This window comes from Marmota monax, unplaced genomic scaffold (genome assembly GCF_021218885.2).
Source record: "Marmota monax isolate L192 unplaced genomic scaffold, Marmota_monax_Labrador192_F-V1.1 WCK01_AAM20220418_F8-fsc00086, whole genome shotgun sequence".
In the NCBI taxonomy this organism is placed as follows: Eukaryota; Metazoa; Chordata; class Mammalia; order Rodentia; family Sciuridae; genus Marmota; species Marmota monax.
Genome location: NW_026693086.1, coordinates 6,437,131 through 6,556,021, shown reverse-complemented (window position 1 = coordinate 6,556,021; position 118,891 = coordinate 6,437,131). Strand labels below are relative to the sequence as shown.

General features: G+C 44.5%; 5 protein-coding genes, 2 non-coding genes and 1 pseudogene across 12 annotated transcripts; 4 read left to right on the top strand and 4 right to left on the bottom strand.

The window, feature by feature from the left end:
- Nucleotides 1–1,693: 1,693 nt before the first annotated feature.
- On the bottom strand, nt 1,694–7,290 carry Orai3 (ORAI calcium release-activated calcium modulator 3). The gene is made up of 2 exons (XM_046454353.2): nt 6,833–7,290; nt 1,694–3,235 (listed from the first exon to the last, which is right to left on the bottom strand). Exons 1-2 carry the CDS (start codon nt 7,058–7,060, stop codon nt 2,567–2,569), a joined length of 897 nt encoding a protein of 298 aa, XP_046310309.1. The 5' UTR covers nt 7,061–7,290; the 3' UTR covers nt 1,694–2,566.
- A 1,692-nt stretch (nt 7,291–8,982) lies between these two features.
- Fbxl19 (F-box and leucine rich repeat protein 19) lies at nt 8,983–30,799 on the bottom strand. 4 transcript variants are annotated; one of them, XM_046454590.2, is made up of 12 exons: nt 30,666–30,799; nt 30,223–30,372; nt 26,356–26,556; nt 24,792–24,935; nt 24,592–24,678; nt 24,281–24,499; nt 23,767–23,799; nt 21,570–22,081; nt 13,735–13,898; nt 13,479–13,640; nt 9,569–9,787; nt 8,983–9,464 (listed from the first exon to the last, which is right to left on the bottom strand). In XM_046454590.2, exons 3-12 carry the CDS (start codon nt 26,530–26,532, stop codon nt 9,286–9,288), a joined length of 1,896 nt encoding a protein of 631 aa, XP_046310546.1. In that variant the 5' UTR covers nt 26,533–26,556; nt 30,223–30,372; nt 30,666–30,799; the 3' UTR covers nt 8,983–9,285. The 4 variants fall into 4 exon arrangements, with proteins under 4 accessions (XP_046310546.1, XP_046310547.1, XP_046310543.1 ...); XM_046454587.2 differs by having other exon boundaries at nt 8,984–9,464; nt 23,638–23,799; XM_046454591.2 differs by lacking the exons at nt 30,223–30,372; nt 30,666–30,799 and adding an exon at nt 27,826–28,152.
- Nucleotides 30,800–49,773: 18,974 nt separating this feature from the next.
- Nucleotides 49,774–49,879, top strand: LOC124099588 (U6 spliceosomal RNA). Its single transcript, XR_006854004.1, has one exon. It is a non-coding gene; the product is annotated as a U6 spliceosomal RNA (small nuclear RNA).
- A 1,724-nt stretch (nt 49,880–51,603) lies between these two features.
- Nucleotides 51,604–58,343, bottom strand: Ctf1 (cardiotrophin 1). 2 transcript variants are annotated; one of them, XM_046454710.1, is made up of 3 exons: nt 58,268–58,343; nt 57,045–57,163; nt 51,604–54,516 (listed from the first exon to the last, which is right to left on the bottom strand). In XM_046454710.1, the coding sequence occupies exons 1-3, from the start codon at nt 58,290–58,292 to the stop codon at nt 54,025–54,027; spliced, it is 636 nt and encodes a 211-aa protein (XP_046310666.1). In that variant the 5' UTR covers nt 58,293–58,343; the 3' UTR covers nt 51,604–54,024. The 2 variants fall into 2 exon arrangements, with proteins under 2 accessions (XP_046310666.1, XP_046310667.1); XM_046454711.2 differs by having other exon boundaries at nt 57,045–57,160.
- LOC124099352 (cardiotrophin-2) lies at nt 52,057–52,581 on the top strand. The gene has a single exon (XM_046454376.2). The coding sequence runs from the start codon at nt 52,057–52,059 to the stop codon at nt 52,579–52,581; it is 525 nt and encodes a 174-aa protein (XP_046310332.2).
- Nucleotides 58,344–60,765: 2,422 nt separating the features above from the next.
- Bcl7c (BAF chromatin remodeling complex subunit BCL7C) lies at nt 60,766–102,173 on the top strand. Of its 2 annotated transcripts, none has more exons than XM_058582663.1 (6): nt 60,766–60,977; nt 61,492–61,570; nt 61,898–62,006; nt 62,100–62,261; nt 63,788–63,873; nt 93,753–102,173. In XM_058582663.1, exons 1-6 carry the CDS (start codon nt 60,886–60,888, stop codon nt 93,948–93,950), a joined length of 726 nt encoding a protein of 241 aa, XP_058438646.1. In that variant the 5' UTR covers nt 60,766–60,885; the 3' UTR covers nt 93,951–102,173. The 2 variants fall into 2 exon arrangements, with proteins under 2 accessions (XP_058438646.1, XP_046310660.1); XM_046454704.2 differs by lacking the exon at nt 93,753–102,173 and adding an exon at nt 64,462–64,657 and having other exon boundaries at nt 60,788–60,977.
- LOC124099576 (U6 spliceosomal RNA) lies at nt 81,088–81,193 on the bottom strand. The gene has a single exon (XR_006853992.1). It is a non-coding gene; the product is annotated as a U6 spliceosomal RNA (small nuclear RNA).
- Nucleotides 102,174–113,575: 11,402 nt separating the features above from the next.
- On the top strand, nt 113,576–114,468 carry LOC124099351 (elongation factor 1-alpha 1-like; annotated as a pseudogene).
- Nucleotides 114,469–118,891: the final 4,423 nt, after the last annotated feature.

Sequence of the window (118,891 nt, the reverse complement as noted above, 5' to 3'; positions counted from 1 at the left end):
CTTGCGCGGCCAAAGATCTAAGAGGCTGCAGATTCGCCACTGTTCCTGACTTCAGCCGTCGCCTCCCTTCACCCGCCTTCGTGGAGTCAAGGAAATAACGCCTGGTTAGCCCGGCCCTGTTGACAGGGTCAGCCACTTTTTCTGGATCTTTCGTACTAGCACAACTCAGGGGACAGCCCACTTCCGACCCAGAGGGAAATGGACAACGCAAAGGGTCTTCTCAGAGTCCGATGAGAATTTTCAGCAGAGGAGCGGGTCTAGCGAATCTGCGGATCCTTCTGTGGGCGGGGTCAGGCCTCCGCGCGCAGAGGGGCGTGGCCAGGGCGTGCGAAGCCCGGCGTCGCGGGGGAGCTTCCTGTAGGACCTGCTGAACCCCGCCAACCGGGAGGTGGAAAAATACAACGAGGACCGGTGACTCAGATAGTTTGCCTGGCCCCACATACATGCAGCGCGGGTTTTCTTCCCGTTATTCCACCTGGACCTCTGTTTTAAGTTGCCCACTTGAGAGATGGGGAGACTGAGGCCTGCGGAAAGTGCTGCATTTTGCTGTGCTTAACCCAGCTCTATGGTTAAATCTGAGCTAGTCTCGGGGTTCTCGGATAAGCCTAAATAGGGCCTAAAGGACTTTACGTGGCTCCTGTAAAAAATAAAGAATGTGCAGGAATACAAACATCAATGGTTCCAGTTCCCGCTTTCTCCAGCTGTGCTTCCCTATGCTCACAGGTTTTCACCGCTTGAGGGCAGCATCAGTCCAGGAGTAACCTGGGACCTTGGAGCTGAGGCCTCCCTAAGTCTGATCACCCTCTCTATTCTGCGTGAATATGGGAGCCTTGCTCTGGAGGAACCGCAACTCCCACCAGGCCCTTTTGCATGACGGAGGATGCCTTAAGCTTATGACATCTCTTCTGACATACAGCAGTTCCTCACTGTATGACCTTGGGCACGCCACTGACCTCCATAAGTTTAAGATTCTTCCTCTAAAAATTGATGGTAATTCCTGTCACAGAGGACTTAATTGTAGTCTTCAAAATAGTGCAAGAAGGGCTGCACATTCACCATTTTGAGCAATAAGGAAAGGGAAAAAGGGGGATTTGTCCAAGGTCTCCCACCACAAGAAAAGACAGAGAATTAGGACTTAAAATTTGAAGGAAATGAGGCTGGAAACATTAGTTTATATGGAGGCATAGATGAGATCAGATTTTTTTTTTTGTCCCAGTTGAAAGGTATTGGTTCCTTCTTTCCATCAGAAAGAGATTCTCATGTGATGTTACTATAAGGTAATTCAAGTTCAATTTTCCTGATAAGCTATGTGGCTTTAGGCAAGATCATCAGCCTTCCTGGGCCTCAGCTTTCTTATCTCTGAAATGGAAGTGATAGATTTTTGTCTCTTGAGGTGGTTGTGAGGGTTAAATGAGATGATTTATAAAGTTCCTAGAATATAGTATGGAGTCATGCAAAAACTTACATGAAATTCTCCATAGAAGAGATAGAGACCCTAAGCTCAGGAACAGTGGATCAAAGGCCTTCAACCTTGGAATATCTCCAAATTAAGGAGCAACTGGCCTTTGTTAGCTCCTGATAGGGGTTTACCTGGAACCCTTTTCCCACCAGGCACACTTGCCTCCACTTGGTCTTAGGAACAAGTAATCTTACCCCAAGAAGGCTTGCCCTTCACCCAATTCACAGCCACCAGGACATCTGTAAAACAATTTATTGTACAAAACAAGGTGCATCAAAAATTAAGTGTTAAAGAGCTCTCATTCCAAGGGCTGGGGGCTGGGGACTGGATTTTCTCCATTAAAACTTCTTCACCCAGTCCCTGCTAAGGAGTCAGACTGGGTGCACAGGCCCTCAGTCTTCCAAGAACCCCCAGCCAGGGGCCAGGAGGGTGAGAACCGCCCCCCCCCCCTTACAGGCATGTAAGTATGGGCCTAGGGCAGTGAGGCAAGGTCTCCCCCTTCTGCCAGTGGCCACAGGTCAACAGTGGAGCGTGGGCTTGAATCCAAAAATAGGCTCTTCCTAGGAAGGCCTGGGCTTATATCTGTCACAGAAACACCAAAATCCCTCTACAGTCACCAAAGCAAGAATGTAGAACCCATCAAAATCTGGGTACAGGGGAAATTTTCCCTAAAAATGCCAACTGCAAATTACATTCTACACAATTGAAGCAGGGGTTGATGGCCTTTGGGGGCAGCTGTGTAGGTCTGTGACCTTCTGATCTCCATGTCCTCTAAAGGAGCAGCTGAAGGTCAGCACCAAACATCCCTCTAGGGTCTCCTTGCCTCCCTGTATCTACCCCAGGATCCTTGTACTGAGAACGTTTCACTTTCACGCTTGTTCTTCCCAGATTTGGACATTAATAGAGTGGAGCTTACAAAAACCATGGGACAGACTGACAGGGAAAATCCCTGGGAATGTGAGAACCTGTGGGCAAAAGTCTGGTCTCTACCTGAGAGTGGCCACAGGAAGTGGCTCCCTCCAGGAGTGGGGAATGGTCTATAGGCCCGTGTGGCCTCTTGCAGAGCCCTGAGGGAGGCAGTGCACACGGCAGAGACTAACATTAGATTCACACAGCCTGCAGCTCCCCCTGCAGGCGACTCAGCTCCTCTAGCTCCTGCTTGTGGCGGTCTGTCTTGTGGGCCACTAAGGAGCGGTAGAAATGTAGAGCAAAGGCCACAAACACAAGGCCCACAGGTACCATGATTGCTGTGGAGGCCATGGCTGCTTGCCAGCCTGGTCCATGAACCCCACCATTACTACCACATACCTGCCAGGGAGGGCAGGCCTCAGAAGGCTCAACCTGTGATGGGGTTACAGAAGCTGAGGATGGTGGGAGTTTGGAAGCTGGACCAAGGGAGGAAGCCATTGGTGGCAGAGTCCCAGACACATGGGATGTAGGTACCATGGGGGCCGATGTGTCCAGAGGGGCCCCAATGGGCACAAACTTGACCCAGCCCACCAGGACAACTTCAGCCAGGAAGAGAAAGGTGCCCAAGGCAGTGGAGAAGCCCCAAGCCAACTCTACATAGCGGTGGAGTCGCTGGTGTGGTGACTGGTGAACAGAGTTGAGGTTGTGGATGTTGCTCACGGCTTCAATGTGGGGCAGTAGACATGTGGAGACCATAAGTGCAAAGAGGTGCACAGCCACTAGCACGGTGGTACAGGCACTAAAGGCTACCAGCAGGCCTGGTGGGTATTCATGGTCACTCTCCAGCTGTACCTCCACCATGGCCACCTGTGGGCACAAGAGGGGATGGATTGAGTGCCCATAACTTCCTTGACAGTAAAGGAATTTTTGTGGCTGTTAGGACCCATGACTGCTATATCCCTAGGACCTAGAGCAGTGCCTTGGTTTCCCTACCTACCTATTAAGAGGGCTGGATGACATGTTTCTGACAGTTTTACCTGGTTATAACAGGGTTTAGAAAACATAGACTCTGGGCTGCCTAGGTTCATTCTTTTTTTTTTTTTTTTTAAAGAAAGAGTGAGAGAGAGTGTGTGAGAGAGAGAGAGAGAGAATTTATTTTTAATGTTTATTTTTTTTTAGTTTTCGGCGGACACAACATCTTTGTTTGTATATAGTGCTGAGGATCGAACCCGGGCCGCACGCATGCCAGGCGAGCGCGCTACCGCTTGAGCCACATCCCCAGCCCCTAGGTTCATTCTTGACCTACAAACTGTGTAATCTTTCCTTCTTTTTTTCTTTGCAGTACTGGGAATTGAGCCCAGGGGCACAATAACACTGAGCCACATCCCCAGCTCTTTTTATTTTTTTATTTTGAGGCAGGATCCCACTATGTTGCCCAGGCCAGCCTTGAACTTGTGATCCTTCTGCCTCGACCGCCTACTTGATTGGTTGGGATTACAGGTGTGTATCATCATACCTAGCCAGCTGTGGAATCTTCAGCAAGTGATTTAGTTCTCTCTGTGGCTCAAACTCCTATCTGGAAAATGGAGATTGCTAATAGTATGTATAAGGTTTTTGGAGAAATTAAATGAGACAATACACATCTAGTGCTAAGAATAGTGTCTGGGCACACAGTAACCACTAGGCAAGTGTTTGCTGTTATTATTATAGTTGATGCTAAAGTCCAAAGTTAGAGTTTGCAAATTGGCATACCACACCAATTTGCAAACATGTTTTCTTGGCTCACACAGTGTGCTTTTTAAAAACATGAAAAAGTGGCCTACTTTTAAAACTCAGGAGGATTGCAAGTTCAAAGACAGCCTCAGCAATGGCAAGGAGCTTAGCAACTTAGTAAGACCCTGTCCCTAAATAAAATATAAAATAGGGCCGGGAATGTGACTCGGTGGTTGAGTGCCCCTGAGTTCAATCCCTTGTACCAAAAAAACAAAACCCAAACATTCTTGGTCTATAGAGCCAGACTGTTTAGTCCAAATCCTGCCCTTTACTTGTTATGGGGCCTTGGGAAAATGTCCTAACATCTCTGACCTTGTCTGCTACATGGCCATAGGGTTGGGGTTGTAGCTCAGTGGTATAGTGCTTGCCTAGCATGTGTGAGGGTTTGATCCCCAGCACCACATAAAAAATAAACGTATTGGGCTGGGATTGTGGCTCAGCGGCAAAGTGCTTGCCTAGCACTTGTGAGGCCCTGGGTTCAATCCTCAGCACCACATAAAAATAAAAATAAAGATATTTAAAAAAATTAAAAATAAAAATATTGTCCTATAACTAAACAAAAATAAAATTATAACTAATTTTATAACTAAAATAAAATAAAATTAATGGCCGTAATGGTGATACATCTTTCACAGGGCAAAATAAAGAATGCACATGAAAAGTTCTGGGCACAGTACCTGGTACTTAGTTGACAGTTGAATACAATCCCAATAATGTTATTTTAACTCAGGCAACCTGGGTTTTGTAATCTGGTTCTTTCCTCTCTCCTAGTTCTTATAGGATCCATTAAGATTGCTCTGGTGGGGCTGGGGATGTGGCTCAAGCGGTAGCGAGCTCGCCTGGCATGCGTGCGGCCCATGTTCGATCCTCAGCACCACATACAAACAAAGATGTTGTGTCCGCCAAAAACTAAAAAATAAATACTAAAATTCTCTCTCTCTCTCTCTCTCTCTCTCTCTCTAAAAAAAAAAAAAAAAAAAAGGATTGCTCTGGGGCTAGGAGAAGGAAAAGGAAGGTGCAGAGCCTGGCAGGTGATGGTAGGAAGACAAGCCTGAGTATTTTAGGAAACTGGGCCATGGCAGATGTCAGCAGGTGTTTTCCACAAACAGGGATCTGGGCCAGGCTTAGTTCTGGTTTTTCCCAGGGTCTGGCCCAGGATTGATCTCCCCTGCCAGGACTGGGGCCAGTCCTGCCCCTAGAACCTACACATCCAGCCTCCTTATCCTGAAGAGAAAGCTCTGACCCTTAAGTGTCACCCTAGCAATCTGCAAGTCCTGCAGCACACCAGACTGGACTGTCCTGTTGGGAACAAGTTGGAACATAGGGCTCACTTTCCTCAGCTAGGTCCATGGGTGGCTGCGTCCCTCCTTCTGTAGTCCATACGGATGAAGGGGAGCTAACTCCCTGTTCCAAGATGTCATCCCCATCAGGAAGGTGAGCAAATCTTTGGATTCTGCAACACCCCCTCCCCACATCCCCCATGAAACAACTAGGTCTGGGATGACCCTTAAAGTTACAGATTTTCCCTATCACCATTCAAATCCAGTGGCTATGGCACAGAAAGGGGCAAGGATTAACCCAAATCACCTAGGGATATGACCCCATCTCAGCTCCTTCTGGTGTCCACATACACAGGAGGAGCACATTCCCCAAGGACCCCCTGCTTCCTGTAATGAAGGTGGGGGAGAACCCTGGATTAATAGGATTGCATTCTATATACCCTTCCCCTGCTGACTGCCCTTGGCAGAGCCTCAGTTTTCTACCTGTCCAATTAGCATGTTGGTCTGAGCCACCTCTGGTGAATAGGTCTTGCTCTGACACGCCTGGATCTAGAGTTCCCAATAACAAGAATCTCAGCTCATCCTGGGCAGGCACTTAGCAGGCTACAGAGGACGCACCCTCCATGATCTCACAACTTCCCACTGGCTGTTCAGGGAGTGGAGGTTTGTCCATGGTTACACAGCTGGCCATACCCAGGGAGGAACAGGACTTATGTTGACTCTGCACCCTGGGACCACCCTCAGTCCCACTTCCTGAGGCCACTGTGGGACCGTTAGCTGACATCATCCTCCCACACCTGCAGTTTATCAGCTTTAGAATCGCTTATCAGCTTCCTGATCAGTTTCCTTCCCCAGCGGCATCCTCAGGCATCATCTCTTCTCAGAGTTTTCCTGGACGAAATCTAGCACTCTTTGCCCCTATCGGGGAGTTGCCTCCTTCCTGGGATGGGCTTTCCTTCAGCTGGGTGACCTCTCCACACAGTTCATTCTTCCAGACCCCCTGGCCGTGTTGATACAGACCGCATCCAGCTCTAATTTGCCTTTGAACCTAGTCAGGAGGACTTAGTAACCATTTCTGCTGGAAATATGCTCCTTTGGGACCACTTTGTTCCATCGTTGCATATTTGTCATTGATTTGTTAACCCCTTCTCCCACGACACCTAGAGGACTAATCTTCCCCATGGTCCGGTTTATATTACTAGGGTCCTGTTTATATCTCTTCCCCCAATATAAAGACACTTCTTCAGTCATTTGGGACCTTGCTTGTTCTCCCCTTTGGCTCTTAAAGTCCATCCTTCCCTTTCCTTTTTCCCTGTATTCCTTGGGGAGCCATTTACTTCACCTCCGACCGGTGCCCCCCACGTGCTTCACCCCCCACCCCACTCCCCGCGTGCCCCTTCCCGCCCCTCACCATGGCGAAGCCTGACAGCAGGGCAGATGTGCGGCTGGAGGCTTTGAGCTTGGCTCGGCTGAGGTAGAGGCGGCGCCAGCTGAGCGCCCGCAGCGAGTGCTGACTGGCCCCCATAAGGTCCAGATAACCGCGGTGCACGAACTCCCGGTACGTGGCCGAGCACGCCGGGCTCTCGACCTCCGGGTTCAACGGGGCCTGTTCGCCCACGTCTCCCTCGCCGCCCTTCATCCTGGGGGCGGCGGCACCAGTAGCGCCGGGCGGTCAGGGAGGGGCCAAGGCACCTCGGGGACCCCAGAAGGGCCGGTCAGAGCAGCGGAGAGGCCCCATCCCCCGGCGGGGTGAGCGCGGATGCAGGCGGGCGGGCTCCCAGAGAGGCGGCCCCAGCGGAGCAGAAGAGTCGTCTGCGGGGAGCCCCAGGGGCCGAAGTGGGACGTCTGCAGAGGCCGAAACAGGAACTGGGGCAGAGGCGGAGCCGGGGCGGCCACATGATGGGGTGGAGCCGGGGGACCGAGCCCCCGCAATCCCTGGCCTGAAGGGAAAGATCTGGGGGACCCCAGCCCACCAAAGATATCCATGCGCCCGAACCCGATCCAGGTGAACCCTCAGTTCCTCTCTATAACTGGGAATTCTTGGGCCCTGGATCACTCCTAGGTATACCTGGATATTCTGAGGTGTCCAGACCGCCAAGCCCCCACTCCCCCAACCTAAACACTTAAGTCGGGAAAGGTGACTCCGTTATGCAGGAACCCTCTCAGATCTAGCCAAAGGCCTTCCTCCAAGAACCCCAAGGAACGGATTTCTGGCCATCCTCACCCTACCCATATTCTCCCCCGACACCCCAAAAACACACACACACGCGAACATGAACACGGTGGCCCCGGCTGGAAGATTTTGAGTTTTATAGCAAACCATATTGTACAGACTTGGGGCCCAGGGGCCCAGCCCGGCTGGGTCCCCAACACGTCCCATGCCGGGCTGCCTCCTCCCCCCCCCAAACGGCCCAATCCTCAAGCCTTTCCATCCCCAGGCCCCCCTCCCCTTCGGCCTTTGGTCCGCCCAGTCCCTCCCCCCACCCGCGCACCTCCCTGTTACCTGAGGTATGTGGATAGATTTCCCCCTCCCCTACATAGTACAACCCGGCTGCCCCCAGAGGCCTGGACTGAGGGGCGGAACCTGGCCCAGCTCCTCCCTCTGGCTCCCAAGACCCCACTCCAACACAGGAGGAAGGGGCAGTGGAGAGGAGGACCAAAAAGAGTCTGTTACTAAGTTCCCATGGCAACTGAGAGGGGCCATTTCCAGCCTTAGCACTGGCATCGGGAGGTGTCCATTGGCTGCTATTTCCATGGCAACCAGGAGTGGCAGTTCCCTGGGCGAATGGGATACAAGTTTCCATGACGATGAAAGAGTGGGAAGAGCCAAGCTGGAGGAGTCCCATCTTCCCCATCATTGGGCTGGCACCCACCACCCCCAACTCGGGTCAGGAGGGGTAGAGCTGCTCAAGACAGTAAAGCCAGAGATATCTGGAGGTGGTGCAGTCCACTCTGGGTGCCCACCAGTTCAGTCTCAGTCCAAGCTGGTCCCATCCAATCACACTTCGGCTCCCCCAGGTCCAAGGTTCCCCCGGTTCAAGTAACACTTCAGTACAGATGAATGTTCAAGTATTGTGCGGAGAGGCAGGCAGGGGGCTGGGGCACCCCTCACCACTCCCCTGGGCCACGAGTTGAACAGAGGGTAGACCCGTGGCCCCCACTCCTCGCAATAGCTGCCATTTTCAGTGACGTTCAAGGAGTCAGAGTAAAGGGAAGGAACTCAAATTTGGGCAGGAGGAAAGAAGAGGGGTAACCCTCCCATGAGGGAGGAGTACTACTGCCCCAACCTGCTCTTGTCCCCCAACCCCCATTCAGCCCTGGCTTTCCTCTTGCTCCCCAAGTCCCCCTACCTCTGATACCTGGATCCCCAATTGCTCCTCCAGTTTCCCTTTTTGGCCCCCCACCCCCCACTCCAAATATCTGGTCTTTGTTCTCTGAACCCTTGGTGGTCTCTTTCTGCCCCGCCACCCACCCATCCTCCACCTCCCCCAGCCCCCTGGCTCCCAGTATCCTGTGTGTAGATACCCTTTCCCCATTCTCCCTCCCTCAAACTTGCACCTTAACCCCCCTCCCACCATCCCTTTGGCTCAGCACCCCCCAGTACCTCTGACCCACTTCCCCCAGGGGATGGACAATGAAGCAAGTGGAAGGGGGAGGAGATGGGAAGGAGAGACCCCCAGAGATATCAGTGCAGGGGGAAGAGAAGCGGGAGGCTGGCTCCGGTCCCTGGGTAGGAATCCCAAGTCACGAAACTCAGGAATCCCAAGTCATGAGGTGGGTAACCTGGCCTCCCAACAGAGGATGAAATGAAGGCTCGAGGTCCAGGCTCCTGACGAGTCCTGGGGGATGGTGGGGGGCGCCCGACTAGCTGTCCTTGAGAAGTAGCTTCTCCTCTGGGCAGCGGAAGGGACCAGGAGGGCCGGCAGCTGCCAGACGGGCACAAGCTTCAGGTGAGAGCTGGCGGCAAGAGCGCAGGTCTAGTCGGCGGAGACGTGGGCAGCGGCGGAACAGCGGGAGGCAGTGGTCCGTGAGGCGGTGGCAACCTGGGGACACAGCAGTGGCAGCTGAGACCTGGTAGGTAAGTAGGTAGTAGGCACTGACCAGGGGAACCAACAGCCTAGCAAGATGAACAGGCAACCATGCTTACCAGCAAGATTGAGGTGTACCAGGGTCTCTCGGAGTGGAGAAGTGGGAGCTGTGAGGAGGTGGACACTGGGGTCCCCAACGTGGGCGCAGTGGCTCAGGTCCAGGGCGCTCAGCTGGGGTGCATGGCGCAGGAGGAGCCTCAGGGAGGCATCTGTCAGCTCCAGACCTGCCAAGCGCAGTTCGGCTACGCCCTGTAGTCGCCCACGGCTCTCTGTTTGCCCTGGACAGGCAAAGGAGATATCAGTACTCCTGGCCACTACCATCGTTGCACCCAGAGGACTGTCTCCTTTTCCATGTTCCTTAACATCCGTCCTAAACTTGCTCCCATCACATGGGGGCCCCAACTTGCTGTACTCTATGCATGGCTTGCTCTTCTCCCAAACCACCACACCCCTGATCTCATCTGTCCACTGCTCACATCACCTTGTCACTGAGGTTTTCCATGAGTACTCTATTTCCTACCTCTCAGTATCTGACACATTAATTTCTTCTTGTTAATTTTTTTCTCCCCCACACAAAAATGTCAGTTCCATGACAGCTTTTTTTTTTTTTTAAAGTTGTGAATGAACCTTTATTTCTATTTATGTTTGGTGCTGAGAATCAAACCCAGTGCCTCACACATGCTGGGCAAGCACTCTACCACTGAGCCATAATCCCAGCACTCCCAGGAAGGAATTCTTGCTCACTGCTCTATCCCCAGCAATGAAACACACAATAGGGTGCTAGGGTGCTCAATATAATTTCACCCATTCATCCAACACATAACATCCCTAAAGGGACTACCACTCCAGGCTCACCTCCCTCTTATTTCTCCATAATTAGTTAAGCTGCCCTGTGGAGCCCTCCAGGGCATACCACTAGGTCCATACCACTCTTGCTTGCACTGCTCCCACTACCTCACTCCCTCTACTCTCTTCTTTTTAGAATCCAGAGAGCTGATCTCAAACTCAAATGTGACAATATCTTTCCTGTGAGGGCTGGGCTGGGGATACAGCTCAGTTGGTAGAGTGCTTGCCTTGCATGCACAAGGCCCTGGGTTCAATCCCCAGCACCACAAAAAAAAAAAAAAAAAAAAGGAGAAAGAAAGAAACTGTGAGGGCACTTCAAAGAAGTCTAGTCTCCTTGGAAGAACATCCCAATTTCTATAAGGTCCTACTCCTAAGACCACCTCTGTTTAGCATACTGCCTGGCTTTCAGAGCTCAGAGGCTTCCTCTTCTCTATCTCCACTGAGAAGAGCTCACATCCCTCCCCACTGCACCCAAAGCACCCAATATGCCTTTCTTCCATGTTACTGGCTCTCAAACTCAAGAGGCTCAAGTCCCCTGGAGGACTGGATTGCTGACCCTACTCCAGAGTTGCAGTAGATTTAGTGTAAGGACTTGGGGTTTACTTTGCTGACAAATTTTCCTGTGACACTGAGACCACTGGGCCATAGACCACATTTTAAGAACCTGAGCCTTGGGAGAGAAGCTGATCATTATTGTTGTTTACAGATAAGAAAATTGAGGGCTGGAGCTGTGGCTCTGTGGTAGAGTGCTCATCTGGCATGTGTGAGGCACTGGGTTCAATCCTCAGCACCACATAAAAATAAAATAAAGGTATTGTGTCCATCTACAACGTATATATATATATATAAAATTGAGATTCAGATCATAAAGCTGTCATCACATAATTATGAAGTAAGAGCCAGGAGACCCAGATCTATTGACTGAGAGAGACTCCATCAGATGCCACAGACTCATGAAACCAACCTCCAAACTTTATGGAATCTGCATGGTGCTAAAACTTTTCTTGCATGAATGTCTAACACTACAAAAAGGATATTTTTATACAGAAATTTAGATGTGGAGCTTTTCCTTAAAAAACTGACCTGGCATCACTAGGCTACTACCCTTCCTGCCTGACAGTAATTGGCTAGAATAGGGCTGCCAGTGCCACTCCCAAAAGTCCTGCACCAATGTGTCACTTCTGCTACTTGCCAGACCACCTCTGTAGGCACTCCATATGGCATGTCCTGAATTCTACCCTCTCCTCCTGTCTTTGGAGAGCTGAGAGCCTAGAGAGGGAGGTATATTTATAAAAACTCCCAAACTTGTGCCACAGATAAAGGGCACTAGATCAAAGAGATCACTTCTGGCTTAGGGGCAAGTGTGGGCATCACTGAGGATTTCCCTGAGGTGGTGGCATTTAAGCTGGGTCTTCGAGGGTTTGAACATGCAGCAAGATAAGAAAAGAATATACCAGGCAATAACTCGAAGAATACACTAGGCAAGAGCCTAGAAGTAAAAGAACTTTATATTTTGCTGTGAGAATGGTACAGGGAGCCAGGAAGCCATGAGAGGAAAGGTGGGAGAAATCCTAACCTGCACAACTGGACTGACAGCCAAGAAAGCTCTTTTCTGCATACTCCTGATAAAGGGAATAAGACAGGAGAGGAAGGTTTGCTCTATCAGCCAGCACTTTCTCACCTCAAAGAACAAACTGCTCCCAATGCCCATCTCACCCTCCTGCCCAAATCGTCCCAGCTCAGTTCAATTCCAGTAAGAGCAGACCATGGGTGAGTGCTCTGGCCTGGCTCTGCCTGACTTACATCAGTCATTCAACTCCTTGTTGAATCAAATAGGCCTCTAGAGCCTTGTCCACAAAATGGGAAGAATCCTAGTTGCTTCCCTATTCTCCTTCCAGGGCTACTGAAGAGCATGGTGGGGCAGGAAGAAGGGACACACACAAAAAAAAGAACTGTGAAAGAACTTAGAAAAAGAAGATCCTTTTAATTTTCTTATTTAGGCCACAGCAAATCTCCCTTTGGAAACCTTTCCTCAAACCAGATCTCTCCCTTGCATCCTGATCATCTCTGTGCTCATTCAGTTCATTCACTCACCAAATATTTGCTGAGCAGACCACTGAGCAAGGTGCTGGTTTTGAGCACATGGTACCCTGTAGAGCCTAAGAGACTAGCTAGAAGAATCATCTTGTTTTTTTCTTCTTTTAATCTTTTTTTTTTAGGTTGTCAATGGACTTTATTTTGTTTACTAATATGCAGTGCTGAGAATTGAATACAGCGCCTCACACATGCGAGGCAAGTGCTCTACCACTGAGCCACAACCCCAGCCCTGCAAGAATCATCTTAATCAGAACACTTCCCACATGTACAGCACTATGCCAGGGCCTGTTTCCAAGGCTGAGAAGAACTCAAGAGCTCAAGGCAAGGAGTGAGGTGGGGTTGGTCAGGGAGAATTTCTAGAAGGTGGCATCTATGCCAAGGTCTAAAGTATTAATTAAATGAAGGAGGACAGAACATTGAGGCAAAGAAAAGTAGGAACTGAAAGGAACTTGGCAAAGTGGCTGAGGAGGCCAAATGCAGGGATGGCCTAGGTTAGTGGGACTCAGCCATGCTAGGTCTCAGTAACTACAGTAAAACCCTTATCTTTATCCAAAGGGATAAGAGAGGAGCAATATGAGTTTAGAGCACAGGGGTGATATGGTCAGATGTACTCTTCTGGATAGTTCCCCTGGGTCTATTGTAAAGAAGAAACTGGGGGCCAGAAAAGAAAAGTATCCCATCTGCTAACTTTACAAGAAGCCCTGAGGCCTCAGTGTCCCTACTCCACATACCTCCAATATGCACAGGCCTCTGCTCCTAGTATGCCTCTCTGCCAATATGGGCCTCCTGCCCCACTGAACTGCTAATCATACCTCAAACACCCTGGGAAAACTCCAATCTTTCAAGACTCAGTTCAAAGCACACCGAAGGCAAATGAACAAATGAATGATAGCTAAGATGGCTTTCCTATTCAAATTCATGTGTTCCTCCAATAATTGTAACACCCAATGAGTCAGAAGAGACCTTAGAGGTATATATCCCCACCTTGCCCAACCCATTCTACAGAAGAGCACACAGAGGCCACACCTGGTTTAGTGTCTGGTGGAGGCAGCAGCAGCTCACGGAGCTGGGAGTCTTTTACATCCTCAATCCAGCGGAGGTCCAGGAGCCGCAGGGCTGGCAGTGGGGCTGAGCCCAGGGCAGAGACAGAGAGCCAGGAGCAGCCAGAGAGCACCAACTCCTGCAGGCCTAGAGGATTTGTGGGGGTGAGGGTCAGGAAGCCAGACTCCACCCCAGGCCTGTCCCCATTTCTACCCTGTTATGACTTGTCACTCCACCCTACCTTGGAGTCGGTTCAGAAGCCACATGAGCTGTTTCTTGGAGACACCTGTCCAGCTGAGGTCCAGGGCACGGGGCTGGCGACGAACTACCCCACTGAGCATGGGCGGGGTCAGTGACTTCCTCCTGCTCAAGTCCATTCTAGGCCACAGACGTTTGTCGTAGCACCTGCCGGGCACAAGGGGGAGACAGAGACCTCAGCCTCAGTTCTCATGGAGCCTACCAATCCCCACACTCCCAACAGTTCACTCCAGTTATCCCTCCAACATCCAGGCCCACCCAGGCAGCCTGGTAGCAAGAAGTTCCAGGCTGTGGGCCAAGAGCACTGGGTTTGGGACCCAACTCCATCACTAACTGAATGCAAGACCCTGGGCAAGTCCATTCCTCTCCCTGAGCCTGAGAGGCCTCATTTATAAAATGAAGATAATGATCCAGACTCTGCCTGCCCACAGGGCTGCTGTAAGATCAAATGAGGTAATTATAGTTTGTAGGCCTTACAGCTTTTAAAACATTTTGCCAAATAACTACACAAACACCACATACACTATTTGATGTAATGCCAAAGGGATCTTTAAGCAGCCCCCCAACCCCCTACCTTTGAGCTTCTAGATTTCTCCCTTGCTGTTAAGGTGGCTTCCTCATTGGCACTTCTCATCTCCTCTACTAACCTCTGCCATGTTGATAGCCAGCTGCCCAATGCTGGACTTATGGTCCTGGCATTTTCTCTTTGGTTATTGTGTTCCTCCAATTAGAATGTAAGCTCTACAAGGGCAAAATTGGCTTTTCTTTTTTTCTTTTACACTTCAGTAACCTCAGTATCCAACACTTCCAGGTATAAAGTATAGGTTATCAGTATCCAACACTTCCAGGAATAAAGTATAGGTTATCTGTTGCACATTTATTGAATGAATCAAGCCAGTGTGGAATACCTAAAGCTTCTACTGAGTACTTCCTTCCCACACACTTCATTTATATTTTTGCAGTTATTCACTCACAGTTTTTGGAAGGTCTGGCAGGTCCTAGGTATTGAAACTACAAAGACGAATGAAGTCTAAACAAAGCTAAACAGGTTTCCTAACCCCAGCACTCTAATTGCTTTGACTAGGCTAACATGCAGTGAATGGGAAAAGGGCTTCCCAAACTTATTTCACCAAAGAACTCTTCCCCACCTCTTCTAAGGTAATGCATGAACACTTTTTGATACCTTAAGTTCCTTTTTTTAATGTAACAGGGATTGAACCCAGGTTCACTTTACCACTGTGTCACATTCCCAGTTCTTTTTATTTTTTATTTTGAAACAGGCTTTTGCCAAGTTGCTGAGCCTGGCTTTGAACTTGCAATCCTCCTGCCTCAGCCTCCAGAGCTGCTGGTATTACTGATGTGAACCAACATGCCTGGCTAAGTTTCTCTTGATGATTTAGTTTGAGAACTGTCTTCTAATTCAGTAGTCCTTGATGACATGTCAGGAAATTCCCTCTGGAATAGATGGGCCTCAAAGTCTTACCTAACCTCCCTCCCAACCTCCAAGATACTGAAGGGCTTTCCCTTCAAGAAGCCTTGAACTGGAGAAGGGTTTCCTAAACTCCAGTCACTTGCAGTCCACTTATCTATAGAACATGACTTTACCTTTAAATCATCCCCTCTCTGCACTTAAACCAGTATTGTTTCACATAAATATAGTAAGCTTAAGTAATAAATACAAGAGGAAACTATTAAATTCTAGCCAGAAGTTGCTATGGCTTTAGGCTAAACCACTTTTGTTAAACAGAAAGACAAGCAAATATTAGAGAAGCACTAAAGATATGATAGCACCCAATAGTTTTAAAGAAGTTCTGTTATTTTTCAAAACTGACAGAAGGATTAAACCATGGTTTTGTATCAGGCAGTCTGGCAGGGTGGTGTGTGTTTATATTCCCAGCTACACAAGAGACTGAAGCAGAAGGATCACCTGAGCCCAGGAGTTTGGGCTAGCCCGGGCAACACAGCAGCATCCAGACTCAAAAAAAAAAAAAAAAAAAAAACCACGCAGAGTGTGATGGTGCATGCCTATTATCTACCTCAGGGAGGCAGGAGGATCACAAGTTTGAGGCTAGCCTGGGCAACAATAATACCCGGTCTCAAAATAAAACAAAAAGGGCTAGGAATATAGCTCAGTAGTAGAATGCCTTTGGATTCAGTACTACAAAACAAAACAAAACAACAACAACAAAAACAAACAAACAAACAAAAAACCTGCCAGGCATACTCCAGAGCCTCAGTATGATATTTCTGGAATTGGAGAAGCATTCACCAAAGCCCCTCTCCAACAGTCCTCCTCCTACCATCCCTCCCTCCATTCTGGCATTCTAGTCTGCTCCTGATTCCCTCCACTCAAGCAATAAACATAACTCTCTCCAATTCTAAGAATGAAAAGGGAGAGGGGAAATTCTACCTTCAACCCAGCTTCTGCCCTGTCTCTCTCTTTCCATTCAGTGAAATCCTACTCTAAAGCCTCTCTCTGGGCCAGGCTCAGTGGTAGAGAACTTGCCGTATGTAAGGCCCTGGGTTCAATCCCCATTACAATAAAAAACAAAAACAAACAACAAAGAAAGAATAAACCCTCTCTCTCTCCCCTTTGACCTAGTTGCAAATTCTAGCTCATCTGCTTCCTTGAAGCCCTTCCGGAAATTGTCCACACTTGGAAGGGAACCCCTCTCCTTGGGGCACTCATAGGTCCCCAATTGTGTTTCTGCACCACTCTACAAGATCCAGGCCAAACCACCTTCCCGCCTACAGACACACAATACTGTCTGGTGCCAACACATTCTGGAATATGCTATGCCTCTGCTGGAAAGGTCAACCACCACAGACCCTTTAAGGCTTGGCTCCAGTACCCTCACTTCCAGGAAGTCTCCTTGACCCTTTCTTGGCTAGAGCCAATCAGTTTCATTGTAATTAGTTCCAGAGCAATAGGTTTAAACTTGAGTGGCAGGCAACAATCTTTGAGAGTCTTACTGATACCATGTGTCCAGTTTCTACTGGGCACAGAGCAGTTAAGGATGACAGGGTTCTTGCTATACAACAGGAGAGACACAGTTTGCAGTAACTGAGGCAGTAAGGGACATGTAAGAGTCAACTTGCAGACTGGAACAAGGGAGCATCCCCAAGGAGACGGTGCCTGAAATGAGGCTGAAGCAAGCAGTTATTCTGTTATTTCCAGCAAGAGGAGAAAAGGAACAGGGTAGAGACTGCATCTAGGCCCAGGAGAGAAAAAACTCAAAAGCTCTGGGAACCCCAGGCAGCAGGAACCAAGGGAAGCTCATCCTATATAATGGTGATGAAGACCACAGCAGTAATAACATATGTTTACTCAGGGTTTACTGCAAGTTGGGTACTATTCTTTGCATTAAGCATTCAACCTCACAACAGCCCTAGGAGATCATTATCATCTCTTTTTTACAGTTAAGAAAAACAAGGGGGCTGGGGATGCGGCTCAAGTGGTAGCGCGCTCGCCTGGCATGCGTGCGGCCCGGGTTCAATCCTCAGCACCACATACAAACAAAGATGTTGTGTCCACCGAAAACTAAAAAATAGATATTAAAAAAAAATTCTCTCTCTGTCTCTCTCTTAAAAAAAAGAAAAAGAAAAACAAGGTCCAGAGAGGTTAAGAAACTTGTTCAAGGTCCCACAGCTTCAAAATGGTAGCCAAGTCAAGCTTAAACCAAGCTGGTCTGAATGGAGAGAGCCTAAACTCTGAGCAGGAAGAAGCAGGGCTGAGGCTGCACAAGAGGCTCGGGATGAGGGTTCAATGTCATGGAGGGCTGAATGCCAAGCAACCAACTGTCATGGCCACAGAGCCCAAAGGTGAAGAGTATGAACTATGGGGATCTAAATCCCAGCTTCCCCACCTCTATGGTTGGGGTGTCCTCAGGCAAGGCATGTGCCCTTTCTGGGCCTTCATTCCCAAAACCAAAAATTAAGGCAAAAGACAGCACTTAATTTCAAAGGTTTGCTGCACCAATGATGAGAGACTGTATAGGGTAAGTGTTTAGTGCCATGACTGGAACGAGGTTCATGTCCTGCATCCCTATAGGAATTCACTGAAGGTGATGGAGAGGCGTGGATAGGGAATGATGGTAAGCCAAGAGGAAAGAAGGACTTAAGAGCTGAAGCCTGTCATCATCCTGGATAGGCAGGGCTTAACATCCAAGTGCCCCAACCTATCCATCTTCTGCTTGACTCCAGCAATTCTCTGACTAAGTCATCATCCTATTAAGCCCACCTACAAAACCCTACATTCTAGTCCTAAGCCTCATCTTGCAGAAGCTCCTGGGGAACAAAGAGTTGAACAGTCCTAATTGTTCCCTGCAAACTTACCACCTCCTGGTCCCTGACTACTGTTCTTGGCTCCCATCAGCTCTCTTAGCTCCCTGATGCTACTACTGTCCTCCAATCTGTTTACCTCTAGGCCTTCACTCCCAACCCCAATTGATCTTGACCTTGTGTTCCAGTCCCTCCCTTGTCACCCTCTATATCCATGTCCTTGAAAGTTCCAATCCTGGCAACTCAACAACTCCTCCCTGCCTCCCTGCCTGCTGCCCTCTCCCTCAGCTCTTGGCAGATCACTTCGCCTCCCAGTTCCAGGAGAAGATGAAAGTCACCAGACAGGAAAGCCTGCAACTTCCTGCTCTCCCACCTACAAAGTTCTCTCCAGCTCCACCCTCTACTACCTCTTTCTACATACCATCCAAATTTTCCTATTATTTTAGTACCTACTGTATGCCAGGCACCACACTAGAAACCAGGGACACAGCAGAATAAACGGAGCAGGTCCCTGCCTTGGAGTCAACACTCTCAATTTCATGTGGTCTGGCTTTATTCCCCCAACTCCCACATACCACAGCCAAGGATACTAAGGCCTTCTTGTAGCAAAATCCAACTGCTACCTCTTGGTCCTTGACCTCCTGTGATTTGTTACCAAAATCTACCAGTGCTCCTCATTCCACCTTCCTTAGTCTCCCTTCTTTTTAGGCAAACCTCCATCCTTGATCTCTAATTTTTGGGCTGCTCTTTCTCTAACTCATAAATATTGACATTCTATCATCTGCTCTCACATTCCAAGGTGCTACCTTTAGGCTGAAAACCCCCAAACTCACCTTTTTCTTGAGCACCCAACAGGCAGATTCAGCTGCTGTACTAGTTCTCCTGAATTGGCCCACAACCCCTTTACACCAAACAGGTCACAGCTCTTTCATTTTCCCCTGGAACCTGCTTCTCCACTGTGATTCCCAATCTTGGGAAACAGTGCTGTTGCCCATTCATGTTCTTGGGCCACAAACTCAGCTGAGATTTGCCCTGCTGCCCTTATAGCCAATAAGTCACCAAGTCCAAGTAACTGCCCTTCTTAAAAAGGTCTCAACCTGATCCCTTCCCTACCTGCTTCTGTGCACAGACATGGGAGAGCCTCCTTACTTGTTCTACTGCCTTACTAAGTGTTTAGTACCCTTCGAAAACTGTGCTAAGTGCTTTGCAGGAACCACCTCATTTTATCCCCATTGAGTAAATACAACTGGCCCTCGGTATCAAAGGGTTCCACTTCTGTGGATTCAACCACTACAAATCAAAATCATTTAAAACAAACAAACAAAAAAACCTGTATTGAACACGCACAGACTTTTCATCATCACTCTCTGATCAATACAGTGTAATAATTATTTAAATAACACTTACATTGTATTGGGTACCATAAGTAATCTACAAATTATTTAAAGTACGTGGGAGCTGGCTGCAGTTCCTTGTTGCCTATAATCCAAGCAACTCTGCGGACAGTCTTGACTAGTGGTCCCATTTATATATGATCCAAGCAGGAGGATCATAGTTTGAGGCTAGCCTAGATAAGTTAGCAAGATTTTCTCAAAAATTTTAAAAAGGGCTAGGGATGTTAGCTCTATGGTAGAGGGCCCCTGGGTTCAATTCCTAGCATCAAGGAAGACAGAAAGGAAAGAAAGAAGAAAGGGTTATAGCAAACACTGCATCATTTTATATAAGGGACTTGAACATCCTTAGATTTTGGTATTCTGGAGGGAATGGAGTCTTAGAACAAATTCCCCAGACCCTGAGGCAGGGCTATATTAACATGAAAATTGCAGTATGGCCTCTCTACACAGCTAATACTTCCAGCTACAAGTCTCTCCCCTGAGGCAGAAATGTGTTTCTTTTCAGTTCTGGGTCCCAGGTGCCAAGCACAAAGCTGGCCTTGGAGGGGTCTCTGCAGTTAATTCTCAATTAATACTTGAGGTGGGGTGGTAATCCCCAGCAACTTTTGTAACTATCGGCTTCTATGTTGCAGACTGGGAGCTCTTCAAGGACACAGATTTATGTTCCTAGGACTAAAACGTTGAGCTTTCAGTAAATACTTTTAAAAATGAGTGAATAATAAAGATTACAGTTAAGGCCAAGTGTTTCTACCTCTTGGGTACTCTGCTCAGTTTGTGTACCAGATCACAAGAACACTATGAAGTGAGAGCTTTGATTATCCCAGTTTTATAAATGCATAAACTGAGGCATGGGGAAGTTAAGAAACTGGTCCAAGGGCAAACGCTCATCAGAGGAAGAACAAGTCTGCTGCAGGCGATCTGCCTCTATAGCCTGCACCCCAACCGCCTTTCTCCACACAGACCAGTCTAGAAGTCTAGAGCTGACTTCTAGACTTCATCTCAGAGGTCCGGGAATGGAATCTGAGTTTAGTCTCTAACTTTGCACTATGGCCTCAGATGTCCCTCACTCCTTCACAGGGCTGCTATTATAAAGAACAAATCAGCTAAAATTTGTGAAGCACTCAACAGGAAGCCCAGGCCACAGTGAATACTGGGAAAGAGCCTGAATTACTCACTTAGTAAAACATTTCTTCAGCATCTCTACTGCCCTTTGTCTCATGCTGGGGACATGAAGATAAAAAAGACACAATATGCGATGGGAACATGAAAACAAATAAATGAATGAAGGCTTGTCAACATGCCAAATGCCTCTGTGTGCTCCATTAGGGGAACACAGTGCTGTGGGAGTCTGATGGAGAGAAGAAAAGTTAGATTTGGGAGGATGACTGACATTTCTGAAAAACAAGGGTCAAGAGGCAGTGGGATATATCTGGGAGAATAGGGAGAAGAAGATAGACCAAGTCAGGAGGTCTAAGCACGGCTGTCTTAGAGAAAGCAGGGGCTACCCCAGCAAAGGGATTTCTCATATATAAATGGGACCACTAGTCAAGACTGTCCGCAGAAGAGGGAGCATGAAAATTAAGTGAGATAGCCAGGTTCAGTGGCATATGCCTGTAATCCCAGCAACTTGGGAGGTTGAAACAGAAGGATCAAAGTTCAAAGACAGCCTCAATGACTTAGCAAGACCCTGTCTCAGAATAAAAAATAAAAAGAGCTTTACTCAGTGGTAAAACACTCTTGGATTCAAACCTCTGTACTGCCAAAATAAAAAAAAAGAAAAAAAGTGAGATATTGTATTACAGCATTACACTTGGCACATACTAACCACTCAATATAAATAACAACAGTTATTAAGAGAAAAAATTCTGGAGCCAGAGGGCCTAGGTTCAAATTCCTGGTTTTAACACTTCCTCTCTACATGACCTCAGGTCTCAGCTTCATCTGAACAAGGAGGAATAATTTCTTCCTAACAAAGTTGGAGAGGGTTAAATGAGCTCCTAAATGGAAAACAGGCTGCCCACAGTAAATGTGAAAGTATCACACTATGATGTGTACATACTATAGAAGTGCAAGGCCTAGAGAGGATCAGAGAGCTATGGCAGGTCGCAAAGCAAGCGAGACCTCAGGTCTGTCCACCACTCACCAGCGGCTCCAAGTCCGGCAGACTCGCATGCAGATGCACAGCTCTCGTGGCCCAAGGTGCTGGAAGACACGAAGCCAGGCAGCCCGGGGCAGGGGATGGTCGGATCCAGCAGCCAAAGGCAGTGTGTCAGGCTCAGGGCTTCGAGGTGGGGGCCGTACCACATGCCGCTCCAGCTGTGGAGGCCGGGGTGGGGGGGCGGGGCCCAGGGGCCAGCTGAGCAAGGGCCCCCCACTGCCAGGGCGCACAGCCCGCCGCCCCCCACGGTTCTCCTTCTCGCCAGAGCTGCCCCGGGCTGGCCGTCGCCCATTCCGGGCCTCGCCAGGGGCCTCATCCTCACTCAGCGAAGTGCCTGATGAGTCGGAATCAGAATCCGAGTCCGAGGAAGAAGAAGAGGTATCAGGCACCCGCTCCAACAGCTGGCACATCCGCTTGAAACGTTCCAGCTTCTCCCTCTGTGGGGATGGGGATGGCACGGCAGGGCCCTCAGCAGAGGCCAAAGGTGGCTTTGGTTTCTAAAAGAAGACAGGGAGAGGCTGTTCTAGGGCCTGGGACATACTTTCCCACCCCTCTACCCACAAGGAATCACCAGGGAGTGAAGAGCCCAAGGGATGGTCCTCAATTTCAAACTGCTCTCAAATAACATGATACTTCAGCCACCTCTGGACTTCAGTTTTCTCATCTTGAATATGAAGGCACTAATTCAAAGAATTTAGTCTTATGGAAAGCCAGGCATGATAGAACACCTATAATCCCAGTGACTTGGGAGACTGAGGTAAGATTGCAAGTTCAAGGTTGGCCTCATCAACTTAGCAAGACCCTGTCTCGAAATTAAAAAAAAAAAAAAGAACCAGGGATGTGACTCAGTGGTAAAGTGACCCTGGGTTCAATTCTCAGAACCAAAAAGAAACAAACAAACAAACAAAAAAAAACCCACCTTATGGGTTTCAATGATTCATAAATTTCTCAAGTCAGAAAAGACAACAGTTAAGAGACCTAGCTTGGGGCTGGGGATGTGGCTCAAGTGGTAATGCACTCGCCTGGCATGCGCGGGGCACTGGGTTCGATCCTCAGCACCACATAAAAATTTAAAAAATAGAGATGTTGTGTCCACCGAAAACTGAAATAAATAAATAAATATTTTTTAAAAAGAGACCTAGCTTGTGGGGCTGGGGATGTGGCTCAAGCGGTAGCGCGCTCGCCTGGCATGCGTGCGGCCTGGTTCGATCCTCAGCACCACATACAAACAAAGATGTTGTTTTGTCTGCCGAAAACTGAAAAATAAATATTGAAATTCCCTCTCTCTCTCTCTCTCTTTAAAAAAAAAAGAAGAGACCTAGCTTGAATGCTGGCTTGTCCATCAACACTGTGAAGACCATTTAATTGTTCATGACATAAAACAGCTGGACTAGGTAATTCTGAGTACCTACTCCACAAAATGAGAGTTCCTATTATAATTTAAGTGGCAACTTGAGCCACTCCTTTTAGACAAAGACACCCAACTAAATGGTAGAAGTAGGTTTGAACACAACCAGATAGAATTCTTGCAAGGTACTATCTGAATTCTGGCTTTGCTGTATGACCTTGGGTAAATCTTTTAACCTCCCTGGGCCTCATGTTCCTTGAATCTAGGTGAACTTTATAGTTAACAAAGTTCATTTACTTTCATTACAGCATTTGGTTTATATAGTGCTGTGCGGTAACCACAGGTAGGTTAAGAAGATAGCTTCATCCCATTTTACAGATAAGAAAACTGAAGCTTAGGGCAGCTGACCAGTTGCCAAGACCATACACAGTCCGTGGTTGGGCAGAAATTTGAATTCCTTTTAAGACTTAAAAAGATGAGGCAAAAGGGCCAGATAAGACCCTAAGGGTTCTAGGGAAGTCAGGAGTTCTTGTAGCCTGGACCCAACCCATTCTTCCACCCCACTCTTCCTAGGGATCCAGGTGCCCTTTGGGGCCATGTGGGATAGGGTAGGAAAAGGTGAACAGAAAGGGACAATCTCAGTCTCTGTGGTGAAGGGTAGGGCAAGGAGAGGTGGGTAGGGGAGGGAGGAGATCCCCGGCACACCTCCCAGTTCTCGGGAGGGAGCCCAGGGTGGCAGGACGAGAATGCCTGGCTTGGATTCAGAACCCTGGGGGGCAGAAGGCCAGGGCCGCCTGGGTCCGATCCTCGGAGGAGGCAGGCGTCTCCACCCACCTTCTTCAGGTGCCTCTCTCGACCTCCTTTCACCTACCAGGGCAAAAGGAAGATATGGGGGAAGGGGAGACCCCATTAGGCCCTCAGTGCCCACAAACCTATAGTCCATGCCACCTTCTTAGACTACAAATCCCAGAAGCCCCCATCCCAGGGAGAACTCTGAGCATGCTCACCTTGCAACCAGAGTCTCAGCTCACTGAGCATGCTCTCATCTCTTCTTTCTTCCCCCTCAGGCTCTTTCCAGCCCCTCCCTCTTCCTCTGTAGCAGTTAGTTTGAGCATGCGTTCGTTCTCCTTCCTCCCTAACCCACCTAGGGCTCCTAAAGCTTCCTGGCCTGTGCCAGTTCTCCCTTACCTGTATTTTCTCTTTACTGTGAACATGATCTACCACCCCAGCCACTCCTGAACTACATCTCCCAACAACCCCTGCTTCCCAGGCCCACCCCCACCAAAAAATGGCCAGTACTACAGCCCCAACATGCCTTGAGCTAGTGAGCATGCCCCATGGGGCTCACCTTTTTCCTTGGGGTGGGGGGCTCATTCCCTGCCTCCCTCTCCTTGCGTTTGGGGGGCCCAGGCATGTCCTCCGGGGGCGGCCCAGCAGGTAGAGGGCCCTTCCGCCTGGGCGGGGGCGGTGGAAGTGGCGGCTCCTCCGTCAGCTTCCATCCACTCCCTAGGCTGGCGCCCTCCTCACCGTTGTCAGCCCTGCGGCGGCCTGGCCCCTCACCTGAATCCTAGGGAGATGGAAACTGGGGTTGAGGCCCTGCACAGCTCCTGACCCTCTACTGTCTCAGAGCCCAGAACCCTGCCTAGCCCATTCCCCTACCTTGCTGGTGCGGCCTTCCTGTGTACAGCGAGGGCACTCCCAGCAGTTGGGGATCTCCGCATTGATGACACCCTCAGCCTTCCCCATCTGCAGGCAAGAGGGCAAGGAGTAGATGGAAGGTGCCAATATAAACCCAGAGGCAGTGTGGTCCACCTCCCTGCCCCCTGACAATCTAATTCCAGGGTCCCCAGGGCTATCACCTTCAGGCAGCCAGGGTGGACGATCTCGTTGCAGATTGTACACTCCATGAGGCTCAAACCAAATTTCTCTTCCTCTCCCTCCACTGTGTCCTCCTTCCCAGCCTCCCCACACAAGAGGCACACAGCTGTGTGTGGGAGCACGGGCTGTTGGGGGAGAGGAGGCATCAGGGACCCCAAAAGCAAGCTACAAGGGAAAGACTTCCTTTTGGGGACCCTGGTCAGCAGCTGGGTGAGGCTCAGAACCCATGGGCCAAGCTGAGTCAAATCTTGAATTTGCCTTTTTTTGGCAGTACGACCTTCAGCAACTGATTTAACCTCAAGACACTGTTTCTGCATCTGGACAGCTGGGCAAAGAATCTTTCCCTTGCTGGACTGTTATAAGTATGAGATAATGCATGAGGGGCATTTGATACACAGTTGTAATTAATGTTGTGATTGTTACAGCCAGTGTGACCCTGAAATTATGGCTGGCTTTGGGGAGTGAGAGAAACCACAGGCAAATTGGGACAATAATACTCAGAGAAGGCTGGAGAAGACACGGCAGCAACTTGGGGCAATTCCGAGGTTGCTCAGTGGGCAGCCCACGGGTGCTCTGGATCCTACAGTAAACCAAACTTTGGCAAGACTTTTGGGGACACTAAAGATAGCTGCTGAGTCTTAGGGAAAATGGGAGTAGTCCTCAGACAATGTGATTTTCGGGAGGACAATGGCAATACTGAATCAAATCAGGGATGCTGAAGGTTATGACAGGATCAAGGAAGAAGCAGGTAGAGGAAAAAGAAACAGGAAAGTGAGGCAATGGTTTGGGGAACAAAGGAAGAGAGGGGCTGTGTGGGGAAGAGTCCAACCAGGAAAAAGTGGCTGTAGGAAGAGAGGGAGGTAGTTGAGTGTGGGGAGGGGGATGCAGGATGCAGCTGGCTCCTCGTGGCTGGTAGGGAGGGGCCATTCTCTGGAGCCCAGGGATGCTCAAAGGCTAAGGAAGGCAGAGAGGAAACCCATGTTTCCCTGATGCCTACTGAGTGTATCAGGCCTCATGGTAAGCACATTCATATCCATGCCATTGTTTAATCTTTACAACTCAGCAAAGGAAACATTCTACAAAGAAAGTACCTGAGATTCAAAGTAATATACTCAAGGTCACACAAAGGGGAAGCCTGGCCTCAAATCCAAGACTACCCTGATAGTGAGGAAGGGACCAGAAAAAAGACTTTTCTAGGAATCAGGTCTGGGGATGGATTGCATTATGCACAGATACCTCTGGGGAGCTGCCCAACAGAGGCTGTTTTCTATGGGTCTGTGTCTCTGAGAATTGAGGGGGTGAAGGAAAGGACTGTCACATTCTTCTGTTCACCCTAACATTGCCCCTCACATGGAGATAAGGACACAAATGGACATTTAAGCAAATCACTGAAAGAATGAAATAAACAGCAACTCTACAGTACATTCTAGAAAGCACTCATCGGTCACCCTGGAAAAGTACTTGGGGGCTAGGGTGAAAGACAGTTTTGGAGAGGAGTGCTGCGAAGGGGCCCAACAGCGGAGGAGTGAGGGGATCGGAACTCACGGCAGTGCACTGCCGTAGCAGGCACGACTGCTTCATGCGCCCGGGCCCCCCGAACTTCTTCATGTCTCGACAGAAGTGGCAGTCCCCGCACTCAGTTCGCACACAGGCCCGGCAGCGACGGCAGCGGGTTCGGCGTCGGCGCGCTCCGGCCCCCGGCCCCCGGCTGCTCGACGACATTGGGGGCGTCAGCAACGCCGAGGGCTGTTGGTAGATGGTAGCAGGGTCAGATGGGCCCAGTGGAGCCCAGGCCCAGGAGACTCCTGGTAGCTCCCTCCAACCATAGGCAGCCAGAGTCTGCCCTCCTACTTAGGGGAAAAATGTCACCCCTTCTGTATGTCTGGGGGTGGGGGGCCACTCCCTCTACTCAAGGCCTCTCACTCTCTCCCTAGCTCATCCAACTCCTCTGGGATCCATGAAAACTGACTTCCTGACCTCACTCCTCCTCTAACACTTCCTCAGTGCCCATACCCTCACCCACAGAGGAGAGGCCTTTCCTCTGCCATCCCCAAGTTAAAACTCCTCAGAAAGGCCAGCAACTCCTAGTCTGTGGCATTACCTTCAGAGAGGTCCCAACATTTCCTCTCTTATCCAAATGTAAAATATCCCAGGCTCTCCCCAGTCTAAAATGCCCAGATTTACCTTCAAGACACCCACAGATTCCTCAGTGGAAACACCAGATTTTTCTTTCTTTCTCCTTTTTCTTTCTTATAGGTAACATCATCCAATTGCTCTTCCCCCAAAACCTCATCAGATCCAGTGGGATCCTTGCCCCCCCATCCCTAATGACCCATCTGTTCCAGAACTTCCCAGGACTCTGATACCCCCAAGATGCTTCTTCAGAGTTCCTTCTCAGTCCAAGATCTCAACTCCTCTGTTCCCCACAGAGCTCCCTCTGCTTCCAGACTTCCTGTAGGACCTATTAGGTCAACCTGGGCAATCTCCCAGATTCCCTGGGATTCTAGAATCCAACCTGACATCTCCAAAGAACTCAGGATGGGCTCAGACTTAGATTCCCCAGCTTCCCAAGCTGCTTTCCATCCCTAATTGTCTGGAATCCCATGGGGGGCTCCCCTCCCCATGGAAACCAGATTCTCCAAGATCCCACATGGACTCAGCAGGCCTGGAGGGTCGCTTCCCAGTCTTACCCTGGCTTCCCCCTTTCCAGGGACTTCCAGACCCATCCATGAGGGTAAGGGGCCCTCCAGCGTTCCAGGGGAGGGGCCTAGAGGGCGGCGACTGCAGGCGGGGATTTGGGGGTGGGGGATTTGCAAGGGGAAGCTGGGTCTGGGAAGGAAGGCCAGTTCCCCAGGGTTGAGAGGTTATAGGAAGGAGGGCTGAAGATGAAGAGTTTGAAGCAAAGGGAGAGGGAGGGTGAGGCTGGAGGCGGGGAAGGTAGAGAGGCCGGGCTGAGGATGAATGGGAGTGGGAGCTGCCCAGGTCTGGGGGTGAGGAGGAGCCGCATGAACCCACCTCACACGTGTCCCGGGAGCCATCTCTCCCTTCTCGGCAGCTCCCGGCGGGTCGGCGGCCATCGGCGGCGGGGGGGCCGGGCGGCGCGGGGCGCGGAACGCTCAGAACGCCGGGGTCCACGGCCCCCCGAGGGCGCTCGGCCCCTCCCTCCGGCGGAGGCCGGGACGGCGGCGAGTGGAGATGGGGGGCGCCGGGGGCGAGGCCCTCCCACGGGCTGCGGCGCGGCCCTTCCAGGGGGAGGTCCTGCTCTGGGGGGCTCAGTCCCTCAGCCCCCCCAGGCCAACGGGGGCTTCTCGGGCGCAGGGTGCTCAGCTTCTGCCCGGGCCCCACTCAGTCCCGGTCCGAGTCCCAGGTCCCCTCCCCCCACCCCGCCTCTCCCTGCGCCCCCGGCCCTTTAACTGGCCCCTTCCAGACTCCCCCTGCCCAGGGGTCCAGGGACCTGCCTCGGCCCCCCCCACCGTTTCCGGGGTTCAAGCCCCGCCCACCGCCGGTTCCCGGGGAGGGGGGGGTCGCTGTAACCTGCCCCCCTCCCCTGGGCCCGCCCCTGGACTGCGGCCCCCTGCCCTACGGCTACGGGACTAACCGCGGGGGGTGAAGGAAGCTGCTCCGGCCCCGCCCCCCCCAGCCCGCGCGCACCCCCGCCCTCTCCCCCTCCCCCCAGCGCGCGACCCTCGGGAGATAGGGATTTAAATAAAATTTGAATAAACCCCCCTCCTCAAGCGGGAGGGTGGAAGGAATGGATGGAGAGGAGCAAGGAAGGGGGAGGGGGCAGTTGGGGTGCCTTAGCCCCCCAGGTCCCCCGGCCCCGCGCTGCTTCGGCCCGGGGCCCTGGCCGCCTCTCTCATCCCTCCTCAGCTCCTTCCTCCTTCCTTCTCTCTTCCCCCTCCCCTCTCTCCTCCTTCCCTCCTCCTCCTCCTCTTTACTCCCTCCTTCTCCCGGAGGAACCCCGCCCCCTGCCCCCTCTTTCCTCCACCACCTCAACTTTCCAGGACGAACGCGTGCAGGGCACGGCGGGAGTTGTAGTCCTGCGGACTCTGGCGCTACCGTGGGAAAAATGGGACGCTGGGACCAGCGGGTACTACAAACAAGATGGCAGAGGGCGTGCCAAGCCGGGAACCGAGGATGCCGGGAGTTATAGTCCGGTTGCCCTGAGGCTTCCCGTTGTAGAACATAGAGAAGGAGCGGGAACGATGACTACAAACAAGATGGCCTTCTCCCCCGACCCGACCTCCTTCCCAGGCACTCACACGCCCTCTTGTCCACAACCCTCCGCGTGTGTAGTACCTGACGGGAGTCGCAGTCCATCTGCTGCCTTCCCGCTGCCATTTCTACTCGTCAGGAACAATGGAAAGGTGAAAAGAAACGAGGACTACAAGCAAGATGGCGGAAGAGGGGCGTACACCTGACTAGTTGCCGATCTTATGAGGTGCGATGGGAATAGTAGTTTTCTAGCCTTCTAGTATTCCGTAAGAATGGCGGAACCGGAGGGATGAAGAGACTACCATAAAGATGGCAGGCTACCTAGCCTTTCCTGGTCGCTTCATTCGGCCACCTTGAGCATCTTGCCCGCCTATAATATCAAAATCCCGCACCCGGTGGCGCAAAGCCTGACGGGAGTTGCAGTCTTCTCGGCTACCCTATATTCAGTCCAGACAATGGAAGGGATGGGGCGGGGACTACAACCAAGATGGCGGCCAAGGGAAAGAAGGGATGGCGGCATGGGATTTGTAGTCCAAACGCTAAGACTATTCCCTGCGGAAATGGGAGAGAGGACTACAGTAATAATGGCAACCTGGTAACTCGACCTCCGCTCCAGTGCCTGCTGGGGGACGTAGTCCCTTTCTGAGCTCTATACAGAGAAAGAACGTTGGCTGTTGAAAAGTGCATCACCGCCGACATGCCTAATTGAGAGCCAACGGAAACGGAAAGTCTCTTTCCGCCTCTCCTCGCCATCCCTTTCTGAATGGCTTGCAGGGAAATGTAGTCCCAAGCTTTCACTCGCCAGTGGAGGAGAATTGGTGTCACCAGTGGGTATCGGTGCGGGTGAGAGACAAACATCTGAGAAATCCAGGAACACAGAATGCCCGCCTCCCCGTGTGGTGAGGATTTCATATTTCAAAGGAAGGCTCTTAAAGGAAAGCAACAGTGATCAATATTGTCGCGACAAGGGAGGCGTGGTTCTCGCGGAAAGTACTCAGCGCTGTTTTCCCTGGGAAAGCTCGGACGCCTCACATCCAATGTTTGTTCCCCTAAACCTCTGGGAATCCAGAGGTTGTATTTTACAAGTCACGAGGCTCCAAGGAAAAGACTCAGGAATTACACAAAATCCCCGCCCCGCCCTGGGAAGTCACCAAATCTCGGTTTTCTCACCTGAAAATTGGGGATGATGATACCCACCTCGAAGCAGAGTTAGAAGTGTTAAGACAATGTTCACGAAAGTGCCCAGCTCTGGCACGGGGCACGTGACGGTAGTTCCTTTTTCGAGGTCCCTTCCAGCCCAGCCGTTCTGGGAGCCCAGGAATCCATCATGCCGGACACAGTTAGCCTCTGTGAGAAGAAAACTGTGACGGGCAGACTACCCCCATCTTGAGTCGCCCCCTCCCCGCCCTCCTCATCTGGGTCCTCCAGCATTCACTACCTAGTACTGCTCCCAGGGGGCGCCCATTCTCCATTTAACTGAGTTCCTACAAACTGGCCAAATACCTCAACCTGAAATTGTAGACGCTGCACGCTGTCCACTCTAATGCCTTGCCTGACTTCCAGTCAACCTTGGAGGGCTCTTCTTAGACCCTCAGTCGCCAATGCAAATGGGACTGCTTTCCACCTCTGCCCCGTCTTACCTGCCTTCTAGATCTTCCTCCGTCTAGAAAACTGCTCACTGCTGACCCCAAACCAGCCCCCTCGGCTTCCCTCTCTCTTCTGCGTTTGGGGGCCCTGCGGAAGACTTGGTGGGTGTGGTTTTGTCAGAGAAGTTAACGCTGGCCAACGTAGTGTAAAGTCCCAAGTTTGCAGGGACTAGACTTAAGCTGAACTGAGGTTCCTTGCAGCGCGCACTGTCAGAAGTCAGGAAATTCTTGGCTTCCACAGAATTGCCTGTCTGCTGTCTATCCTCATTACTTTAATGTAGCTTCAGGGCTTTCTCAAGTGCATTTCTTGGACTTGATATGCCCTTTGCCACCTCCCCTCTCACGTCTCCACCCAGTTCACTGTTTAATCTTAGGATCCCTAAATGCCACTGTCCCAATGAACTTTCCTGTTATCTTCATGAAATCCATTCAATCACTGTAACCTGTAAGCTTTATGAGGAGTTCACATGTTACTAAGGGCTTTCAGCATCTCATTTGATCCACATAAGAATCCTGGGAAAGCTCGGACGCCTATAAGGGTAGAACCCCATTCTATAAGGGTAGAAGCCCATTTTATAGATGAAGAGAACTGGGGCCCTCAACTGTACACAGCAGATGAATAGTAGGGCCAGAATTTAAAACCAGAGACCATGCTCAGAACTACTACAATAGCCATAGACTGGTCAAATCCAGCTATGTGTTTTTAGTTTAGTATAGATAGCAACAACAAATTTCTTTTGCAAAAATGGATTTCTAGTTTCTCTTGAAAAATCCTGAAATCTAGCAGTGCTGGGTCTGCATTCCTTGAATAAGAAACAGCTGTAGCTGGGCAGTGGCTACCCCTTTTGGAAAAGACACATGCTCTCTGGTTTCTCCCAGTCTTCACCCTGCTTGCTTGAGACCTAGCATAATCTTTGTGGGGCCCATTCCCATCAATGGAGACCACCAGAATAAGCTTATTGATGCCAAAGACCAATTTTTATACTGTTTATAGCCTTTCAGTACTGGGCACTGTGCCTGCACCTGCAGCTGGTGGGTAGAGGGTAACATATAAAGAGGTTGCATTTAAAGATACAGGAAAGGATAAGGGTGAAGCTCAGCAATAGAGCATTTATCTAGCATGTGTGAGACACTGCATGTCCCCAGCACTGCAAAAAAAAAAAAAATTTTACTTCATAAGTGAAATGTGTACCATGAGCAGATAGATATTGTGCTTAAAATATAAGTTGAACATGACTATAATCAAGCCACATTAACATTAAAATATAAAAACAAAACAGCCTAGAAAAATGGTGCATGCCTATGGGCAGAAAGATGGAAAGTTCAAGGACAGCCTCCCCAACTTTGGCCCTAAGCAATTAACAAGACCCTATCTCAAAAATACAAAATAGGGCACTGGGATGCCCAGGCAGGAGGATTGCAAGCTCAAGGCCAGTTTCAGCAAATAAGTGAGACCTTGTCTCAAAAAGTAAAAAAAAAAAAAAACTGGGGATGTAGCTCAGTGATAAAGTGCTCCTGAATTCAATCCTCAGTACCACAAAATAACAAAAAGTGATGTTCTCTGTCTGTCTTATGTGTTTGGTCTTAACCTTTTGAAGGATGGCTAAGGCCATTTGATAATGGTGGTTTCCTATGTGAAACCACATAGGAAATCACATAGGGTGAAGGCCCTGCAGATCAATTTCAGAAACAGTTCATGCCTTCCAGTCTTCAGGCGGAAGCTACTAAAAGGAGGACACCTGCCTTATTTCAAAACTGCTATCTTGGACCTGAGATTAGTTTTTTTCAGTACTGGGTATTGAACCCAGGACATTCTATCACAGCTAATCAACAAATATATGAAAAAATGCTCATCATCTCCAGCAATCAGAGAAATGCACATCATCTCACTCTGAAGCCAGATTTAAAGTTAGGAAGTCAGTGTAGTTAGGTAAATCGGGTCTAATATCATGTAAGATCCAAAATGGAGGCCATGTTGAGAATGAATTCCGGGAAAAGCAGAACAACTCTTGGAATGTTAATGTCCCCAAGGCCCAGAGCCCATCCCAAAGAAATGTTAATGAAGATTACTTCTTTGGCCCACCTGTGCCCCACCCTTCACCCTTCCGGCCTTCCCACCTACATTCCATCACTGAAAGAAATACAAAAAGGGGAAACAACTGCACTTCCATGGATTCCATCTCTTGGGTTCCCGTCTTCCTCCCTCCGGGAGAAGTCTTTTCTGCTGTCCTTTAATAAACTTCTACTTTCCACTCTCACCTTGCCTCGGCGTGCTTCTCTGGTGTTATTCTTCAACATTGGGGAAGCGAGGACTTGTCACCGGTCAACAGCGGTAACAACTCCAGTCAGAATGGCAGCTATTATGAAGGCAAACAACATTCAATGTTGGCGAGGATGTGAGGGAAAAGGCACACTTTTACATTGCTGGTGGGACTGCAAATTGGTGCAGCCAATATGGAAAGCAGTATGGAGATTCCTTGGAAATCTGGGAATGGAACTACCATTTGACCCAGCTATCTCTCTATATATGGAAATATATATGGACTATAAATACGGACTATACCTAAAGGACTTAAAAACAGCATACTACAGGGACACAGCCACATCAATGTTTATAGCCACACAATTCACAATAGCTAAACTGGGAGCCAATCTAGCTGCCCTTCAGTGGGTGAATGGATAAAAAAAAAAGTGACATTTATATACAATAGAATTTTACTCAGCATTAAAAGAGAATAAAATCATGGCATTTTCAGATAAATGGATGGCATTGGAGAAGATAATGCTAAGTGAAGTCAGCCAATCCCAAAAAAACAAATGCCAAATGTTTTCTCTGATATAAGGAGGCTGACTCATAGTGGAGTAGGGAGGGAGAGCAATGGAGGAATAGATGAATTCTAGATAGGGAAGAGGTGGGAGGGAAAGGGAGGGGGCAGGGGATTAGCAAGGACAGTGGAATGTGATGGACATCATTATCCAAAGTACGTACATGTATGAAGACTTGAATTGGGTGTTAACATACTTTATATACAAACAAAGATATGAAAAATTGTGATATATATATATATATATATATATATATATATATATATATAATAAGAATTGTAATGCAAAAACAAAACAAAGTACATGTATAAAGGCATGAATTGGCGAGAATGTACTTTATATACAAAGATATGAAAAATTGTGCTCTATATGTGAATAAGAATTGTAATGCATTCCACTGTCCACTGTCATGTATTTAAAAAAATAAAATCAAGAGGCTGGGGATGTGGCTCAAGGGGTAGCGTGCTCGCCTGGCATGCGCATACAAACAAGGATGTTGTGTCCGTCGAAAACTAAAAAATAAATATTAAAAAATTCATTCTCTCTCTCTCTCTCTTAAAAAAAAATTTTTTTAAATCAATAAAACTAAAAAAAAAAAAATTAACACTTCTTGAACCTTGAATCAGATTTAACTCCTATCCTTTCCATCTGTCCTACTGGCAAGCTTATTAATTAAAATAAAATTTGGTCTAAACAACAACAACAAAAATAGAAGTATAATAATTGAGTACATTTTTTTCTTTGCAGTGCTAGGGATTGAACCCAGTGCCTTGCCCTGCTAAGCAAGTGCTCTACCACTAAACTACAAACCAAGCACATAATTACTTTTTTTTTTTTTGGTGGGGGGAATTGGGGTTTCTTTTTTTGTTTGTTTGTTTTCTGTTTTGGAACTAGGGATCAAACCTAGGGCTTCACACCTACAAGGCAAGCATTTCACCACTAAGCTATATCCCAGCAAATTAAATACTTTTTTTTTTTTTTTTGGTACCAGTGATTGAATCCAGGGGTGCTTAACCACTGAGCCACATCCCTAGCCCTTTTTATTTAGAGACGGTCTTGCTAAGTTGCTTAGGGCCTTGCTAAATTACCCAGGCTGGATTTGAACTTGAAATCCTCCTGCTTCAGACTCCTAAGCTGCTGGAATTATAGGTGTGTGCTACCATGCCTGGCTAAAATTGCCCATTTGAAAATGGTGAATTTTATTTAGGGTTTTTTGTTTGTTTCTTTTGTTGTTGAAATGCTGGTTGCTGGGATGGAACCCAGGGCCTCACACATGGCAAGTGATCTATCACTGAGCTGGTTTGCCAGCCATATATTACACTTTTTAAAAAATCACAGTTAAAAACAGAAAAAAAGAATTTAGGTGTCTGAAATTTTCACTTACCAGATACATATGGCTTTTTGGGAACCTTGCTTGTTGATTCCTGAGCTCTGGATTGACCACCAACTTCTCACTGAGGCATTTTCTTGTCACTTACCATATATAGTTCCATAGTTTTTTTTTGTTGTTGTTGTTGTTTAATGTTATTTTTTAGAAGTAGTTGAATACAATACCTTTATTTTATTTCTTTTTATGTAGTGCTGGGGATCGAAGACAGGGTCTTACGCGTGCTAGACAAGTGCTCTTCCACTGAGCCACAACCCCAGCCCCAGTTCCATAGTTTTAAGGTTTATGTTCTTACAGGAACTAGGGATAACACAGAACAGAACCCTCTCTAAATAGTATGAAAAGGGCATAATCCTTTCTTGAAAAAAGCTAGTTGAAGATGGAATCCAGCCAACCAAGAGATTAGTCAAAATGTTAAATCATTGATTACTATTGAAAATAGGTAAATATCAATAAACTGAGTATTTTAAAAGTCAGGATGCATAATAGAAAATACTATAAATTGTTTGGAGTTTTCTTTTTCTTTCTTTTTTTTTTTTTTTTCATACTGGGAATTGAACCCAGGGCCACTTTACCACTGAGCAATATCCCTGCCCTTTATATATATGTTTTTGAGACAGGTGTCTCTAAGTTACTAAGGTTGGCCTTGCTTCAGGCTCCTGAATCATTAGGATTACAAGTGTGTACCACCGTGCCTGGCATAAATGTTATGAATATTAATAAACAAAAGTAATAATAAAACTAGCCAAAGTTTGGATACAGAGGAAGGTAGGGAAAAATATTAAGAATTAATTGGGAATGACCAATGGGAACAACCAAGTAGCAATGTCCATCTCCAAAAAATGTGATTAATAAATAATAATGCAACCATCCATGATTTAAAAATTTTTGTTTTCAGTGCTGGGATTGAATCCAAGACTTCACACATGCTAGTCAAGCATTCTGCCACTCAGCTATACCCACACCCAAGTTCTTTTTTCTTAATCTGGGAATTCTAGGAAATAATGTCATTTATCTGAAGTTCCACAGTTCTTTCGGTTTTACTTCCATTTCTTTCTGCTAAATTCAAATAATTAATGTTTTTGTTTTAAAATATGACATATAATACGACTGTCATATATTTTAAAATGTTATTTATCTAACAAAATGGAATAATGTTCACCAAACATTAATATGTTTGTTATTATTTCTAAGTGGTAAAATAGGGTGGTTTGTTGGATTTTTTTCTTTGCTCTTTTAAGATTTGCTTGAATTTTTATGGTGAACAGGTATTTTAACAGAAATGATAAATTTATTAGTCATTTCAGTGTATATTTTTAAGAATGCAATTGCAGGGCTGGGGCTGTGTAGCTCAGTGGTAGAGCACCCACCACACACATGTGAGGCACTGGGTTCGATCCTCAGCACCACATAAAAATAAAAATAAACAAAATAAAGATATTGTGTACAATTAAAAAAATAAAATTAAAATTAAAAAAGTAAATAAAGATATTGTGTCCAACTACAACTAAAAAAAAATTTTAAAAAGAATGCAATTGCAGACAAACATTTCTCTAGAGAAGATCTACAAATGGCCAATAAGCACATAAAAATATGTTCAACATCATTAATCCTTAGGGAATTGCAAATCAAATTCACAAAGAGGGTCTGGGGTTGTGGCTCAGTAGTAGAATGCTTGCCTGGCATGTGTGAGGTCCTGGGTTCGATGCTGAGCATCACATATAAATAAATAAAAGATTCATTGACAATTTTTAAAAAACACACAAAAAGATAACACATTACCCCTTTTAGGATGGTTGTTACTAAAAAAACATGCATGCATGAGACCCTGGTTTCGATCACCAACACCACCAAAAAATAAGTGTTGGGCTGGGGACGTGGCTCAAGCGGTAGCGCACTCGCCTGGCATGCGTGCGGCCTGGGTTCGATCCTCAGTACCACATACAAAGATGTTGTGTCCGCCGATAACTAAAAAATAAATATTAAAATTCTCTCTCTCTCTTAAAAAAAATTTAGAGTGAAAATGTTAATGAGTATGGCTGAAATTGACGGTTTCATTTAAAAAAAAAATAAGTGTTAGCCAAGAATATGGAGAAATTGGAACCCCTGTGCATTACCAATGGGAATATAAAATAGTCCAACCACTGTGGAAAACAGCAAAAAATTAAACAATTGCAGTATGATCCAGCAACCGCACTTCTGGGTATATATCCAAAAGAACTGAAAGTAGGGACTTGAACAGATTATTGTACATTCATGTTTATAGCATCATCATTCACAATGTCCAAAAGGTAGAAGCCACTCAAGTGTTCACTGACAAAAAATGTGCTATATTCACACACTGGAATATTATTCAGCCTTTAAAAGGAAGAAAATTCTGACACATGCTACAATGTGAATGAACCTTGATTCCAGTAAGCTAAGTGAAAAAATTATATGCAAGGAGACAAACACTATTTGATTCCTCTTATATGAGGTACCTAGAGTAGTCAGAGCCATAGAAAATAGAGTAGTAATTACCAGGTATGGGGCAGAGAAGGGAAATGTGTTATTTACTGCATAGAATTTCAGTAAATTTTGGAAGATGAGAAAATTCTGGATATAGTGGTTGATGACTGTACAATTAATGCCATTAATTAATGTAATTGAATTGTTCACTTATTAATGATAAAATGGTAAACTTTATGTTATATGTATAATAAACAACAAAAACTATATTGTAATATAAAACATGTTATCTACAATGGATATAGACGATATAGACATAAAGGGCTAATTTTTTTTAATACTCCTATTTTATTTATTTACTTATTTTTATGTGGTGCTGGGGATTGAACCCAGGGCCTCAGCCGTGCTAGGTGAGTGCTCTACCGCTGAGCTACAACCCCAGCCCCAACAGCTAATTTATGATATATTCAGAATAATTACCTGAAAATTTCTACTTTGTTATTTTTATTTATTTATTTTTTTTCCTGGAGATTGAACCCAGGGCCTTGTACACACTACGCAAACACTATACCATCGAGCTATAGCCCCAGCCCTGTTAATTTTCTTCTTTTGCAAAGCAAAACCCCCAAACCCTCCTGAGAATTTTTAAACTTTTATATTCTAATCACTTTCCAGTTTCTTGTAAAAATAGGATATGTAGATAAAATTGTGGTTAGAAAACAAACAACTAGTAGTGTTTTGTTGTTGTTGTTGCTTTGAGTACTGGAGATTGAACCCAGGGGTATTGAGCTATGTCCCCAGAAGTCTTCATTATTTATTTATTTATTTTAAAGAGAGAGAAAATTTTTTTAATATTTATTTTTTAGTTTTCGGCGGACACAACATCTTTGTTTGTATATGGTGCTGAGGATCGAACCCGGGCCGCACGCATGCCAGGCGAGCGCATTACTGCTTGAGGCACATCCCCAGCCCTTCATTTTTTATTTTGAGACAGGGTCTCGCTAAGTTACTGAGGCTGGCTTTAAACTTGTGATTTTCCTGCTTCAGCCTCCCAAGTTGCTGAGATTACATGTGTGTGCCACCATGAGACTGGTATAGAATGATTTTGAGCAACATTATTAAGTGAAAAAGGCAAGGTATAGAATATTGTATGTGGTTTGTTCTCGTTCGTATTAGGAAGGGAAAAATCAAACATCCACATTTAGTAACATATATGTAAAAACTCCCTGAAATATTAGAAGAAAAAAGTAGCAGTTGTTGACTCCTGGGATGGGAACTAGGGGCTGGGAAACAGAGGTGAGAGGAAATCCTCAACATTTTGTCTTCTTTGTATACTGAACCATACATAGAAACAAATTGCCTCAAACAGGAAATACCGGAGAATGATATTGAACAAATTATATTATTATTTTGTGTTCATGTACAAATATGTAACAACAAATCCCACCATTATTTACAACTATAATGCACCAATACAATATGTAGAAAAAAAGAAAGAAATGAATTACCTGTCCCCAAATGACTGCATTACATTTGTAGAAACACACACACACACACACACACACACAATCACAAAGAATAAAATAATGTAAAGCTTCTTGGGAAATTCTGATATGTACTTTCTGGTTGGTTAAGGGCAATTCATTACCACTAGATGAAACAGATATTAAGCACCTCTGGCATGCCAAGCCCCACACTAGGCAATTATGATGCAGAATCCTGTCTTCCTTTAGAATGAAAAGGGAGGTTTAGGCCTCTTTCTAGGGATAAGGGTTTGAGATTAATTCTCTGCATAATCTAGGATCTGTAACTCTGTGTCCTCCTGAATAATACTGGGCCCTTCCAAAGCTCTATAGAGAGCCCCAAGTCCCTATGCAATGGTCACTACCAGCAGCATTTAGGATTTTGCCTTCTTCCCTTCTGATATGGGCCCAGCTTCCCCTGATTCCAAGGCAGCCCTTAAGCTCCAGCCAATCCCTTACAGATACTAGGACCCTCTGTGGTCTTGGATTTTCTGCTGATCGAAGCTCTCTCTACTAGAATGACCTGCACTTGCTTTGGTTTAGGGAGCAGGAGTCAGAGGTCATCTGCTTCCTATGGCAGGCTGCTTTTCTGTTCTATTCTATTTCTTCCTTTATTCCTTGTCTTTTTTGTTTTTCATAAATATAATCATTTTTCCCCAATTGAAATGTTTATATTTCTATATTTTCTAACAATTAAAACATAGTCAAGGGCTGGGATTGTCACTCAGCGGTAGAGTGCTCACCTAGCATGCGAGAGGCACTGGGTTCAATCCTCAGCACCACATAAAGTAAAATAAAGATATTGTGTCCACCTATAACTAAAATATAAATATATTTTTTTAAAAAAAAACATAGTCGATATGCAACAGTTTTAGAATTTGTATATTCTTTCAGCTTTCAGTTTCAGTTTTCACTTATATATTTCATTGTTGTGATTCTGAGACACTGATTGGTTCTCATATGCAAATAGAACATACACATAATTTATGTCATATAGTATGCTTGTGTACTACATAATCATCCTTTGGTATTCACAGGGAGTTGTCCAGAACCCCTGCAGACACCAAAGTCTGAGGATGCTTAAGTTGTAATTCTGAGGCCCTTGCATAAAACAGCCTGATATTTTCATATAACCTATGCACATCTCCCATATACTTTCAATTATCACTAGATGAATAATAATAGTACAATGTAAATGTGATGCAAATAGTTATTATAGTGTACCATTTAGGAAATAATGATTTTTTAACAAGTCTGTACATGTTCGGTACGTATGTAATTATTTTTGTTTTGAATACTTTCAATCTTCAGTCGTAGACAGAACCCATGAATCCGGAGGACTAACTGTACTTGACCACTTACAAATAAAGCTCAGCATGGGTATCTAGAAATGTTCCAGTGGCCTGCCTAATTGCTAACCACACTCCTACCACTGGTGATGACCATGGTCATGGCCTAGTACCCTGCCAGTTACAGCAAGCCCTTTCTTTGCTTTAGGTCCCAAGGTTCAAAATGTTATGGGACTCCTTCCATGTCCCCTGGTAGCATTGTCCCTCCCTACTCTGGGAACCAGGAGCTTAACTCTCTAGACCTACAGAGCTCAAAGTTGGGAAGCACTGGAAGCACAAATTCCCTAAGAGGGGGTCACAGAGAGTGGTAGTATGTGGGGCCACTCCCACTTCCACCCCTTGGCTCCCAGACCCATGTACCTTCATCATAAAACAGTCCCTGAGTTTAAGCCTTCTAAAAGATGGCACTGTGTTCCCCCCATGCTGACCTCTCCAGCTGTGCCTTCCAAAGGCTGACCCATCACCCCAACAGGCCAAAGGCTTCTGGACATGCAGCAAATGGTAATGTGTCCTCCGCCATGCTGCCTTTGCTAGAAGGTGAGTTTCTCGGTCCAAGGCAGAGGGAGGTAGCTGTGAGCCATTAGCAACCAACACCCATACCAGCTGGGGAGAGTGCACTGTGGGTGCGTTGGATCTGGGTGGGGCATCAGCTGTATTCTCTATAGGATCTAACTAAATTTTTCCATATCGTTTTCTAGCTGTTCCAGTGCCTTTTAGTTGTTGTTTGTGGTACTGGGACCCAGGAGTGTTCTACCACTGAGCTACAGCCCCAAATCTTTTATTACTCAGGGAGTATCACTACATTGCCTAGGCTGGTTTTGAACTTGCAATCCTTCGGCCTCAGCCTCAGGAGTAGCTAGGATTACAGGTGTGCACCACCATGACCCACTTGGTGCTTGTGTGTGTGTGTATGTGTGTGTGTCCCCTTTTAAAAAATAGTGTGTTCTTATCCTCCCATATTTGAAGTGTTACTTTTTTTTAATCTTTATTTTATTTTTTTATTTTTATGTGGTGCTGAGGATTGAACCCAGGGCCTCACACATGCTAGGCGAGCGCTCTACCACTGAGCCACAACCCCAGCCCTGTAGTGTTACTTTTATCACATTCTGAGTGCCTATATGTATACATGGGTCTGTTCCTGGTCTTTCAATGCTGTTCCATTGATCTGCTTGTCTAATTATACATCATTATCACACACTCGTGTTTGTTTTTGTTTTTGTTTGGAAACAGAGTCTCATTAGGTTGCTCAGGCTGACCTCATACTTCTGGGTTCAAGCAATCCTCCTGTCTCAGCCTCCCCAGTAACTAGGACTAAGATACATACCACCAAGCCCACAACACAGTGTTCTATTTAATATAGTTTGAGGGTAGTTTTATTCAGTAAAGTCTACTCATCTGATTAGATTCTGCTCAAGTGTCACTTCTGTGGGAAATTCAGGTCACCCAGTGGCCATTCATGTGTAATTGCTGAATGATGCCCCAATCTCCCATCAGTCTCTATGATCATAGGGTTGCTTATGAAGAAGGGGTAAAAACTTGTTTGGATCTCCCAAGATGGCAAAGGCTGGGTTAGGAAGTGTGCTAATCACTGCCATATCTGCGACCCCAAATTTGTCATTATGGTGTCCAACCATGTGTCCCCAACCTGGGGACAAATTGTGTTGCACACATTGGGACAGCAAAGGAGCTACATCTTGGGATGGTAGGGAGCTGTTCAATCCCTAGAGCCAGACTGTGGGAAACCAACCTTGCACGTGACTGGGTCACACTCCCTGGCTAGGTGCTGAGGCGCTCAGTCACAGAAATGTGGCAGAGCTTTCCCCACCCTTCTTGGGTTTGAGCGTTGGTGTCTCATGCATGGGTGTGTCTTGCTACAGCCCCATGGGTGAAGCTATGCTCACCTGTTTCTTTGTAACATAACCCCTTGCCCTGTTTAGGATAGAATCTTCCATGGAAGCGCCTTGTGTGTGTCCCCTTCTCTTACTGTGCCCTTGGGTGTGGCCTACCCAGGTGTCAGTCAACCTGCTGACAGTGGACATCATGAAGATAGACTCAGCCCCCTGAAACCTGACCCCTTGCCTCATTTGAATAGCTTCTCCTCAATAAAAGGGGTCAGCGCATGCTCTTGCTCTCTCTCTTTCTGCGGACCCTTAAGGTCAGAGAAGCCCTCACAGCTACCCCAAAGAAAAAGGTATTTGTGTCTCTGTGTGGTTCTTTTGCGCAGCCCAGTCAGCCCAGTTCAACTGGAGTGACCCCTGAGCCTTTTAGTAGCGAGAACAGAAACCTGGCACCAGACTTGAGTTCAAGTCCTTTACAGCTCCTTCTCTGAGTCATTTTGGAAAGTCCCCAACCTTTCTGGACCCCCATCTGTAAAAGAGGGATAACAGGGGTGGGGATGTGGCTTGGTGATAAATCAGTGTGGGAGGCCGTGGGTTTGATCCCCAGTACCACAGGGAAAAAAACTGTGAATATGACCACAAATCTCGGGATTGTTATAGGATTAAATGAGCTGGGGATATATATCAGTGGTAGAGCACTTATCTAGCATGTGTGAGGCCCTGGGTTCTATGCATAGCACTGTGAAAAAAAAAATTTAAATGAATTAAAAAATATAAAAATGGTTAAGTGAGATCATATATGTGTGTATAGTGACAGGTAAAATAACAAAGGCTAAAAAAAGTTATTATTTTCTTTACCTTATATCTCATCTGAGAAGTGGAAATGACAGGTCCTTGTCACATAACCCTGAGGGGAATCCAGGGCCACAAAGACCATGGAAAGGTCTCAAAGTCTGGCAAGCATAAGGCCCAGAAGTTAGAAATAGTCATAATGGTAAAGAGCCACAACTGCAGAGCTTGGGTTCAAATCCTAGCCCTAGCACTGCTTCCTATTAGCTGTGTGATGTTGACCTCATCACATAACCTTGCTGTGCTTCAATATCTTCATCTATAAAATGGGGAAATAGTACTATACTCCAAAGGGTTGAGTAAAGAAAACATGAGGGGCCTGGAGATATAGTTCAGTTGGTAAAGTGCTTTCCTAGCATGCACAAGGCCCTGGGTTCAATCCCCAGCATCACACACACACACACACACACACACACACAAAGAAAGAAATGAATAAATATAGAGAATAGCTTAGGGCAACTCTGGGACTCTAGTAAGCACTCAAGAAATGTTAGTGATGAGCTGGGGCTAGGGCTGGGGCTCAGTGGTAGAGGGCTTGCTTAGCATGTGTGAGGCCCTGGGTTCAATCCTCAGCACCACATAAAAATAAATAAAAATAAAGGCATTGTGTCCATCTACAAGATATATATATATATATATATATATATATATATATATATATATATATATATAAAGAAATGTTAGTGATGATGGTCTGGTACTGTGGCAGCACAGCTGTAATCCTAGCAACTCAGAAGGCTAATGTTGGAGGATCAAAGTTGGAGGCCAGCCTTAGCAACTTAGCGAGACTCCATCTCAAAAATTTAAAAAAAAAATTAAAAATAATTTTTAAAGGGCTGGGATGTAGCTCAGTGTTAGAGCAACCTGGGTTAAATCACAGCACAACAGCAACAACAACAAATAAACATTGGTGAGATCCCTTTCTTCCTCCGGGGGGGAAGTCTTCTCTGCTGTCCTTTAATAAAGACTTTTACTTTCCACTCTAAAATAAATAAACAAACAAACAAACAGACAAATAAATAAATAAATAAACATTGATGACAATAATGACAATGATTAAGGAGAAGGCTAATCTGAAAGGCTGCGTGCTGCAGGAGAGCAAGGCCCCTCTCAGTCTTATTTGCCGTCATCTCCCTGTCTCTGGAAGGGTGCTGAGCAGGTTCATGGAGTTGCCAAGTGGAGTGGGTTGGGCTCCTCACTCCAATGATCACAGCATTAGGATCTCTCTTCTATGCCTGACACTAGCTGTCTCTTTTGGCCCACCACCCCATCAGGAGGAGAGCTGACATGGACATTTCCTGAGGCCAGGCACTCTTTTCAACAGATCAGGCCCCTGGACATGGCTTGGCAGCACCCTGAGTTGGAATCATTACTTCCTTGCCTTTCTTCTTTCTGCACCACTGAGATCTTGTCTTTGTGCATGGCCTAGTGCTAGGGACATGGAGATGACAGGACCCACCTTCTGTCTGGTAGAGGAGAGAGACTGTCAAGAGATAGAATGTCAAGGCAGGGTGACCAGTAAATGGACAGGGGTGAAACAGGGGTCTGGGAGCCCAGAAGAGTCCCCCAATGTAGCTGGAGGCAAGGGAGACAGGGGAGATAAAACCCAAGTGGGAGGTTCAGATGTGAGGGTTAAGTCAGGTGAAGGAGAGCAGGAGAGATTTCTACACTGGCAATGACATGAGCAAAGGCCTGGTGTTCAGCAGAAGCTGAGTAAACTGTGTGGCTGGAGAAGTGGGGAACAGCCAAAGAAGAGGCTCAAGGCTATACTGGGGACAAGGGGACCAAAGGCCTTTGAAGGTCAGACTAAGGAATCAAGTCCTTATTCTGAAGGCACTGGGGATAGTAAAGGGATAGGGTGCTAGGAGGGGACAAGGAAACTTGCTCTTCTTTCTCTTTCTTCTGTCCTATTTGAGCAACCACCAACTTCCTTGCTCTCTGTACCTGCCTTGCTTGTTTCTGAAAGCTGTCAAGCTATGCTTACACCTTGGGTAGGGGGAAGATCTATAGTCAGCAATAGGAACAGGGTTGGAATTACTGATGGAGAGAGGGTATCTTTTTTGCTTGTTTTGTGGTATTGGGGATGGAATAGGGCCTAGAATGTGCCAAACATGTTCTCTATCACTATCTATACCCCAACCCAATCCTTTTTATTTTATTTTGAGGCAGGGTCTCACTAAGTTGATCAGGCTGGCCTCCAAATTGTGATCCTCCTTCCTCAGCCTCCAGAGTAGCTGTGATTACAGGTGTGCACCACTGTGCCTGATTTGGAGATCATATATATGTATTCTAAATTGTCTTCATTATGTGGTTTCTGGATGATGTTGGGGTCATGCTTGAGGGTCCTGGGATAGCTGGGCATTAGATCTCTTGAGATTACATGTATGGATGGGACAGGAACTGGGCTCAGAAACATAGGGTGGTGGGATATTGAGAGTTTTGCCATTGCTTGGGAGCATTCTGCACTACTGGAGAATCCCCGAGAGACCCAGGGGGCCTCACAGCAGGGATCAAGGCACTTGGTGTGTGGAGTCAGCAAGGATTTGTGAGGCCGGAGTTATCATCCCTGTTTCCAGATAAGGTAAAAATAAAAAGAGGTTAAGTAACTTGTCCACACTAGTGATGAATAAATGCAGAATTTGAACCCAATTCTACTCCCTCCAGAATTATTTGGATCCCCAAGATATCAGCCCCTGGTGAGACCAGAACATAGATGGAGACATATGGATCCCTGGTGAGTGGGGCAGGTCAGGATGGCAGAGGTACTGACTTCTGCCAAGACAGTCACTTTGGACAAATGGAGCTGGGCCTGGCCTGGAGACTGATTCCTTCAGCTGTGAATGACACCCGGGAGGTCCAGAGAGAAAAAGTGAGGCCCCTGAGAGATGCAGGCAGTGCTGAGGTTTGGTGGGGGTTTTCCTGCCACCTTGGGTGAGGCCCAGCCCCACGTACACCTCCACCTGTGAATAGCACAGATCGAATATCTGCCTCCCTCTTTCCCTCCTCCCCATACTCCACCACCAGGGCCTGGCCCACGCCTCAGTGCACCCACTCAATGGGGCTACTCTAATCCCCTGACATCACTGTCTGCCCAGCACAGGCCCTACCTGCCAGCCTGGCAGCCCCCAGCTTTAGAGATGCTGTTTAGAAAACCCCAACTCAGAACCATCTTTATCCTTAACCTACTCCCTCCTTCAGCTCACAGTTCATACCTGGGACATCCCACCTCTAGCCCCAACCTGGGGGATAGAGCCTAGGATCGGCCCTGGATTTGCTGTGTGACTCCAGGTAAGTAGTTGCCCTTTCTGGCCTTTGGCTCCTTAGTTAAGTCTCCTCCCAACAACCCCCCGCTAATCACATCAACTCCCTTTGGCTCCTTCCTAGCCCCTGTCATTTTAGGAAGTATTGGTTTTTATTAGTTCACATGTTTATTGTTGGTTTCCCCCACTGGAATACGTACCCTGTGAGGACGGACTTCACCTGCCCTTCTGTTCATTCTAATGCCACACAGAGTGAGTGTTGTGTTATATCTGTTGAATAAATGTAGGGTACCTCTTTCTTCATGTCACCCCCTTACCTGAGCAGTAGGGAGAAGCAGTATTCTACCCCCTGGATGGAGTCAGGGTGGGATCCTACTGATCACTCTGAATCACTGTTGGGATAGCTCTGGGCAGGGACCTAAACCCAGCTTCTCTCCCCAGTCTTGCCCCTCTGCCTCAAGGCTCCTTGGGGAGGAGGACCTCAAATGTGTGTGTGTGTGTGTGTGTGTGTGTGTGTCCCTGTGTGTTCTGCCTGGCAGGGGACAGGATCTCTCCTTGTCTATCAGAGACTGAGATGTGGCTAGATCCAGGACTCCTGCTCCTCTGCTGCATGTGTGTCTGTATGCGTGTGTATGGGCATGATGTGTGTGCTCCATGTGCTCATGTCTGCTCTGTGCAGGTACCTCTGGCCGGGTCTCCAGGTGTGCAGCATGTATTCACATGTCAGTGTGCTTTTGTGTACACAGGAGCACTCATTTGTCTGAGTCTTGGGGTGTGTAACATGCATAGTCCTGGCCTGATGGGGGTTTTCCTGCCGTCTTGGGTGAGGCCCAGCCCCACATACAGCTCCACTGTTGGCTCCAAGACAACGGAATTTTTGTCTGTTTTGTTCCCTGTTCTGTCCCAGCACTTAGAAGAAGGACTGGCACACAGTAGGGTCCAGGACTACTCATGAATGAATGCATGAAATTGTGCATTCAGGTCTGCTGTGTGTCCGCGTGCCTACGCGTGTGTGGACGTGTGTGTGCTCCTGTGTCCAAGGGTGCACCTGTTTTTGGATGATGTTGCCCCTACACCACTCCTCCTGACTCTTTTCCAAACTCTTTGGGAGCCAGGGCCCAATGCTTGGGTCCCTGTGGGCGGAGCAGGGGGCCGCCTCCTCAGGGGAAACTGGATCCCAGGACGTGCAGAGCAGCAGGGAGCAGGGCGGCCCCTTTGTCCCCCATAATCCCCTCCCCGCCCTTGCCCCCTCCTTCTCAGCCACCAAGGTTTAAGGTTGAGTTTGGGGTTTGTAGGGGTCCAGGGTGTCACCTCAGTCTCCTCATCCCTGTCTATTTCCTGCATGGGAGTCTTCTGTACCCTGAGCCCCAGGCCACTTGGCCTGAAATATATACCCTCTTCTGGGTCCCTCTCAAACCTCTCCTTGTCCTGTCCCCTAACTGGGTCTGCCTCATTCTTTGCCAGGACCCTGTTCCTGCCCGCCCCCTCTCTCCAGGGTGTACTCCCTCCTCCCTCCTGGGCGGCTCCAGGGCACAGATCTAGGTATAAAGCTACCTGAGGGACAGGAGGACAGGTGCCCTGGAAAGACCCAGAAATTGCAGAAAGGAAGGAGCCAAGGAGAGAGCATGAGCTGTCGCGTGGGTGAGTGAGGGGACTGAGCACCAGGACCCGGAGGCCAGGAGGGATGGGGGCCCTCTCTGGCTGCTCTGACTCATGTGCCTAGTGACTTTGCACTTGCTGGAAACCTCCAAATCCTTATACATAGAAGGCTTCATTCCTCATTCATTCAACAAATATTTACTGAGTGCCTATTATATGTGAAGTATAGTCATCCCTTGTTATCTATGGAGGGTTGGTTCCAGGACCCCCCAGAGGATATTAAAATCTGAGAATACTCAAGTCCCTTATATAAAAAGGCACGATATATTGAGCTGAGGTTGTAGTTCAGTGGTAGAGTGTTTGCCTAGCACATGTAAGGCACTGGGTTCGATCCTCAGCACCACATAAACATAAATAAATTAAATAAGCTTTTTTAAAAAGGCGTGATACTTGCATGTAGTTTACACAATTCTCCTATATACTTCACATCATCTCTAGATAACTTATAATTAATACAATATAAATGTCATGTAAATAGTCATTTTATAGTTTAAGGAATAATGACAAGGAAAAAAAAAAGTCTGTTCATGTTCAGTTTAGATGAAATTTTCTATCTGCAGTTGATTGAATATGTGGCTACAGATCCTGCAAATACAGAGGGCTGACTGTGCTGTCCTAAGCATTTGGGAATAGAACCAGTGATCAGACAAAAACCTGTGGCCTGGGATGGGGATGTAGCTCAGTGGTAGAGCTGTGGTCGGTCACTCACGAGGCCCTGAGTTCTATCCCCAGCACCACAAAAGCAAAACAACAATAATACCCACCCATGACTGCATTCATTCATTCATTTGTTCACCAAATATTTAGTAGTGAGAACCAGCAATGAATGAACCAGGTGAGGTTTCCTCTTGCCTAGAGCTGTCATGCTGGTGGAAGAGACAGCAATAAGTCAGTTAAAAAACAAATGAGATAACTTCCAATTAAAAAACAAACAAGAAAACAAACAAACTCTCAGGGAGTTGGCAGGACTTTGGGGATGGTGGCCAGGACAGTTTATCTGAGCTGGGGCCTGAGGAACAGGAAGGAGATGACCTTGGGAGGGTTTTGGGGGTGGTCCCCACAGGGAATGTGACAGAACATAAAGAAGGCCAGTTCAGGGGGAATAAGCCTTTGCAGAACACACTGAGGACTTTTTTTTTTTTTTAGTTGTAGATGGACCTTTATTTTATTTATTTATATGTGATTCTGAGAATCAAACCCAGGGCCTCACACATACTAGGCAAGCACTCTGCCACTGGGCTACAACCCCTGACCCACACTGAGGACTTTTATTTTTACTCTGAGTGAGGTGGGAGCCCATGGGAATGCTAGAGAGGGTTTGAACATAGTCGGGCCTGGGGGTCTGCAGAAGCAGAAGCCAGGGTAGAAGCTGATACTGGGGAAGAAGCAAGAGACGATGTGGAAGCTTGGACATATACAGCTCAATATATTCTCACAAAGTGAGTGTATACCTTATAATGAACATTCAGATTAAGAAACAAAAAACTTGGGGCTGGGGTTGTGGCTCGGTGGCAGAGCGCTTGCCTAGCATGTGTGAGGCCCTGGGTTCAATTCTCAGCACCGCATATAAATAAATAAAATAAAGAACCATTGACAACTAAAAATATATATTAAAAAAGAAAAAAGAAACTTGCACTGCCTGTTTTACTCTTCTCTCTTCTATTCCTCTCCTTACCCCAACCTCCTCCTCCTTCCCCCCGCCGCCCGCCTTCCATTACTGGAACTGAACCCAGGGCCACTCTATCACTGAGCTACATCCCTAGCACTTTCTGTTTTGAGACAGGATCTCACTAAGTTGTCTAGGCTGGCCTCCTTGAGGAAGAAGAAGTGGTCAGATTCTGGATATACTGTTTCATCTTTTAAAAGTTTTTACTGAAAGTAACAAATATACAAAAAGGTTCATGTTATAAGTATACAGCTCAATTAATTCTCATACAGTGAAGATGTACCTTGTAATGGGCGCCCAGCTTTCACCTGCTACTTATACTAAAATTGGAATGATACAGAAAAAATTAACATGACCCTTGTGTAAGGATGACACACATATTTGTAAAGCATTCCATATTTTATTGTTTATTTATTTAGATATTAGGGACTGAATCCAGGGGCACTTAACCACTAAGCCATATCCCCAGCCCTTTTTAAATTTTTTTTATTTTGAGACAGGATCTCACTAGGTTGCCTAATGCCTCAGTAAATTGCTGAGGCTGGCTTTGAACCTGTGATCCTCCTGCTTCAGCCTCCTGAGCCACTGGGATTACAGGAGTGTGCCACCACACCTGGCACATTCCATATTTAAAAATACAAAACCAAAAAAATCCTTGCCTTGGCTACCTTGTAAGGACAGAACCAACAGGATTTGGATGTGTAGAGTAAGAAAAAATGAGGTCTTAAAGAGGACCCCACAATTTGGGCCTGAGCAACTGGAAGAATGCTGGAGGGAGATAAATCTAGAATTGAGTATTGGGTATTCTGAGTTTAAGTTGCTTACTAATATCCAGGGAAAATGTCAAGTAGGAAGTTGAATATATGGGTTTTGGAGTTCAAGGGAAGTTCAAGTGGAGTTCTTAGCTGGAAATAATCTACCTATAGGGCAATTCTGCAAGCCCTAATTTCACAGGATATGACAGTCACTGAGGGTTCTGTTGAAGAAGTTTTAGGATGAATAAATGAATTTGTAGGCAGGGTCAGGGATTTGGTGCTGACCTCTGATTTCCTCTGCCAGCCCCGCTCTGTCTACTGAGCCTACTATTGCCACCCCTCAGTCCCGCAGCCCCCATCTCCCCAGCTGAGCCCATCAGTCAAGCCTATAGCCTGGCCCTCTACATGCAGAAGAATACATCAACACTGCTGCAGACCTATGTGAGTGATACCGGGCACAAGCAGGGGATGAGGGGAGAGGGATACTACCCTGGGTAGGGGAAGCAGAGCAAGCTCAGGAGTATTCTCTTCAGTGGGTCCAAGGGCACAGGGGCCCTGTTAACTAGAGACATACTCAAGCGTTGTCACAGATGGCTGGGTGAGCTTGAGCAAGCGATCCTTCCTCTCTTGGTCTCAGCTTCCTCATCTGCAAAATGGGATGGTAATACCACCTTTGGTGACCTTTCAGGATTGTTACACAGTCAAAGGAAGCACTTAGAAGGAAGGATTTACATAATCAGGGTGATTTCCATAACCACCTCATGCCATGTGCTCACTTGGGCTCTATGCCATCAATTCCTCAAGCCATCCTGACTGGTGGAATTAGAATGCATTTTACAGATGAGCAAACTGAGTCCTAGAGGGGATAAATAATTTGCCCAAGGGCACAGAGCTAAAAACTGGTAGTGCCAGGATCCAAAACCAGGTCTATGGAATTCCATACCACAACCCTCCACCCCTTACCCCCACCCCACCATATAGAAACAAAATTGGCAGCCTGCTTGCTGGTTCTGACCATGTGTTGTCAGACAAAAGTGGCCGCCTAAAACGCAGGGATCCTGTAGACCAAAACTTCCATCCTCCATCTTACTCCTGCTTTTTTCCCCAAAATTACACGACATGCCTGGCTCTGGTGAGTCCTGGAGTTTACAATTCTTCCAGGCTCTTATGAATTCCACAATTTAGGTTCTAGTACCATATGTGTCTCTATTCCCTGGACAGTCTTGGGCATCTTGAGACTCAGTTTCTCCATCTATACAATGAAGATGTGGAACTAAGTTATATGTCAATTAGGAGCTCTATCAGTATGCATTAAGATTCTGTGGGTCTTGTTTTGTGGGGGGTCAGAACTTTGATGGAGAAAACTCTCAACTACATTAAACAACATTAACAATTATTTATTAGTGATCATAATAAAATTAACAAACATAAGCAATTAAATACCATAAATAAAAAGATTAAACCGTAACTACATTGTCAGTAATATACTTAGATTGAACATATTTTTAAAAAATAGTCACAGAGTTCATTAATATCTATATATTATTGGTTAATGATGACTTTTTAATTCCTTTATTGTATCTCAGGTGCTGTTTATATATCTATATATGTATGCATATACATATATAAATTTTCCATCATCTTCACATAACATTGTTACATGGGAGTTACAGAAGCTTGTGATTTGATGTCATATAGATAGTACATGGAAGATGACCAATTGGAACCTAAAAAGGCTCTCGATCTGTATTAGGACATCCTACCAGCTCCCTGAAGGGTGGTGAATGGTGGATTCTCCTGGGAAGATGCCAGTCTCAGAGTGCAGATGTGGAGTCAGCACCATACATCCCTTTGGTCCCCTTACCTCTGTCTCTCTCTGTCCCGCATACAGCTCCAGCACCAGGGCAGCCCCTTTAGTGACCCTGGCTTCTCAGCCCCTGAGCTGCAGCTCAGCAGCCTGCCTTCTGCTGCTGTCCCCTTCAAGACCTGGCATGCCCTGGATGATGGGGAGAGATTGAACCGTGCCCAGGGAGCCTTCCTGGCCTTGACCCAGCACCTGCAGCTCGTGGGAGACGACCAGAGTGACCTAAATCCTGGCAGTCCCATCCTCCTGGCCCAACTTGGAGCTGCAAGACTCAGGGCCCAAGGCCTGTTGGGCAATATGGCTGCCATCATGACTGCCCTGGGGCTGCCTATTCCCCCAGAAGAGGACACTCTGGGGCTTGTTACCTTTGGGGCCTCAGCCTTTGAGAGAAAATGTCGAGGCTATGTAGTGACCCGGGAATATGGCCACTGGACAGATCGAGCTGTGAGGGACTTGGCTCTACTCAAAGCCAAATACCCAGCATAGAGGAGTGGGGCTTCCTGTCAGAGGCTGCAACACTTCCTCTTTCACAATGGACTCTTTTTTGCCTTGCTTTTGGGATAGAGAAGGAGCTACAACTTCTCTAGAGACCAGGGTTTGTGTGCCATGTTTTGGAGAATATTATCTGGATACCAGGCCTCCATTCCTTATTGCCTATGACCTCCCTTCCAGAACTAGTTGGGTCTCCATAGGTCCTATTTCATGGATTCCAATCCAGTGGTACTTGTTTTCCTACTTCTTAGTTGGAAAGAAGAGCCCCTTGAAGAGGCTTTACCTCCTACTCTAGGGAGAGGACAGTTGGTCTCCTTCCTGGGCTCTCCTTGAGACTTTCTCCTTTCTATAATTGGAGGAAGTTCAGGGATTGTCTTCCTGTCTCTGTCTACCTCCATTTCTGTGTGACAATATGACCTTTCTGAGATAGCTCTCTCTTCTTGCTGGAGTTCATTTCCTCTCCTGATTTGCCTGTCTGGGCCATTGTTCCACTTTATCTCCAAATGGGTTTCACTTCCTGATCAATGGAAGTAGAATTCTGGAAAAACTAAGGACTCATGTCACATCACATCTGTTTCCTGCTCAGGGCACTTTCACTTCCTGTTTTGGGCTGACAGGTGGTATCCCTGTCCTGGGGTTTTTGTGAATCTCCTATGCAGACTGTGCCTTTGGGGTATGTGTGGGGGATCAGTTTGTACCCCAAGGACCCTATTCTTCTCAAAGTTGTCTCTCCATTTTCAACAACTGTATATACAGGTAACTTTAGTTTTATTTTTTAACTTTTTATTTACAAAAAAAATAATTTATTCTCAAATAAAACTCTTTTAAGGCATTATGTGAGGTTTTTTTTTTTTTTCCTCTTCACAGACCTGGCTTGAGAGGTGAGGGTTGTACTATCCCTGCACAGGGCAGGGCAAAGTGAAGGGAGAAGGGGAAGGGCCCAGAGGGATGGGGTGGGGACAATGAGGGCAGCAGTTGGGATGACCCTGGGGGAGGGTGTCTGAAATTTGTTTGCAGTAGCCTACCCACCACAGGACCAACAGGCACATTCCTGGTCAAGAAAGGACAAAACTGAGGGAGAGCGACAAGGTGTGGCCTCCTTGAGATGAGGCTCAGATGTACACATGATCACGTGGGGCCACAGGGAGATGGAAAACAGACCCAGAGATCCCCAGAGATGGGTAAAGGGGAGACCTAAAGAGACTGAGGCAGGCCCAAGGATGGAGAAAAAGAGAGGGGAAGCGAGAAAATGGGGGACACAGCAAAGTTCCTTGGGCAGACAAGGAGGACCAGAAAGAGAAGAGGTACAGAGTCAGAGCAAGGGGACAGTTCGCAGAGACACTGACAGACACGGGGAGAGACAGAAGTGAAGACAAACATGGAGAAGGAACCTGATGGAGAGGAGGCGACAACGCGAAGTCGCCCCCGTGCGCGCGCTCACGCGGGCCCCTCGGGCACCAGCTGGCTCAGGTCGCCCTCGGTGCGGCTCACCCACTCGCTGTAGAGGCCGCACACCCGGAGCCCCAGCATCTTGGCCGGGAAGACCCCTGCAGCGCTGGTGGTGGTGGTGGTGGTGGCGGCGGTGGCTGCAGCCGCGGCGTTAGTAGCGGAGGGCTCCGGCCAGGGACCGCGGGCGGTGGAGCCCAGCGCAGCTAGCACGGTCTCCACGGCGGCGCCCAAGGCTCGAGCCTGGCGCGCAGCGTCCTCTAGGCGCCGCAGCAGGCGCGGCACGCGCGGGTTCAGCTCGGCCTGGTGGCGGCGCACGACGTCGAGCAGCGGGGGCAGCGCGGCCAGCGCCGCCGCGTCCAGCCGCAGCCGCTCGGGCAACGGCAGTCCCGCGTGGCCCGGGGCCGGGGCGCTCAGGCCGGCAACTGGCAGCCGCGGCGGCGAGAAGCCCGGCAGCCCGAAGGGATCTCCCTGGTGCTGCACCTGCGGAAACACGGGCGCGGTCAGCGGTCAGCGCGGGGCGGGCAGGGTGGAGGGGACCCGTCGGGGGGGGGCGGGGTGCTGTGGCCAGCGCCGGGGGTTCCTCGAGTCCTAGCGGAGACCTCGACCTTCTCCTAGGACGTCTGTTTCCTCATCCTGCAAATAATTCCCTCCTAATGGGGCCGTTGTGTTTGAAACAAAACAAACAAAAAAAGGAAGGGTTTACACCAGGGCCTTTGTTTTCTGCCTCTAATATGGAACCAGTAATAATATCAACTTCATAAGGTAGTTATGAGCATATAAAGTGCTAAAGACAAGGCCTGGCCTCCAGGAAGGGTTCAGTAAATGTTAGATGTTTCATTAATATTACCTTAAAAGATCAGGGTTCAAATCTTGTCTCTGCTGTGCCTTTTTGGGCAACAGTTTCCCTTCTCTGAGCCTCAGTTTTCTCATTCATAATATGGGGGAACAGCTCTCTGTCCTAACCTTCCTCATCTCCCTCACCACATTGAAGCTAGGGCTTCCTGCATGCTAGGCAAGTACTCTATCACTGAGCTGCAACTGCAGCCCTTTTTATTTTAAGACAGTTTTGCTAACTTGTGAGGCTGGTCTCAATCTTGGGATCCTCCTGCCTTCGTCTCTCAAGTTGCACAACTAGGCCCAGCTCCCCTGTCCTGTCTTTCTACCGTGGTTCTCTCAAAAATTAGAGGTACTCAGTGGATTTCACTCTCTTCTCCCATCCTCCCAACCTCTGTACCTGCAGGTATTCAATGAACAATTTTCATATGAATGAACAAAGATAAAGGTGATTTACAACTTCTCAAATGCAAACATTCCTCTTTTGCAAACATCTTGCCTCTCATTCAAGCTTTGTTTGCTGCTTAAAAACATTATCTTCCCAATATGGGTGTGATGATGATAATAATAATAATGGCTTTGTAAATAAGAGAGTTAAGCTGAAAATAGTGACTAGCTCTGTAACCCACCTAGGAAGTGGCAGAGCTGGAATTTGAATCACAGTTGGTAGGACTACAAAGCTAATTCTATTATTCCACTACCCACTGTCTTACTTGTTTCATTATTATTTTAATGTTATCATTACTGCCCAAGGTCACAAGTGGGTAGGCCTGTTGTTTGTATGATTCAAAACTACAGCCCTGGGCCTGGGGTTGTAGCTGAGTGGTAAAGTAAGTACTTGCCTAGTACACGTGAGGCACTGGGTTCAAGCCTCAGCACCACATAAAAAATAAATAAATAACATAAAGGTTAAAAAAAAAATACTAGGGGCTAGGGGATATAGCTCAGTTGGTAGAGTACTTGTCTTGCAAGCACAAGGCCCTAGGTTCAATCCCCAGCACCAAAAAAACAAAAAAAAAAAAAAAAAAAAAAAAAAAAGAAAGAAAAATACTACAGCCTATTTTCACTACACTAAAGTGGGATTATCTTCTTTCCTTCAGGCCAACCAAAGGTGTTGATAGCTCTGTCTTCTCTGTATCAGCTCCCTCTTGGTCCCTTTGAATATTCTAGGTAGAGGACTTCACAGTCCATCTTTATTTAGTGCCTCCTTTTATGGCCCATGAAGATAAAGGTGACAGGATCACACAGAGCTTAGAATGTAGGTTTCCTGACTCCTAGAGTACCCTTTACTGTCTCAGGCTTTGACTTCAGGCACCAAGGTGTAGTGGCACCCCCTCCTCCACAAAAAAAATCTTAGTTAAGTTTCTCCAGAAATCTTCACCATCATTGATTTTAAGACTATAAACAAGAGTCTTTACAAAAAAGTTCAATGTAGTTAAACTTCCTATTTTCCTGTTGCTCTATTTTACTTGGCCACTGGCTGGAAAAAAATCAGCATTCCAGGTGCTGAACGCCCTTTTACTTGTTTTTCACAAACATATATCCAGTATAGTAGTTTGTAAAAGTGTTTGCAAATACAAAATGTGATTTAAAAAAAAAAAATCATTTAACAAGGTCTTTGACCTTGGGCTGCAGCTTCACAAAGATGTCTACATTTCTAAGATAAGAAAAGTTACCAATTGGGCTCCATGGAAACAGCTGGCAGGGAGAGGAAAGAATGGGGAGAAGTTCTCCTCTTCTCAGGTGTTGTCCTTAAAGGGTTAACTTGCCCAAAACAGTGGGAAAAAAAAACAAAACCTGCTTTTATGTAAACTTCTGAGCACCTCCTCTTACATGCTGGGTATAAAATTCTGAAACTACTTGAACTCGCGATTCAGGCAAAAGCTATGTGCCCTCTGAACCTGGCTGCAGCCAAATAAAACTGTTTCCTGCTATCTTACTTCAGTGCCTTGCCTCATCTGTCCCTACAACAAAGGAGGGGAGGCTCCAATCTGAGGCAGAGGTCATTTGCCTCCTCCATTTGCTCTGTGGCCAGGAGTAGTTTCTGTCTCTCTCAGGAGGTTTGTTTTCCACAGCTGGGAATGAGGTTGAGAAAATAGGTGATAGAGGACCTCTGTGACCTGTGCTTCCCTGTTTCCCAGGCCCAAGGCACCCCCAGCCCCTTTCCCACTCACATATTCCTGGAGCAGCTGCTCTGCATATTTGGTGAGGAGGCGGGCAAGGCTGTGCGTCTGACGGATCTTGGCCTCCAAGTGGGGAAGGAGTGAGATGGAATCGTCAGCCTGGGGGTCTTCTGGTGGGAAAGGGAGGGAGGAATGAGGGCAGCCCAAGCTCCTGCTCCTTGACCACCCAGCCACTCTTCTCTCCTGAACCCAGAAACTCTACTCTGAATGCTCCAGCATTCAGGCCAGGAAAGATCTGTCCCACTCCAAGTGAGGAAAAATGGGGCACTAGACTTTTATCAAATAGTTGCTCTACATGAAATGTGTCCCCTGTCCCCAAATCACTATTGAAATCCCATTAAAACCAACTTTAAATTCTGCCTCCTCTTTGCAGAATCCAGAATCCTTAAATGAACTGCTCCCTTTGACTTCAGGCCATTTGTTCATAATTCCAAGGTAGCTCTCCAACCTGTGTATATCTACCTTAGCCTGGGATGCTTCTGAGAATAGGGCCTTACACATGCCCTGTGACTGTTGGTGGAATTCAACATCCCTGAAGCACAGAACCTCAAATTGGAATGTGACTTTAAGGCCCATTTTACAGATAGGGAGACCATGTCCCATTCCCTCTCTCATGCCCCTACTGGGCAGGGCAGCATCGCCTGAATTTCCCAGACACAAGCCAGAGTGTGGCGCCCAGAAGGACTACGAGTCCCGAGACGCACAGTGCATGCTGGGGAGTGTAGTCCAGGCCCGGCAACTCCCGCCCCGCCCCCGCCTGAGTTTCCCACAACCAGTCCCTATCCTCAGCAGCTTTGACTTTCGAGTCCGGTTGTCACTCACTAGTTCCTGTGGCTCGAAAAATTACTTCCCTAATTCTACTTCTCCCTCCGGCTCCCCAGCTCTGATTCTTTCCCAATAATCAGAGAGGACCTTGGCGCCTGACCCATCCCCGACCCCAGCCCTCCCTCAATGTGCTGTACTCACCGGTGAGACCGGTGATCTAAGCCCTGAGCCCACACCCTGGAGGACTCAGCCCCAGGCCTCCTCTAAACCCTTGCGCCTGCCCTTTCTCCCAACTCACCCGCTCGTTACCTGACACCGGAGCCTGCTTTCCCCCGCCCAGGCCGCTCCCCTCCCGGACCCAGGGGTGGTGAAGACCCAGACCCCAGCTGCCAGCCCTTCTGATTCCTACTCCCTTCGGTGACCCAGCGTCTGGCCCCTCAGCCCCTTACCCAGACTTCCCTCCCTCTGGCTCATGCTGGCCCCTGGCTGATCCCGGTTCCCTCCACGCCCCCCTTCCGAGGGGGGAGAAGGGGAAAGGGGTAGGGGCGTGGCTCGGGCGCAGCCAATCATAGTCCAGACCCCAAACATTCCCCCCGCCCCACCAGCCCTTCTAGGCAAGATTCCTTGGCCCTGAGCTCAGCAACTAGCCTGTGCCGCCTGGTCAGGGAAGGGGCCCCGCCAGGGATGCAGGTAGTCTGACCTGTGGACATTACCTTAAGGCTGGGGGTCTCAAGCCCTGGGAGACAGCCTTGTCTCTGGAAGAGGAGGCTCTGGTTCCCACCTGAAGCGGGGAGGGACGCAAGGGTTGATTTGGGATTAAAGCTTCAAGGACAGGAGAGGGAAGCCGCGGGCTAACAGGAATGTGCAGGCCCTCCCTCTTGACTGGGGCTAGGTGCTAAAGAGGCAGCGGTGGGGGCCGCCGGCTTGAGAAGCACCTTTCCAAACATACACCTCCTGGCCAATCTTAGATGCCTTCCATTCTCCTCATATCTGCCAGGAGGGAAACAAGACACCACCACGCCTCACCTTACCAGGCTCACTAACCAACAGCCCCCCTCCAAGTGTACATGCATCTCCTGGAGAGTTAAGGTATTCAAATGCGCATGCTCAGAGAACAGGTTTCAGAGACCTGTACAGGAGGTCAAGCTCAAACAACAACCTCATTAGTGTGGTGTACACACTGAAATGATTATACACACTTATCCCCACAGCTGATTCCCAAGCATCTACTCTATCCTGGCCTCTGAGTTAGAGAGGATCCATATTTGGTCTCTGGCCCCTTGAGTTCACAGTCTGATGGAGGAGATCATAAACAAGCAGTAACAGAGTTTGTGAGCCAAGGGACTGAGAAGGAGGCCAGCATGCCCTTTCTCCCAACTCACCCGCTCCTTACCTGACACCGGAGGATATTACCATGAGCAGACAATTGCCAAAATAAAGGAGGGTATAGCAGGGGTAGGAGCCAGACTGTTGTCAGGGGTCACAATCACACACTAATCAACAGTTAACATTTACTGGATATTTACTGTCTTCCAAGCACTGTACATACACACATGAAATATGTGTATAAGATACATGTATATGCATGTGTAATGTACATATTACACGTATGTGTATATATATGTATCTACAACATGGGATTAAGATATATATGTATCTAATATGTAAGATGTAAGATATAAGATACATAAGATATATATGTATCTATCACTATCTATCTATCTATAGTTCAGTTCCAGAAATGCTGTCATAACCACCCTCCTAATCCTTTAACCCCTCTGAACATGATCACACCAAAACTCACAGACAAATCTTTGAAATACAAATCCTAAAGCACAGCAACACAGGTTGAGACTTTATCATATCTACTGACTGAGCATCCTCAAATAAAATTAATTGAGACATATTCATATTTTTAAGTAAACTTTTAACTGAACTGTAATAAACATATGAAAAAGTGCACACATAATAAATATATAGTTTAATGACTTTTCAGAGAGTAAATATGCCCCAGGAATATCAATCAGTACCAGATTAAGAAATAGAACACAGCCACTTCCCAGAAGCCCCACTCTTACCCTCTCCCTGTCTGAAGAATGACCACAATCCTGACTTCTCACACCGTAAGTTTGTCTGTTTTTGATCTTCATATATAGAATCATCTAATGGTTACCATTGGATCTCGCTTTTTTTACTCAAGATTTGTCCATGAGACTCTTCTAGGTTGTTGGGTGTAGCAGGACACTGGTCATTCTGCTTGCTGTGTCTAAGTCTATGGTGTGAATAGGTTGTAATCCATTCCAATTATCCTTGTGGGTTGGCATGAAAAATGCCAGTTTTTCAGAGTCTCTCCTAATTTACACTCCTGTAGAAATATAAGGGACATCCAATTGCTCTACTTTTTGCCTAAACTTGGAATGGTATGTCTTTTTCACTTTGGCCATTCTCGTTGGGGAAGACCCACTCGTATTTGCAGTTTCTGACATACACTTGGCACTCAGTTAACAGACTGTTGAATGAATGGATGAGCGAGTAAGTTGAACAGTGTAGACTCAGGCTGGTGAGAACGGAAGCAAGCACACGCGCGCGCGCAAACACAACACCCAGCATTTCAGGGACGCCCACCCGCTGCGGACGCACATCAGGACACAGACCCTCTAGTGCACCCCGGCACCCACGTGGTCTGAACGCACCGCTAGGCCCTGCTGCGCGCGTCTAGTCACCCAGCTGCCCCCAGACTCTCCCTCTGGGCCGCGGGCAGGGGGCGCTGCGAGTCCCGGCGCCCCGAGGGGGCGGGCCCGGGGCGGGGCGGGGCCGGCCCCGCTTCCAGGCCTGGGCTCTGGCCGCCCGCGCCGCCCGGCCGCTCCGGGGACGGGCCGGGGCGGGGCGCGGCAGCAGGAAGCGGGGCGGGGACTCGCGGAGGCGTTGAGGAGCGGGGGAGGGCGCGGCCAACTCCCGGAGGGACCGCAGGCCGAGAGAGCGGCGCCCCGGCGTGGCGCCGAGCCTGAGCCCGCCGGACGGCAGGCGGCCCCGCCGCGGGCTCGGCCCCGGCCCCAGCCCCGGCAGCATGGCCGGCCGCACCGTACGGGCCGAGACCCGGAGCCGGGCCAAGGATGACATCAAGAAGGTGATGGCGACCATCGAGAAGGTCCGGAGATGGTGAGTCCTGCCTCGGTGCCAGGGACGGGACATGGGGTACCACCCCCCCTCGCCAGCCGTGGCCCCTGGCGTTAGGATCCCTCGCCCACCCGCCGTGCGCTGGATCGACTGGGCTCTGTCCTTCTTTCCCTGGCTATTCCCGGGGGTCTACAAAGCGTGATCCCCAGCCGTGCCCTCCTGGAGTGGGAGCCCTCTTCTATGTCCCGCCCCCTAAAGCTTTGACACTCCTCCTGTAAGTATGCTGCGCAATCTTCATAGCCAGGGTTCCCAGCCAGCCCCCGACCACCATGTGTGCCCCAGGGGTCTGCAAGAGCCACGCCCCCTAGTCATACCGTCTGGAATCACTCCCATCTGTGCCCTGGGGTTTGCAGGGCTGCCTTTCTCCCTTTAACTGTACTCCATTAGCGAAACTGCCCCTACCCTAGTGCATCTCCCAAACGTCTGCAGCTACCCCAGCTCTAGAGGGGTGGCTCTCCCCTCATACCTCTCTGACCCAGCTCCCTGTCCTCCACAGGGAGAAGCGCTGGGTGACTGTGGGCGACACTTCCCTTCGTATCTTCAAGTGGGTGCCAGTGGTGGACCCCCAAGAGGAGGTGAGCAAGCCCCCCCCACCAGGCCCTGCATCTGTGCAACCTCAAGCAAGCCCCTCCCCCCTTGGCCTCCACCTTCAGTCCCCACTCTGAGACCTCCAGTGTAGCAGCCCAGACAGATGTTAACGGTTATCAGCAACTCCTCCCCCTTTTCCCTTTTTTCCTGCTCCAGACACCCAAGATCAAGATGTAACCCAATATACGCATTATCTGCCACATCAGGCAGGGACTTTTGCTTTCTCTATGCCTTAGTTTCCTTATTTCTACAGGGGGGGACTTTGCAAGAACTAACTAGAAAGCTGGCTCTGACCTTATCTCTGTAATCCTTAGGAGCGAAGGCGGGCTGGTGGAGGGGCAGAAAGATCCCGTGGCCGGGACCGCAGGGGTAGGGGAGCCAGTCCCCGTGCAGGTGGCCCTCTCATCCTGCTGGATCTCAATGGTATGTAAGGATCATGGAGTTTGGGGAGACTGTGGGGATTGAAGGAGGATACTGGAGGCCTCATGACAACCTTCTTGGCTGTTGCTCCTACAGATGAGAACAGCAACCAGAGTTTCCATTCTGAAGGTTCCCTCCAAAAGGGCACCGAGCCCAGCCCTGGTGGCACCCCTCAGCCTAGCCGCCCTGTTTCACCTGCTGGACCTGCAGAAGGGGTCACAGAGGAAACTCAACCCCCACGACTAGGCCAAGAGAGAGGTAGGACAGTTTGCCTCCAAGGAGCCTCTCCTCTGAGTCCTGTTTTCTCCAAAGTTGAGCCTACCAGCTTAACCCTATACCTCTCCCCCCTACCCCTGCTGCCTCCTGAGGGGGCCTCCTTTCACCCCTGCAGAAACTACCTCTAGCTGCCCTCTTCCTCTCTTGTTTTTTAGGATTTGTTGATAATCATTGTCTGAGATTTTTGTACACATTTAATTCTTTGTTTATTGTTTTTCTTCCTATTCCCATCTCATGTCAGCTTCCTGAATGTTGGGCCCATATTGTTCTTGTTCAGTAATAGGTGCTTAGTAGATTGAGTGAATAAATAATAGTGATAATCACAGGAATGATTAATAATTGTAGGATTAACAACAACTAATATTTATTGAATCCTTTCTGTGTGCCAGGCATCCTTCTAAGCACTTCACATGTTTTTTTTTTTTTTTTCTCATTTAATCATCACTATAATATAGGGTTTATGATCCTGTTAAGATCCCTGTTCATAGAGTAGGAGACTGAGACCCAGAGAAGTTAAGTAAGGTGCCCATGCTCACATACCGTTAAGCCAGCATCCTGAGCTTGAGTGCTCCTCAGCACCTTTGTCTTCCACATAGTCAGTCCCCTTTCTGGTCAAAACACTTCTCATTTTCCCCTCCTTTGCCAGTCCTGCCCAGCTCTGGCCATCTCATCTCACCCATCTCACCCATCCCTGCTCCAGCCTCCACACTGGTCTCCAGCGGTCTCCACACAGCTGCCAGAACAACATTTTCTGAAGCACAAGTTTGACATAGTTATTGTCCTGTTTCTCATCCTTCATAGGTTCCCCATGGCCTTTGATGCCTCTGCTTGATACTTGGGGTCTTCAGGAACTGTTCCCTGCTGACCTCATTGTTCCCTGGCAAGAACTCCACCCCATGGACCTAAGGGCTAGGTCTAGATTGTGCCAAGTACTTTGCTACTATAAAAATTATATGAGACTAGGGGTGTAACTGAGTGGTAGAGCTCTTGTCTAGCATGCAGGAGGCCCTGAATTTGATTCCCAGTGCTGCAAATAAAGAAATTATACCTAGATTTATTGGGCAAATATGCTAAGGGCCTTGCCTGTATTATCTCATTTAATCCTCACAACAATCTCATGTGGTAATTACTGTCATTATCTCCATGAGCAGATGGGTAAACTGAGATCCTGAGAACTTTTTAAGTAGCTTGCTCAAGGTCAGGATTTGAACCTATGCAGTTCAGTTGCAGAATCTGTGCTTATTAAAGTATTTGTGTTAATTGTGTTCTACACCCCACCCCCCACCCCGCCCTGTTTGTCTACCTAATAAAACCATACTCACATTTCAAGGTCCCACCTAAATCTTCCTTCCTCTTTGCATCCTGGATGGCAGCCAGGGGTCTGGCTCTCTCTTGCTGCTCCCGAAGCTCTGGCTTATGTGGTTGGTGCCCGTCTGTGTTTGTTTTGCCCTCTGTGCTACTGGCACAGAGTGGCTGCTCAGGAGATGTGTGTTCACTTGACCTTCTAGATCCCGGGGGCACACCTGCAGGCAGCACTGATGAACCCCCAATGCTGACCAAGGAGGAGCCTGTTCCAGAATTGCTGGAAGCTGAGGTGAGAGCGGCTGGACTCCCCGGTCTTAGAGGGAATGGGAACTCTGGGCGATGGGTGGCTGCATCCTGATGTCCTGGAGGGAGATGTGGACCCAAGGACCCAGCTAAAGGCTTAGAGGCTGGGTTCTTGGGACTGAAAAAGAAGTAGATGAAATCTTGAGGACTGAATTAGGGCTGGTTTAAGACCCTTAAAAGCCTGAAATGATCATGGTGCTTTTCCATGTATATAAAAAAAAAAAAAAAAAAATCCTAGGCTGGGGGTATAGCTCAGTGGTAGAGGGTGTGCTTAGTATGCAGGGGCTCTGGGTTCTATCCCCAGCACCACACACACAAAATGAATGCTAAAACTAGCTTACAAAAGTCCCTCATAAACTTAATTTTTCTCAAAGGACTACCTTTATGCATTTTTTAGAAAGATCAAATTCCCCCAATGTTGCCATTATTTTCGGTGTCCTTCTTAATCTGCATCTTAGTCACCTGGCCCTGGGTCTGGAGGGGAGTGGAGTGGAGGCTTTGGAGAAGGCAGAGGCTAGGAGGCTGTACTCCTGGGTTTGGGTGGAGCTCACGCCTGTCCGCCCTTCCTCTCCAGGCCCCCGAAGCTTACCCCGTCTTTGAGCCAGTGCCACCTGTCCCTGAGGCAGCCCAGGGTGACACAGAGGACTCGGAGGGCGCCCCCCCACTCAAGCGCATCTGCCCAAATGCCCCTGACCCCTGAGAAGCCGGCCTGCCTGTCCTGTTGTCCCAGGGGCCCCTTTGGCTTTTTTCAAATAAAGACCCTTTTGTAATTTTGTGTCATGTCATTTCCCCGTCAGGGCTGGGGAGGGTCTTTGGAGACAGTTTTGTCTCATGCTCCATCCCTCAGATGGGCTCATTGAGGCTCCAAGAGGACCTTCCTATGGTCACACATGATCAGATGTGCAGTGGGGGCTTGAGCCAGGACCCTGCTCCAACACTCCCTTACCCTGCCCTGTCTCCCTTCACTGACTTTCCCTCCCCTTCACCTTCCTCCTCTGGGAATCCCAGGACCCTTCTTCCTGCTCAGGCCTCCCCTGGGCTCAGGAATTGTCACAGTTCTGAGCAGTGAGGTCCGTGATTCCCAGGTCATTCATGGGAACACAGACCCAGATGGATGTAGGGGCCTGGGATGACCCAACTTATTTTTGGCCTCAGGAGGCTGCAGCACTGTGCTTCCCTGCCTTTCTTGAGCCCTTCTTCCACCTGGTACCCCTGGCTACACTTCTACTTGAGTCCTCCATATCCCCAGCTCAATCTCTACCTCCTTCAAGAAGCCGTCCCTCACCCTAGGCTCCATCAGTGTCCCCTTCCTTGAGTTCCCACAACCCCTCAGGCTTTCTTCCCTTTGTTTCAACATTTATTAGGCTTGTTTTGGGTTCATTGGTCTTTGTGTCTGTCTTGTCCACAGGTTGTGGGCACCTTGAGGACAGAACTGGATCCCCAGCCTGGTCTAGCTCAACACTGGGAACAATGTAGTCATAGTAACTGCTTCATGAATAAGTGAATGGTTTGGAGTTGTCCAGGAGGGCTTCTTTAAGGAGGTGGCGTGTGAGAAACCTTGGCTCAAGTCCTGGCTTTGTAATTTATTATTCTTATGGGTCTAGGCAGGTTATTACTATTCTCTGAGGCTTTGTTTGTTCATCTGAGCAATGGGAATAATAATTAGGCCTTCCCTGCCTCAGTGGTTTCTAGGAAACTTCATATCCTATCAGGTCCCTCTGTTTCTGCAAGAGAGATAGGGTCAGATGTATTAGCCCTATTTTTATTTTTATTTTTGGTACCAGGAATTGAACTCAGAGGCGCTGACCACTGTGCCACATCCCCAGCCCTATTTTGTATTTTATTTAGAGACAGGGTCTCACTCAGTTGCTTATACCTCGCTATTGCTGAGGCTGGCTTTGAACTTGCAATCCTCCTGCCTCAGCCTCCCAAGCCGCTGGGATTACAGGCATGTGCCACTGTGCCCAGCCCTTTTTGTTTTGTTTTGTTTTTTTAATTTTATTTTTAGTTGTAGATGGATAATATCTTTGTTTTATTTAGTTATTTATTTTTATGTGGTGCTGAGGATTCAACCCAGTGCCTTACACATGCAAGGCAAGCCCTGTACCACTAAGCTGCAACCCCAGCTCCTTATTTTTAATGAAGGAACAGACCAAGGTTCAGAATGGACCAAATTGGAACTTTTAACAAGCCATTTAAAAATATAAAGGTGTGGGGCTGGGGATACAGCTCAGTTGGAAGAGTACTTGCCTTTCACAAGGCCCTGGGTTCAATTCCCAGCACCAAAAAAAAAAAAAAAAAAAAAAGAAGAAGAAAGAAAGAAGGGTATTTCCTGTAATAATAGTGGAGCCAGAGGTGGCCAGGGGAGCGAGGCATGCAGTGATGTGACATATTTGTTTCTATTGCTGTTGTAACAAGTTACTACAGACAGTGGTTAAAGCCACAAATTTATTACCTTACAGTTCTGGAGGTCAGATGTCCAAAAGTAGACATACTGTGCTAAAGTCAAGGTGTCCACAGGGCTGGTTCTTCCCACAGGCTATCAGGGATAATCTGTATTCTTGACTTTTCCAGCTTCTAGAGGCTTCTGTATTCCTTGGCTTGTGGCTTTTCCCTTCTTCAGCTCAGCAGCATGGCATCCTCTAATCTCTCTCTCTTTCTTCCATCATTTCATCTCCTCCTCTGAACTTTGTGCCTCCCTCTTATAAGGCCCCTTGTGATGACTTGGGTCCACCCAGACAGTCCAGGATGCTCTCCCTTTCTCCAAATCCTGAATTTCACCAATCTGCAAAATTCTAATTGCCATGTGAAGTAACACACAGATTCTGGGGCTTAGGATATGGACACCTCAGGAGGGTCATTATTGAACCTACCATATGTGGTAATCTCAGCCATTTTCTGGGTGTGTGAGTCATGTCATTACGCCCTCAATGATCCCGTGAGGTGATATGAGTGCTCTGTAAACTCTAAAGTACCTTGTGTGGTTAGTGGTACAGTGTTAAGGCCCAGAAATCAAATTCTGGGGTTAAATCTCAGCATCTGCATTCATTTGCTATGTAACCTTAACCAAGTGACTTAACCTTGTTCTCATTTGCCTCAGTTTTCTCTTCTGTAAAATGGAATAACCATAATGCCAGCCTGGTGAGACTTCTGAGGATTAAATGACACAATTCCTGGAGAGAGAGTCATTGGCTTAGTACATAGTAAATGCTCAATCATTGGCAGTTGTTTTTCCTGTTACCCCATTTTACTGATAAGGACACTAAGGTCTGGGGAGATACCATAGACTTGCCCACAAGTGAGGCTAAAGAAGAATTTTGGTTTTGGATAGGATGTCCATTTCTGAGTATACTAGAGAAGCTAAAGTTTGAGTCTGCCCATTCCTGTCCATCACCTGGACACAGGCTCTAGGCAAGTGTCCCCAACCCAGACCTGCCCCCACTTTCTCTGTGGCTAATTCCTAACCTCTTCTATAAGACACTTCTCCCATGTCACAACTCTGATTTAAGACTGGCTGTGTTCTCCCCATCCCCTACCCATGTTCACACTTTCCTTCTGGAAGTTCTTCCACCCTAAGTCTTGGGCTCTGGCCTCCAGTGCTCTCCCCTTTTCTGCTCTGGGTCCTGTCCATCCTTAGTCTCTTTCCTCTTCCTGATCTTTAGTGTCTGTTGCCCTACCTTAGTTCTTCTGTTCCTGAATATTCTCCTGCAATGCCCCACCTTTTTTTTTTTTATTTAATATTTAGTTTTACTTGTAGGTGAATATCTTTTTATGTGGTGTTGAGGATCAAATCCAGTGCCTCATGCATGCTAGGTGAGCTCTCTACCTCTGAGCCACAACCTCAGCTCCTAACCTTCTTTTTCAGTTAGTGTTTCCTAATTCCCTGCCTTCAAGTTCTGCCCCCAATCTCCAGACTCAAAAAATTAAATAGCTTGCAACACTTCACTTCATGTCCAAAACACCCTCAGCCTCATCTCCCCATCAACCATTCCCACTGTCTCTTGTACCCTTAAATGGCTCCCTGGCCCCAGGAGTCTGAGTCCACTTCCCTGAGCCATCATGTCCTAAGTCTTTGTCTTAAATGATTCTCCAGTTGACCCCCTTCTCCAGAGCCACACTGCTTTACTTCCTTCGAGTGCCAACAAATCAATGTAACAACTTCCTGGTGGGTTTCCCTGCTTGCCCATGTCCAGTTGGCAGTGGGCAACCCTTCAGAAGCCCACATCTGCCCATGATGCTGGCCCTGGCCAAAACCTTCCAGTGCTCATTACCTGCATGCTAGAGTTCATGCTCTGCTGCTTCCACCCAACCCCAGCTACCCTCTGAACTGCTTATAATCACCCCAAAATGTCTTACCTCTTGGGTGTTGCTCATGCTCTTTGCTTTGCCAGGAGCGTTCTGCTTGCCCCTCTGCTCTTCACCTGGAAGATGTCTTCTTGATTTTCAAATCACAGTTTCCTGGTGGCATCTTTTCTCCTTTTGATCATGCCCACCCCCCTCCTGTTCTTCCTTTGCATGGTGTCCCAGGAATTGCCTCACAATGGTCTGTGTCTGCTCACATTTTCAGCACCTCCTTCAGGAGGGCAGAGGAATTTCTTTGAATCAGTGACATAAATGTTGTGTACTTACTGTTTTCTGGGCCCTATTCTAGGCCCTGAGGGTACAGCATAAAGAAATCAGAGGGCTGGCAGTATAGCTCAGTAGTAGAGCACTTGCCTAGCATGTACCCATCCCCAATACTGCAAAAATGAACAAACAAAAAAACAAACAGAAAAAAATCCCTGCCCTCATGGAGCCTACTTTTAGTAAATTGTGTTCTGAGTAGGAAGTTATGCATATAATCATGGGGGCTTAAGGACAGGGATAGGTTCTGAGAAATGTATTTGAGGCAATTCCATCATTGTGCGACATCAGAGAATGTATTTACACAAGCTAAGATGACTATGATGTCATGAGATGATATCAACTTTTGGGACCACCATAGTATATGCAGCCTGTTGTTGACTGAACTTTGGAAAAAACAAAGCAGAATTTGGCAGATGTGGAAAGAGCAGGTTGCAATTTTTAAATAAGGAGGTCAGGAGATGCTTCACTGAGGAGACATTTGAAGAAAAGTTCAAAGGTGAGGGGAAAGGCCATGCAAATATCTGGGGAAAGAGCATTCTAGGCAGAGGGGACAGCTGATGTAGAGGCCCCGAGGTGCAGCCCTGGCAAGGAGATCAATATGCCTGGAGTGGAGAGAGAGTGGTAGGAAGTAAGTTCAGGTCAGGTGGGGCCTCACGGGCAGGGCAAGTGCACGTAGTCTGTCATTCAAACTGGGAGATTTTTGAGAACAAAACCAGGAAGAGTATTAAAAATTATATGCAGATAACAGGTGAAATCTGTGACAACCAGAATGTCTGGTCATCCTCCTTGGAAACTATTGTTAGAACTTGGGCTTTTGCTATGGATGTGACAAAGAGCTATGAAGGGGTCTTGAGCAGAGGGGCAACATGATCAGACTTAAGTTTTTTATTATAAAAAAGTTTTAAACATACAGAAAAAAAATTTTTGAATGACTCGAAATAATTCAATAATTTAAAGAATTGTATGATCCACACATATACTTGCCACTTAGATCCTGAACCATTTTACTGAATTTGTTTTATCACATATCCATAGCCATCCATCCTATTTCCTTGATACATTTCAAAATAAGCTGAAGACAATACACATTCCTCTAAACCCTTGGTGCACACCAAGTTAACTCAATCCAGGATTTGTTTGTAGGTATATGTTCCCTTTGAGGTAAAATATCTATATATTGAAATGCACAGATAGCTGTACAACTCAGTGAATTTTTAAAAATGCAAACATGCATAATGCAACCATTATCAAATACAGAACATCACTAGCACCCCAGGGAATTCCCCTTTCCCAGATCCAACTCCCCAGGAGGCAACCACTATTGGGATTTTGTTTCTAAATCACAGATTAGGTGAACCTGTTCTAGAACTTCCTATAAATGGAATTATTCAGTATGTACTCCTCTGCATCTGTTTTCTTTTCTTTGGCATAATATTCTTGAAAATCATCCATGTTGTTTTATGGCTCAATAGTTTGTACCTTTCTATTGCTGAGCTGCATTCTATAGATCTGGATTTGACCAACAAGATCACTCTCTCAGTGAGATCAAATGGGTTCAGGTTCCCTCCCTTCCTTTTTCTCCCACCCCAAGCCTATTAAGCTCAGGCTTCAGAGACCCAGGTGAGTGCCCTCTGGGAAGATAGCCTTTTCCCAGGAAACTTCTAGAAAGGGGAGTCTATGGCATCCCCAGACAGACCTCCTATACCAGGGAAGGCTCTAACATGACCAAGCACCCAATTTGCCCAGCACTGTCGAGCTCCATGTCCCAGGAAACTCTGCAGTTCACAGCAACTGGGAATGACTGGTCACCCTAGCAGGATCCTGCCCCTGGGGCTCCCTTCTCACCCCATTCTGTACTCCTTTCCTCCTAAGAATTGATTTTCCTTAGAACTCCAAACTGGTCTACTCCTCCCCGGTTCCAAACCTTCATGGCTCCCTATGGCTTTGCCTGGCAACCCAAAGAACTTCTCAGACTATAACAGAGTTTCTTGAACTGCTGCACCTTGGAACCACCTGGGGAATCCTTTAAAAATTCTGATGCTTGGCTTCTACTTCAGATATTTTTAATTGGCATAGTGGATGACTTGGGCATTGGGATGTTTATAAGCTCCCCTGGTAATATTAATGTGCTGTGTCACTTGGGAACCACTGGCCTGTGGGAATGATTTGCTTGGCTTACACATTATTGAATATGTTGACAACATTTAAGATCAAGTGATTTCATATATAAATCTGGACTCCCAGCTACCCTTAAAAGCAGAAGTACATGGGGCTGGGGTTGTGGCTCAGCAGTAGAGCGCTTGCCTAGCATGTGTGGGGTGCTGGGTTCAATCCTCAGCACCAAATAAAAAATAAACAAATAAATAAATAAAGGAGGGGGGGCAGAAGTACTGAGACATCAAGTTTGCCTCCCAGAGGGCATCACAAGAGAATGCAGCAGCACACTGGACACCCTTGAAGATAGAGCATATGCTTTTGAGTCAGCATAATCCCTACCTTTCCTAGTGTTTTATGTTTTCTTTTTTTCCTCTTTTTTTTCTTTTTGGTGCTGATATTGAACCCAAGTGTTCTCTATACTCCCAGCCCTTTTTTATTTTTTATTTTGAGACAGAGTCTCACTAAGTTGCATAAGCTGGCCTCCAACTTGCAATCCTCCTGCTTCAGCCTCCTGAATCACTGGGATTCGAGGCATCTGCTACCACACCTGGCTTCCTAGAGTCTTAGTTTTCTCATGTTCCTTTACATAGCCTCCAGGTCCAGCTCCATAATTAGGTCTTCTAGGCACTAGCTTCTGTGCCCCTTCTCAGCCTCCTCACCTACTGTCCTAGGAATATGTTACTTCCTGCCCTCTGACCACATGGACATTGTGATACCCTGTCACACCTGCCTGTGCCCATGCACCAATTTCCTCAGCATGGCAAACAAAGACTTGTTTACTTGGGGCCCTGTCCATCTCCCTTGCTCCTCTCTCTCTCAAGCTCTCCACCATCTAACACTCCTGACTTTCAACACATCAAAGCTGGCCAGTCTATTCCACTTAGCACTTGCTGCTCCCTTTGCCTGGGAAGTGCTTCTCTTCCTCTCTTTCCCCTTCTCTCATCCTAGCCAATGCTTGCTTGCTTATCTTTCAGGTGTCCTTGACTTTCAAACTTGGTCAGGTCCTGGTTTAGTGGTTTAGTCAATGTACTTCCTCTTGCATGGGACATATCGTTTCCGCTGCTAGAAATCTGTCTCCTTTACCTCTGTCCTCCTAGGGTCTAGTGTAGTGCAGGGTAAATCATTTTTCATTAATGATGAAAGAAAGAACAAACCCAAGTACATCTCTCTTTCTTCACTGGTAAAATCCTATTACTTTTCTGGTTTTATTTATACTATAGCATCCAACTCTGTTCTCCTGGAGACCAAAAATGTCATGGAGGTCAGGTGATCAATGCAGTGTTAGCTCAGGATCCATCTCACCTCGGACCAGTGTGTCCTCAAACTGGTTATTTCCCCAGTTCCAGAATGTGTTCTGGAACAGGCACATTCAGCAACCAGCAGAATCTCCACATCAGTTCCCTGTGACTCTGCAAGACTGTGAAGGCAGGAGTGTTTTTTGCTAAGTGACCTCAAAGCCCCACGCAGGGCAAGTTCAAGGTCAGAACACAGTGACTTACTTTCCAATGTTTTATATTTGTCCATTTTTCAGATTGAAATGTCTTTCTTGCTGTCCCCTCCTTTGTTCCTCTTCAGTCGTGCAGCTGTGGTGTGGGGAAGGATCAGGATAGGAATGGAGGTGTTCCCTGGTTCAAACTGATTTGTACTGATTTTGAGCAAGTATCTAGACCTTGTTGCCACCACCGAAATATTGAACTAGCAATCTTTTGGGGGTCATGGTCTGAGTTATATGTAAACTATTTTTTTTTTTTGTAAAGTGACTATTTTCAATGTTTACTTGTTAGAACCCACGTAGTAGTATCGCAGGCACTTTAGGGGATTTGGGAAATGCAGTGCCCGAGGAAGGAAAACTCCTTGTTGTAATCTGTAATCGGTCATTACCCTGGTTGAGGTTTTCATGTATATTTAAAGAGGGAGGAAGCTAGAGAGATGCTATCGGACTAAAAGAAAACAGCCCCGAAAGGGCTGGGTTCTGGGTCAGCTGCTGTGTACCTTCGGTCGCGTCGTCTGTAACGTGGGAGCCTCAGCCCCTGCTTCCCGCGCGGCCTTTTGTGAAGCCGCGAGGAAACAAAGGAGGACAGCGTGCCTGGCGCGGCCCCGCGCTGAGAGCCGGGCGCGGCCGTGGGAAGGGTTAAGGCCACCGACGCGCCTCTGGCGTGCTAGAGTGGCCAAGGGCGGACTTCCGGCGGGGCGGTGGTGTTGGGGGTTGGGGCGCCGTGGGGTGCAGACCGCCGGTTGCCGCCCCGCGGGGCGCCAAGTCCGGACTCGTCCGCAGCCGCTGTGTGCGCTTGGAACGTGGAAGGCGGGTAGTTCAGTCTTCGTCCTGGCCGCGTCGGGATGGGCGGCACCGAGGCCAGGCTCTGCCCGCTCTGCCCGCTCTGCCCGCTCTGCCCGCTCTGCCCGCTCTGCCCGCTCTGCCCGCTCTGCCCGCTCTGCCCGCTCTGCCCGCTCTGCCCGCTCTGCCCGCTCTGCCCGCTCTGCCCGCTCTGCCCCTCCGCAGGGGTCAGCGCTGGCGATTTTGATCTTGGGCAGCCTATTAGCCTCTTCCGGGCGTTGGTTTCCTGAGCTGTGATGAGGGCGTGAGGATCCCAGGACTAGTTGAGGACGTTTTTCGGTGTTTTCAAATCGCTTGAGATCTACAGTCAAGGAAGCCAAGGCCGAAACGAAGTTACTTTGGAATTGGAAGGGCATCTCTTCCACCTGCTGTCCTGTTCCAGGAAACCAAGTTCCCTCCCTCCTCCCTCCTCCCTCCTCCCTCCTCCCTCCTCCCCTCTTTTTTTTTTCTCTTTTTTTTCCGTGGTGCTGGGGATGATTCCCAAGCGCTCCGCCACAGAGCCAAATCCCCGACATTTCTGGTAACAGACACGATTTCGAGCTCATGGCATGGAGCGTGTTACACAAAATCATCTCCTGTCATTATTCTTCCTATCTCCTGAGTTGGGACCAACTTTCCACTTATTACAGATAGGAAAATTGAGGCTCAAGGGTGATTTCTCTGTTGTCATGATTCAGGTCAGGGCCCAGGTTTGTCTGACCTGATTGGCACAGGGCTTACCATCCAATCCTATAACAAAGAGCAGGATTGTTACCACTGGTTCACAAACCTAGCTAAATTGAAAGAATAGCGGGGCTGGGGCTCAGGCTCAGGATCAGGCTCAGTGGAAAAGCGCTTGCCTAGCATGTGTGAGGCACTAGCTTCGATTCTCAGCACCACATATAAATAAATAAATAAAGGTCCATCAGCAACTAAAAAAAGAAAAAGAATAGCAGTCCTGGTTCAGGTGTCTTTGATTCCTTTAATTACCTTTTTAAGATGAAAATGCTTTATTAATACAAAAGCTATAAAGCACTGAGAAATTTAAATAACTGTGTTGTAAACAGTGGTTTTTAATGTGAAAATCTTTATTTTGACAAATAAGGGCACTAAAACAATTTTGACATGAAAAGTTAAAGTCAAAAGCAGGTAAAAATAATTGTTTATAAAATACTGTAGAAATAATTCAAAAGAGGGTTAATATTCTTAATGAAGATAAACCAAAATGTGTTCAATTGTATAAAGTCTCTACCTTTATTGGATTTATGCTAGTTTTCATATTTTTTAAAACAATAGCTCTATTAATATATAATTTCATATACCATAGATTTCACCCATTTAAAGTGTACAATTCATTGATTCTTCCTATATTCAGTTTTCACTTTCACCAAAGGCAATTTTAGAACATTGTCATCAACCCTGAAAGAAATTATACCTGTTAGCATTAACTCCTATCTCTTTCCCTCCAACCTTAGACTGTCACTAATTTGTAGATTTAAGGATTTCTTTTTTCTTTTTTTTTTTTAGAGAGGTGTGTGTGTGTGTGTGTGAGAGAGAGAGAGAGTGAGTTAGTTCTCGGTGGACACAACATCTTTGTTTGTATGTGGTGCTGAGGATCAAACCCAGGCCGCACACATGCCAGGCGAGTGCGCTACTGCTTGAGCCACATCCCCAGCCCAAGATTTAAGGATTTCTATCTCTATAGATCTGGCTATTTTGAACATTTTATTTAATTCTGTATGTGACCTTTTGTGACTGAGGTAATCTTTTTCTCTTTCTTTTTTCTTTTTTGCAATGGGCATGAACCCAGGGCCTTGAGCATGCTAAGCAGCACTCTACCACTGAATTATGTCCTCAGCCCCCTAGGGTTTTGTTTTTTGGTACTGGGGATTGAACCAAGTATGTGTTACCACTGAGCTAAATCCCCACTGTTTTGAGACAGGGTTGCTAAATTGCTGACTGGCCTCGCTAAGCTTCTGAGGCTGACTTGGAATTTGAGATCATCTTGCCTCAGCCTCCCAAATCCCTGGGATTATAGGTGCACCACCATACCTGGTTGAGGTAAACCTTTTCAACAAATAAAATCCAAGCCTTGAGCTCAAAGGTTTGGATCGTAACCATGGCTACCAAGAAGCAAACAGCATGGTTCTGATTTTGACCCATATATTTTTACCATTATAGGGTAAATGATAGGCATATCCTGTAAACATATATTTGTCTAAAAATGTGCTGGGGGTGGTGGTGCAAACCTGTAATCCCATCAACTCGAGAGGCTAAGGCAGGAGGATCACGAGTTCAAAGCCAGCTTTAGCAGTTGAGCAAGGCCTTAAGCAACTTAAGGAGACTTTGTCTCTAAATAAAAAATAAAAAGGGTTGGGAATGTGACTCAATGATAAAGCACCCCGGGGTTCAACCCCTGGTACCAAAAAAAAAAAAAGTGATTAGTTAAAACAAAATTAAGTAAAAAATAGAATATGTATCAAGGGAGAATGGGATATGAATGAAGTTTGGGAAGCACTGGATTATCTGATTTAAGGTTCTTCAGAACATAATTTGAAAACAACCCTATGATTTAACTTCAGTTTACCAATAACTTCAGTGAGAAAGTATATCATTTTACTAATGAAGATAGAATTCAGGGCTGAGGGTGTAGTTGAAGGGTAGAGTGGTTCCTTAGCATGCACAGAGTCCTGAACTCTAAAACAACAAAACAGGTTCAGCAAAGAAGTAAGTATCTTGTCCCAAATTACACAGCTAGTGACAAGACCTAAGTCTATCTGATTCCCAAAACCACCTCCTTACCAAATCTGGAAGTAAGACAGAGCTGGGGAATGGAACAGAAAAGACTGAAACAATTAGACCAAAACATGTGAGTGCTTGGTTGACTAAGTTGTCCTGAGTACCGCTTTAAACAAATATTCAAGTATTTCTATAAAACAACTTAATTTATGACCCTAAACAGAAATCCTAACTCAAGTCACCATTGGGCTTTCTTCCTTTGAACTTCCTCACCTGGAAGGTGTTCTCTGGGTTTCCAGCATGTGTGTGAGTGAGTGGAGTCTAATCATAGGTCATTGTGGTTGCTGTTGGCTTCATTGTCCAAGCCCACAATCCCTAGCTTCTGGCCTGTACAACATGTGGGCACTAAAATCTCTGGACTGGCTAGGACTCTGTACATAGGGTCCCATATTTCCTAGAATGTTAGCCAGCCACCTGCTCTCTGGTTTGGCACTTCCCAGGACCACAGCCATGGGGTATGAACCAGGGCTCCCTCTCTTTCCTTACTGGCCAGGGACTTTCTCATCCCTTGCTATGCTAACCAAGACCCTCTGCCTCCACATTCAAACCATACTCTATGTCTTATCCTTCACTATGGGCTTTAACAGCACGTTAAACTCACAACTCATTTCTAGTAGATCTAGTTTCCTTTTCCAGAGAAAGCTTAATTTAAAAATATATTTTTTAGTTGTAGTTGGACACAATACCTTTATTTTATTTATTTATCTTTGTGGTGCTGAGGATCGAATCTGGGGTCTCCCGCATACTAGGCTAGCCTTGTGCTGCTGAGCCACAACCTCAGCCTGACAGCTTAATTTTTAACCCTTTCAAAACTGTTGCCTATAGGGGCTAATGTTCTTCATCAACCTGGATGAGAACCTCAACCTACTCCAAGTAATTATATGATATTTGTGTACCATATCAAACAAAATTATGATCAGTAAGCTAGGTAATATTCTTCTTTAAAAATTGTTTTTAGTTGTAGATGGATGGACACAATATCTTTGTTTTATTTATTTATTTTTTTAATGTGGTGCTGAGGATCGAACCCAATGCCTCACATATGCGAGGCAAGCGCTCAACCACTGAGCTACAGTCATGACCCCTAGGTAATATTCTTAAGAGTGCTACATTCACACTCACAAAATCATTTCAATTCTGAGATAAGTACTATTTTTTTATTATTTCCATTTATAAAACAGAAACATAGAGAAGTCACTTGTTCCCTAGTTAGTAGAGGCAGATTTGAACCCATATAGTCTTGACATCAGCATGAGCACTCTCAAACACAGATGAGGACTATTTTATCCATCATTTGCAACAATATTTTTGTGTTATATATTGGGACCCTCTTAAGGCAGTCTATAGTTGTTTGGGAGATCGAATTGAGGATTCCCAGGCTGGGATTGTGGCTCAGTAGTGGAGTGCTTGCCTAGCATGTGTGAGACACTGGGTTCGAGTCTCAGCACCACATATAAATAAATAAAGATCCATCAATAACTAATAAAAGTACTTTTTAAAAAAAGAATTGAGGACTCCCCTTTCCAGAGAGGAATCCGAGTACCCAGAACCTAGCTTTCCCACTCAGGACAGCTTTCTTTTGCCAGTCCTGCCTCTCTGGGGCTGAGTTTACTGACTAATGTTTCCCTGACCTGGAATTACCACCCTGAGTTATTGCTGTGTACCACACAGGGCTAGGTACATTTACAATTTCTCTGTTGCTACCACCCAGCAAGAATATTATCTCCATCTTACAGACAAGTAAATTGAGGTTTAGGAAAGGAAGAATGACTTGCTTAGGAGCATACACTAGTGCTCCTGTCAAGGATTGGGATTCCAGATGTCCATCCCAGAGTCTACTGCTCTGTTAATTCTGTAGTGATCTTGCACAGTTGGGAGCCAACTAAGTGAGGAGGCAGATTAGCTGTGACAAACTAATGAGAGTCACTCTCTTTGGCCTCACATTTTTTTTTTAACGTGGACACAATATCTTTATTTTTATGTGGTGCTGAGGATCGAACCCAGTGCCTCATGCATGCTAGGCAAGCACTCTACCTCTGAGCTACAATTCCAGCCTCTCCACTTTCTTATCTGTGAAGAGGGTATTTTTATGCAGAAAGGACTCTTTTTTGGAGAGTCCTAAGGCCTGCCTAAGTTTATAGTGCCATTTTCTGCCTAAGCTGTTTTATTAGAGAATAGCGACCAGGTTCAGAGTTTGAAATAAAAAAGAGGGGTACCCTCAAGTCTGCTTGGGGAACATGAACATGATGGTAACAATGGGTCCCATTTACTGGGTCTTCTTCACGTGCCAGGCCCTGGGCTACATACACACACAGAGTCATACTGTAGCTTCTCTAGGGAGTTTTTAGAAGGGAGTTTTCCTAGAGATCACTGCATTCTGTCTTCTAATTGGGAGACAAGGAATTATTTCTATTCATTCCTTCAATAGTCGTGGAGGTTCTATTCTCTGCAAGGCCCATGCTGAGCTTTTAGAAATGATAGAAAAGACCAATGGAAGGTGTTAACAGCAAGAATATCTAGATGACAGGAATAGTGTTACCTCTCCCCTCTCTTCTCTCTTCTCTCTTCTCTCTTCTCTCTTCTCTCTTCTCTCTTCTCTCTTCTCTCTTCTCTCTTCTCTCTTCTCTCTTCTCTCTCTCTCTCTCTCTCTCGCAATTCTCTTGCGTCAGTCTCCAAAGTAGCTGGGAGTACAGTTACACACCATTATGCCTGGCTAGAGTGTTACTCTTATTTCTGCCTTTCTGTATTTCCTAGTTTTCTAGAATGCACATATGTGGTTTTTGTAAAAAAAAAAAAAAAAAAATCAGTGCCCTTCCCTCAGTATGCAGTGCTCTTTCTCCAATTTATTTACATTTCATGGTGCTGGGAATTGAACTTAGCGCATCTTACATGATAAGGGAGGTGTTTTACCACTGACCTATAACTCCAGCCTTCTTTCTCCATTTAAAATATTATGTGCCTCAAAACTCCCATGCTGTGAAAAATACTAGCAAGGAAGTCGGGACTTTTCTAGAAGGTGCTCTCGTAATTCAAGTGACAGCCATATCTGCAGTCCCTTATAAGTGAAAAGATCAAGTGTCACAATACCCCATTTCCTCCCCTTGAATCCCTGACACCCAAGCAGTGCAGTACTGGGCCTTGATGTTTAAGAAGTACACAGGGACATTTTGATTTGTCATAATTTCCGAGGATGTTACTGGCATGTAGTTAGCATGCCCAAGGGATGCTGGCACCCACACAACCAATGTCCCACCCAGAAATGCTAGTGGACTCCTACAGGTTGGCCATGTGGCCTTGAAGGTGTTTGAACTGAAAATACTTCCTCTCTGGGCCATGACTCCTGGGCTGATCAGATCCAATCTCTGAAGAAGTTTGAGAACCAAACCTAGAAAAAGTGAACTGAAATAATGGCGGCCAACAGAGGCCAAATCAGGAATCTGGTAGAGTCACTGTGCAAGGAAATATGTGTGATGCTTCTAAGGAACAATGACATGCCAGGGTCCCGTGACTTCCATGGGTTGCAAAGGGCATGACCAATGTCCCAAGGTATTGTGAGGCCCCACATGAACTCTCATCAGCTAGATAGCAGATATATTAACTTACAAAAGAGCCTATAATTTTTTTACCATGTTGTTAACTAGACAATAAGTGATATTTCTTTTATTTTACAATAATGGGGGCTGAACCCAGGGGTACTCATTAAGTTGCACAGGGTAGTCTAGAACTTGCAGTCCTCCTGCCTGAGCCCTCTGAGTCACCAGGATTACAGCAGGTGTGCACTACCATGTCTGGCTTAAGTGACATTTTAAAGCATTTTAAACTATCTACTCTATTGATGGGTATTCTGTGTTCCCTTACTTTTCTCTTGAAATGGAAGATTCATTCTTGCAATGACTTATTTTGGCACAGTAACTTGCTCTCTGAGAGGGATATTCTGTGGGATGTTTGCTGCCTTTTTAATTTTACTGCTCCAAGTGCCTAGATGATGACAATAAATGATTGGAGATTTGTATGTACTGGATCTGAAATTCTTACAGTTACCTAAAAGTTGAACAGAAAGAAGTAAATTTGTACAATTAATAATTTAATGTAAAAAGAACTTATGATTGTGGGAGTATTATGCCCCATGCACAGTACCTAGCTGAATGTTTTGTGCAATTTATAGTTATAAATTAAAATAATTAAGGTTATAGGCTCAGAGAAGGAAAGCAATAGGCTCAAAGTTACACAGAAAGATAGGACAAAGTTGAAACTACAACTCTGGTCCTCTATCTTCAAGATCAGTGTTCTTTCTACTTAGAAAGAGCATGATTGTCATCTCATAAAGCCATGGCCAGTGAAAAAGCTGCAGATTTGTTTAAAAAGTGAGATGTGAGCCAGGCATGGCAGTGTATACCTGTAATTCCAGCTATTTGGTAGGTTGAGGCAAGCAGACTTTAAGTTTGAGGCCCCATATAGGACTCATCTGTCAGTACAATAAGCTACTCCCAACATTACTCACCTCCACATCTGGACCACCCCATTTCTACTGAGTCTTCAAACTTGTACATATAAATTAGAGATTGTATATATAAATAAAACATTTGGAAATAAACTTTTACCTTTTATTTTTAAATATACATCTCATAAAATTCTTTTTTTTTTTTTGTTTGTTTTGATACTGGGGATTGAACTCAGGGGCACTCAACCACTGAGCCCCATCCTCAGCCCTATTTTGTATTTTATTTAGAGACAGGGTCTCACTGAGTTGGTTAGCACCTCATGGTTGGTGAGGCTGGCTTTGAACTTGCCATCCTCCTGTCTGATCCTCCTGAGCCACTGGGATTATAGGTGTGTACCACGGCGCCTGGCTTCATGAAATTCTTTCATACTTTCTGCTACCTAATGAGTAACACTTTCCCCCCCTTTTTTAATATTTATTTTTTAGTTATAGGTGAACACAATATCTTTATTTCATTTTTATGTGGTGCTGGGTATCAAACCCAGTGCCTCATGCATGCTAGGTGAGCGCTCTACCACTGAGCCCCAGTCCCAGCCCCACACCTTCCCCCTTTTAAAAAATGCTTTTATAGTGCAGTATAGTTATACATAACAGTGGTGTTTGTGATAGTGAGGTTCATGTATTATATGCATATTTATACATGCACATAACATAATTTACTCACTTCACTCTCTGGTATTTCCCCTTCTTTTCCTCCTCCCTCCCCCTGGTCCTCTTCCTGTACTCTACTGATCTTCCTTCTATTTATTAACTTTTTAAATTGGTGTATTATAATTATACATAAAAGTGAGATTCATTGTGATAAAAATATGGACTGATTCAGGAATTTGTGTATCATCTTTGTGCAGGGCCATGCTAATCTTTTTTGGATCATTCCACTTTTAGTATATGTGCTGTCAAAGTGAGCCCCAGATGTCTGGTCTTAATGTCCAGTTCTTGTTACTTTTTCAGTAACCTGGTCTTTCTGTCTGAAATATGTGAGGTCTTTTTTTAATATTTGGAATTCAGAAATTTCATTGGGATGTGTCTGGATGCTTATCTTTATTCATGGGAGTCCTTTGACTCTTCACATTCAAATGTCCCTTTCCATCTGTTATTTTACTTTCCTTTAGGGAATCCTGTTATTTGCATGTCAGGTCTTCTGAATTGGTCTTTCAGCTTTGCATTTAATGGCATAATTTCTTTCTCTTTGTATTTCTGACATGTCATATAATCTTTTTCAGTATCTTTGTGTGTCTCATTAGTGACTTTGCCAACTACCAAGTATGTCAAGTTTAAGTAAAAATTCAGGCATTGAAGAAGTAACCACAGGATGAGTCTGTGGACCAGCCAGGCCCATTAGGTTGATCTAGAGTTAAGACCATCTATCACCTGATCACCATAATCCCCTATTTTGAATGGTGGAACACGGTGGTATTTTGGGTCCCCAGAAATAAGCATAAACTTAGAGCCAATGTCTACTAATCCCTAAAAGGTCTAGATATTTCCTTTTCCCCCAGGGCATAGGCACCCTAGTAAATGGCCATTGGTCCCTTTGGGGAAGGTTTGGAGGAGGATTTATGAGGAACACTTGCAGTGGTGGTACAGGATCCTTCCTCAAGGGGACTTCACTGTGCCTTCAGTCAGGGCCTTGAGTCATTGGCGACATGGATCTCAAAACTACTAAGAGGCTGTGACTCCACTGTGGCAACCCAAGCCAGGATTTTGGTGACCTAGATTACTTCAAGTTAACTATAATCCTCAGGGGATCATTAAGAGAGTAATTCAGCTGGGCATGGTAGTGCACACTTGTAATCCCAGCAATTTGGGAGGCTGAGACAATTTCAAGGCCAGCGGGGGTAATTTAGTGAGACCCTATAGTCAAAATAAAAAACTAAAAGGGCTGGGTATGTAGCTCAGTGATAGAGGCCCTGGATTTAATCCCTACTACCACAAAAATGAAAAGAAAAGAATTCAAAAGAATAAAGGGAGGGGCTAGGGATGTGGCTCAAGCGGTAGCGTGCTCACCTGGCATGCGTGCGGCCCGGGTTCGATCCTCAGCACCACATACAAACAAAGATGTTGTGTCCGCCGAAAACTAAAATAAATAAATAAATATTTAAAAAAAAAAAAAAAAAAAAGAATAAAGGGAAAGAAACAACAAGGGTATTAAAACAAAAAGCTAGAAAAATATGTAATACAGAAAGCAATAATGGAAAAATATAGGAACAAAAAGTAGAATACATATAGAATAGCACAATGACAATTGTAAATCATATCTTATTAGTAATTAGGTTATTTACTGATTTTAATTAGGTTAATGTAAAGAAATAAACACTCCAGTCAAAAGACAGAAGGTTCCATGAGCAACATGGTGTACACCTGTAATCCCAGCAACTTGGGAGGGTAAGGCAGGAGGATTACAAGTTCAAGGCCAGCCTCAGCTATTTAGCAAGACCTTGTATCAGAATAAAAAAATTAAAACGAGGGGCTGGGATGTAGCTCTGGTGGCAAAGCATCTGCCTCACATTTGCATAGCCCTGAGTTGGATCCCCAGTTCAAACAAACAAACAAACAAACAATTAAATGGGCTGGGATATAGCTCAGTGATAGAGTACCCTGGATTCAATCCCTAGTACCATAAAGGGCAGGGAGAACAAAAGGAGATGGGGGTGTGACTCAGTGGTAGAGAGCACTTGCCTAGCATAGTGGAGACCTGGGTTTGAGTCCCATCACTGAAAACAAAAGCAGAACAGTTTTTTAAAAAGATTCACCTATATACTCTAGAATATAAATAGGACAAACAGATTGTAAATAAAAGGATGAAACAAGAAGCCAATATATACCATGTAAAAGTCACCATAAGGAGATGTGGAATGACTATACTAATATCACACAAAGCAGAATTTAAGACAAAAATTTTTGCTCAAGACAGGACATTTTATTTTTTTTAAGTATTTATTTTTTAGTTTTAGGTGGACACAATATCTTTATTTTATTTTTATGTGGTGCTAAGAATCTAACCCAGTGCCTCACACATGCTAGGCGAATGAGCTACCACTTGAGCCACATCCCCAGCCCCAAGACGGGACATTTTATAATGATAACAGAGTCAATTATGTATCAGGAATACATAATTATAAACATATATGCACCTAATGAGCAAGCCCCAAAATCAACATGAAACAAAAACTGACATAACTAGCCTAGCATGATGGTGCATGCCTGTAATCCCAGCAGCTCAGGAGGCTGAGGCAGGAGGATCTCAAGTTCAAAGCCAGCCTCAGCAACCACAAGGTGCTAAGTAACTCAGTGAGACCCTGTCTCTAAATAAAATACAAAATAGGCCTGGGGATGTGGCTCAGTGATTGAGTGGCCCTGAGTTCAATTCCAGATAACCAAAAAAAAAAAAAAAAAAAAACTAAAGGGAGAGAGAGGCAATGCTACAATAATAGCTGAAGACTTCAATACTAGACTTTTGAATAGTGGGTCGAAGATCAGCAAGGATATAGATCAAGCAATATTGGAGTTCATTGCCATCTATTTCATATCTAGGGACACTGTGATCAATTAGTTACCAAGACCACCTCAAGCTAAGAAATAAGATTGCCTGGTGGTCTCTGCTGCCTTTACAGTTGATATATCCACCTTGTTGGGATCCTCTCCATAATCACTGAGACATACTCACTGAGATCAGGATCTCTTCTGTCTGTCTCCTTCCCCCTCCCCTGCTCTCTCTCCAATACTGAAAATTGAGCCCATGGAACTTTATCACTGAGCTATATCCCCAGTTCTTTTTTTTTTTTCTTACATTTTTAAAATTTTGATTCAGGTTCTCTCTAAATTGCCATGGTTGATCTTGAACTTGTCATCCTCCTGCCTCAGCCTCCCCAGTCACTGGGACTACAGACTTGTACCACTCTGCCCAGCTCAAGGAGTCTTACTTGTACTATAAAAGATAGCAAAGAGCTTTGCAAAGATGGAAGTGTTTTCTTTAATGCCTTAACAAAGGGAGTGTCTTCTGGGTCCTCTCACAGAATATAGTGGACAGATTTCACATGATAAATCCCTCTATCATATCGATCCTTTTAATTTCCAGGAAATTAAAATTGATGCCAGGAAAGTTTTAGCATCTCAATCCACTAATTGTAGCCCACCATTAAGTCAAAATCTCAATCAACAACCAAATAATACCTCTTAAGGCTAATTTGAAACACACAAGCTAACACATTAAATCTGTAAATAAACATACCCACATCAGTGAATTCAGCCCTACTGGGTGTCACATTCTATCCTCACTGGTTTAACACCCTTAGAATCCATTTTTTCCATACTCCCCATGTTTCTCCACCATATTAACATCTTGCAATTCCTGTGGTGTGTAAATTGTTTCCTCTTGGATCATATAATGTATACCTTCCCCGCTAGAACATGCTGAGATTTGACTCCAGTTAAAGGCACAGTAGCAAAAGGGTAGTTTGGGTGGGTTTTGAGAGAAATGACTGTCCACTTTCAAGGCATTTGCCCAGGTGAGGAAATCACAGGGCTTTCAAATAGAAGAAACTGTCAGGTGTGGTGGCTCATACCTGTAATCCTGAGCGATTCTAGAGGATGAAGCAAGAGAATCACAATTCAAGACCAGTCTCAGCAACTTTGGGGAGACCCTGTCTAAAAATAAAAAAAGGACTGGAAATGTAACTCAGTGGTAAAATGTCTTTGGGTTCAACCCCTGGTACCAAAACAAACACACAAATAAGCAAAAATAAAATAAAACAAATAGTTTCCTAAAACTGGAAGGCAGGTTACTTCCACTCACAAGGAAGACTGAGTGTCTTAGGAGTTCAATATTGTCTGCTTCCTGTGGGTCCTGTACCATTCCAAATTTCTGTTATTTCCTGATCAATACCTTAGTATTTTGTTCGTTTGATTTTGTTATTTTTTTGCTACTAGGATCAAACCCAGGAACACTTAACCACTGAGCCACAACCCCGCCCCCTTTTTATTGTGAGATAGGGTCTCTCTAAATTGCCTAGGGCCTAAGTTGCTTAGATTGGCTTTGAACTTGTGATCTTCCTGCCTCAGCCTCCTGAGCCACTAGGATTATAAGTGTGCATAACATACCCAAGCAGTTTCTTAGTTTTTCCATGACAAATTTGTGGAGACTGAATTCCACTGTCACTGTAATTCAGCAAATCACACAATTAAATGTTGTGCTTGACTTTTAACAACATCAAAAGTCTACACAAGGGGCTGGGATGTGGCTCAAGCGGTAGCGCGCCCGCCTGGCATGTGTGCGGCTCGGGTTCGATCCTCAGCACCACATACAAACAAAGAGGTTGTGTCCGCCGAAAACTAAAAAATAAAATATTAAAATTCTCTCTCACTCTCTCTTTAAAAAAAAAAAAAAAAGTCTACACAAGTAACAGACTGTTTTAGAGGCTGGGGATATAGCTCAGTTGGTAGAGTGCTTGACTCCCATGCACAAGGCCCTGGGTTCAATCCCCAGCAACACACACACACACCCAAAAAAGTAACAGACTGTGTTAGGCTTGTTGTAAAAGCATTCTGATTTTTAGATTGTGACTTGAACTGAAAGTTAATAGACCTGACCTTGTGTTTTTCTCTCTGTAATCACCCAAATGTATTGAAGAGAACCTGCCTTAGCAGTCAAGGGTAGCAATAATTTAGATTCCTAAGGTACATGCTACAGTTGCACACAAGAAGCCATAACTTGGATTAACTTGTCCCACTGCACACCATGGTTGCTGGTATCCCATTTCCCATTGACAATGAGCTTCGAATTGTGCTCAAGCCCAAGGGTGTTACCAGATCAATCTCTAAATCCTAACTTTTTGGATCTATCTCTGTGGACTATTCCCAATACCAATTATTTTATCAGTCAGGGTCCAAACAGGAGATAGAGCCACAATGAAAAAAATTAACATTAGAATAGTTAATTAATTACTAAGAATTATTGGAAGACATTGGAACAATGGGGAATTGGCTAATGAGAGCTAAAGATAATTTTAAAGAACACAGAGGTAGCAGATATAAAGATCATCTACTGCCTTAGGGCTGAGAGTGTTAAGGAAGAGTCCTCTCCCACAAAGGCATGGCAGAGAAGTCACTGGTGTGTCTTACCAATGGGACCTCCTAGAAATCTGCACTCTGCCGTGTCCGTGAAGCTGTTGACCACTGAGAACTACTAGAACCAAGTACTACAGCAGGTGTACTCTGCAGGAGCTCAGTGTTAGAGAGAACTTTACCAATATGCTACCATCCTATCTGCTTGTGTATCTTTAAGAATAATGTTGGAAGGAATTGAGCACTCTAGAAAAAACATACTAATACAAGAATCAAACACTAAAGCATGTATCCTCCTAAGAGCCCAGTACTGGAAAAAGCTGTACCAATACAGATATCCCAATGCTAGAAAAAAACAGATTGCTACAGAAGTCAAGTGCTGGAGGTAGATTGATGTGCCAGTGTTCAGTACTAGAGAAAGCCACATAATGGTCAAGATGGATGGTGGATGTGCAAAGACCGTCCAAGTGTCAGAAGTCACACAAAGGCAGCATATAGCCTGGGCGTTATGACATACACCATTAGAAGAGGGAGTGTGGCAAGGTCGTTGCAAGCTTCCCAAGGGCTTCTCACTCTGGACATGCATCTAGGGCAGTGGACCACTGAGATGTATCTCACATACATGCCCCAGCAAAACTACAGCAAGATAAATGAAAGCTCATCAGGACCCAAACCATGAAGAGCATCCCATCTTTTTGCAGTGTCCCTCCAGCGCCCTCTACCGACAAAATTTAACAATGATCTATGAAACATGTAACTAGTGGAGCCCATTCTCTCAAAGCCAGTACTGGAAGATGAACTTAGAATTGAGAAGTAATACATTGAAAACTGAAATAGACCCACACACTGAGAGCCAATATGTTAGGAAGGGCTACCTCTGAAAACTTTCCTTCCCTGCAAAGACCAGTGAAATAGCATATCCCTGGGGAAAGTACAGGGATTAATGGCACCATCAAATAATGGAAAGAAGCTGAGGTAGTGATTCTTGTCACTACCATTCTACTCACCAGTATGTTCTGTGCAGAAGTCAGATGGATCTTGGAGAACAATGAGACACTTCGTAAACTCTAACCCACCCTGGCTATTGTCTATAGAGACATTTATCCCCCAGAATCTTTTTTTTTTTTTTGGTAGTGGAGATTGAACCCTTATTTGTTGAGGCTGACCTTGAATTTATGTGGTACTAGGGATGGGACCCAGGGTCTCACACATGCTAGGCAAGTGCTGTATCACTGAGCTACATCCCATGTATAGATACAGATCAGAGATATATATGATCAATAACTATGCACTGTATATACACACATGCACACACTCACATATATACATAATATCCTCCTCATAGGAATCCTTTTTGGGTGAATATTATCTCTATTACAATTATATTACTTATCAAAGGTCATGGATAATAAAAAGCTGACTCCAATCCAAAGTTGGTGCTCCTAACCACTTGTGTGGAGATTAGCATCCTGAATTGAAACCTTTGCTCTGTTCCCCTGAATAGAAGCCAGGGCTATTCTGTGGTGAAGCCAATGTCCCAACCTAGAACAGGGAAGAGTCCTGGCATGTCCTAGTTCTATCCATGGGAATGGCCTGAAGGGAAAAGTGTGATAGGGAGCTGTTTGTGGGTAAAAGCAGACAGACAATGGGACTTAGAGGGAAAAATGGTAGGACCCTGCTCACTAACACATTACCAGTGCCTGACACCTGGCTGGTGCCGAATGACTGAGTGCCTTCCTGATCAACCAGCAGACAGCATGCCACCAAGCTCTCCTCTCTAGGCTCTGTACCTCTGATGTCAACTTCTTTTTTTTTTTTTTAATTTATATTATAAGATTCTTTTTTTTAAATTTAATTTATTAAGTTTTTTAATCTAATTTAGATTATAAGATTATTATTATTTTTTTTAAAGAGAGAGAGAGTTTTGATATTTATTTTTTAGTTTTTGGCAGACACAACATCTTTGTTTGTATGTGGTGCTGAGGATCGAACCCGGGCCGCAGGCATGCCAGGCGAGCGCGCTACCACTTGAGCCACATTCCCAGCTCCATCTGATGTCAACTTCTGCTGTCAACCTCTCCCTTTCTAGTAAATTAACTCATTGTTACTGGACTTGAGAGCATCTAGGTTGCTGGCCCTCAGCCAAGTACTTTATAAACTCTACTTATTCGAAGTCCTCACAAGAATCTAACAACAGATTATTTCAGATTTCAGAGACTTCTGGACTGGAAAGAAAGATCTACTACCTTCTGTACTCAATTTTTTATTGGTCAATTTATTAGTCTCTATTTAACAAAAAGGAAAAAATTAAAGCCTTCTGTTCACAGGAGATTTAGGCTTTGATACAAATTTAACTAATTAAAGTATTAAATAATTTAAACTGCAAATACAAATTCAAGATGGCTACTTCTTTTAGCTACTTCATTTGCTTTAAGCATACACAAATGCAATGCTTATAGAATTTCTTGGGCTGTTGGGGTTGTGGCTCAGCGGCAGAGTGCTTGCCTAGCACATGGAAGGCACTGGGTTCGATTCTCAGCACTGTACAAAATAAGTAAAATAAAGGTATTATGTCCAACTACAGCCAAAAAACTTAAAAAAAAAAGAAAAAGAATTTCTTGTTGGGGCTGGGGATGTGGCTCAAGCGGTAGCGCACTCGCCTGGCATGCATGCGGCCCGGGTTCGATCCTCAGCACCACATACAAACAAAGATGTTGTGTCTGCCGAAAACTAAAAAATAAATAAATACACACACACACACACACACATATATATATATATATATATATATATATATATATATATATATATTTTAAGAGAGAGTGAGAGAGAAAGAATTGAGAGAGAGTAAGAATTTTTTAATATTTATTTTTTAGTTTTCGGTGGACACAACATGTTTATTTGTAAGTGGTGCTGAGGATCGAACCCGGGCCGCACACATGCCAGGCAAGCACCCTACCACTTGAGCCATATCCCCAGCCCCAATAAATAAATAAATATTTTTTTAAAAAAAATTCTTGGGCTGGGGCTATAGCTCAGTGGTAGAGCATCTGCCTAGCAAATGTGAAGCCTTGGGTTCAATTCCCAGCACCAGACAGACAGATATACACACACACACACACACAGAATTTTTTAAAACCTGCCATCAAAAGTGGTTATAAAATTTCTAAAAACTGGGTTTAATTTTGGCTTATTCTTCCAACACCTTCCTGGAGCCTCTCTAGGATTTCAGTAATTCTACCAGTTATTATTTGTGTATCTTCCTAGAGTTTTTGTGATCCTACTAGACCTAAAAGAATAAGGAAATTGGGGCTGGGGTTGTGACTCAAGTGGAGGCGCGCTCGCCTGGCATGCGTGCGGCCCGGGTTCGATCCTCAGCACCACATACAAAACAAAAAAGATGTTGTGTCCACTGAAAACTAAAAAATAAATATTAAAAAATTCTCTCTCTCTCTCACTCTCTCTTTAAAAAAAAAAAAGAATAAGGAAATTATCCCAGAATAAGCTGAGATTGCAGGTTCTGAGCAGAGACCTATTGTTAGTTTGAGTGGGTCTCAGGTTCAAATCCAAGCTGCTCATAGTTAGCACTAGCACCTTTTTATCGTGAAATTTTTCTTGTTACCACGTGGCGCTTTTAACTTTCCTTATCAGTTTGTCTTCCTTTTGTATGCTTTAAAAAAAAAAAATTAGGCTAGGCATGGTGTATCCCTGTAGTCCCAGCAACTCAGGAGGCTGAGGCAGGAGGATCACAAGTTCAATGGCAGCCTGGGCACCCTAGTGAGACCCTGATTCAAAATAAAAATCCAAAAGGGCTGGGGATGTAGTTCAGTGGTAGAGTGCCCCTGGGTTTAATCCTCAGTACTGAAAAAAAAAAAAAAAGTTTTGTTATGGAAATTTCAAACATATACAAAATAAATTTCATAGTATATGAAACTACCAGTCAACTTTACCAATCATCAACTCAGGCTCACTGACTCTGTCCCTTTATTATTTTGAAGCAAATCTCAGATATTATAGAATTTAAAATTCTTTGTTCTCTAATGAGAAGGTGTTGTTGTTGTTTTGTTTTTGAGTACTGGGGAGTGAACCCAGGGGTACTTTACCACTGAACTACATTCCCAGCCCTATTTATTTATTTATTTTAAATTTGAGATAGGGTCTCACTAGGTTACTTAGGGCATCACTAAGTTGCCGAGGCTGGCTTCAAACCTGTGATGCTCCAAGTCACTGGAATAATAGGTGTGCATCACTATGCCTGGTTAAGGATAAGGATTTTAAATCACCATTATCACAACTAAAAATGTATAATAAATATTATAATAAAATATGCCGTGGAAGCTGGACATTATGTGGCACATGGCTATAATCTCAGCCTCATCAATTTATTAAGGCCCTAAGCAACTTAGCAAGACCCTGTTTCAAAAAAAAAAAAAGGACTAGGGATATGACTCAGTGGTAAGCACCCCTGGGTTCAACACCCCAGTACAAATATATATATATATATATATATATATATATATATATATATATATATATATATTTCATTGTTTTTTCCAAATATCCTAATTATTCAAAAAAAAACAAGATTGGGGTACTGTGGATTGAACCAGGTGAGCTTAACCACTTTGCCACATCCCCAGCCCTTTTTATTTTTTTGTTTTGTGATGATCTCACTAAATTGCTGAGACCGGCTTCAAATTTATAATCCTCCTGCCTCAGCCTCCCCAGTTGCTGGGATTACAGGTGTGTCATACCATGCCCAGCCTCAAATTTTCAAATTGTCCCATAAATATTTACTAATTTTTTTCAGTTTGTTTGAATTAGAATCCAGTAAGAGTCACATATTTGACTGATTTTATATATATATTATTTCTGAACTTTGGTGTATTCCCCAGGGTTGATATATTCAAGTTTTACATAATCTGAGCCATGTCCTATCATAATCATGCCTGATTTTTGGCATGATTAAAACCTATGTATTCCAATATTATTTATAATTGGTAGGGTCACTGAGGTTTCACACATATTTTCTGCCATATCCCCAGACAGAAACTCAAGCCTGGCTGCACATTAGAATTTGGGGATCTTTTTAAAGTTGTGGTAAAACATATATAACATAAATTATCACTTTAACCATTTTTTTCAGTGTATAGTCAGTAGTATTAAGTAGATTCATGTTGATGTGCATCACCAGCACCATCCATCTCTAGAACTCTTCTCATCTGGCCAAACTGAAATTGTACACTGTAAATAATACCCCCCATTCTCCCCTCCCCGCAGGCCCTGGCAACCCCCTTTTCACTTTCTGTCTCTATGAATTGGACTATTCTAGGTATCTTATACAAGTGGAGTCAACACAGTCTTTGTCCTTTTGTACTTGATTATATTACTTGATATAATATCCTCTAGTTTCATTCATGTTGTAGCATGGGTCAGAACTTTCTTCCTTTTCAAGACTGACTAATATTCCATGGTATCTAAATACCACATTTTATTTATCCATTTATCTGTCAGTAGTCATCTGGGTTAGTTTCATCCCTTGATTATTGTAAATAATGCTGCTGTGAATATGGGTGTTTAAGTATGTCTCTGAGACTTTACTTTCAATTTATAAATATATGTATATTTATATATATGATATATATATATATATATATATATATATATATATATCAGCTGGTATTGCTGGATCTTTCTGAGAATCTGCCGTACTATTTTCCATAATGTATGCTCCATTTCATATTTCTATTCACAGTGCATAAGGGTTTAAATTTTTCCATATCCTCTCCAACACTTTTATCCTGATGGGCATCAGGAGTATCATTGTGGTTTTGATTTTCATTTCCCAAATGAGTAATATGTCGAATATCTTTTCATGTGGTCGTTGGCCATTGTTTATCTTCTTGGGACAAATGTCTATTCAGGTCCTTTGCTGTTTTTGATGGTGTGCACTACCTTATGGGGCACCTTTAATTTTTTCTTTTCTTTTCTTTCTTTCTTTTCCTTTTAATACTCAGGTTAATACCACATTTTATGTTTCTATCCAGAGGCACTCTATCACTGAGCTACATCCCCAGACTATATATATATATATAATTTTTTTTTAGAATCTGGGAATCTTTTTGTGATGGAACCTAGAGCTCAAAAAATTTTTTTAAGCTTCTCAGGGCTATTTTATTATCTATGTTGGTTCTCATTAGGACACATGAGTCTCCTTCCATCTGGTGACTTTATGTGTTCCTTGGTGCTATCTAGTCATGGTTAAGTTTTTTTTTTTTTTTTTAATGTGTTTATTGGGATGTTTTCCCACTCATTTTGATTCAGGCTGCTTTTAGTGATCTTTGTATGTGGTGCTGAGGATCGAACCTGGGCCGCACACATGCCAGGCGAGCGTTCTACCGCTTGAGCCACATCCCCAGCCCAAGGGTTTTATTTTCTTGATGTTACCAGACTCAGTTTTCTGGTTCTATTCTTTCCTCCTTGCACAGAAAGATACTAGTTGATATTTATTCCTTATAGAGGAAATATAGAAACAAAATATCCATTTATTAACACTCTTCTACTTATAACTATTATCAAAATGATACATGTTATCACTTTTCCTAGTACAACTACGTTTTGAAAGTTTCTCATAGCTTTCTACTTTTGAATGACTTATAGATTCACAGCTTTTCCCAGATATTTTACTTAAGCATATTAATGAATAAATATTTTAGGGTACCCAAATTGTAACAGCTTGGACAGTGACAGTCCATTTAATTATCATTTGTTTTCATATCACTACCCCTATTGTCCTTGAAAATATCCTTGCTTTCTGGTATCAAAAGGATGCTCTAGACCCATCCTTATTCCTTGTCTCAAGGAATTAAATCAATTACCCTCCAAGGACCTCTGATTATTTAAGGGGTAAATCTATTAGACATTGTTGGTAGAGGGTAAAGTATAGAACCTCAAATGGTGACAGAGTTAGAAAAAATTTTCCTTAAGGTAAAATTTGTATTCATCTTTCCAATTTAACCTATCACTGCTGGGCATTGCCTTCCTGATGGTCCATGGATTCACCAACCACACTGACAGAATCCTTTGAGGTTGCTGTTATCATTGAACATCTAACAACTGAACAGAGACTGCACAAAATTATGTAGTTAGACCAGGATTACACTGCAAGAAAGTGTTGTGGTTGGAATTCAAACCCAGCACTATTTTCAGAAAGTGAGCCCTTACAGTTTCCCACAAGGTTCTGCCATCAATCTCTTAATCTACTGTCAGAAATACAGAACTTAGTCATTGCTAACAGACATCCACCAAGTCATCTCATTTAGGACTCCCAAGGCAGGGTATTGCTAGCATTGGGTCCGGGGAGGAGAAGAGGAAATACTACCCAGATTTTCTTCTCTCTCTGCAGGATTCAGGAGTCAGAATGACAAGGAGAGCCCTCCACGAGAAAGGCCTGAAGACAGAGCCCCTCAGAAGGCTCCTGCCTAGGAGGGGCCTCCGGACAAATGCCCGGCCTAGTTCCACTGGGCCAGATACCAGAGCTCCTGGGGGAGGAAGCAAGGCCCCTAGGGCACCCAGGACGATCCCCCAAGGGAAGGGGAGGTGAGCCTGCTCGCCAGGCAAGGTGAGGCCCTTAGGAGTCCCTTGGCCACCCCAAGATCCAGCCACCTACGCGTGCCCTGAGGGCAGAAAGAGCTTCCTAGCTCAACACCCACTGCAGGAACATCAAGGGCAAGTGTGTCTACCTTTGCCCAGAACCTAAGGTCACAGAATCCATCCTGCTCCCCACCTGAGCCTCAATGTGTGGGAAGAGATTAGGGCAGAACTCGGACCACACCAAGCGCCTGAGGACGCCTCCCCGAGAGGCCCAGCAGTGCCTCCAGCACACAGGAAGTTGGACACCAGGCGGCCTTGCCAGCCTCCTCACACCAGCGCGGCCCTTGTCCAAATGGCCCGAGTGTGCTTGCAACATGGCCGCAGCCTTGACTCCCAGAGGCCGAGTCCGACCGTGCAGTGCCACAGGGACCACACTGGCGAGGGGCTTCACCACCAAGAGGGGTGCTGGAGGCACCAAAGACCGGCCTTGAGCTGCCTGCCCCACCATGTGCTGCTGACAAAGGTCTACGACAGCCACCCATGCACGGGGTCTGCGATACCGCGCCTGCAGCCCTGAGAGTCTATGGGTGCCTGGCCTCTGAGCTGCTGGAACTTACACCAGGGTGCCAATCTTGCCAGCCAACCTAGGAACCCACATGGTCCAGAGGCCTTCCAGCCCAGGCACCCCGCTTCCTGCTGCAGGACCCATATGGAGGGACTGATGGAGACTTCTGGGACAGCCCTGAGCCAACCCACCCTACCTGGAAAATCCCACCTGGAGAAACCCATGGCAAATGAGTGGTCCAAGGGCTTTCCCCAACCTCTTGCTTCCTGACTTTATTATTGGGCCTATCATACTAGGACCTATCACACTAGGAAACAATAGCATCTCCCATTTATCCAGAGCTTACTCTGTGCCAGGCGATGTGATTTATGGGAATTATCTCATTTAATCCTCACAACATCCTTGTGTCATTGATATTATTAGCATTTTACAGACAGGGAAACTAAGTCTCCAAGAAGTTAAGGGACTTGCCCAAAGTCACACATCCAGTATGTTGCAGAACCAGCATTCGGACCCAGGTCTGCCTGTCTGACTCCACAGTCGGTGCTAATATGCCACTTCTTGTGCTGGACACGGTGGAATTAAGGCTGTGAGTTTGACAAGGCATCCATTTTATGGAGCATCCATTTTTCTCAGTGATAAGTTATACGGAACACTTTTCATACTAAAGTGTTCAAGCTCCCTGGGAGGAAAGTGAACGTTTGTTCCAATGATTGATATGAAATTTGAGATGACATAGAATTTTGGTGCTTAAGACCAGTGCTTCAAGCTCAACCCATAGTTCTCTAGAGTGACCTCTTTTCAGACCTCTCTAGAGTGATGTTGGTGAAGGAAGCCCCAGTCAGGACGAGCTCCTGTGTGGGTGCTTCCTGTAAATGAAGGAAGAGGGCCTCTGGGCACCATCTGCTATCCCACTGTGTTGCTTGGGAAGCTCAAATAACAAAGTTTTGTTAATTAAGATTTCCAAATTCCCAAAGATATTAATCTTCCGAATTTAGAAATGAAAAACCGGAATTCTTAGGAATTCCTGAAATCTGTTATTTTGTATTTTTCATTAACTTTCTGTACTTTTTAAAACAAGTAAAAACACATTTAGTAGCAGTTAAAAAGAACTGTAGGCCAGGCTGGGGTGGTGGCACACCCCTGTAATCTGAGTGGCTCAGGAGGCTGAGGCAAGAGGATTGCAAGTTCCAAGCCAGCCTCAGCAACTTAGCGAGGCCCTATCCCTAAATAAAATATAAAAAATGGATGGGGATGTGGCTCAGTGGTTAAGCACCCTTGAGTTCAATCCCTAGTACCAAAAAAGAAAAGAAAAGAACTGTAGGCCATAGCAGGTGGCCAAAAACTGGAAATGCCAACAAACACTATTGGATAATATTTAAATAACAAAGTGTTTAAATAAGTAGTTAAAGATTGACAGAACTTCACAGTCATGAGTTGAAATTGCCAATATAAGGCTTATTTCCAAAACATTTTATTTCTTGGGCCATCATTCATAGATTTTGTATAAAATATATTATGCATGTAAACATGTTATCTTATTTGTTAGTGTGACTCACTGTTAATCATAGACCCACAGATACAGTTTTTTTCCCCTGATTCTGGCATGCTCTACCACTGAGCTACATCCCCAGCCCTTTTCTCAATTTTTATTTTGAGACAGAGTCTCAACAAGTTTCCCAGGCTGAACTCAAACTTACCATCCTTCTGCCTCATATTACAGGCATGTGCCACTGCACCTGGCATAAATACACTTTTAATATGTTAACAGCTACAAAAGAATGAATTAGATTGTGACAACTTTTTTTCTATGTGCTCCTTATCCCAAGTTTCAGAAATGTCTACTTTAACTTCAAATTCCCTGTGTCAACACTTCTTTTCTTGCTTTTGAATTCCTCTGTATTGTTAAGCATTCATTCTCACAGGAGAATTATAGTGCTTTTCTCCATTTTGCCAATTTCTTCACCAATTTTTTAAAAATTTATTTTTTAGTTGTAGTTGAACACAATTCCTTTATTTTATTGATTTATTTGTATGTGGTGCTGAGGATCGAACCCAAGGCCTCACACTTGCTAGGCGAGCGCTCTACCACTGAGCCACAATCCCAGCCCCTCTTCACCAATTTTTTAAAAAATATTTTTTAGTTGTCAATGGACCTTTATTTATTTTTATGTGGTGATGAGAATCAAACTCAGTGCCTCACACATGCTAGGCAAGCGCTCTTCCACTGAGCTACAACCCCAGCCCCACCAATTGTTTTTGAGATTCAGAAAAACACAAAAATTTCTCAGTTAATACCAGAAAGGAATTTCTGCAAAGACACTGCCCTGGGCTGAGCAGCACTGGCAAGGCAAGACCTAGTTCTTTGTCAATCAAGTTCAGCCAGTAGAGCTTCCTGGTGTCAGAGGCCTTAGAGCCAAAGGATCCAAATGTGGATCCTAGCTCTGCCACTTTCTGGTTGTGAGACTAGGAAAATCACTTTACCTCTCTGAGTTTCAATTTAGCAGAATAACGTGGGAAAGAATATGCTTGCTTTGCGAGGCCGTATTATAGGGAGGGTTAAGAGTGTGGCTTTGGAGTCAGACAGTCTGAGGTTCAAATCCTAGCTCCATTACTTACTACTACCTCTTTGATTTGGGACAAGTTCTAACCACTTCATTTTTCTCTTCTGTAAAATGGGGACACTGATTGAATCTATTTCATAGGATGTTGTTGAGTTTAAATGAGATCACACATGAAAATGTTTAACATAGAGCATGGTACATTGTAAATGCTTGGTAAATGTGGACCAGTATAGTTATTATTATCTGCTGTATCTACCTCACAGGGCAGTTGTGAGGATGAATTGGGGAGTATGCTGGGGAAGTGCTTTCTAAACTGTGAAATGGTATCCACACATCCCTCTTTCCTTCAGAGATGGGATGGTCAGAAGCTTTGGGCAGACATTAGTGGCACCCCCAAGTAGGGGGCCTGAGAATCCTTGCTTACATTCACAGAAGGTAGCTGTGTTGAGGAGGTGTCATCACCTGAAAAACAGGGTACAAAGTGCTCTTAGGTGAGGGTTAATTGCAATCAAGTGGGCAAAGTCCCACTTTGATGACTTCAAAAGGAGGCTATGGAGGAAAGAGTGGTGTTAAAAGGAATCTCCCCATCATAGGATTTTTTTTTTTAATAGAGATCAAATCAGAGGAAGGGGACATGTAACAAAAGATGGTAAGGAGGGCTGTCTTGACTCCTGTCAGAAACTCTTGTTGAGGAAAGGCTGAATTTAGGACATGGTCCCCATAGTTGGGACGAGTACATCCTCTCCTGCTGTGCAAGCACATGCAATGTCATTTGTTTCCTAGACTTTAGACCAAATGTGGTTTAAAGAGCCTTCCAAAGACGACCTCAGGTAATCCTGACAGCAGCCCCATAAAATAAATACTAGCACTACTCTCATTTTGCAGATGAGAACTTGGAATCTGGGAAGGTTAAATCCAGTGCCTGAGGACACACAGCTCTATGCTGTAGAGTCAGGATTCAGAGTCCAAGCCTTTCACCTGCACTGAGCTGCCTCAACCCACCAGGTTCCAGATTGCTGGTCTTGAACAAGAAAGAAGGAAGTTCAAGTGTATATGGCTTTTATGCCCAAGTGTCCTCCACTTTTACCTTCAGTAATTACTCTTTCTTGTGTGTGCTGCTTATTTGCTGTTTTTCCTCTGCTTAGTCCTTAAGGCAGGGTCTCTGCCCCATCCCTGGACCCTTTTTGTACCCAGGTGAGATTTCTTTGTGCTAACAGCTTCAACTACTGATCATCTCTCCTTACCAGACTCTCCTTCTAAGCACCAGCCTGATCAACCAACTGCCTCCTTGATAACTCCTCCTCTGTGAGTCCAGGTTTCTGATTCAGCATCTCTCCCTTAACATGCCTCTCCTAAGCTCCCCCCTCCTTACCATGGCCTCTTTGTTTCAAATTCTAATGTGATGGTGGGGAATCTAAGAAGCTTTCAAAGACAAAGCCTCTTGAATAATTCTAGAGATGGAATGCAGGGTACATTCTCTGAGAGCTGCCAAGAGTTTGGAGGTAAATTGGAGATTAGAATTGATTATTTAATCAGCTGTCTACTGAGTGCCCACTGATGTGCCAGATTCAGTAGCCCATGCTGAGGATGCATTCATGAGTAAAACAGGAGCCCTAGTTTCAGGGATCCTCCAAGCTACTGGGGAAGACTGACATTAAACCATCCTCCCCAAATACAAATCCTTATATAAGACTGTGTTAAGTGTTGTGAAGGAAAAGTTTAGGGTGCTATGAAAGAATACAATAAATCTAAATGTGGGGGAGGGGGGTACAAAGAAGATCATTTTGATAAGTGACAATTACTGTATTCCTGAGACCTAAATAGAAGGAAGAGAATTCTATATAAAGGAAACAGTAGGCACACAAAGGTCTAGAGGTGGGAAAGACCTTGGTATGTTAGGAAAACTGAAATTCAGTCTGTGTAGCTGGGGCTGTGACAGGAACATACTGGGGGGTGGGATATGGTAAAGAACTTGGAATTTTGGGTTTAACTTTTTTTGGGGGGGGGAGGAACAATTTTAAAATTTCAGAATATTGTAAGACAAGAACAAAAGGCTATTGTTAACATTTACCCCATTTGTTTTATCATTTGCTCTCTATCCTGAACACTTATACAATGGCTTTTATTCTGAGCTATTTGAAAATATGTTGCATACATCATGTTCTTTTACCCCTAAATATAGCGTATATTTCCTACCATAAGGCAATTGCCCACTTCACTAAATTTAATATTGATGCAACACGGCAGCTAACCACCTCTCTTGTAAACTGTTTCTATGATGTCCTTTATATAGCATTTTCCCCTGTAGTATACAGGATCCAGTCTAGGAATGATGTGTTTCATTAAGTTGTTATTTCTCTTTAGTATCTTTTAATCTAGAATAGGTAGCCTTTCTTTGTCATTTATGATGTTGACACTATTGAAGAATGCAATCTTCCCCTTTATTTTAATAGAATGTTTCTCCTTTTGGTTTGTTTTCTGTTTCTTCATTATTATATATGAGTAATGCAATCATGGCGTAAGACTGTGTAAGTGATATTGTGTCCTCAGTGTCTTTGGTGATTTAAATTTTGATCACTCAGTCAAGGCATTGTCTGATTTCTCAATTTAGAATTACTGTTTTTCCCTTACAACTAATAAGCAATCCATGGGGAGATACTTTCTGATCATCCCACTCCATTCTCAGAGGTTATAAATAGATTTAACATCTACTGATGGATAATCCTTTCCTGAATAAATATCATGATAGTTAGAATATGCTAACTCCTCAACTCTAAGGACTCACGCCACATTTATTAGTCAACATTTGACATTCTTTTGCCTACTTGTTTACATATTTACTGTTAGTAGGGGCTCTTGGATTTCTATGATTTTCCAATGATCTTATAATTATTAACCTGAAAGATTTTGGTGCCAGAATTGTCCCAGATTTGGCCAGTGAGAACCCTTTAAAACTAGAAGCCTGGATTTCATTTCTATTTCAATGAAGTAGCATGATTCAGTTTGACAACTGAGAATGCACTGTAGGCATTGGAGTGAGGAGCAAAACGGGACAGATCGGGACTCCTGAAATGTTCAGTTTGGGTGCATGGCAGGAGATGATACATCTGTGGAGACCAGAACACATGAGCCTGGGATATCAGGCCTATTCTCAAGTGTTATGGGGAACCACTGAAGAGTTCTAAGCAGACGAGTGAGTGACAGGGAGGCTTTAGAAAAATTTTTCTGACAGCCAAGTGAAATGATTGGAGGGCTCTCCAATGCTGTGGCTCTAAAGTAACTATGCTTATCTCCAGCTACTGGGGATTTCTAAGTTGGGTCCCTATGCCTGGAATGTCCTCCTGTTCATCTGGGCACAAATACAATAAACACCTGTCTCCACTGCATTTATCCGCCCCAGGTATTGTGACAGCATACACCCTCTTCTTTCCTCATTTTGGCTAATGCCATTCAACTTGCTTCAGGGAACTTTTCCCAGCCAGGTACAATGTAGGTGAGTGTACGTACATGGACTGGTCCTTGAGCGTTGCTGAAGTCTGTCTGGGGACTCTGTGATCATTTGCTTTGGCATGCTATGAGTTCAGCATGGTCTGTCATTCAGGCAACCACCCATTCAAACCTGTGCATTTGTGCCCTCCCCACCCTGCCCAAGCCCCTCACCATGGGAGATGATTTCCAAGTCCAGATGAACTTCACAGTGTACCTTCTTATCAGAGGTGGTAGTACATAGGAAAGCTACAATCCTGCTAGGGGGTGCTGTCGACTCATTAGCAGACACAAATAACCAAAAGCAGAAATTTTAAGAGACCAGAGGGAGGGGCTGATGCTGTGGAATCCCAGAAAAGGCAAGTTTTTTTGTTTTTGTTTTTGTTTTTTCTGATTGGAGAAATCAGGGTAAGTCCCCAGAAGAGAGTGGCATTTGAACTGGGCCTTGAGGGTAGAGAAGACTATTTGCCATTTTACAAAAGAAATATTTGATTATTCAGTGGATAGGTGGAAATAAGAAGAAAAGCAAAGCCCCACATCTTCATATTTTATTCACATTGCCAACACAATTATTATTGGTTACATAATATTCCACTAGGCAGATATTTCATTGTTTGTCCCTTATTGTAAGAATAATTCATTTCAGGCCTCATGACATTGGCTTGGGGCATGTGGCTAGGCAGTGGAGACAGAAGGAACTCTGGGGACTAAATACAACATGGGAGACGTGGGAGTCGATACTTGAACTCATCCATTGATTCTATTCAGCAAACATTTATCAAGGGTCCAACACCACACACCAAGTCCCAAGAATACAATGAGCATGGAGAGATGGTCTCTGTCCTGTCAAGAGAGTCATAAGTGGAAAAATTCACTGTCAAGCAACATATACAGTGCCACAATAGAGGTACAGGATATTCAAATGTAGAAAAATCTAGAGCCGCATGTCAGAAGACCAAATTCACACAGACACTACTACGTACTTGTCTATCCACAGGCACAAAGCACGTCCCACCAGCTCTTAGGCTTTTGGGTTTTTGTTTGGTTTGGTTTTCTGTTTTCTATGTCAAATATTCCCTTTCTCTCACTTGGAGGGAATAATTATTACTTTATTTTACAAAATCTCAATCTGCATGCATAATTCGTTCATTTTATTTTTCTCTCTTTTTGAAACTAAAAAGCATTTAATGCTGCTAATTTACCTCTACATATAACTTTGGCTATTTAAATTATTTTCATTTAGTTGTTGATGGACCTTTATTTATTTATTTATATGCGGTGCTGAGAGTTGAACCCAGTGCCTCACACATTCTAGGCAAGTGCTCTACCACTGAACCACAACTCCAACCTCAAATTATTTTCCAAACAGTCTGTTTTTAATCTTGATGTACTCCTTAAGGATAATTTACTATTTATGTTTTTAAATTTCTAAGTGGCATGTTTTATATATTGTTGGTTGTGCTGCGTTTTGCTCAGAGAATGGCTTCTACGACTTCTACTTTTCAAAACTGAAATATTCTATGTAGTTTAATATTTTTTGAATTTTGTCACTGTCCATGAAACTTGAAAAGGAGTTATACTGGTTGTTTTCAGAGTAAAAGAAATTTATATGTTCATATCTTCTATGTCCTTATTTATTTTTTGATTACTTGTCCAGAAAATATGTTAGGATATTTCTAATAAAATTGTTTCTCATGTTTTTTATTTTTTTTCAGTACTGAGGATTGAACCAAGGCATCCCATGTGCTAAGCAAGCACTCTACCTTGAGCTATATCCCCAGCCTTTTCTTGCATTATCGATATTTTATTTTATAGGTTTTGTTGTTTATTTAACATATACGAAATCAAACCCTTTCACCATTAATTATACCTTTCAGAGAGTGAGGCCAAGAGCTTCGTTTTTGGACTCGTATAGCCTAAAGATTTAGATTATAGCTTTCCCATTTATTACCTTAGGTTCTTCTCCATAAAATGGAAATCATAATATAATGGTATCTCTCTGTATAACTTCTCAGATTAAATGAGATAATGAATATAAAGCACTCAGAGTACTTCCTGGCATATAGTAAGTGCTCAATAAAGCTAAACATTATTATGATCATCATTATGTTGCCTGACCATTATTGGCAGGGAGGCCTTTGGTACAGAGGTAGAAAAACTCTTAGGAACCTCTTATCTACCCAGCACATATTTGATAGACAGGGTGCCGCATATAGAGCATTAGAAGGCATTGTAAAAACTAGAAAGGGGAAATAAAGCTGACAGCCTCCTAGCACTTAAACACACACACACACACACACACACAAACACACACACACATTTGGTGGGAGGGGGCTAGGGATTGAACCCAGAGTCTCACCTGTGCTAGGCAAGTGCTCCAGCACTGAGCTACAGTCCCCAACACCCAACACTTTCTTCTTGTCTTCTTTTTTTAAAATATTTTCTTGGTTGTCAATGGACTTTATTTATTTATATGCAGTGCTGAGAATTGAACCCAGTGCCTCACACGTGCTAGGCAAGTGCTCTGAAGAATGTCATTGGTATTCTGATGAGGGTTACATTGAATTTGTATATTGCTTTTGGTATTATGGCCATTTTAAGAATATTAATTCTACTTATCCATAAACATGGGAAGTCTTTTCATCTTCTCCGCAAATTTCTTTTACCAGCACTGTGAACCCATATTCTGTATGTTCCGCCTTCAGATGCTTGCTGCTGGACACTGGAGTCACTTTACCCATTCTCTGCCCTCTTCCAGGGGAACCTATATTCAGTGACTGATGTGTGAGTTCAAAAGTCCAGCAACTTTGGGCTGGGGACACAGCCAGTTGGTAGAGTGCTTGCCTTGCAGGCACAAGGCCCTGGGTTCGATCCCCAGTGCAAAATCATCATCATCATCATCATCATCATCATCATCCAGCTCTTTTGCCCTGAAGTAGGACAAACTCTGAGAGAGAGAGAGATTATAAATCACTCAAGAAGATAAAACAATAGTAGAGTTCCTAAAATATATGAATATCTGACAGAATTGAAGGGAGAAATAGAAGTAGTTGGAGACTTCAATGTGGAGATCGGATGAGCTCCCAGTTATCCACTGCTCTTAAGGTATCAGAAAAAGCCAGGCCTGGGAAACACTCCTTACCAAAAGGCAAAGATGTTAACAGCCTCCACACTCAGCTCTGACGCTAACAGTTATCTAACCTTCCAGTACACCCTGGAAGCCCCTGGGTGTAGCAGGATAGCTGCAAAAATGTTTCTAGCTCTGTAACGTTTTAGTGCACAAAGAAGCCTCTTTATAATTTATAAGCCTTGAACAATTTACAGTGCCCCTATAGTTTAACTTCCTGATTGTGAGGCCCTATATAATAACTTGTAGAGCTAGTTCTGGGTCACTGTTCCTCAGAGTACAGCACCCCACCTGGCCCCAACTTTACTTGAAAATGTCTGTTTTCTTTGTCTCTGTGTTTTTCCTCCATCTCCAGTTGCTCCTACTTGAGGTCTTTTTTGATACACTTCAACACCCCCACTTTCAATAATAAATAGAACATCTAGACAGAATAATAAAATTCAAGAAGATGACTTGAATGGCATTATAAACCCACTATACCTAACAGACATATATAGAACACCCCCTCAACAACAGCAATATTTTTCTCAAGAGCACATGGATATGTTCAATGAATTTTGAAATATTGAAATCATACTAAATATCTTATCTGACCACAATGGAATGAAGCTAGAAATCAATAGTAGAAAGAAAACTGGAAAATTCACAAATATGTAGAAATTAAATAACGAAGATTGGTTCAGCCAAAGCATTTAGCCAAGAAAATGAATAAAAGGCATCCAGATGAGGAAATTGAAAAACCAGCCTCTACCTCAGAGCAAAGCCTGTCCAAGGAAGGGGGCGTGACCCTTGTCCTTGGAAAGACCCACAGAGCACTCCTAGGCACATATCCACCCTGCTGAGTTGTTTGTCTGTAGATAACTGGAGAGATCTGTGGCGCCAGGTGTCCCTGACTCAGTCAGGCTAGGTGAGGACCCATAGCAACCCCCTAGCAGCCACCAATCAGCATGAGACAGGGAAATACCTGGGATGCCAGATGACCCTCCCAGTAGTTTATGATGGTTGATAACATGTTGGGAAACCATGTAGTTCAGCATGTACTCCCCTCGTGGTTTAAACCAATCAGTTCAAACAAATCCCCCTCTTGTACTAACCAATCACTCCTACCCAACTTGTTCCCGCCAGTGAATGTGCTAATCATGTTTTAGACTTGTTTTATGATTTTCCCGTGGTGTGTGATAATTTGCTAAGAGATGTTATGATATATGTGAAGTCCCTGCCTTCCCCAAAGAGTGTATAAAACTGCTGCAAACCCTGGGCTCGGGGCCTCTCAGCATCACCAGTTGCTGTGCGCACACAGAGGACCAAGCTAGCTCGCAATAAACACCTCTTTGCTGCTTACATCGATCTTGGTCTCTGGTGGTCTTTTGGGGGGGTCCCAAATTCGAGCATAACAGAAATAAGACACAAAACTATCCCTATTCATAGATAACACGAACTTTATATAGAAAATGCCAAAAGTTCCACAAAAATGTTAACAAGTCTGGCAAAGCTACAAGGTACAAGATCAACACAAAAATCAACAGTGTGGCTGGGGTTGTGGCTCAGTGGTAGAGTGCTTACTTAGCACATGTGAGGCATTGGGTTGGATCCCCAGATCCTCAGCACCACATAAAAACAAATGTATTGTGTCCATCTACACCATATATATATATATATATATATATATATATATATATATATATATATATAATTTGGGCTGGGGGTTGTAGCTTAGTGGTAGAGCTCTTACCTAGCATGAAGCACTGGGTTAGATCCTCAGCACTACATTAAAAATAAAATATAGGTATTGTATTCATCTACAACTAAATATATATATATATATATATATATATATATATATATATATATATATATATATATATTTTAAATCAACTGTTTCTACATATCAACAATGAACTACCTGGAAAGAAAATTGACAAAGCAATTCCATTTACAATAGCATCAAAAATAATAAAATACCTAGGAATAAATTTACTCCAGGAAATGAAAGGCTCAGACATTAAAAACAGCCAGGCTTGGTGGCACATGCCTGTAATTCCAGCAGCTGGGGAGGCTGAGGCAGTAGGATTGTGATTTCAAAGCCAGCCTAAGCAACTTAGCACGACTCTATCTCCTAAATAAAATATAAAAATGTCTGAGATGTGGCTCTGTGGTTAAGCACCTGGGTGAAATCCCTGGTACAAAAAAAAAAATTGCAAAACACTGCTGGAAGAAATTGAGGAACACCTAAGTAAATGGGGTCACATGTGGACTGGATGATGTAAACATGATTAGAATAGCAAGTATACTCAAAGCAATTTAAAGACTCAATGCTATCCCTCTAAAATTCTAATGGCTTTTTATTGTAGAATTGGAAACATTAATTCTTAAATTCATTTGGAATTGCAAAGGCCCCAAATGGTGAAAACAATTTTCAAAAAGGAGAAAAAAGTTGAAGATTCACATTTGCCAATTTCAAAATTTAACTGCAGAGCTACAATAATCAAAATAGTATAATACTAGCAATTTAACAGATATAAAGGTCAATGGAATAGAATTGAGAGTCCAGATGTAAAATCCCATATCTACAGTGAATTGATTTTTTTCAAGGGTGCCAAAATCATTCAGTGATTTATTTATTTATCTATTTATTTATTTAGAGTGGAAAGTAAAACTTCATTAAAGGACAGTAGAGAAGACTTCTCCCAGAAGGAAGAAGGGGACCCAAGAAGTAGAATCCATGGAAGGCTGAGGTCTTCTTCTTTCAGCTTTCCCATATTCCAGCCAGCATTCCTGTCTTTTGTTCTGTTATCCTGCAGTGATAGAATGTAGGTGGGAAGACCCTAAGGGTGGGGGACAGGTGCGCAGTAATGTGGGCAGGAAGGGCACCACATCTTTGTTTGTATGTGGTGCTGAGGATCGAACCGGGCGGAACGCATCTGCCAGGCCAGCGCGCTACCGCTTGAGCCACATCCCCAGCTCCAGGAAGGACTTTTGGATTAGCATCTCCACGTTTGCTGGAAGCTGCTTCATTAACATTTCTTTGGGATGGGCTCAGTGATTTTTTTTTTAGGGGGGAAGGGGACTGGGGATTGAACCACGGGGTACCATACTACTGAGCTACATGCCCAGCACTTTTTATTCTGAGACAGAGCTCTCTCAGGATGGCCTCCAATTTGCAATCCTCCTGTCTCAACTTCTAAAGTTTCTAAGACTGAACAAGGTAGCAAGAAAAGGTGCTGGAACAACTGGCTACCCATATGCAAGAGAATCAAGCTGAGCTTACCCATATCCCACACCATATACAGCAATTAACTGAAAATGGTTCAACAAAAAAGGTCTAAAAATAAAAGAGTAAAACACAAAAAAACCTTAGAAGAAAACACAGGGGTAAATTTTCTTGACCTTGGGATTGGCATTGATGAGTGATACAAAATGAAATCATGAGGAAAAAAAAAAATCTGGAGCTGGGTATGGCAGTACCTATCTTTTTTTTTTTTTTTTTTTTTTGCGGAGGCGGGGATGGGGGGGTTAGGGATTGAACTCAGGGGCACTTGACCACTTGACCACTGAGCCACATCCCCAGACCTATTTTTGTATTTTATTTAAAGACAGGGTCTCACTGAGTTGCTTAGAGCCTCACAATTGCTGAGGCTGGGTTTGAACTCATGATCCTCCTGCCTCAGCCTCCCAGGCCGCTGGGATTACAGGCATGCGCCACCACGTCCCCCTCCCTATCCTTTTGAAGGAAAACTTTTCCCTACATCTGGACTTCCTAGTTGTAAAGAGCTTGGAAGCAAGATAGTAAATAACGATTCTGGTAAATGTCCATTTTTTAAATATTTTATTTACGTTTTAGTTATCGGCAGAGACAATATCTTTGTATGTGGTGCTGAGGATCTAACCCGGGCCGCACCCATGCCAGGGGAGCGCGCTACCGCGCTACTGCTTGAGCCACATCCCCAGCCCTCCATTTGTTTTAAAAATTCAGAAATTGTCTATTGGAAGTGACTTTTTGAAATGGATTTGCTAGTTCACCTCTAGAAGTGATCTGGGAGGCTGAAACAGGAGGATCACAAGTTCAAGGCCAACCTCAACAATTTAGAGGCCCTAAGTAACTTGGTCTCAAAAAAAAAAAGGATTGGGATGCAGCTCAGTGGTAAAATGTGTTATATCCCCAGTACCTAAAAAATAAATAAAATAAACTTCCTAAGAAAGATTGTATTCTGAGGGCTGTTATTGTAGCTCATTGGTAGAGCACTTGCCTAGTATGTGTGAGGCACTGGACTCCATCCTCAACACCACATAAAAATAAAGAAAGGTGGGGCTGGGGATGTGGCTCAAGCGGTAGCTCTTTGGCTTGGCATTCCAGCGGCCCAGATTCGATCCTCAGCACCACATACAAACAAAGATGTTGTGTCTGCGGAAAACTAAAAAAATAAATATTAAAAAAATAAAATAACGTATTGTGTTCATGTACAACTTAAAAAAAAAAAGATTATCTTCTGAGAATTGAGCATTATAGCCCACTGAATTGTGAAGGGCCAGAATTTGAAGGGACTTTCTTATTAGAACTATTGTGACATGTGTGCACTTTATTCAAGACTATTGAGTACATAGTGGACAATTGAGCCATTATTTGAAACATCTAGTGTTATCTAGTGTAGAGGTAGTAAAACATCATTTTGTAAATATCTTTTATTTCTAAATTCACATGAGATATTGGTTTTTGGAAATGGAATTATTACACCACTCTGTGGTGTACTGCCTGTACTTGTTCATTGATGTGGAGGTGACAGGAGGGAAGCAATTGCAAAGGGCTGAGCGCATTCATACTTGGGCATTTTCAAACATTTTTCTGTAGGCTTTGTGCATTTCTGTTTTGCTGCATATATAGCATAAATAATGGACAACTTTGCAACATTTATTTTCTAGATATTAAAGAGATTGTTAGTGTATGACAAATTAATAAATTTAGCATATTTGTATTTTGTGTTGAAATTCATGGGAAAGATTGTTCTCTGTAAATGATTTCTAAATATGAACTTATTCAACTATCTGCAAGCATTGTATATGCCTATACTGAGCCACTGAACTAAAGGCAGAGAGAAGGAAGTGAGGAGGGAAAGGTTTAAGACCAAAATGATCACATTAGAAGATAGACCAGATTATAAACAGTTTTTTTTTTGTGTGTGTGTGTGTGTTCACTAAGGCTATGTACATAGCAGACAAGTTCTTATATGAAATACATAGTCTTAGATTTTTAAATTTTTTTTTGTACTGGGGATTAAAGCCAGGGGTAGTCTTACCACTGAGCTACATTCCCAGCCCTTTTAATTTTTTTTTTTTAAAGAGAGAGAGAGAGAGAGAGAGAGAGAGAGAGAGAATTTTTAATATTTATTTTTTAGTTTTCCGGCGGACACAACATCTTTGTTTGTATGTGGTGCTGAGGATCGAACTCGACTGAACGCATGCCAGGCGAGCCCGCTACCGCTTGAGCCACATCCTCAGCCCCCTTTTAATTTTATATTTTGAGACAGGTTCTTGCTAAATTGCTGAGACTGACCTCAAACTTGTGATCCTCCTGCCTCAGCCTCCCCAGTAGCTGGGAGTGCTGAGATTACAGGTGGGCACTACTCCATCCACCTTAAACAACATACTCTTCAACAGCTAATGTGTCAAAGAAAAAGAATTACAAGGAAAATTAGAAAATTATTTTGAATGAATGAAAATGAAAACACAAATTCCAAAACTTATAGGATATAGTGAAAGCAGTTTATAACCACAACTGCATATATTACAAAAGAAGATCTCATATCAATAAAATAACTATACACAGGAAGAAATTAGAGTATATGAACTCCAAATTCATCAGATGGAAGAAAATAATACAGATTAGATTGGAGATAAATAGAACATAGAAAAACAATAGAGACAATAAAACTAAAATCTGGTTCATGAGATCAACAAAATTGACAAAATTTTAGCCAGATTAACTTAAAAAAGGGGGGGGGGAGAAGACTCAAAATATTAAAGCCAGAAAGGAAAAAAAAAAAAAAAAAGAAACAACTGACACCGCAGGTGCCCTCAGTCTGCATGAAGTTCAACCTCTTAGTGATCTCAGACCACTAAAAACCATAAAAGCACATGTGCAGGAAGTTCTGGTTCTCAGGCTCTCTGAGGAGCTACAGCGGAATTACAAGTCCTTCAGGTGCCCATCTGCAAGGACGACAAGGTCCAGGTAGTTCGAGGACACTGCAAAGATCAGCAAATCAGCAAGGTAGTCCAGGTGTAAGGAAAAATATGTCATTTACACGGAGTGGGTGCAGCTGAGAAGGCTAACAGCACAACCGTCCACATGGGCATCCACCCAAGCAAGGTGGTTATTACCAGGCTAGACTTTGATAAAGATTTTTTTTTTTTTTTTATGCAGAGCCAAGTCTCAGCAAGTTGGAAAAGAAAAGCAAATATAGGGAAGAGTTCATGGAGAAAAGGCAGTAATGAATATTACCTGTCCCACAACTGTGGTTTAACTGGATGTTTTGCATAGTATGTGCTGCTTGGAACTTTTCAGGATGTTTCTGGAACATTTCATTGTCCTCCTGTTTTGTAATTGACCCATGCCTATGTAAATCTGCTTTTGCAATTTGGATTAATAATTTTATGAATAAAATTGGAACTGTTTTCTAACTCATAAAAATCATCAGAAATGAAAGAAAACATTATTACTGATTTTACAGAATAAAAACATAAAAGAAAACCACAAATGGTTGCATTCTCACAAATTGGATAACTTAGATGAAGTGGAAGTTTTTCTAGAAACACACCATCTACCAAAACTGACTCAAGAAGAAACTGAAAAATCTGAAGAAACCAATAACTAGTAAAGAGGTTGTATCAATAATCAAAAAATATCCCTACAACAATGGAAAAATTCAGAATCAGATAGTTTTACTGATGTATTATTTAAATGAACTATTACCAATTTTACTCAAACTCCTCCAAAAATTTGAAGAGAAGGGAATGTTTTCTAAGTTATTCTATGGGGCCAGCGCTACCCTGATAACAATTCCAAACAAAGACAAGAAAATTATAAATCAAGAAAATATCTCATGAGTATAAATGCAAAAATTCTCAACAAAAGCTCTAACAAACCCAACTTAGCAGCAAATTAAAAGAATTATATAATCATAACAAAGATTAATTCTTGGAATACACATATTATTAGGTATGTTAAATTGAATAATTAGTACAAGGAATTCATATTTATTTAAGTATAATAGAATTAACTTTAAATAGAGTGAAGGAAAAAACAACATGATCATCTCAAGGCTGAAAAAAGTTCAACAAAATTTAACATGTTTTCATGATAAAAACAGTATGCTAAGAATTTTATCCTCAACAATAAGTAGATAAAGCATACCTATGAAAACCCCACAGTTAACATCACGCTCAGTGGTGAAATAATGGAAGCCTTTCCTCTAAGGAACAAAACAAGGATACCTATGTTAGTCACTTTTTTTTTTTCTTTTTCATTACTGGGGATCAACTCAGGGCAAGACAAACATTTTACCACTGAGCTACATTCCAGTTCTACTTATATCATTTCTATTTGACTTATTATTGGAAATTTCAGCTAAAGCAATTAGGTAAGAAAAAAAATAATGGCACATAATTGGAAAGAAAGAAAAATATTAGTTTGCAGATGAAATCTTTTATGTAGAAAACCCTAAAGAATTCACACACACACACATACACACAATTGTTAGTGTTAAAAAGTGAGTTCAAACCAGGCATTGTGGTGCTTACCTGCTAATCCCAGCTACTTGAGAAATGGAGGCAAGATTTCAAGTTCAAGGCTAGCCCCGGGGGGCAATTTAGTAAGACTCTGGCTCAAAAAAGATTTTGTAATAGTTGTAGTAGAAGGGATTGTACCCAGAGGTGTTCTACCACTGAGTTGCATCCCCAACCCCTTTATTATTAAGTTGTAAATGGACATAATACCTTTATTTATTTATATGCTGTGCTGAGGATCAAACCCAGTGCCTCACTGCAAGGCAAGCAAGCACTCTACCACTGAGCTACAATCCCAGTCCCTCCCCAGCCCTTTTTTAATTTTTAATTTTGAAACAGGGTCTTGCTGAATTGTGCAGGGGACCTTGAATTTGCAATTATCCTGCTTCAGCCTCCTTAGTCACCAGGATTACAGGTTTGCCAACACTCTCAAAATAAAAATTTTTAAAAAGTGCTGGGGATGTAGTTCAGTGACAGTGCTTGCCTAGCATGGATCAATCCCTGGGTTCAATTCCCATCACAAAAAAAAAAAAAAAAAAAAAGAATTGAACAAAAATATAGGATACAAAATTAAAACACAAAAATCAGTTGTACTTCTCTATGCACTTTCAGTGAACAACCTAGAAAGGAAATTTAAAGACAATTTCAAATACAGTAGCCAAAAGAGAATAAAATACTTCGGAGTAAATTTAAATAAGGATTGATTTATACATCAAAAATTATTTTAAAAAAAGGTGGCATGCGCCTGTAGTCCCAGCTACTCAGGAGGCTGAGGCAGGAGGATTTCTTGAGTCCGGGAGTTCTAGATCAGCGTGAACAACACAGCAAGACCCATCTCAAAAAAAAAAAAAAAAAAAAAAATATATATATATATATATATATAAAATGAGACCTAAACAAACATAAAATATATATATTTAATGTTTATTAATTAAAATACTTAATACTGTTAAGGTGACAATACAAGGGTGAAGGGTGGTCCATAGATTCAAAACAATCCCTCTTAAAATTCAAATGGTGTTTTTGTTGTTGTTGTTTTTGTTTTTTAATTTTTTTTTAGTTGTTGGTTGGACCTTTATTTATTTATATGTGGTGCTGAGAATCGAATCCAGTGCCTCACATATGCTAGGCAAATGCTCTGCCACTGAGCCACAACCCAGCCCCCCCAAGTGTATTTTTTATAGAAAGAAAAGGCCATCCAAAAACTCACATGGAATCTTAAGAGATTCTAAATAGCCAAAATGATCTTAGAGTTGAGCTGGGGTTGTGGCTCAGCGATAGGGCACTCACCTAGCACATGCCAAGCCCTGAGTTCAATCCTCAGCACCATATAAAAATTAATAAATAAAATAAAGGTATTGTGTCCAACTACAACTAAAAAAGAATAAAGTTATAGAACTCACATTTCCTGGCTTTAAAACTTGCTACAAGAAGCAGTCATCAAAAATGCATGGTATGGGCTGGGGATGTGGCTCAAGCAGTAGCGCGCTTGCCTGGCGTGCGTGCGGCCCGGGTTCGATCCTCAGCACCACATACAAACAAAGATGTTGTGTCCGCTGAAAACTGAAAAATAAATATTAAAATTCTCTCTCTCTCTCTCAAAAAAATGCATAGTATTGGATAAAGACAGACATATAGACCCATGGAATAAAGAGGGGAACCCAGAAATAAACCCCAACTCATACCATCAACTGACATTTGACAAGGATGCCATGACCATTTAATGGATAAATGTGGACTAATAACAACCTTTTCAACAAATGATGCAAGGAAAATAAAATATTTTACATGTAAAAAAATTAAGCTTTGATGTATGTACATTCCATGTATGTATTATATGTTAAAATACTTTCTGCTGTCATGTATAACTAAAAAAAAATTAAGCTGGACTCTTAAACTATATACAATGACTAACCCAATTGATCAAAAATGTAAGAGTTAAAATTATGAAACTCCTTGAAGAAAACATAGGGAAAAATCTTTGACACAGGATTTGGTGATGATTTCTTGGGTAGCACTCAAAAAGCACAAGCAATAAAAGACTAGATAAATTAGACCTTATCAAAATTAAAAACTTTTATGTATCAAAGGACACTATTGAGAATGACTTTTGTGCGATGAGTTTGCTGCCAGAATACAGGTGTCATGAAAACCCACTGCTAAATCAAAGTCAAAATGGGAAAGGAAAAGACATCAACATCATTGTCATCAGACATGTAGATTCTGGCAGGTCCACTGGCCATCTGATCCACAAATGTGGAATCAACAAAAGAACCACTGAAAATTTTGAGAAGGAGGCTGCTGAGATGGGAATGGGCTCCTTTAAGTATGTCTGGGTCTTAAATACACTGAAAGCTCAGCGTGAGCAAGGTGTCACCATTGACATCTCCCTGTGGAAATTTGAGACCCACAAGTATTATGTGATTATCATTGATGGCCCAGGACACAGAGACTTTACCAAAAACATGATTACAGGCACATAATCACAGGCTGACTATGTTGTCCTGTTTGTTGCTGCTGGTGTTGGTGACTTTGAAACTGGTATCTCCGAGAATGGGCAGACCCATGAGTATGGCCTCTTGTCTTACACACTGGATGTGAAACAACTAACTGTTGATGTTAACGAATTGGATTCCACTGAGCCACCCTATAGTAGGAAGAGATACGAGGAAATTGTTAAGGAAGTCAGCACCTACTTTAAGAAAATTGGCTACAATCCTGACATAGTAGCATTTGTGCCAATTTCTGGCTGGAACATATTGGAGCCAAATGTTAATATCCCTTGGTTCAAGGGATGGGAAGTCAACCGCAAAGAGGGCAGTTCCCCTGGAACCACACTGCTCAAAGCTTTAGATTTCGTCCTGCCACCAACTCATCCAACTCACAAGACTTTGTGTCTCCTCCAGGATGTCTATGAAATTGGTGATATTGGTACAAAACTCAAAGTGGATCAAGGACCTAGGCATTAGACCAGAGACCCTGCACTTACTGGAAGAAAAGGTAGAGCCAAATCTCCATCATGTTGGCTTGGGAATCAAATTCCTCAACAAGACTCCTAAAGCACAAGAAGTAAAATCAAGAACCAATAAATGGGATGGTATCGAATTAAAAAGCTTCTTCACAGCAAAGGAAATAATCAGGAATGTAAACAGAGAGCCTACAGAATGGAGAAAATCTTTGCCACCTGCACCTCAGATAGAGCATTAATCTCCAGGATGTATAAAGAACTCAAAAAAACTTAACACAAAAAAACCAACTAACCCAATCAATAAAAGGGTAAAGGAACTAAAAGACACTTCACAGAAGGGGGAATATGATCGGTCAACAAATATATAAAAAAAAAGTTCAATATTTCTAGCAATTAGAGAAATGCCAATTAAAACTACAAATGTTGGCAAAGATGTGGGGGAAAGCTACACTCATACATTGGTGGTGGAACTGCAAATTGGTGCAACCACTCTGGAAAGCAGTATGGAGATTCCTCAGAAAACTTGGAATGGAACCACCATTTGATCCAGTTATCATACTCCTCAGCATATACACAATGGATTTAAAATCAGCATACTATAGTGATGCAGCCACATCAGTGTATATAGCAATTCAATTCACAATAGCCAAGCTATGGAACCCTTCAACAAATGAATGGATAAAGAAAATGTGGATGGGCTGGGGTTATGGCTCAGTGGTAGAGCACTTGCCTAACATGTGTGAGGCCCTGGGTTCAATTCTCAGCACCACATATCAATAAAATAAGTAAATAAATAAATAAAGGTCCATTGACAATTAAAAATATTTTTTTAAATGTGGTATATATACACAGCCATAATAAAGAATGAAATTATGGCATTTTCTGGTAAATGGATGGAACTGGAGACTATCATGCTAAATGAAATAAGCCAAGGTATTGTGTCCACCTACAACTGAAAAAAGAATTTTTTTTTTTTTTTAAAAAGTCAAGTTCCTGGGGCTGGGGATGTGGCTCAAGCGGTAGCGCAATCGCCTAATATGCGTGCGGCCTGGGTTCGATCTTCAGCACCACATACAAACAAAAATGTTGTGTCCGCCGAAAAACTAAAAAATAGATATTTAAAAAAAAATTCTCTTTAAAAAAAAAAAAGTTGGGCTGGGGATGTGGCTCAAGCTGTAGCGCGCTTGCCTGGCATGCGTGCGGCCCGGGTTCGATTCTCAGCACCACATACAAACAGAGATGTTGTGTCCACCAAATACTAAAAAGTAAATGTTGAAATTCTCTCTCTCTCTACCTCTCTCTCACTCTCTCTTAAAAAAAAAAAAAAAAGTCAAGCTCCTTCCAATAGATGCTATGAAATGAATCAACTTGGCTAAGTGAAATAAGCCAGACACAAAAGTATAAATATTTTATCATTCCACTTAGATGAAATACTTAGAATAAGCGAATTAAAAAAGACGGAAAGGGGATTAAAGGTCACCAAGAGGTAACCTATAGCTAGCAAGAGGGAAACATGGGAAGTTCTTACTTAATGAGTGTCAGTGGGGTTTAACACTGGTCAGGGCCCAGGAATGCTTGTTCCAGGAGGTAAGCTAAGAAAGACTTCAAAGAATGTACTTCCAAGGCAGGGTAAGGAGGAGGCAAACTGGCCACTTATCTCCAATCTTTACTGTAGGAATCAAAGCAGAAGGACCTTGGCCTTGAAGTAAAGACATGTACTTAATAAAATATCTGAAGAAACTCATATGCACAGTTGGCACACAACCCATCCTGTGTATCTATTCCCCCAGCTTGTAAGTACATTGTGCCCTCCATATGGTCCCAGCCTGCTGTTGCCATGGAGTTCGTGAGTCAGAAAATGTCCAAATCCTCTCCAAGTTCTTTCTTTGGGATCAGCAAGCACTATGCTGGGGCTTTTCAGCCCGGGAGTTCAATGATGTCTTAGCTCATTTGTGCTGCTATAAAAGAATATCTGAGACTAGATAATTCATAAAGAACAGCAATTTATTTCTCACAGTTCTGGAGGTTAAGAAGCCCCAAATTAAGGATTGCTAGCATCTGATGAGGGCTGCTTTCTGCTTCCAAGAAGATGCCTTGAACAATGAGTACTCCAAAGGGTAGTAACACTTCATACTCACATGGCAAAAGAGCAAAACTCCTTCCATCAAACTCTTTTTTTTTTTTTAAATTTATTTTTTAGTTCTCGGCGGACACAACATCTTTGTTTGTATGAAGTGCTGAGGATCAAACCAGGGCCGCACGCATGCCAGGCGAGTGCGCTACCACTGCTTGAGCCACATCCCCAGCTCCCATCAAACTCTTAATAAAGGCACTTAATTCCATTTCTAAATTAGGAGGCCTCAAAACCTCGTCACCTCTTAAAGTCCCCCCTTCTCGATATTGTCACATTGGCCAGTTTCAGTGTCACATTGGCCAGTTTCAATATCTGAATTTTGGAAGGAATACATTCAAACACAACACAGTTTCTGTCTGAAGTGATAAAAAAGTTTTGGGCAGGCATGGTGGCACATGCTTGTAATCCTAGCTACTTGTGAGGCTGGGGCAAGAGGATATAAATTCAAGGTCAGCCTGGGTAACTTATGGAGTCCCTGTCTCAAATAAAACAAAATGGACTGGGAGTATAGCTCAGTGGTTGCACCACAATGCAAATGTAATTATTGCCTTTGAGTTTAAAAATAGTTAAGATAAGGAGGTGACTCATAGTGGGGTAGAGAGGGAGAGCATGGGAGGATTAGATTAATTCTAGATAGGGTAGAGGGGTGGGAGGGAAAGGGAGGGGAAGGGGATTAGCAAGGATGGTGGAATGTAATGATCATCATTATACAAAATACATGTATGGGGGATGGAGCTGTGGCTCAGTGGTAAAGTGCTCGCCTAGCATGTGTGAGGCCCTGGGTTTAATCCTCAGTACCACATAAAAATAAACAAATAAAATAAAAGTATTGTGCTGCAGTCTTGCTGGACAAAATAATGGGGGGGGGGTGACAAGCAACTTGTGAAGGTTGAAACAGCGGGAGCCGCTTTATTGCAGGACAGCAGAGGTATATATACCCAACCGATTATACACAGCTTGTTTCAATTAACATCATCTAGATACAGCAATCAGCCAATAAGGAATCTCCATCATCTTAATGGATGGGTGGCGTTACTTCACAAACCACTCCTCCTGGCAAAGTGCCAGGCGCCATCTTGACCTGGTTGTGGCCCTCAACAGTATTATGTTCAATTACAATGAAAAAATAAATATTAAAAAAAAACAACTAAAGTATATATATGAAGACTTGAATCTGGTGTCAATATACCTTATATACAAACAGAGATATGAAAACTTGTGGTATATATGTGTATTAAGAATTATAATGCGGGCTGGGGATGTGGCTAAAGCGGTAGCGCACTTGCCTGGCATGCGTGTGGCCTGGGTTCGATCCTCAGCACCACATACAAACAAAGATGTTGTGTCTGCCGAAAACTAAAAAATAAATATTAAAATTCTTTAAAAAAAGAATTATAATGCAAAAACAAGTACATGTATAATGGCACAAATTGGCGTGAACATACTTTATATACAGAGATACGAAAAATTGTGCTCTATATGTGTAATAAGGATTGTAATGCAAAAAAAAAGATACTATATAAATAACACAATAAGAAAACTAAAAAAAATAGATAAAAGTGGAATTCATCATGATGTATTCACACATGCACATAGCATAATTTGGTTAATTTTAATCTACAATTCCTCCCCTAACCATTCCTCTTTCCTCCCCTCAGTCCCCTTCGTTTATTCCAGTTCTCCCTTCTATTTTCATGAGGTCTCCCTTCATTTTTTATTTCTTATTTATCTCTAGCTTCTGCAAAAGAGAGTAAACAAACCCTTGACTTTGATCCTGGCTTATTTCACTTAGCAAGATATTCTCCAGTTTCATCCATTTACTAGCAAATGACATAATTCCATTGTTCTTTATAGCTGAGTAAAATTTATGGTGTGTATATACCACATTTTCTTATCCATTCATCTATTAAGGACTGATTTCATAACTTGGCTGTTTATTGTGAATTGTGCTTTTATAAACATTGATGTTGCTGAATCAAAAAAATAAATAAAATAAAATAGTTAAGATAGAAAGTTTTACATTATAGCATATTGCAATTTAAAAAATAATGTACAAAAACCATTGAACAATAAACCTAAAGTATATAATATGTATAAATGGGTAAGTTGCATGGCATGCAGATTATATATGGTTCAATAAAGCTATTTTTAAGTTTGTAATTCTGATGTCCAATATATCACCCTTTTCCTTTATGAATCATGCTTTAGGTGTAAAATTTATTGCAAGCTAGCTCGGTCCTCAGCGAGCACACACAGCAACTGGTGACACTGAGAGGCCCCAGCCCAGGTTTTGCAGCAGTTTTATACATTCTTTGGAGAGGGCAGGGACTT

Coding starts and splice junctions, on each gene's coding strand:
- Orai3 (XM_046454353.2), bottom strand. CDS start 7,060: ATGAAGGGCGGCGAGGGAGACGTGGGCGAACAGGCCCCGTTGAACCCG. Junction 3,236..6,832: donor TGCTGTCAGGCTTCGCCATG/GTGAGGGGCGGG, acceptor TTGTGCCCACAG/GTGGCCATGGTGGAGGTACA.
- Fbxl19 (XM_046454587.2), bottom strand. CDS start 26,532: ATGTCGTCGAGCAGCCGGGGGCCGGGGGCCGGAGCGCGCCGACGCCGA. Junction 22,082..23,637: donor TCCCTCCCGAGAACTGGGAG/GTGTGCCGGGGA, acceptor GTCTTCTTTTAG/AAACCAAAGCCACCTTTGGC. Junction 13,899..21,569: donor TGCCGGACTTGGAGCCGCTG/GTGAGTGGTGGA, acceptor TGTGCCCGGCAG/GTGCTACGACAAACGTCTGT.
- LOC124099352 (XM_046454376.2), top strand. CDS start 52,057: ATGTGGAGTCAGCACCATACATCCCTTTGGTCCCCTTACCTCTGTCTC.
- Ctf1 (XM_046454710.1), bottom strand. CDS start 58,292: ATGAGCCAGAGGGAGGGAAGTCTGG. Junction 57,164..58,267: donor CCAGAGGGAGGGAAGTCTGG/GTAAGGGGCTGA, acceptor CTTTCCCACCAG/AAGACCCCCAGGCTGACGAT. Junction 54,517..57,044: donor AGCAGCTGCTCCAGGAATAT/GTGAGTGGGAAA, acceptor GTGTTTCCGCAG/GTGCAGCACCAGGGAGATCC.
- Bcl7c (XM_058582663.1), top strand. CDS start 60,886: ATGGCCGGCCGCACCGTACGGGCCGAGACCCGGAGCCGGGCCAAGGAT. Junction 62,262..63,787: donor ACGACTAGGCCAAGAGAGAG/GTAGGACAGTTT, acceptor TTGACCTTCTAG/ATCCCGGGGGCACACCTGCA. Junction 63,874..93,752: donor CAGAATTGCTGGAAGCTGAG/GTGAGAGCGGCT, acceptor CTCTCTCTGCAG/GATTCAGGAGTCAGAATGAC.